The sequence below is a fragment of the Teleopsis dalmanni genome, chromosome 2, assembly GCF_002237135.1.
Source record: "Teleopsis dalmanni isolate 2A chromosome 2, ASM223713v2, whole genome shotgun sequence".
Taxonomy (NCBI): Eukaryota; Metazoa; Arthropoda; class Insecta; order Diptera; family Diopsidae; genus Teleopsis; species Teleopsis dalmanni.
Genome location: NC_051847.1, coordinates 146734775 through 146878666, shown reverse-complemented (window position 1 = coordinate 146878666; position 143892 = coordinate 146734775). Strand labels below are relative to the sequence as shown.

The 143892-nt window shown below is 26.6% G+C and overlaps 6 protein-coding genes and 1 long non-coding RNA gene across 13 annotated transcripts in view; 5 read left to right on the top strand and 2 right to left on the bottom strand.

The window, feature by feature from the left end:
* Positions 1 to 704: 704 nt before the first annotated feature.
* On the bottom strand, positions 705 to 6719 carry LOC119682928. Its single transcript, XM_038096497.1, has 4 exons — positions 6486 to 6719; positions 2307 to 2665; positions 1938 to 2235; positions 705 to 1034 (listed from the first exon to the last, which is right to left on the bottom strand). Exons 2-4 carry the CDS (start codon positions 2518 to 2520, stop codon positions 755 to 757), a joined length of 792 nt encoding a protein of 263 aa, XP_037952425.1. The 5' UTR covers positions 2521 to 2665; positions 6486 to 6719; the 3' UTR covers positions 705 to 754.
* A 9376-nt stretch (positions 6720 to 16095) lies between these two features.
* On the top strand, positions 16096 to 19213 carry LOC119681802 (protein archease-like). Its single transcript, XM_038095091.1, has 3 exons — positions 16096 to 16283; positions 16356 to 16380; positions 18656 to 19213. Exons 1-3 carry the CDS (start codon positions 16229 to 16231, stop codon positions 19044 to 19046), a joined length of 471 nt encoding a protein of 156 aa, XP_037951019.1. The 5' UTR covers positions 16096 to 16228; the 3' UTR covers positions 19047 to 19213.
* A 10225-nt stretch (positions 19214 to 29438) lies between these two features.
* Positions 29439 to 119118, top strand: LOC119685456 (transcription factor E2f1). Of its 3 annotated transcripts, XM_038099734.1 has the most exons (7): positions 29439 to 29863; positions 58703 to 58727; positions 104933 to 106022; positions 106121 to 106807; positions 110385 to 110595; positions 110672 to 111550; positions 118954 to 119118. In XM_038099734.1, the coding sequence occupies exons 3-7, from the start codon at positions 105477 to 105479 to the stop codon at positions 119061 to 119063; spliced, it is 2433 nt and encodes an 810-aa protein (XP_037955662.1). In that variant the 5' UTR covers positions 29439 to 29863; positions 58703 to 58727; positions 104933 to 105476; the 3' UTR covers positions 119064 to 119118. The 3 variants fall into 3 exon arrangements, with proteins under 3 accessions (XP_037955662.1, XP_037955663.1, XP_037955661.1); XM_038099735.1 differs by lacking the exons at positions 29439 to 29863; positions 58703 to 58727 and adding an exon at positions 88630 to 89814 and having other exon boundaries at positions 104933 to 106013; XM_038099733.1 differs by lacking the exons at positions 29439 to 29863; positions 58703 to 58727 and adding an exon at positions 88630 to 89814.
* Positions 119119 to 124984: 5866 nt separating this feature from the next.
* LOC119683591 (nucleolar protein dao-5-like) lies at positions 124985 to 128599 on the top strand. The gene is made up of 2 exons (XM_038097363.1): positions 124985 to 125559; positions 127763 to 128599. Exons 1-2 carry the CDS (start codon positions 125193 to 125195, stop codon positions 128008 to 128010), a joined length of 615 nt encoding a protein of 204 aa, XP_037953291.1. The 5' UTR covers positions 124985 to 125192; the 3' UTR covers positions 128011 to 128599.
* A 3211-nt stretch (positions 128600 to 131810) lies between these two features.
* Positions 131811 to 132871, top strand: LOC119681984. Its single transcript, XM_038095306.1, has 2 exons — positions 131811 to 132436; positions 132496 to 132871. Exons 1-2 carry the CDS (start codon positions 131899 to 131901, stop codon positions 132723 to 132725), a joined length of 768 nt encoding a protein of 255 aa, XP_037951234.1. The 5' UTR covers positions 131811 to 131898; the 3' UTR covers positions 132726 to 132871.
* A 728-nt stretch (positions 132872 to 133599) lies between these two features.
* Positions 133600 to 143892, bottom strand: part of LOC119678128 — a 19769-nt gene continuing 9476 nt past the window's right edge. For 2 of the 5 annotated variants that reach the window (XR_005252315.1, XR_005252314.1), the window contains 4 exons: positions 142019 to 142107; positions 140454 to 140582; positions 138853 to 138974; positions 135760 to 136267 (listed from right to left, as the gene is read on the bottom strand). This is a non-coding gene — a long non-coding RNA (uncharacterized LOC119678128). Of the gene's footprint in view, positions 133806 to 135759; positions 136268 to 138852; positions 138975 to 140453; positions 140583 to 142018; positions 142108 to 143892 lie in introns of those variants that run through there. The other 3 variants (XR_005252317.1, XR_005252316.1, XR_005252318.1) reach the window with 3 other exon arrangements.
* The window catches only part of LOC119678125 (maternal protein pumilio), a 400630-nt gene continuing 391829 nt past the window's right edge, over positions 135092 to 143892 (top strand). The window contains exons 1-2 of the mRNA XM_038089798.1: positions 135092 to 135251; positions 142503 to 143359. Of these exons, the coding sequence (XP_037945726.1) occupies positions 143147 to 143359 (213 nt within the window). The 5' untranslated portion in view covers positions 135092 to 135251; positions 142503 to 143146. The remainder of the gene's footprint in view (positions 135252 to 142502; positions 143360 to 143892) is intronic.

The following is a 143892-nucleotide window of genomic DNA, read 5'->3' as shown; positions in this document are numbered from 1 at the left end:
TGGAACTCAAGGATCATGAAACAAAATTTATTATTATATAGATAATTTCTTTATATGACTATATCTAATGTCTTATATATCTTTATTTGAATTTCATATTAAATAATAATTAAAAGAATAATTAGTAGTGACAGGCACACCAAATACAAATGGAATTTCTTGATTGATCTTATGATTCAGTTAAACTGATTTCTAATTGAGTTCATTCTAATTAAAGAGATTAGTGTTTCAAGTATTCGACCTACAAGGTGCTAGCACCTTGAAACCCGACTATGTTTGTATCCGAGCAATAGGCTTGAGTACAGCGAGCTGCTTGATAATTATCATACACCACATAGATCGTTTTTTTATAAAAAACGACATAGATCGTTATGGTAGGAATTATGATTTAACAAATTCTCTTTTAATTATTGTTCTATGCAATGGGTCTGATCATCATGTTGGTAGCCTGTTGATATTCAAAATACTGTTAATAAATCTGTTGATTTGTATGTAATCAATTCTTATTAGAATCAGATTTATATATTATTAAAAAAAATATGTCTTTAAAGCTATAAGAGCAAATTCAATATTTTAAATATGGATTGAACGTTTAATACTATAGGTGATATAGGTGGTATAATGAATATACATGAACTTGTTTAATTATTCTCTTTGAGTTTTTAACACTCATATGTTTTACAATAAAACTAAAAGCACCTTTAACGTATTTATATATATAAATTACACTACATTATTTGTTCTATACTATTTACTATGAACTTAAAAATTTTTCTATTGGAAAATGTCTAAATGATTCATTGAATATATCCGTAAATGCTGTACTGACAAGTTCATTTATGAATGGTTTTATAAAAGGAAATCCAATCGGCCACATACTATTTATAATGCCGTCTGCGAAATTATTCAGATTATCTCGCCCTTGTACTATGAAGTTTGTAATGTGCATTTTCAATCCTCCAATATGCTCAATTTCCACATGAACCTTGAGCAACGAACCAGGTCCAGCTATGCGGCGTATACTTGTAGTTTGACTAAAAATAAATAATAAATTGTTATAGATTATTTCAAATACATATATATGTTTTTTACAAATTATTTTTATTCAACACATATTTTCCAAAGAAAATAAGCAATAGTAAGTTATATGATGAGTTATATCATTATATAGCTACGAGGTTAGTTTTAGTGTATTTCAGTCGATTAAAAAATAAATATAACTACTACTTTTAAAGTTATCTTTAAAGATAAGTTAAAGAGTTTTAGGATCCATTTAGAGTTATTCGTTTTTTTCAGTTGTCTCTCCAATTAGTCTAAGAAAATAAATTTCCCTCACATTTGTCTACAATTGGTTGCTTTCCAATTTGAGCGGTCAGCTTATAGTTTCCGTCATCTCTGTTGATTCCCAGTTTCGTATATATCGATAACTATTACAGTAGGCGAACCACATATACTACAGAGCAATGTTTTCATCTTCACTAAAAGGAATATCTTCTTTGCTAGTGTATTTTCATAGCAATAGATTTTCTATTTCTGATCTGTACTCACTTCTCAGTTATACACATTATGACAATATATTTTGGATAAATTTTTTTACTACATACAAAAATCTGGGACCCTACTGGTTTCCAATTGTTCGATGTTGCAATGTACCTAATCCTAAGTGAGACTAGATTCAGCCCGTTAACACTTGCTGGACCAGCCAAACATGGGTTCGCTACCGGCCGATATATCAAGGTACCTTATTTAAAGTGACACTAGATTTAGTAGTTCTATACTTTCTGGGCCATCGAAAACTAGTGGAACCGTTTGAAGGTGCTTATGCACGTTTTTATTCAAGTTAAAACTACCAAACAGCGTTTCAACCTGTTTTAAATGTGCAAATATGTTCTATTCATAATATAATTATTGATATTAATATCATTGATATTACGTACCTATAATCGTAGAGTGTCATATTCCAGTATCCCTTACGTTTCAATGGTGTACCAAGCATTTTACTTGAAAATTCATATAAACCTTCTAAGCTTTTTTCAGGAAAATATTGCGTATATATAATCTGTTGATTTTCTTTATCTGAATGGTATTTTGTTACTTCGGATTTTGTCCAACCATATTCAGAGACATTTCGTAAAATAAGTTTAAAACCTCCTAAACCTTTTTGGTCTCCCCGCCTCAGCTCAATGAAAGATGCATAATGTGGATCAAATGGTGATATGCTATATTCTGGTACACCTACAATACACGGTAGAGATATTTTATAATATCGCAGAGCACTAATTCGTACTTGAAGTCGTCACACCTACCTGTGGGGAAATAAGCACGTAAATCGTTAAACGCATCTCGCATGCAATCATCGAAACCATCACTATCGCTCTTGCATTTGCCCAATATTCTGTGGAAGTCATCGTCAACGGAAACTTGACCTTCAGCTTTAACGGCGGCTTTGGTAATGAAAATGATTGCTGCTAGCATTGGCAAAAGGTAGCCGCACAACTTGTTGTCCATTGAAGACACCATAACTGCTGCTGAAACGTACTGCGTGTGATCGCTGTGACTGCGTTGCTTGCCGTGCGCTTTGTTTTAATTGTGGTTTGATGTGATTGAGATCGCCAACTTGTCTTCGCGTTTGTCTCAATTTGACATTAGAAGTTGTTAAAATGAACTGCAAACAATCAAATTTGAATTTATCTTGCCAAACATTTAATTTTCTTTTAAAATGCAATTATGAATTATTTCAAAATATTTCTGTTTTATTGCCTCTTTTGTTACGTCTGTTACATCTTTTTTTGGTTTGATAATTAATAAAACAATGTTAAACATTTATTAACAAAACCTTTAAAGGCAATTTAAAATAATTAATTCATTATTAAATGCAATGTCTTTTTTTAAACGTTTGTCAAAAATAAAAATTTCGAGATAAATCATTTCGAGGTAGAATAAAATTGATCCTAACGAAAAAAAACATTGTGAATTCTTTATAAGATCTTTGATAGTCAACTTATATCATATATTAACAGTTTATACTTTAAAATAACTAAGCTATTACAATTTTAAGAGGAAATTTACTCCACAAAATATGACTGTTACTACCTATTACTAGGTAGATCAATCTAATGTCTATAGAAATACTAATATATGCTGAACATATAATATCTACGTAGAGAAAGTGTTTGCTGATACAACCATTGAACAGCATTAAAACAAAAAAAAATATACAGTATTCCCCGCCTATAACACGATAGATTAGTTTCATGTTACAGGATAGCGTGTTGTACGAGAATGCTCATACGACCCCGTATAACGCGTTATGTATAATAGATTTGTATTTAACTTTTCTCGTTAACGGGTGCTTAAATCGAATATTAAAGAAAAACTATGTTATGAACGGAATATATGCGTTTTAATAAAATCAAACTAAGAAATTGTTTATGAAATCTACAAATTATAAAAATTTCACAGTACATAAATATAACCTGGGAAATTCCCACCTTATATACGGGAAAACACGTGTTATATGAGGGATTTGAAATCGCATAATATATAAACGCGTTATATGAGTGACGTGTTATAAGCGGCATTACAGTATATAAATATAAATAGAATTTGTGGTGAAAGTGTTACAGTTGAAATAAGACTCAAAAACTATCTATTGGTCAAGTCTAGTTGGTCCTTAAATTATAAGTGGCATCTGTTCGTGGTTGGCAAGTCATGGCAGAACGTAAGCCAGGTCGCTCCTGGGACACACCGAATTTTCACCGATCAAAAGTAATAGAGTAATTAACGAGTCTACAACAAGAACAAAAAAACATTTCGGTTGAAACCAAACCAACTTTTGGTAAAATCTTTGTGGACGTATAAAACTGATTTCACAGATAAAAACATCAAAATCTAGAGAATTAGTTTAATATAAAACTTAATGCTATCTACAAATAGGTAATGATAGCAATAATAATAAGGGGTTCAAAGAACAACCGGGTCTATGTCCCGGAGACACTTGTGAATCTTGACATCCAAGTGCCGTTCATGAACCCCAAAGGGATTTTACAGCAGATCCCGTGGGCTACCACAACAATAACATAATAAGGAATAAAAATTTTAAAATATTATTATTCTTAAGGATGCTATAAAATATTTTTAGTTCGATTTTTTGTGTGCTTTTAATCTCAGTTTCTTAAAGAATTTTGTAGTTGTTTTAGTAATGACTTTTCTACTCCATATTGTTTGAGGTCCGCACAGGTCCGTTTAGAAGAAAGGTGATGTAAATATATAGAACAAATGCAAAGTATGACGCATAGTCCGGTAATAAAATGAATTTATTTTCTCGATTTTCAGTTTTATTTTTTCAATCAACCCACTTATTCTTCTTGCTCTACTTTCACAATGCCACAACAAATATTGTATAGACTGTCCGTTTTGAATTTCTGAAATAGTTGTATAGTAATTGTCAAAAAATCTATCTTTCGATTGTTTTGTGTTTTTTTTCCATAGATAGGTTTTCCTCACTCATTTTTCGAATTGATTTCCCGGACACACCTATTCGTCAATGAATTTCTAAAATTGACAGTTATTTTGGTTAAGGTCAATATTGCTTAGTTTCCGAGCTAGATAGATAAAGTAGAAAATTTCTAAATAAAAACATTTACAAAAAATATATTTGTCATCTGGTGGGTCTACGTGGAGTTAATCGTTATTTCGTGTAATCAATCTATTTTTTTCTGCTAATTGGGTGTGGTGGTGACTTTAGAACTTTAAGTCTCACAAAGTTGTAAGAACGAGTGTATTGACATACAGCATAGTGCGAAAAGTTACTTTAACTAAGTAATACTACCAAAATACAAATCCGTTATCAAATGCGTGAGTTCTCGAAATTGGAATCGCGCCGATTCTTCTTATACTTATACGACCTGAAATGTTATGTAATATTTATTTTTTCTTACGAAAATATTTTTATTAACGTTTATCGATTTTTATTTAATAACTAATAATTGGTTGGTTAGTTCAGGTGATGGTAGAACCAAGTAGTATATAAGTGCCGTTTTATTACCACCCAACCGGAGATATATAAAATGAGATTTGTCAATTGATTGGATAAATTCTTAATAAATAATGCTTTTACAAACAGAATATAATTGAAATTTAACAATTAAAATAAAAAATATGATTAATAAATTCAATTATTCTACAGCTGGTTTATGATTTCGTTCTAATATAAACACATCAAGTGAATTTGTTAATAAAACTTTCACAGCAAATTAACAAAACTCCAGAAAACTGTGTGAACATAAAAGTCAAGTACGACATTGGGTCAATTGGTTAAGGTGCGCTGACTCTGAGCATTAAATTTGGCAGGGCACGAGACAACTGATGATGGGTATTTGGCACTACTCGAAACAGTTCTCGAAACAGTCAGCCAAAAATTCAATTAATTAAAATAATATAAAAATGAACTTTTATTGTTGTAGTTCACTACTTTTCGAAAACCTCTTTATAAATTATTAATATTATTAATAAGACCTGTTTTTACAATGGATCATTTAAGTGCTCACAGATATTATTTAGTAAAACTGCTTTAGATACTAACTCGCGTTTTATGAAGTAAAGAAGAAGAATACGTGAAAGGAAGAATTTAAATTATATTTAACATTGAAGTTTTTCATTATCAAAACGGAAACTCGTTCACTTCAATTTTTTGACACCATAAACTTTATGGAAGTTGTACGTTAAAGCTACAAAATTATAATCCTATATCACAACGAAACAAAAATTAACTGAACTTGGCTCTAAAACAAACTTGTTTCATTATTTGGTTTCGTATATATTATGTAAAATTAGTGATTAATTTTTTTTTTCACAATTTAAAGATAGTTTGTCCTTTTTTTAGTGAACAAGTTTTTAGTAGTCTGTTTACTGAAAGGCGACAAAAGGAAAAGTGAATATAAGTCACCTCTTCTTATGGCACAAATAATTGAATATTAACGATTTATGTGGCGTGTGGCACAATGAACCGGAATAATTAAATATAGATTTAAAGTATTATTACTAAATATAGATTAGCAGCTAAGCTTTATAATATCAAATTATATAACCAATATGCATTTTTTTTTCTATTAAAAACACTTCAATGCAATATGCAACTAAAATTGCAGACATTTCGCGTAAATTTAATACTTATTGTTTAAAAAACGTAATTCCCGTATTTCACGGCACATAAATGCACTTTTGTTAACATTTCACTTAATTATAGTAGATAATGTTTAAATTTGTTACCAACGACATTTTTTTCCATTTATTTATTTTTGTTCAATGATTTTTTTCTTAATTTTATGTGCAACTTTAAAAATACCGAACGTAACAGAAGACAGACAAAAAAGCATAAATATTTATCTTGTGTAATAGCAATAATTTAGTGAATAAACATTACAAACATTTAGTGAAAAAAGTTTAAACAAGAATTCGCAAGCGAACTAAAAATTACTGCCTACCAATGTGTTTATGCGCTCGAAGTGCTTTCTTCGGGAAGAAAATGCAAAGTGCCTCACGCCACGGAAGATTGGACACTGTTTGTAGATACGATAACTGGCAGACCACAAGACCCCAAAAATAAAAAATTTTTCAATTGTATTTGTCTCAAACTCAGTACAAGAAGTATTGAGCGCACATGAGTATCGTCTTCTACTTCTGCTCCATCCAATGAAGTCTGCCTGTTGTCTGTTCAAGAAGAGCTTTAAAGTTCGACAAATCCATTGAATTGAAAAACTTACCGCGCCTTCAGTTTTAATGAGATTTACTTTTATTGTTTATTATTAAAATGTGTTATTATGTTTATGTTTTGTTTATTTACGATTTTATTGTTGTGCAAAATATAGTTAAATTATTTTTAAATAATTTAATTTCACTCATAAAAATATTTATATTATAAATGTTTAACGAATTGGCAGGGTGTACTGCATATTTATCGAGAAATTAATTTTTTTGACCTCATTAACTAAAATATTTAGAGAAGAAATTTTTGTAGAGAAGTTTCGAACAATACTGAATTGCAACAAAAAAAATTCTATTTTATTTTTAATTAATTGAAATTTAAAAATTAAAAATAACTATAACTAATTATAGGGGGTTATACATCACTAACCCTCAATTTTCCTACTTCACGCCCATGCTTTCTGGCTGGGATAAACCTACTCCGCTAGGTATTAGGCTCACATCTCTCTCCCTTAATTACTGAAATGAAGTTTTCACATTGCTTGGAAAGCTTCTCCATTCATTCCTAGGGTGTGGTTTTAGTGGGTTCAACTCTCACACTGTGGCTTTTGACGCAACTAAATTATGATTTCTTTTTAATATAACACATCAAATGAATTTGTTAATGAATTTTTACAGTAAATTAACATAACCCATTTTGAACATACAAGTCAAGAGCGGCTTTAGATCAGTTGGCTAATGAACACTGATTCTGAACTTTTAATTTAGCAGGGTACGAGTTCAACCCTTGGTACTTGTAGGTTCAAAAGATTATTTACGAATAATTACATATAAAAAATAATTCCAAGACTACTGTTGATGGGTATTTGACAATATTCTCGAAATAGCTGTATTGGCCAGTCAAAAATTCAATTAATTAAAAATAAAATAAAAATTTTTGTTATTGCAATTCAATTTCTATTAAGTAAAATAGTCACTACCGTTATAATTGACGTTGAAATCGAATTAAGGAATAGGGAAGAAATTTTTGAAGAATGTTATTTGTAAAAACTTTCCGTTAGAATGTTGTACAATTTATAATAATTTATAGAATATACAGTCAAACCTCTCAATAACGAAATCGTTGGTGCCTACAAAAAACTTCGTTATAAAGAGATTGAACAAAATTTTTTGGCATTTGCCTGAGGAATATGTACGTATTTATTTTAAAAATATATTTAATTCATGTTTATTCATATATATATACAAAACATTAAAAACATTAATTGTATATTGGTAAGTCTATAATTTTAGTTTGTTTAGACATTTTTACTTTTTCTTTATTAAAGAACTCTTCCAAATCTTCTAACAAGTTAATAGCTTGCATACAAAGAAGTTTCTCATAAGTTACAACATATTAGTTGAGTGTTTAACTTGTATTTGATAAATTCATTATAGAGAGGTTTTTTGTATGTAAAAATTTGTTTGCGTATCTAAAAAAACTTCGTTATAGAGAGGAATTCGCTATAGAGAGGTTCGTTGTAGAGAGGTTCCAATATATGAAAATCCTGTGTCTTCAACAAAACTTCGTTATAGAGAGGAATTCGTTATAGGTAGCTTCGCTATAGAAAGGTTTGACTGTATATAAAATACATGTACATACATATAAAATAAAGAAAATATATAATCAACTATATGTTTGACGATGTTCCCAGTAAAATAGCATTATTGCAGCTGATGAAGCCTTAGTCCAAAAAAATAAAAATATATATAATTGTGCCAATTCTTAATATTAACCAAGATTTAAGAATATCAAACAAAAATTTACTTAAAAAAAATTTTCAGTTATAAAAGAAATATTTTATAAAGTAAAGCCGCCCCTTTAGTTTTTTTTATCAATAAAATTTTTTTTCTTTATCAATGTAAAAAAGCTGAGATTATATAAGTATTATAGTATTATTATATAAGTATTATATAAGTATTAGTGCTTCATAGTCTTTGAGCATCAAATTAAATTGAATTCAACCATATGGATCGATCACTCCAAATATTCAAAAATTCTCTAGATACCCGAAAATATTCCAGCTACTTATTTAGTTTTGTTTTGTAATAAATAGGTATATAATCATTAAATTTCTTCTTTGCTTGATGCAACGTGAGTTAGTATCTAAAGCACTGTTACTCAATAGTATTTTGCTTTAACTCAATAGTGATCTACTCACTGTAACAAGTGTTCCATTGAATTATGATAATGAATTATTCAGATGATTACAAAAGGTATTATTTGAAATCCAGTTTATCTTCCTGACGAAATAAAAACCAAAAATAGAGAAGAATGAAGGAATGTCGTAAAACAAGCTTAGGTCCTATATGGATAGCTATCGATGATATCTTCCTGACGAAATGCATTTATATATTTCAATCCTAAATTAGTATCTTTGATATACTCTTGCACATTCTCGATTCTTAAGCCGTTGTGTATGCCTTCTTTTCTGATATATCATGGTGCTTTTATTATACGTTTCAAGATAATATTTTGATCATTTTGAAAATTGCAGTGATATAATCATTCATAAAAACAACTGAACAGCAAAAAAATAGCTGAAATTGCTTTTACTACGTATTTTGTTGTTGCATCATTGTCCTTCCTTACTGGAATTCACTATAATAGCAGATGCCCGACAACCATATGGTGTTCGAACATATTTAAGGGGCGAACTTACTTACTTTGCTATGACAGACGTGAATTCAAGGGGCTCGCAATGCTCAAATGCTCGAGTAATAATTCAAGAATTTTGTCTTTGTCTTATCTTTACTAGTTGCTGAAGTTCTATAATTAATAATCCAATAATGATCCAAAAATAATTATTGGATTTATTCGATGTTTCAACTGAAAAATTCAATCGTTAACCGTATAAGTAATTAAAATATTATAAATTTAACTTATTTATTTTTATAATAGCATATATTTTATAAAACAAATATGTTTCATATAAAAAAATTAATAATATAAATATGTTTAAATAAAAAGGGGTAAACAGTGATGAATTATAAGATTTTTGAAGTTTTTTTGGCTGAATATACAACTGTCGAATAATAACAAATATCGATCGTCAGTGGTCTTTGGAAATATTTTTTCGATTTCCTTCATTTTCACTATCAAATTTGTTGATGCAACAAAAATAAATTAACAAAGATTTAAGTTAGAACAACATAAGCCAAGTACGACATTGGATCAGGTGTCTTAAATTACGCCTTAAATTTCGCAGCAAATAATTAGATCCAAAAAATATTTCCATAGACCACTGATGAAGTCTTGAAACATTTCTATGGCTAACCACAAACTTTTTATTGTTGTAATTATTACTGGACACCACTTTTCTCAATATCGATTATATGAAGCGGACGTTTAGGAACGAGTAAAAGTACTAACTCTTAACAACTCCATTAAATAATAATTTAGATCCAAAAAATATTTCCATAGACCACTGATGAAGACTTGAAACATATCTATAGGTAACCACAAACTTTTTATTGTTGTAATTATTACTGGGCACCACTTTTCTCAATATCGATTATATGAAGCGGACGTTTAGGAACGAGCAAAAGTATTAACTCTTTACAACTCCATTAAATAATAATTTAGATCCAAAAAATATTTCCATAGACCACTGTTGAAGACTTGAAACATATCTATAGGTAACCACAAACTTTTTATTGTTGTAATTATTACTGGACACCACTTTTCTCAATATCGATTATATGAAGCGGACGTTTAGGAACGAGTAAAAGTACTAACTCTTAACAACTCCATTAAATAATAATTTAATTCTATTTATAAATAGTTTCTTTGTCATATTTGACTAAAAGTAATTATAAATATTTTTGTCTGAGTGAAATTTAATATTGCCAAAATAACTACATTGGCAAATGATTTCATTTTTTTTAAAGAGTTAACAATTTTATACATTGACTCATTTTACTTTTGAATCAGTCTTAACTTTGCAATGTTCTATAATTTCACAAATTATTTCGGCTATTACCCTAAAATTTGTATTATTTGTATTCAATAAACTACTTAAATTATTATGAGAAATTTTTTCTTAAAAGAACGTTTACTGAATAATAATTTAAAAATTTATTTAAAAAAAAATATTGCCACGTTTTAGTGTCATTGAACGCTTAAACAAACGGTTCATAAATGCTTTATAAATAAATTAATCATTTTTTATAATTATAAATCACATGGTTAAATATTTAAATTTATTTATATTAATTTTCTTTATATGAAACATATAATATCAAGTATAGTTTAATTAAAATATGTGTTTTAAACTAACTTGGTTTGACTTAGTAGAATTTCAATTAAAAAAAGTTCGTTGCTTGAGTCTTTTGATTTGTAAAATTGCGAATCCCATGTAAACAAATGTCAATTAATTCCTTTATTATTTTTAATTTAATTTTTTATTCGTTTATTTTTTATAATTTATTTATTATTACAAGTCATCATGCTTCATTTATTGGTGCAAAAATTGCATTTGATATTTGTAGAAAACACCAAACTGATCGGAATATGAAGTCGCAACAGCATCTGCACCATTAATAAATCAGTCAAGCAAAAACAAATATATAAATAAACACTTGAACCAAGGTTCCAAGCGATTTAAGCCAGTGAATTTGGTAATTATATTAAAAGATACAGCTTTAGGTTTTTTTTTATAAATAATAATAAAAATTAAAAAATAAAAAGTGTAAATTGTAAATTGTGGTTTTAATTTTTATTTATGACTAACGAGTATTTTGGTTTTTATACTTACGACTCAAAAGTTAAAGATATACCCACAGTTTGCTAAAGACGTATCTGTGCATAAAAATTAAAGATACATATGTATATAATTATTTTTATACACATTCAGATTTATGCGTCCAAAAGAAAATCAGTTCAAGTTCAGGCAGCTTTTCATGGCTTTATTAAACCATTAAACTTGTATGTCTTTTTAAGCTTTTTCTTCTATTTATACGTGTAAAAATAGAGGGTTTAATTGAATTTATTTATATGAAATAAAATGAAAAAGCTTTTAAAAACTTAAAATAGAGTACTTACTCTTAAGATATTTGTGCTAACATTAAATCTCAACTTCAATTTTTTATCTTCAATGCGACATACTATATTTAACCAACGGGTAATCTTAAGCAAAGAAGTTCGATATTATGATTTAATTATAATTAGTTGTTGGTGGGATAAATATATGAATTTACTATAGATAGCATGTTAATAATAATTTAGCGTCAACATTCATTCATCGCAGCAACCATAAATTGAAATTAAAAGTGTTGACATTATAAAATTTACTTAGGGCCATGTTATGCAGAGTGTCTCGCAAAAAATTCAGTTACTCAGCAAAAAATTCAGTTGCGTTCAGTCAGCAAAAAATCTAATACTCTGGCCGCACAAATCCTAAGAACTGAAATGCCAACGGACAGGATGATTGTAAAGTATAACTTTATAAAAAAACTTCAAAACTGAACTTGGCAACAAAAATAACTGGGAAAGTTTGTCCAAAACCCAAATAATAAAATAAAAGCACTGGGAAATAATGCAACTATCTTTCAAGCGGAAATATACGCGATCGACAGATGCGTCACTTTCAACTTTGAACGTAACTACCGGAATCTTAAAATCGCAATGCTGACTGACAGTCAAGCAACTATAATGGCACTCATATCCTACTAGGTATCATCTAAACTGGTAAGGGGGTGCATTGACAAGCTGAACATACTTGGCTGGAACAATCATGTGCACTTGATATGGATTTCTGGACATACTGGCATCCAAGGCAATGAAATGGCAATGACAAACTTGTAAGAAGAGGCGCGGCCTCAAGAATGATAGGCCCAGTGTCGATAATATACATCAAAGAATACCTTAAAAGAACGGCAACTCCCTTGTGAACTAAAATTCGTTTTTTGGAACCACAACAATTTCTGTGGACCTCTTGAGGGTGTTAGTAAAAAATGAACTAACGCCAACTGAAATTACTAAAATTTTTCTCCTTTTCACCTTTTATAAATACTGCAGGTACTTTTGAAAACGAAATATTTCGAAAAATGTACCACGATGAGCGTAAGAAAGAGTATAGTTTTGTTTCTCTGTTTTGATTTTTTTAGAGAAATACAAAATTTACCACGCAAATACTTAAGAAAAAGGACTTAAAATTGAACAAATAAAAGTGATCATAAAAAAACAATTTATGATAAAAACATTAATTTTGTACAAATAATTTAGCCTCAAGGAGTTTTCAGGTTATAATGACCAGAAAGCTTTGCCAAGATGTGCTAGAGCATTTCTTTGGATAAATAAAACGTCATGGAGGCAATTGTGTAGGCATCACTCATCGTTTCTTCACTTGCATTTTCCAGAAGAGATGGGGCTTAAATTATTTAATTGCGTGATAAATGGCAATACTGAGCAATGAATTATATTTGACTGTCATTGATTTACCACCCCCCATTTTCTCTTATCTCAGTTTGAAATCTGCATGCAGTGATACATTAGTGATCGATATGTTCGGGCAGGAGTCTCATTTGTTAAGTGAATCCATGCACTGTTTTCTTCAACATTTAAATTTTGATGTTGATATTGATATAGATGAACATATATTTCTTAGCAGAAATGCATTTTGTTATGAATGCGGGTGGTTGTATTTTAACCACCCGCTTTAAAAAAAGTTTGATAACGGTAAATTGGTGCAACTTCCTAGCGATTTGGTTGATTATATTCAAAAATTAGATAGACAATTTTTCAAACATTTTAATAGTAGTTACCAAAAAGTAGGCATACCACAATTTCTATAGCAAAAATTAAAAAATATATATCCATATGTTTGGTGTCAAAATTGCAAAACAGACAGTATTTTAACCCTTTTTATAAGGGTACGTATATATTTTGTGGTTAATAGGGATCTGTATTCTGTGTTTAATAGGGATCTGAATACAACTGGCTACATAAAAATGCTGTTGCATTTTACGTATTTATAGGCTTCATTTTTGACATGATATTCAGTTGTTTTCTGTATATATATATTATTTTTATAATCTTTTAATTTAAAATTTTTTTTCCTTGTTGTTTATATATATTTAAATTTACATTTAATTTTAAAAGTATTGTTATTACTATTGTGTCATTCTTTTTTTCTTATACTAATTTTTAAATGAATAAATAATGATGGTTATGCCTCTTGGGGGACCAACACTTAAGCTCAGTAACGCATATTAATGCATACGTTTTGAGCGGTGTGGAAAATGCATTCCAAATTTTGAACATTGATTGAATAAACAAAAAAGTATAAATGTTAAATAATTTACACTTATTAGTTTTATACAACTATTCAACTTATTATTAAAACTAAAATAAATAAAATGTTCATATAAATAAATCTTTATAAGGAATGCGCGAGCACCCACTCCCATGATCTGTTTTCGCTACAGATCATTTAAAAATTTATGTAACATAAACTAATAAAAAAATAAACCTGCTGAAATCATTTCATTTAAAAAAGGAAATTGGTAGTAACTTCAGCCTTTGTTACTAATTTCACATCAAAGTGGTATTTAATGATATTATTTCAAATTTATCAATCATAGTTTTTTGTAAGTATCCAAACATCAGAACTTTAGATCGTAATGATATTTGTTACTTTTACAATGTGTATATCAATGTCATGATTAATATCCACAAAGTCTTCGGAGAGGCCTTCAATCCAAACCGATCTCCGACAATATTGTTATTGCCGTTACAGACATATACTAACAGCATTTTATCTATTGATGGATTGAAATAGTTCCCAATGAATTCCAATTTTATTACGTAATGAATAAACCTATACTATATCTAATTTAAGCGCATATCTATTGAGTGATACAGCTATATAATAATGATCTAGTACAAATTGTGTTGGTTAAAAATTTTTGAAGAAAATATAACTCATTAAATAAGTAATATTCAAAATTCTTCTAATTTCAAAAAAAATCCGACTTTTTTCCATCGCTTGTAGTTTCGTTACCGAACGTAATAAATTTATATTAATTATATATTAGACTATAAAATTCATACTAAAAAAAACAATAATTAAGAATTTATTGAAAATAAAAAAATTATCTTTGATCATCTGCATTTATATGATTAAATGATTAAACAAACAAATTAATAATAAAAATAATATTTAGTCAATAGAATTAAATATTTATATAATAAAAATTATATATTAATTTTTTATTATATTTTTATATTTTCATTTATTAAATTTTTTTTATATTACATATTATATTTTAAACATATATATTTTGTGTACGTTATATAATATTATTAAACAAATAAGTATATCATTACTAAATGATATATTTGGCAAATTTTTTTGATTGTATTATATTGTTATTGTACTGTATATCTTTATATACTAAAATTCTCCCAATTACTTATTGCCATTTAGTAAGGCAGATGTAATTATAAATAAATATATAAAAAAAAAAATTGTATTGTATATTGTAAAATTTAAATAATAATAAATTCAGTTTCAATAGTTCCAAAAAGAATGTTTATGATAATTTGTTGCCTTTTACTGTGTTCAGACAGCGCAAAAAAAAAATTATTTAATTATAAAATAAACGAAGATTTTTGAAAACTTTTCACTTTATTGTAAATTATATGATGGATTTTTTTTTACATTTTTAATATATTAGCGTTTCAAAACACTAATATATTAGTGTTTTTATACTTCGTCGGTCTCATTAAAATAAATATTTTTCTACCATTTAATATGAATATTTTCTTTTAAAATAAATGCAACAAAGTTACTCAAACTTTATTATTATTTTTTATTTAAATTGTTTTCTGTACAGCAACGAAATTTTTATTTAGCGCTAATGAAGAATTAATAAAGATTTTTACTAAATCAAATTGTGTCTGAATAAAGTAAAAGAAGCCAATTCCATTGACGAAAAATATAGCTCTATATTTATTTTTTTTTTGTTTCTTATATTATAAAATATTGAAGAAATTTGTAAATTATTGATTATAAATAATAAATAAAAATACAAATGTCCAAATAGCATAAATAATATGATTTAATATACTTTTATAACAATATACATAGATATGAATTTATATTCAATTGCTTATAATATATTTTTTAAAATTAATTAATTTATTTTTAACTAATAATTAATTAACATATTTTATATAAAAATAATATAAAAACAATGTTCGTATGAAATATATATAGACTCCACTTTGACAATTGTTTTTGAGTTTTCCAATACTGTTTTCATCTAGTACACACATTCTATGTTTTAAGTAGAAAGTCTATGTTTTCTATTACGTTTAGATCAGCTGTTTTTCCTGATGGTGGTATATCAACAAAGGTAAACACGCCGGGTTGTGATTCATTTAAAAATTTACAAAATATATGACTAAATAAATCATTGACAAATATAGTAAACTAATAAAAACAAACTTCAGGAAAATTAAAATACAGAAGAACTAAAAATGGAAGTGCCATTTAGTAAAGAAAATTTTTTTTTACCAGAAATTAAATACGAATGTAAGTTTGAACGCATGCTTGTGGGAACACATAATTTCATAATTTTCTAATATAACGCATAATTCGTTTCAGATTTGGATCACACTGCCGATGTACAGTAAGTGCATTTATTTATTATATATTTATATATTAGGCACTTGTTTTAAGTTATTTAAAGTGCAATGAACTTATTATCTAATTCAAAGTCAATAACTTTTTATAGTTGAAGGAATCGAGAAGAACTATTTCTGTTTCAATGGCACTTAATTGATTAGTTGAGGGTATAAGGTTTATTAATTCAATTTTGAAAAAGCTTCTTAAAGCAAACAATATGGAATGTGTTGCTGCGCGCTTTTCATGAAGGAGTCTGAAAGATTTCAGCTGTACGATTTGTCATATATTTTGAAATCAGATTCAGTTCAGATTAAGTTGCAGGTGTTAAAATAGTGTGAATAGCTAAATAAGATTGCTTCTTGATTACTGTTAATACTTTTTAATGATGATAAGTATTGTTCTCCGTAGTTCTTATGAGTCACGATGCATGCAGTATGAGCGGTTTGTTAATATGGACTTTGTGGCAGTTAGCGCTGTCACAATGGAGACAGTTTTAAATCCACGCACCTAAATGCTTACAAAAACTTTAACATTAGGAACATTAAAAAAAGAGTCGTGATCCTTTATTACTTGAGCAAATATTTCTTCCAGTTGTCAAATTCATATTTAACAACTGGCAATCCCTTAAACGAATCCTAATTGATACGACATGTACAGGAAGGTGTATTCTAAACCTGTATCAAATCATAAACTGCTTGATAAAACACAGTTATCGTTAAACAGGTATAATATATAAACCTTAATTAAAGACTTCATTTTAATCATCACAACGCTTCTCCTTCCTTGGAAAATTTTGTCCATATTTATTTATATATTTTGGTTTTTGATATCTTTGTAGTTGTTGGAATCAGTGATGATCCGTATAGTAGGGAACATGAAAGAAATTAAAATATGAATACTTGGGTTAGGATGTGATTGGGTAAAGATAGAGTGAGAAGAGGGAAATAAGGGAAAGTCGTGCATGTGGTTGGATCTTAATTGTAAATACCGTGGGTTTAGGTAAAGGAACCTGACTATTTGGATGAGTGGGAATCAGATCAGAAGGGCTCAAATTAACGTGTGGTATAAGCAAAGAAAATATATAAGGTGGCATCATGGAGAGTAGTGCTGCATTCGGGCTTGTTGTGTTTTGTGGCCTTTGTGGATGCAATAAATGATTTATTTTTATAAATGCTTAATTTAAATTCTAAGCCTGTTTCACAATGTAAAATAGCTGTTGATATTAGCTAGTGTTTCATTTTCTACTTTCAAAGCAAATGAATAGATTTTGAAAGAGCAGGAGTGCTATATAGTTGCATGATTTCAAATGGCAATAGTTGATTTACTCTCTTATAGTTAAATTGTCTGGACATGAAGTGATAACTTGAGACATGAAGTGATACATTCATACTAACAGTAGATAATAGCCATGAATGAGTCTAGTTTAACCGTTGTAGTCTAAAATTTTATTGAATGGGTAAAAAATGATGATGTTGAAACTTTCTACAACTATAAATCTATAAAAGATCCAATTTCCAAGCCGCGCTTGTAGATATTAAATATTTTTGTAAACATCGCAAATAATTTGATTTTTCACATTTGCAACAATTCTTCAAGTGTTTCTCGTAGTTTAAAGATTTGTATGTAGCATTCAATTAATATATGTTTTTTTAAACACGTATAACATGGTTTTTGTTCCCATCCATCCACAATCCACGTCTTCTCCCTTATCCCTCTGCTCCTATCTTCAACTATCACCTATTCATTTCGTAACCCATGTATTTGTCATAGTATCACAGTGATTATTTCAAACCTCACTTTTTTGAATGTTTGGAAGAAGTAGTGATCCGAAAATGAAAATGCTTGGTTACATTTTAGCAAGCTAGCAGGATAAATCATTAAGCCTATTCTATATTATTACCCTTTAATCTTGTGTTACCTACACAAGATTATTTATGTAATACATAAATTAAATCAGAGCTGTGACTGTATAGGAAAAGCTGGAATGAAGTTAAGCAATTTCCAATCGAAAGAAATTAAAACATACCTATAATTTGTTATGACCCAATGTTCTTTGTAGGATTTTTAAATTTATATATTCGATTTTTCTCTGTGTTGTATATATTGTCTCATATATACCACGTTTCCAATGTTTCATTTTCTTCTTCTCCTCCAAGCAGTTAGTGAGTTGTTTAATGTTCTTCCTAGAAATTTTGTGAAGTTATACAGACTTATTCATCTTTCTTTACATTCGCTTATTTATAGCGCCACTACAACACTAGTAATATTTATATTTACAGATTACATTCTTGGGGAACGACGTTAAAGGAAGCTTTCGAACAATGCGGTATGGCTATGTTTGGTTATATGACCGAATTGGAATATGTAACGATACATCAATGTTTTGAAGTCGAAATGAAAGGTGACGATTTGGAGAGCTTACTCTTTCACTTTTTGGATGAACTTCTGTTTTTATTTTCAACTGAACCATTTTTAATTTGTAAAAAACTGGAAATCACAAAATTCGATATCGAAAATTTTGAAATTGTTTGTCGTTGTTATGGTGAACCTTTTGAACTTGGTAAACATCCACAAGGTACAGAAGTTAAAGCGATTACTTACTCAGCTATGCAGATTGTACAGCAGCCGGAAAAAAGTAATTTTGAATTGTTTGTTATTATTGATATATAAAATTAATTTATATGGTACACGTAAACTGTGAACTATGTGTTTAAGACCTCATTTATTTTATTTTATATAACAGAGTCATGCAGGTACATATAATATGTACATATAGTTAAAAAATAACTTTCTGATTTGTATAATTACATGTTACACGTTAAAATGTTTATAAATAATTATATTTTTTTACATTAAAAACAACATATGATATATGCTTTAGTATTATTTATTAAAATTACTTATTGAATCCCCAAACCTATATGAGTGATTTATAATAGAATCACTAAGTAAATTTAGAAGTCATTGCTTACGTGTATGTTCACAAAATGATATCGTTAGTTGGGTTCTTCATAAAAGAAGGAATCCTATATTTTCCACTATAACAAAACTAAAGTCAAAATTAACTGACATTGCATTATATAAACCAGTCACATAATTCCGTCAGACTGGAAAGAAGAATATATGCTTCAGAAGCTCCTACTTGAGTTGGGAATTCAGAAGTTATATGAGCTGGTTTATGTTTCCGTATTAGTCAAAGGACGTGAGGATCGACTTAATTGGTCATCACTAGTATTTACATTCAATATGTTAAAATTATTATAATTAATATATAAATGCTGTGACAAAGCACTTTCAAATGAGCAAATCTTAAGTCTACAAACATAAATCCTTTTTTCTAGAATTATTATATGCAAATATAAATATGGTGTTTTCGATTAGTGAATGTGAACTCAGTCTCAATCAGTCAAATTTTATTGTTCAATCGAACATTTTTAGAATACTCTAATATTTTAATAGTAGTGTTAGTACACGTCTATATTTTTCATAAATACATACATATATCGAATCAAATCACACTTTATTTGTCTAATCATTTAAAACAACTGTTAATTTCAGGATAATCTTGTTACCCTTTTAAAATATCTAGAGTGTTATAAATTAATCTCAAGTATTGTATTCGCTCGAGATTTACCAATCGAAAATGAAAACTACACTAAAACGAATTTCTAATTAAAAAAGTTACTTGAGATTAATCAAACCAAAACCGCATTCGTTTTTATATTCCCTAGTGGGGAATAGGGTCCCACTATGTCGTTTCTTAGAACATCTTAATTACCTCATATATAGTATTACAATTCTGGTTTTAGGAATATCTCTTTCAATGTAACTTATTGATTCCAGATTACAGAGCTACAATATACTAAATTCGAGATCTTAAGAATACAAATATTTATATACGAGTTAAGAGATTTGGTGCAGTTAGTTTCCGCATTAGATTATACTATTGATTAAAGGTATTCCTTTCCTGTTTTCAAATCGTTTCGAGAATTGTTAAGATTTCTGATTGAGCTGTAATATTAGAATAATAAGGGTATGCCTTAAAAAAAAGCCAAATGATTTTCTTTTTGTATCATAAATATACGAATATCATTGATTATTTCTTTACAATAAAGTTTGTACCTTTTCCTCCTCTTCCTCCTGCGACAAAAATTAGTTATTTGAAATGATAAAATCACTATCGTTGACTTCTTAGTAAGAAGTTCTTACACTATTTTTTTGGTTTAAATATTTTCTTATATCAAAAATCGAAATATTGTATGATATATTTACGCGCTTGACGGACTATTTAGAGTAAGACTATTGTCCCAATTACATAGAAGGGAATCTTAGTGGTCCTATAATATCTATTGACTCATCAACATTGAAAGGAACAGAACAGAAAAGAGTTTCATGTGAAGGTCGAGGTACATGAACTCATACATAATACATGAAAAAAGCTTGATATCTTCCCTTATTACTTTTTATTGGTCAAATCGAAGTAACCCTTTAACTGATTCATAATCAATTTTTTTATAGTCGTTTGAAAAAAAACTCATGGTATTGTTAAAATTTTTTACAATAATGAAGAATTTAAATTTAAAAATTAAGGAATGAAATTGCATTCTTCAATCAAAGTGCCAAAATATGCCAAGGAACCACAAAAATTTGTTTTTCCATTTCTTTGCACAATCACAACCATCAAAGGAAAGGGGTTGAATTAATGGGCCTTTAGGCTATAGTCTTTGTGCATCAATGCATTTTTTTTTTGATGAAATAAAAGAATTTAAATTAAGATCGTCTGTCTGTCTGTCGAGAATTCACGAAATTTGTATGCAATTACATATTTACCATACTGAAAGCGTTTTTTCTTCTTTGTGAATGCACAATATGGGCATTTCTCAGATATTCGGAGACAGAAGAAAACACATATGTCTAATCGTTTGTGTAAATGAGGTATCATTTTTACGCTTTGGCTACTGCTATTATAACAATTGGGTGCACTGATGTAATCTATTCCATTGCAAAAAAAAATTAATTATAAATCCAATTAAATGAGGTTTCAAAAAAATTGAGGATCATTTTAGTTTAATAAACGAGTTTGAATTATTAAGACTACCGATCGAATAGATGGATAATCTTGGGGTAATCTTTCAGCAGAAATATTTTGAATCATATAAGTGTATAATATAGAATAAATTAGTAATCGAAAGCAAAAACTATTTTTAGCTATATAATTTGTATGATCTGGCAATAAAAAAATATTTATGCAGATCTACTTTGATAAGAAATGTTGTGTTATGTGTAATATAATGTCCAGATTTCATACTTTTAGAAAGCTCTGTCCTAACAAGCCTGCTACTAAAAATTTATCTCCAGTGCTATCATTTTGTTAATTATGTATCGTTGAGTAGAAACGTCACATTTAATATAGTATTTAATTAGAAATAGAGATACTAACATATATAACAAATTATGAGATCTATGGGTTATTGTTTTTAATATCTTTCCATGTGATACTGAAAGAGTATTTGTCGCAATTACAGTAGATATATAGTACTAGAAATTCCTTTGTTTAACAAAGTTTGACCTTTTAGTAGATTAGGTTGAGTTAGTGTGTTAGTCAGTTATAGTTTTAGTAAATCGCTTATGCTATATTTTTAGTTCTTAAGATCATTCTAAGATTTTGATGATTCACTGATTTAATTTGCTAAATGAAATACGTCCAATCTGGTGAACCATATTGTTTTGACATGTACTATTTTTTGTTTTTTATGTCTTCATTTTTATTATTTCTTTCTTCTTCTATGACTGAAAATGAGACTGAGAAAGTGAACATTCAACTCTTTTGAGTATATTTTCTTACGAGAAGAGGTAAACACTATTAAAATACAATATGATTTATGATCGAATGATTTATGATATGATATGATTGATTTAGTATTGGAATAGAACAGAGTTGAGGTTGCTGGTGGGATATTTAAGGGGTCGCTATGGACTGCGTTATTACGTTAACAAAATGAGTCTGTCCGAAGAGACTCCTCCTCCTGCCCAGCCTTGATCTGGGTCAGGAGGAGGTCACTGTGTCAAAAACTACTGTCCTTTCTGACATTAGAAGGTCTTCAATGGCCGTCATTTTTCCTTTCATTCGGAAGGTGGAATGTCTTCTGTTCGGTTAGGGCGTGTTGCAGTACAAAAGATCAACTATGGTCGCAGTGCTCCGCTCCGTTGGAAGCTGGTACCCCTTTTATTCCTATTTCTAATATTGGAATGCTAATAATAATAACTTAAATGTTCAAAGGATTAACGGTTACCAAAACAACAGATTACCTATTTAAGAAAAAGAAAATAGTAATTTTCAATATATTTAAAATGAATCTCTTCCATTTATTAAAGAACCTGGTTACTGGCACTGTTCTTAACACGACAAGATATGGATTTGACTGTTGGAAACCGAACTGAAACTTGCACTATATCTGCTAAAACAATAGAGGCACTTATTAAGTTTTCTGTGATTACATTGATTTAATATAAAGTAGCAAAATGCAATTAATGTAAAAGTATTTCAGCGAGTACAAATCATTTACTTCAAGAATTTTCTGGTTTTTATTAAAAAGAAGTTGTTCGATTCTGTGGAAATGGCACTCGCTCAAATCTAATACAATAAATATTCCGCTAGAAAAATATGCTGGTCTTAAAAGTATACTTCTATAAAATCATCTGAATAACTTATTATTAGAATTCAACGGAGCTCTTATTACAGTGGAACATCTAAATGATCACAGACACTATTGAGTAAGAGTGCTTTATACATTAACTCGCTTATACACTAACTCGCTTATACATTAACTAACAAATAAAACTAAGTTACGACAGCATTCAGTTGTTAAAATTTATGTGAAGGTTTTGATTTCCAAAGGGCAATATTAATGTCCATTTAATGTAAAATCGCACTGATCTTGTTTTCAATTCTTCTAAGAATAAACTACTCATAATGAGGCTCTATAAATAGACATCTCCAATGCGCGAGTATTATTCTAAAAGGATAGTAAAAGCAATAAAAAAATTATCAAGAGTGCGCTACCCAAGAATCGTTCATCAACTGATTAATTCATGTGTAAGGAAAACATACTGTTCTGTTTTTGATCCACCTAAAGATTCGATGCTCTAGGTGTTAAGAGACTTTTCCAATGCTCGAATGTCATCCTTAAAGAAATAAAAATCAAAGCATAAGTGAGTACAATTAAGGAGATCTAAAACTATTCGCTGAAAGAGATATAACAAATATAATAGATTTATATTCTCGACTCTAAATTTGTCAAAGTACATGCATATTAAGCTACAGCCAAAGCTAGTAGTCATACAGACTTTCCCGCCAATTTCGTTGCATACTAAAGAAAATGGCAAAGCAATAAAAGCAATTACTGTCTGTGTATATAAACTTAAGAGTGTGTGGTTGGTTCACTCAATTTTCTATTTTCGAACTTAGATCTGTATCCGTTAAAAGAAGAACAAGTTCCACAAATTATCTTATCAGCTTACGCTATTCTAGTACGAAACTAGGGACATAAAAATTGTAATTTTGAAATTTTAATATTATTACATGTGTATAACTGAAATAATATAATATCATATACTCTCTATATATACATATAAGAAAATTTTTAATTAATGTTTTTATACATAAAACTTTTAATAAATATGAAGTAAATGAAAAGTATCAATTCTACATAAGAAGAAATGAGTAAAGTAGAGTTGACAAGTTCTCATTTGTATAATGAAAGTATGTTGAAAAGTAGCATATTATTTAAATACCGAGCTAGAGACAAAATAAATAAATAAATACATTCGGCAATCAAAAGCATGTTGAAAAGTAGAATTATTTAAATACCGAGCTAGAGGTCCTTTCTATTTATATAGGATATGAGTTCTAAAGTAAAGTACTATTATTTTACTATCTATATAGCGTATAATTTTTAAAGCAAAACACAGAAAAATTAAATCCTTTAAATAAAAAAAGTAATTAGAAAAAAGTTTACACAACAAACTAAATTTTCTTATATATGTAATATCATTTTTTTTTTGGATCTGTTATTCAAACTATAATTAATTTTGTAAAACACATAATTTAGGTTAACTTTTTAATGTCTGGAATTGTAAGCAAGTATAGTAAAAAAAAGTATTTACCTTAATTCAACTCGAAAGATAGAAAACTTTAATAATTACCTATCGGGCGGCACGGCAAACGAAGTTAATAATAATGGAAGATAACTATCCTCCCTTTCGATAAATTCAAATATTTAGACATCAGTAAATTCTAAATATTTCTTGTGAAACGAACTTCTATATAATTGATTGCATAATCCAAATTAATCATAATCAAAATACTCACAAACAGAGAAATGTGTAATTCGCATTTTATGAAGCTTCAAATGCTCCTTGCAGTACTCCTATAAGGTCCCCATTTTATATTTATTATATTTAATTATTATTTTTTAGAAGCATTTTATATAGTGTATATATTTTATATTTTTTATTTGAAATTTATTATAATAGTATAATATATTTTTATAATTGTAATAATATATGATACACATTATAATATTAGTATATATTATAATATATGTTTTATTATATATTACGAAATATATCATAATTTCTTATAAATTGTATAAAATATTATATTTTATAACACATTAAATATATATTATATATATATTATATATTTTAAAAATATTATATCATATATTAAATATATTATGTGTATATTATATATAATAAATATATTATATAATATAAAAATATATTATGTAACATATAAAAAATATTATATAATATGTAAAATATATTATTTATTTTTAATTTATTCTATATATATTTTAATATATTTTATATTGTATGTGTATTTGTACATATACATAATACAATATAATAATAAAAATATATAAGTAATATAAATAAATTGTGTTAATTAATTAAATAATTAGTGCAATTTATTGTATATATATTTACATACAGTACGAATTTGAAGTATATTATTTCTGGTTTTATACATATTTATTATATATAATTATATCTGGTACATTTAGTATTGTGATATTTATTGAATTGATTGAAATATTCGCATACATATAAATTCTGTGTTTCTGTTATAATAATTAATTTAAGTTCAAATTCAAAATCAATCTATTACTACGATTGTTATAAATTTTTGTGAAATACAATGATATCTAAAAATATGGGTGCAATTTTTTAAATTAAATTATTTAGTTAAATTTATTACAGTTTTTTAATTTATAAAAAACTGTAATTAAAAGAACTGTATTAAATTATTTATATAATTCATAGTTTATTAACTTTATTTGACAATTACTTTGATTAAAATATGACGACAACAAAATGCGGTAACTCTGCTAAAACCAACTGGCTTCTATCATTGCGAGTATCATACTTTCAAGTGACATTTCGAAAAAAATTTGCTTTAACAAATTATAATTGTTATAAGTACGATTGCTTATAATATATTAATTTTATTAGAAACAGTATTTTTCTTTATTTGTGTGAAACTACAAAAAGTGCAAAACAAGAAACTGGTAAGTTTTTCATGACATGCTTTGTAAACATATTCTCATAAGAAACGACTAAGTCGAAAATGTAATAAATTAAGAAATAAACAATTGCTACCAAATTGATTTATATATATGTATGTAGTTTAAACGGTATATTTTTAATATTTTTTAAATATATATTTCTTATTTAATATGAAAATATAAATAAAGTCAAAACATTGGAACTTATATGTAGGGTTTCCAAGCACTAAAATAAATTTTACAAGATATCAAAAATTATTGCAGTCGTGTGCGAGTTCGAGTAAATTGAGGTAAAGTAAATTGAAATTTCGTAGGGATTTCTTGCACTACACTTATTTATTTTACTTATTTATTATTTCTCTGTTAAAAGTTTTCAGATTTACTTATTTATTTATTAAACATCTTATAAAACTTTCACAATAGTAATACCTAATTTTTATCTAATATACCCTATTCAAAATTGTAGTAAATGCCAACATTCGCAGTCATACCGACCTAATTTACTACTTCCCTTAATTTACCATCAATTTACTCTAACTCGCACACGGCCTACATATGCATAAATAACATATTGCAAATTTCATTTTAAAAACAACATGCGATTTTGTAATATAGAAATATGGTTATTAATTGAATCTACTTAAGACAGTTTTGTCGGATTCATATATTAAAAAACCTTGCGTATTTGTTTTCTAATTGAAATCCAGGGACATATTTAAATTTCTCAAATTAAATAATTTATCACTTTTTTATTCTTTTTACTTTATTCTATATATAAATCAATGTAGTCTCACTTAAACTTATAAAATCTTAAGAAAAATTATCTCATTTGATGTTTAAGGTGGGAAGTTCAAATATGGCCCTGGATTTCAATTAGAAAACAAATACCTATAGGTTTTTTAATATTCTATTAATTAATTATTATTATTATTATATTATATTATTATTATATAATTATTAATTATTATTAATTAATTATTAATTCTAATAAATAAATTATTATGATTTAATAATAACTGGTACAGTCTAGCATCAACGTTCTATCAGCTTTATGCTCTTATGTAATATTTATTCAACAAATAACTTAATTAAAAATTGAATTTAAGTTGCTTCCTATAGGCGCTATCTGAGATATTGCAATCTGTCAAGTATTATTAGCAAATCTTACATATGTGCACATAATGTAAGCAAATTACATTTTGAATACATGTAAAAGCACTGTTCAGAATGCAGGAAATTTTAAATTTTCCTTTTACAACAAAATTAAAAATAGTTTAGAATATTTATGCCTTAATAACTAGAAACTTGTTAGCAACTAGGAAGTTAAAAATTTTAAACTTCAACTATACTTTCTTCATACTTTCTTCTTCTGTATATATTTAAAATTTTTATTTTCTATAATTTTGCATATTTTTAAAATATTTCATTTTTAAAATTTTCCAATTTATGAAACATTTTAATTTTGCTTGAATTTTTGTTTACAATCTTTTGACATATGACTGGAATATTTGTTGAAATTTCCAATCAAGGTTCACTATAGTTCGCTTATTCCCTTGGTAATATTTTTTTCTGTAGTTGCTAAAATGTTTGCCCACTTATCAACTAGTTTAGATTGAGAAGGTAGTGTTGTTGTTTTGCTTACATTTTAGCAACTTTAAGCGAACAACTTGCTGTTTTTTGCTGTTGAACACACTTAATGTTGAAAAATAAGTTTAATTTTTAATTAATTAAGTAATATGTTAAATAAATATTACATACTAGCATAACATTCGTCAAGATAGTGCAAGTGTTTTGACTTTATTTTCTAAAATAAACTCTAAAATAGAGTTTCTTTATTTTGAATATTTTTTTAATATATGTATATTGCTTAAGTAATATATATACTTATTTTTAAATAATAGGCTATGAATGCACCACGACTTAATAGGATCTATTGTACGCATATATGTACTTAGTAAATAATTATAACAGAAAATTAATTAATTTAATATAATAACGAAAATAAAAACTACATAAAAGATAAGTATGAAAATGATCGGAATGTGTTTAGCGTTCTATATTAAAATTCTACATTACTAAATGTATGATTTAAGCAGTATATCATATACATAAAAAAGTGAAAAATTAAAAGAAACTGATATATTAATATATATACACAAAAGACTTTATTTTATTATTTTATCAAACGATTTCTTGATAAATTGTATACAATCAACAACGCATAAATTGAAAGAAGGAAATATATTAAAATATAGTAATGTTATGATACAAAAATGCAAATAATAAAATATATTACTATATTATTGTCGATATTCGTATATTATTTATTTTATTTTGTATGACTTATATTATTATAATATCATTTTTCTCATAATTATTATAATTTATTATAAAACCGACCCAATTCAAAATATTTCGATATTACTTTATATTATTGTTCTTGTTTTGCTTTATATTAAATATTTTATTCTTTTTTTATGACCAAAAATAGTATGTAATGGTCTATAAAAATATAAAATAAAAACTAAAATTTATTATTTTTATGTATTAATAAAATTTAATTCGTTGATTTATTTAATTTGTTTATAATTTATATTAATTATTTATATATTATAGTTTTATTTTCACGTAATTTTATACATTAATACTAAATTTAAAAAAATTTAAATCTAGCAATTACTATTTTTATTAAACAGCGAATGGTAACCCTGCGTTATTATTTGCAGCCAAACAAAAAATACGTTAAACTAGTACTGTTCGAAAATCAGCTGCATTTGTCATTTCGTAAACAGCTGACATTTGCTAACAGCTGTTTCTATCACACTCTATCATATGTGTAAACATGTTTCGATATTGCTACATGTAATACTGTTTTTAATGGTGGCATCTCGTTTTAACTTATTAATGAATTTTTGCTCTCATACAATTTATGTAGGATAAGTATGACAAGTGTCAAATGTAAACAACAACAAAATAATGATAACAATAAACAACAAATGCATATAGTTTGTTGTTGCCGCGATAGAAGTGCAGAAAAACTTATTAGCAAAGCATTTTTTTTTATTGGTAATAATTTTCAAGGTTTTCATTTCTTAAAAAATTAATATTTACACATGTAATGAGTATATTTTTGTTAGCTACAAATTGTTTTCCAAGTGGTTTATAAATGTTTTATTTAAAATTATATAAAAATCGTGAAGCATATGTTCGCATGAAAAAAATGTGATTTAGCATTAGGGATGCTGATTTCTTGTTTTTGTGTAGCATTGTGTGTAGTTTTAATTTAGCAACAATATTGTTATAATGTATAAACAAATAAATACAACATATTTAATGTGAATTTGAGGTCATTATATAGGAAAAGTTTGCTAAAAACCAACAACCAACAAATTTTTCCAATTTTTTCGTTTTTCTTTTTTCTTTGAATTCTTAATTTTTTTTTGTTTTTTAATAAGCGTTTTTGTTTTTGTTTTCAGTTTCGTTTCGAACTCGAAGCAAAAACAACAAATGAGATTAGCTCGAAAAAAATTGTAAAAGAACATAATGAACAAATGTTTGAAAAGTCATAATTTTTGTTGTTGCAGCAGCTTACGTTCACATTTGAAGTGCTGATTTGCTCCGTGCACGGTTTCCGGCCCCAAAGAAATAAAATTCGAAAAGGTGGAAAATTATTTATATTAATACGCACAAAACCAGTTAAGTAGTGATAACATCAAATAAGTGCAATAATTATAAAAGAAATTATATGTAAATTCAACAAAATTTCTAAAAAAAATATATAAAAATGTGTGAACGCGATCTTGCGAAGTGAAAAGAAAGAAAAAATTGCCTTTTCGGTAAGAGGCAAATGTCTGCGTTTTACAACATTTTCGGCAAATTAATTTCAAAAAATTCCTACTGAAGTGACATTGCTTTATGGTAAGTAATAAAAGCCTTGCTACCATTGCACGCTAATTTATTATTAAATTTGGTAATAAATAGTAGTTGTTGTAAAGTTAAATGAAAGCAGACAATTTTCCTTTTTTTTATGTGATTTGATAATTGTTGTTGCCATTTTGACTGTCACTAATTTTGTTATTGTTGTTCTTGTTTGTTGGTTTTGTTGCTGCCGTTTCTTTTTACGTTTCCCCCATATATTTCAATGCTCGGCTCGATTCGACTTGCCTTCGCCAATACAGACGGAATTTCTACAAATATATATTTTTTTTTTGCAACGTGAGATACAATACATTTGGGGAAAATTGTGCAAAAGTTGACCACGTTTACACGCGCATATCAGCCGCAAATCAATGTCGCCCGGAAGGTTAATTTTCCAAAAGCCAAATTGTAAGTTTATTATTTTATAATAAAAACCAAAGTGCTTCAAGTGAAACAAAAACGTGTTATAAAGATGTATATAAAATAAAAAAATAAAATCTATTTAATTGCACCTAACACAATACGCAAGAAAATACGTCGTCGATAAGTACATTAAGCAACAACTTTAAATAAAGCAAAAATGGTTTGAAAAGTGTTGTGGGCAGCGCAGTACCTGTGGGTTTTGGGAAAGCCTGCGTTTGCTTAATGCAAACATTTAGCACTTAAGTGGGTTGGTGGACAATTTCCCCTATAAGTGGACAGACATGTGATTGCTGTCAGCAACAACAATGCAATTATTTTTTCGTACTATAGAATTCAAGAAATAAATACCTAAAAATGAAATAGCAAAAGCAAATCGTCATCATTTCGTTTTTGATACGCTACTTCGCTTTTAGCCGATTTGGAATAAGAGCAAAGAAAACAAGAACAAATAAGCACAAAAATAATTCAAGTATCTCGTATAATTCAACACGACGTGTATTACAGAATAAAATAAAGAAAGAAACAAAACGAAATCGTGAAAGTCGCGGTTTAACAATCCTTCTATCATTGATATCTTCTATCTTCTGTCAATATGGAGTTCAATATAGCAATAAAAAATTCCACATCCTTTGAGCGTTAAGTCAACCTTTACTTCTCCATAAACCAATGCAATATATTAATAGTGCTTAGGATGATATTATATTTTTACTAATTTAGAACATTTCAATTTCAATTAAATGAAATACTAAACAAACTAAACGTTAATAATCTATATCTGCAAATACTTTAAGACGTATATTTAATTTAATTTCTCTGTAAAGTTGTTTAAATTGTCAACTATTCCCTGAATTATTTTAATTGCCAATTATTTAACATTTTAAAAATATTTTATTAACATATGTTACCAATGGAATCTATTAATTTTGATGCGTTTACACTATCACAATTAACACGATAAAAGTGCAGCAATCAATGAAATTTCTCATGCAAAATCCACAAAAAATTTTTTAAATTGATTTTGGGTATTTGTAGTAGTAGTCCATTTCATTAATTCCTAGAATAATTTATTTTATGACTTTAATCTCTGTATAATATCTTTTCACATAACAAAAGTTAATCGGGAAACTAGAATCTTGATTACACAAATGACATTTCTGGTGATTTAATGGCAAGCAGTAGTTTAAAAGAAATGTACATATGTTACTAAACTTACAGTTTCTCAAAATGGTGGTATAGGGCGCACTAAAAAAATTTAAAAATCGAACGAAAAACATCTTTGGAAATCCACTTTTTGAAATAGTTTTAGAACTATATCAACAAGAAAAATATCTAAATCTTTTTATCTTAATAGTATTGCTTTTTTCTAAATAGTTTTACTTTCTCAAATAGCTGTAGAACAATATTAACAACAATAATTTCTAGATCTTTTTATCTTAATAATATTGTTTTTTTCTAAATACATAAATATATGTACACTCTATGTTTTCGTATGAAGTTTGATTAAAAACTATAAATATGAGTAATATGTTTTTCATATATAAAAAAAAATAAGATTTAGATTAGATTCTTATTCCTATTCTTAGATAAAAACAAATTAATAATGTTTTATTGCACATTTGAATATATATATGAAAACAGATTTTAATATGCATAAAATCTAATTTGTTTTCCCGCGAAATTAAACAGGTTTTATTTTTTCCTAATAATAATAACATCCTCACTGCAGTATAATAAAGCATTGAAGGTCTAACCACAAATGTTTTGAAATAACATTCATTACAATTAGTTATATTCTAGTTAAAAGAAATGAAAATAATACATTTTATAAATGAAATGTTTAGATGGTGTATTATAGGACAACGTAAGACCTTTCTATCCCGTGTGAAACCCTAAGTGAGGCGATATCTTCCTTTTATAATTTATCTTTGCATATTTTTAGGTAGTAAAATTGTATATTGAATCAAATAGTTGAGGCAATAGATCTTATTACGCCTTCTTAACAATTTTGAAAATTTATGTACTATGCACTATAAAAAGAATATGTAATAAATAAGCAGAAAATTATTAAGAAAAAAGCTTGTTTTAGGACATAAGAAGTTGGATATTTTTCAATTTTAGACATTGATTTAGTTTTACAGATGTGAACCAGCTATATAAATTATATTAATTATTCAGATAAAGTAGTTGTAGTTATAAACTTACATTGACCACTGTGATTCCTAATTTCTATTGTCCGCCAAAGAATAAATCTAGAACTAATAATTTTAATTCTAGAACTAATAATACCGGTTTCAATTCTTGAAACATATATTCAATTTTTATAATGGATGTAATTTAACCTGAACAATTAGCTTACTTTTTTTAAATTAAAGTTCATTATAAGAATACTTTAACAAAATTTTCAGACATTGAAAATTTCTTATAATACTGCAAATTAATATAGAATATAGTATTCTGACAGTCACAGTCAGAATATAGTATTCTGACAGTCATATTAACTCAATAATCGAAACTTAAATATTATAATTGTTTAAAATATATAGTATATAATGAAAATTTGTAATGTGACAAGTGCAAATGATACATGATCTATATGTTTTAAACTTAAAATTTTCTTAAATCATTTAATAAGTTGGGTAGATTTAACAATATTAATAGATATTTGTGTGCAACTAGGCGTCTCTTAAATAGTGAAGAATCTAAAGATCTCATCGAAACTCCTGGTAGAAGTAAATTAATTAAAATTTTATTAAAAAAATTCATTCATAACCAAATTTAATTACCATTAAATTAATGAGTTAGTGAGTTACTATTATAAAAAATTCAATAAAGTTATATATAATTATTAAGTTATAATACATACATTATTTGAAAATGCAAAAGCTTTTGATCAGTACCTACATATAGTATTAGTACTGTCTTTTGTATGTTCTGTCTAATGTGATATCTGTCTTTTGTAAGTTCTGTATTTTGTATGTTCTATCTTTTGTATGTTCTGTCTTCTGTAAGTTCTGTTTTTTGTGATATCTGTCTTCTCTAAGTTCTGTGTGGCATCTTCGGTCGGAAGATTATTAACGTAATGTAAACTAGAAAGTCACTAAGATGTTTCAGAGCTCTAAATAATCGTAATTAGTTATAAGATTTTCCCTTTATTAACATTTTGAAATTGTTTCAAAAACTTAGCATCGCGATAATAGTCTAATCTAGCCGAAGCTAATTTAATAGGAGAACTATTATTATATTATAATGATCTAATTAGTCATTTGTGTTAAAATAAAAATTAAACTGAAATAACTTGAATTATTTTACACTAATTAGTCAATTATATAATATAATAATAACAATTTTAGTCGTTAAACGATTAAATCGAAACATTATGTAAATTAAATTTTTTCATAAAATATTTTTACGTTATAGACCAGTAATATTGCTTACCTGGTTGTATATTAAAAAATTTTTTGTTTCAATCTATTGTTTATTGTTTATTAATTAGGTTTTTTTAAAAGTACATAATTCTATATATTTTATATTTCAATCAGTTATTTTAATTTTTATATATTAAATGTAGATAATTAGAATCCATTGAAGGCCGTGTGTGAGTTCGAGTAAATTAATGGTAAATTGAGGAAAATAGTAAATTATGTTAGTATGGTAGCGAATGTTGGTATTTACCAGAATTTCGAGTAGGATAAATTAGATAAAAATTAGGTAAATGAGGTGTTACCATTGTGAACATTTTATAAGTTGTGTAATAAATAAACAAATAAATTTGAAAACTTAGCCAAAAATAATAAATAAGCGCAATAAATAAATAAATAATTGTTTACATAAGTGCAGTGCAAAAAATCCGCAGGAAATTTCAATTTAACACACTTCACCTTAATTTACTCGAACACGCACACGGCCGAAATCTGTTATACGTATTTGATTAAGTTTTAATTTTTAATTTATAATAGATAAATATGCATCTTGTCCTGACTGAACTGTACTTATAGTAAGGATTAACCATAACATATTGTTATGTTAGGTTAGATTAGGTTATACCGGTGATCCCTGTTGGATTCACTTAGTCCTATTGGTCCATTGTATTACCGTATATGTAACATAGGAAAAACTCAGCCCTTAAAACCATCTAGAACCTTTGGCGAAATGCTATTTAGTGTCGGGTCTTGCAATTAATTAAGATCCTCAAGAAATTGAACTCCCAAAGTGTTGAGTCGCGACCGTGCATGAGCTGGGCAATAACGTTTTGATAGTTGATAAAATTATTAAATAGTAATAGTTGCGCCTTATGCTCTCTGACTGGGAGTGTTAATATATACATATGCATATATCATTATTTTTAATTTTAATTGTATTATTCTATATTTGTATATTGGTGAGGAAGTAAAAAGAATTATAATTAAAAATACTATACGGTTTAATAAAATACTACATTTATTATCTTTTATGTAATACGTTTGTTTACTTATGAACGCAACATTTCATTCAACATGTTCCACATTTTTCTTTAAGTTTCTTCACACCGCATTCGTATGTTTTCACGTTTCATTTTAGTCATTGAATTCAATAAAATTAAAGCGTGTAAATAGTCGAAAATAATGGCTGCGTACGAATCTCCAACGATTTTAACCGATGTTCGTTTTAATGATGGAGTGCCATACGGAATTGAATTCGTTAATGTGTGAAAGTGTGAGTGTTGGCTGGCATGTGGGGTTTGATACAAAAACAAATTTGCGACGCTGCTTTAAGATGGAGGCGACATATAAATGTTTTTTTTTTTTTTGTATGAATCAAACGGTATTGCAAACGTGCTGTTTATTTGAATAAGCATATAAATATTTACTTAAAATATCCTCAATTTTTGAATATGTAAAATAAATATGTGTAAATAAATAAATCTATTATAGTTTGGAAATCAAGTAGGCGAAATCATAAATGATTCATATGAATTTATATCCAATCGTCACATATTTTATGCGCATTAAAAGAAATGTTTATTTAGGATCCCTTAATACAAAAAAAATAAAAATTCTTAATCTTAAAAAAAGTATAGTTAAATATCTAATCCAGCTCTGTTAATTCATATATTAATCAAGCTTCTACACTCCCTTAACTTTGGCAAGATTTTTGCGTGCGCTCTCACGTTTTTACTAACACATACCAATTTTTGTTTGCAGACAAAATTCAAAAATAATAACAATTTGCATTCAAAGATAAAAATCCTGCCAAAGGCTAGCCACCGTAGACGCCCAATGACAACTTCAGCAAATACCAAACAAGCAATGATTTACCTGTTGGCCGCCATTTTTATTTAAACATTTTTTAAAAATCATAAGGGGTATTCACGATCTCGAGTAACGAGCTTGGTAATCGAATACCATCAAAACAAACAGTGTAAAGTGCCAACAACAAAATATATGTACTCGAAATGTACCTCTAATATCGGGTGAATCAACATTTGGCTCAATGGCATTGTTCTTTAATTTTGATTTTCTATCTAAATGGATAGAAATCGGAATATTAGTGTATATATTTGTTCACAAAGTAAGGTGTCACTAGCTGGAAAGAAAAAGCAAAAAACCGACAAGAATAGAAAGCTATTGTTTAATAGGTTTAAGCCTTGTGTAGCACTTTTTAAACTCTTCAATCATCTTCCTTCCTTATGTACTACTTCAAACGTTAGCTATAGAGTGTCAAATTGTGTTGACATTTCTGTACAGAATCGTTTAACAGCGTTTTCAAATTGTGAAAATTTACTTTGAAAAAAATAAATTTGTACGCGACGTTCATAGACTACTTCGTCCATTTTACGGTCAACATAATGCAGCTCATTTCTGGTTGAATGGCTACGTCAATAAGCACAATTGCCGTATATGGAGCGAAAATAATCATCGTCATTAACAAATCACTAATACATCTATAAAAATTGAATCATTACTTTCGTAATAAGAAAGGAGCTGCCGTTATGATGAATATGGAGGGCTAACGAGAAATTATGACTAAATTTTTTTTCAAAAATTAATCAGATAAACATCGACTACACTTGGTTCCAACTTGCCATACAGCACCAAATATGTAGTTTAACAATCGATTTATTGCGGAATAAATTTGGTCACAACTCTATTTGCAGAAGTAGTACTGTTAACTGGTCTCGCGTTTGTGCGATTTAACGCCTCTCTATTACTTTTTATGGGGCTATGTCAAGTCATTGGTTTATCTCGACAAACTAGCAACTTTTGGAGCATTGGAAACCAATGTACATGCCACCATTCACGCCATACGGCCACATTTATTGCAAAACAGTCAAAAATTGAACTGATCGAATGGACCATGTAACTCGTAGCTGCGGCGAACATATACCGGAAATTATATTCGAAAAATGAATATCATTAAATTATTTACCAGATTATAATAAAAAAATTTTATTTCAACAATGTTTATAGCTAAAAAAACACCCGAGTTAGATGTATTCAAATAATATGAAATATACGGCATTTATAGTTTTATTGTACATGGAAGTAATTTTCAATCTATTTTCGTAATCGCTATCTGATTTGTATATAGTTGTCCAAATGAACATTACTGCAGACCAATAATTTCTTGTAACTTTGAATTAATTTCCATAACTTTGAACCGGATTGTTCATTGATATACATATGAATTATAATCAAAAAAAAATGAATTTAGGGTTATTCAGATCCCAGACAAAATTATTCGGCTTACATATAGTGCATTTATACCACCGTAATTTCTAGAAACACTGTTGCAACAGCTTTTAGGCAATAACGTTTTTTATAAACGTTCTACTTTGATTGTCTTTTTGAATAAAAAAAATTCGACGTTGTCACGTTTAGAGAATAGTATGGTTGTGGCGTAACAGTGAGTTTACGTTTGGACACGAATTGTTAAATAATTATCGCATTATATTTAATGTTTACTTGACCTTACTAAAAACTTTTCTACCTTTCATAAATACATGAATGTGACAAAGTAACGTCGGGAACGTTGGCAACATGAACAAAAAAATTATAGTTTTTTTAAATAAAATATTTAAATTTTTGAATCTCCTCTCAAATATTTCGAAAATATGATGATTGGTTTCTTCAAAGAAACAGAAAACAGAATAAATTATAGTAAATACCACAGTTATATTAAAGATTTCACTAATTCAATTTAAATTGGATAGTTATTATTTTTGTACAATTATTTTCGACAGATTTTTTTTGGAAATTTCTATTACCTTAGAAAACCTATTCCAAAACGATTTTTCGTGTCTGTGTTAATTAGGAATTCAAACGTCTCGATAATCAAGATAAAGTACCCACAATTTCGAAATTCTCATTACTTTGTAATCACAGTAAGATTAAAGGAAAGCACTGTTAAGTTGGTCTATCTACATTTACATGATTGTGAGTCAAAATGCTGACATAGTTTTTAACATAGTGTGGAATAGGGTATGTGAAGTCAAAATTTTTATAGAAGTGTATATATATATATATATATATATATATATATATATATAATATATATATATATATATATTATATATATATATATATATATATATATATATATATATATAGTATATATATATATATATATATATATATATATGTATCTGTTTTATATCATTAAACACTTTGTTTTGGTGAGTTAATGTTATTTCAAATGTTTTATGGTGTTTTAATAGCAGAATACTTCACTAAATATTTCTACCTTCTAAATGTGGTTAGAATACAGGATAAGTACAGAAAATGATAAAAAAAATTGGTCAAAAATATTTAGAGGTAAAATGTGCATAACACTGATTTTTTCATAAAATATTTATAGAGAGGATTCGAAAAGTAGTGAACTACAATAACAAAAATTGCTTTTATATTATTTTAATTAAACCAAATATTAGTATTACCAAATATCCATCATCAGTGGTTTTAGAATTATTTCTTCTATTTAATTATTCTTAAATTTTTTTTTTCAGACTGCAGGTACCAAGGGCTAAATTCATACTCTGTCATATTTGAAACTCTCTCTCTATCCTCTCCAAACTCTCTATCAGATGCAATAGATTATAGTGAATAAAATAATCACTACCGTCATAACTGACGTTAAAATCAATTTAAATAAAATATTTATAACGTAGTTAAAGGTAGTGAATACTGAACTTTAATATTCAGGCAATTATTTTGATATACGTTATTTATAAGTAATACATAGCAGATATTAAGGGTAGTCCATGAGACACGGTTAACTTAAGTCTTAAGAAGTACATCGTTGATAATACTAGAGTTTTAAGGCACGTTAAGTGTTTTCATTGCAATTTATAAATTATTTGGAAGGAAGTATTGCATGGAATGTATTAAATATATACTCGGAAAAAAATACTTATATACCTTCTCATAAAATTACTTAATAAATATAAAGAAATTGAAATGTATATAATGTATAATGTCGAAACGCAAACTAATTTGCTATATGACTAACTATTTTTAGTTAACAATCATTTAAACATCAATTTGATATATTTACAAAATAAGTATCAAATAGTTCGTAGTACACTAAGTATACTCAATAAAAAAGGGTTTTAAAATAGCATATAGAAAATTGATGAATGCATTCACTTTAATAAGGCATTTTGTTTTATACATTAATTGTCATAATATATTTTAATATTTTTAAATAATACACACTTCTAGATAAAACGCATTTCATATCTTAGTTGAACTTTATATAAAGAGTTTAAGCAATTTGTTTTAAATTTCACTTGAGTAAATATTTTATTGCTATCAAATTGTTTATTATTTATATTATGTTGCAATGCGTTCAAAAGTCGTTTTATACCTCAACGAAATTAAAATTAAGATTTAGTACCTTTAAATACAGGTATAAAGTTTTTTATTAATTTATATGTCACATGAATATATCTTATCGCCTTAATTATATTTTAACATTTGAAATAGTATTTAAAAAAGCAAGTTGGGTTAAAATTTTAAATTTTTTTATAAATAATGTTATTACTCATATTTAAATTAATACAGAAAACAACAGCGAGTTGAGTAATAAATAACTTAAGCATATTATGTATATTTAGATAGGGCACAGTTTAATTTATTTATGTCTTGAAATTAAACTTCATATATTTTTTGTATTATTTTATTTTATTACATAAAAATTATTCTATAAAACTTTTTTTTTCAAATTTAAAAAAAATAACGTATTGTTTTTATGTATTACTACGACGTCACAGTTTAATGACCTTTCAAGCATAATTCCATATGCTGCGTCATCATTTATTATACGTTCTTCATACATTTTTGCTTGGTATCAGTTTTTATAGTTGCTTTTTCATACTAAGAGAGTAACAAAAATATTAATGAAGAAATTTATAGTTTCATACTTTGAAGTATTACTACTTAGCTGAAGGCAGCAGTCCAAAATTTAAAATGAAAAAACCAGAATCAACGTTGTTGGAAACCATATAAAGTTCATATGACATAAAATATAAAGAACCAAGTTGGTAGGTTGCTTTAAATATGCATTTTATATAGAATAAATTTAAGTTAAAATTAAGATATACACACATATCTTTAATGCCAATCTCTCGCTTCAATCGTTGGTTTTGTTAAATTTGATCTTGTGATTTTTCCAACAATGAGGAATAAAGATGCCTGAGAATTCGAATCTATATATCTGCGGGTATGATATCATATTATAATGCAATATGTTAAACTTAAAATATGTGTATAGATCTATTTTATTCGATTGATTTCAGATTGTTAAAAATATTACTATATTATATTATTAAAAATATCTTATTTTCAAGAATAAGAATAAAGGATGGTTGAAAATCAAATCCATATATCTACGGGTATGAAATCATATTATAATGCAATATATTAAACTAAAGAGATATCTATAGATCTTTTTTATTATATTGTTTTTAGATTATTAAAAGAATTACTATATTATATTAGTAAAAATATTTCATTTTTAAAAATGAGAATTTAAGATACTTAACAATTCAAATCGATATATTTACGGGTATGAAATCACATTATAATACAATATATTAAAGTAAAAAGACGTCTATAGTTTTTTTTTATTCGATTGATTTTAGATTGTTAAAAATATTACCTTTATAAAATTAATTGGCCTTATTTTATAAGGTTGGAAGTGGACCTTTAAAGATATATATTCAAATGTGAGAATATTATTCGCATATATTGTTTTCCTATCTATTTTTCAAGTTATTCTATTTTTACGTATTTCTCTAACCTGCTTATCTCTTTTTTTCTCATACGAATAGAATACATAGTCTTCTAATTAAAATCATTAATCAGCATTTTTTGATTAATTTCAACCTTTTATATATAAATACTTTATTAAAAATATTATGAGTATTTTGTTATTTACGAGTAGATACCGTGCCAGTTTAAGCACTACCAATGCGCTGGGCAAGAATGCTATGGCTTGATCGTGTCCTATTTACTATAGATACCTATTAAACAACGCTTGGGCTGCAACTTTGCCGATTAACCGGTAAAAAATATATGAAACTGCGCAAAGTCGTTGATCTGGGTATTGTGCACTAGTGATTATGATCTAATTTATCTCATATCTGCTAGCTTACCTTCTATACAAACACAAAGTTTACAAGCTTTATTGGAAGTTAAGAGACTTAATGGAAAGCTATTTCTTGATGTGGATCCGGCGGCTCTTTATTTGTAAAGGCGCCTTCTCCCCAACTTCTAACTCCGTTTCTAAGTAGATATAGATATATGTTTTTGCCTTGTATAAAAGCATAGTTAAAAGCTTAAACTATATTATTTAAGTTTGCTTGAAAAAAATATATATTGTATTTAATTTTTCGTATGCTTTTAACTTAATCTTTTGATACAGTATCATAAATAACTACACTCCTGGCATATGTGTAAAATAATTGGTTTTAATGATGGACCTAAAAAAATGCATATCTGCAGCAATTTCGAAAATCAACTTATATGGAGTCAATTCAAAATTCAACTCCATTGGCTAAGTATCGATTTTCTCATTACAGTAAAGGGCACTCAACGCTCAAGTACGCTCAATTATGATAATTGTGCATTTATGTTTATATAAAAGATATAGTATGCAACAGAAAGATAAATCGATACCATGGGCTCGTTTATATAAACACTTTTTAAAAACAAAAAACACTATAAGATTAATTCATAAAAAAAAATGTGTATTCTTATGAATTAAAACGATTGGACTAACTGCTAAATGGAATGGTCGCTTTATGGAACTTTTCGCAAATATACTCACTATATCGCTGATTTTTCAATCTGCTATCGATAAAACATTCTTGGAATGCAGCGTTGAATATCAAGACGTGAATATATAAATTCCTTAGAATATCATATTGAAATAACCAAAAGTCTACGCAAAATGTAAATTGAATTTGTTTAATTATAATTTCCGGATATTTTTTTTCCCAAAATTTTAAGTATTTGAAATTTAAACTTTTTTAATATATTCAAAATTAAATAACATTCATCAGCATTTTACTAAAAAAATGTGTTTATAATTGAAAATACCTCAACAAAGGTTTTCTACTGACATTTTTTAAAGATGTTGACAGTTGGTTTATGTAGATATTTATTACGAAATTTACTTTCTTTTTCTAGTGCAGTTAATTACCGGTTTATTATGTAGTTTCTATTATTTTTTCTTTTTATCCTTTGTTCAGTTTTTTAGTGCTTAACAACAGAAAACATCTAATGTGATCTAATGTGATATTTTAGGTGAGATTAAAAAGTATTCGTCATCTTCGGTTGACTAAATTTTTATCATTAAACGAATTTTGCAGAGACCGAAACCGAAACAAATGGTAGTCGGATAGAGCAAGGTTCAGGTTATACGGTAGTATGTATAAAATCTTCTCAATTAAATTGAGAATTGTGTTGAGGTACACAAGTCCTATTCCATTTGCAAATTCTGATTGCTTTTCCCTGATTGCTTCGATCAAGCGATCAAATTGTAAGTAATGAAATAATCATTGCAGCAGGCTAGGGCAGTTCATAAACAATTCATTTTCAATCCCACCACTCAACATAACTTTGTTTTCCATCAATTCAGTCTTTAAAACCGTTTGTGAAGTGTCACCGATCTTTAACTATGATCGCTTGAGTTGGATACTTTCCTGTTCGACCCATTTCAGCAGTGTTTCAATTCGGTGACCGAATTGCAGTGATGGCAATTTTGACCATTTTGATCATTGTACAGCTGTTTCGAGTATTGCCGAATACGTATCATCAGTGGTTTTGGAATTATTTCTTATATTTAATTATTCGTAAATATTTTTCTGGGACCGCAGTACCAACAGGTGAACTCGTTCCCTGCCAAATTTGAAGCTCAGAGTCAGTGTTCATTAGCCAATTGATTCAAAGCCGTACTTGACTTATATGTTCGAATTTGGAGTTTTATTAATTTGCTGTGAAAGTTCATTAACAAATTTACTTGCTTTGCTGTATTATAATATTATAACGAAATCACCAATCGGCTGTAGAATCATTGATTAATTATATTTTTAATTTCAATTGTTAAATTTCAATATTATTCTTTTGTAGAGGTATTATTTGTTGCATGATTTTATCATTCTTTCTTGTATATAGAACATAGTAGATATTTCGTATAGATATATAGTAAAACTCGTATATTATATATAAAGCTTTAAATAATTGGTTTTATTGGTTTGTTGAATATAACTACAGGACGATATGAATAACTTGTAGATTATGCTCGCTAATAATCAAGAAACAGGCACCTTAGACTTATCTACAACCAGAAGCAAGATTGTCTAAAATTTAACTTAATACTGGCATTTATTAATGCTTACGGTTGGTTATAAAACATCTAAACCTCTAAACTATGAAAAATATGAAGTCAAAAGAAGCTCTTCGGATAATAAAATGACCTATTTATTATAAGTGTGAATAAAGTATAAATAATAACTTTAAGCTTTTAAGAATTTGTAAATTTCAGCGTGTTTTCATTAAGTTGATTGAATAGTACAATCAAAATTCAATAAAATCTTCCAGATAGACATCGGTACAGAATTCAAAATCCACTTGAATGGACAATTTTTACCCACTGTAAAATTATTTTGTACATTATTGCGCATTGTTTTTACAAAATTGCGCTTGAAATATTAAAAAAACGGGTTAAATTATTTTAATGCTATTTTTATCTTTTTTTGTATCTGAATTGGACTTGCTGAGTTGGATTGGTGAGTTTCTTTGCTAAACAATTTTAAGATTATTTAATTTTAAAATTCAAGATCTTTTTTCATTGACATATCGCTAATGCTGAGTGTACAGCATGTGGCAATTAGTCAATATTTGTGCAAGTATCCATTGACGCTTTTATGGAAACATTATTAATATTAAATCTTCATTAACTTATTAAGTTCACATACATAATACCTATATTTGATAATCCATAAACTGAATTTTATACAAATTTATACACATATAGTAAGATAATGTATAAATAAATGTATGCACACATGACTGCAATTGGATCGCATTAAAATGGGGTCACATTCACATTTTATAAGCTTTGGCTGTTTTTTCAATAGTAAAAACAGAATTTAAAGCATAAAGTCATTAATTCGCATTAATGCAAGTACATGCCTAGTAATGTTTTGGCAGAAAGTCAATGGGGCTTGTGTGATCAAACCCAAAAGTGATAAGCACTTAGTTAATTTCAAATGTACTATGATTTTATGATACAAAGCAATGCACTTAAAAAGAAGCATCATGTGTGTATCTCTTAAAATAAATATATTAAATGTTACTTTAAATTTGGAATCATCACCTCGTCACAAATCATTAGTTGAAATAGTTTAAAATGCATGACCTAATTAACTATTAATTTATTTTGTGAAATTAAAATTGCTAGGTACATCGTACATTAAACCACTAGTAAAAAAACACGTACATTTATTTCCGTAGATAAAAGTGGGAAAACAGAAAAAGTTCTTTTTATTAATATTTAATTATAAAAATATTTAAAAACAATTATTAAAGTTAGTTTTGACATGACCTAAGCTTCGGTATCTCGTATACAGATATATTTTGTATGTCTTATTTCTATTACTTAATCAACTTATGTCAGTTATATATTCAAATCTAATTTCAACGTATAATTCTTAAACGTTTAACGTATAATTTTTAAATATAAACTATTTAACGGTAATTATTTTATATGAACGCTATTTAAAACAGTCAATCAATTTCCTCTATGTTCAGGGTTAGGTAATTTAGGTGTTACCAACTACACATAGATATACCTGTCAAACTGATATTGCCAACTATGTGAAATTCATACGAATGACAGCTCTTGATATTGTTTACATGCTACCACAAGCATTTGTGTCTAAGTTTAGAAATAGGAATTCAAATGTAATAGTGTGATTGCGTTATATTTTATTGAAAAATCACCACCAGCTATTGTAATGACTTTAAATACCTCTAAAGTGAATAAAATATTTGTATATCACAATAATAAACATCTGGTCATATAGCTAAAAATCCTTGAAGATCTCAAAAGCGATTAATACAAACAACAATACATTTTGCAACTATTATCGATTATAAGTTCAAAGTTTAAGTTTATCTTTATTATAATCTTTTAATAATAATACATAATAGCCAGATATACATATAGCTACAAACACATTTAGGTAAGGTGAGGTTATACCGGCGATCACTAGCGAATTCACTTAGGTCTATTAGACCATTGTGGCAAACATATTTAATATTCAACTATTATATATAAATAAAAGATATAATTCCAAGACAACTGATATCATCAGGATATTTGGCAATACCTGAAACTGATGTTTGAGCAGCCAAAAAATCTATTAACTGAAAATAATAAAAAATGTTGTTGTTGCAATTCACTGCTGTTGGATAGACACCTCTCTATTGAAAACAATAATTTATATTAAGAATTTAGTTTCTTTCGTCAAAACGGACGTTAAACATCAATTTAATATAAACCTAATAAAATCTGAATAGTAAATCTGGCTGGTTTTATTTTAATATAGTTATCTGAAAGAAAAAGTCTGTGTATTTTTGGAAAAAGTCTTCTAAATTAATTTAAATAAACCGAACAATATTATTTGGATAGTTTTCAACTAAACCATATTCGGTCCAATGAACGCTAGATGGCATTGGAGTAATTGACTGACATTCTCAAATATTTGACTTTGGATTTCACAGAATCTACAGATGTGAGTGTTCCTTGATCCTTTGATCGTTCAAAAGTCGTGGTTAACAAAAATGTTTCCACTTAAGAAACCAGGGCAGATCTGTTTGGACTGTAAAATCTGTTAGCTTCATTTTTGTTTTTTTATACAGTAATCACACATTGTTGGATTTATTGAGAAATAAAATTGAATTGAAATTTAGCACAAACTAATCTTAAAAAATTAAAGAATATATTTTTATAGAAAATATGATTAACATATATTTTATGCTGAAAAATTAGATGAGTACAAAAGAGTAAACTTTGCCTTATAAAAAACATATTTATTTATTATATTTAAGATGCATTTTTACTTTTACCGAAGTTTTTAGTGTATTGTGTCGTTGCATTAAGGTTGTGATTGTACTTGGGTCTTTAACTAGATATCTAAATTCTGTTTTATTTTATTTGCATTACAAAAAAAAAATAAGCAAATAAAAAGAGTTAAAATAACCAAATCATCATATGAATTTGTATTGTATTGAGTACTAATTAATTATTTAAAACTGCTACGTAATTTTTTTTTTTTTTGTTTTTTGTATTATATCTTGTATAGCATAAGCAATTTTAACAGATAAGAAATAATTGTCATTGTAAAAAAACTCCATAATTAACAAAAAATTATTTTTAAATTGATTTAAGTCTCAATTCTTTGGGTCTGGCTTAGCGCATTTGTATTTCAAGCTCTTTACGTAAAATTTTATATGTATTTTTTCCTCAACATCGATGTATCTAAAGCAAATGCTCAAAGTCATCAATGTATATAAAAATTGCCAAAAGATTGCATAAAAAAAATGAAAATCTGCTTAATAAAAATAAAACAAAATTTATGTGCAAATAATAAGAATAAAAATGCAGAAAAAATTGCTTACAGATGTCGAATATGTACCAAATCAAAATAAAGATTTTCAAATAAAATATAGAATAAATGAAGCATAATAATGGACAACAAAAAGTTTGATATACTTAACAAAAACGTGCTGATGCTACAAATTCATTTGACCAATACAATGCAGCTGTACATGGAAGAAAGTTCCCTTCCACAATGAACGAGATACAAAATTTGTGAATTAAAAGAAGAACAAAAGACTTTCTTTTTGAATTTTTTACATTGACTTTATTGGGTTGGAAAATCATAACTTTTCTTTTGATGCCATAATAAATTGCAAATTCAGCAAAATTTTAATTTCAAGCAATTTATTTGTTTTTGTTATATCAAATATACAGCACAGTTGTGTTATCTTTTCATTATACAATAATATAGCCTTAAGGATCTTGCAAGGACACGCTTGGTTACTTATGCCAATAACGACTGAGTATATTTACACCTGCCTTTTACACTGTAAACTGAATTTGTCTTTGAATCTTGTTTTGTATCTGCTTATTTTGCTTACATTTTACTCAATTACAATATTTTCCAATTTTCATCCCCGTTAATGTTGTAATCTTACAACAGCTGCTGAGGACCGCTATTTAGTGTACGGAAGAAGTATTGTCGATATGGAAACTGGTACATCCTAAACATTTTGTGGCTGCCTTTAAATTTTTTTTTTTGTTATTTTATTAAAATTTTCTTTAATGTTTGTTAATTAATTGGATTTTATATACAAATTTTATAGATATTTTGTGGAGGATTCTGTAACAGGTGCTTCATTTAATGGGTATATAAAGAAGAGTATCAAGTCATAGACATGCAATCGAATTAATGAGTTCTTATTTTTTGTATTTTAAATTAATATTTACTATAAAAATGTTCTGCGGTTTACTACTATGCTGACGACATGGATTAAATTACATCGGTTGGTTGGTAGAGTAGCCCTTGGGGTCTTAGTGATATAAGAATCAGCACCACAAATAAGGGAATGAGGTAAACGCATATATTTACTTAGTAGAAACTTAAAAATTATGGTTTCATGGAAGGAGTGAATATGGTGCAGATGTTAGACAACCCATCGTTAGATTAACAAGAGGATAAATGATTAGTACATACTTCTATTTGTTTTATTTATTTATTTTATTATTTTCAAAGAGTACTTTTTTAATCCGAAACGTTTACAAAACAATTTAAAGTTTTATGTTTAAAAAAGTTTTTTATGTGATGTTTTGAAGTTGACAATTTATAATAAAAATATAAATAAAAAATGTTTCAAAAAATATATGAAAATAATATATTTAAAAACATTAATTACAATATTAAATACAATATTACATTTTTAATAAATTATAATAATAATTGAATTAATATAATAACAATATTGAATTGATATTGAATTATTGTTATTGTCAAAGTTATTTTCATAACTTTTCACAACAAATACTAAATAAATAAATTCGATCAGAACTCGATGATTAAGAACTACAATTTGGTCACACACCAATAGAAGAAAATCAAACTCTTAAATCTCCCTTTCAACCATATCTGCCGCAGTTATGGTGAATACTAGTGCTGTTCATATTCGAATTTACGAAGTATTCGAAGAAATTCGAATATTTGAATAGTAAACGAAGTCTTCGAAGTTGAAAAAAACTTCGAAGTTTTTGTGAATTTTTGTTCTCGAAGTCTTCGAAGTTTAAATGTAGTGAAAAACTTCGAAGACTTCGAAGACTTCGTAAGCAAAAGGTGAAGTGAGAGCGCACAATGCAAACAAACGTGCATCACACAAATTATTTGAGGGATGAAAGCGTTTGCTTTGTTTGTACGGTTTTATGTTTTTTGTTGTTATTCTATGCAGAAAATTAAAAACATGTTTTTTTGTTTTATTTTATTACATAAAATTTATTTTTTTGTTTTATTATTAAATATGTATTATAATATATATTATTATTAAATATGTTATTATTAAATATTATTTATATTAAATAAAAAATTTATTTTAAATAGAATGTAAATTAGTGTATAAGCAAAATTGTATAAAAGAAATTCCATCAAATTTTCATGTATTTTATATTATATTAAAAATTTTCATAAATATAATTTTTTAAATGTAAATAATAAATATAAGTTATTTAAAATGTGAATTTTTTATTTAATATAAAAAATATTTAATAATAACATATTTAATAATAATATGTATTATAATACATATTTAATAATAAAATAAAAAAATAAATTTTATGTAATAAAATAAAACAAAAAAACATGTTTTTAATTTTCTGCATAGAATAACAACAAAAACATAAAACCGTACAAACAAAGCAAACGCTTTCATCCCTCAAATAATTTGTGTGATGCACGTTTGTTTGCATTGTGCGCTCTCACTTCACCTTTTGCTTACGAAGTCTTCGAAGTCTTCGAAGTTTTTCACTACATTTAAACTTCGAAGACTTCGAGAACAAAAATTCACAAAAACTTCGAAGTTTTTTCCAACTTCGAAGACTTCGTTGAAATGCGAATATTCGAATATTCGAAGAACTTCGAATTTTTAAAAACTTCGAATAATGTGAACAGCACTAGTGAATACGATGAAAGTGCCTCCCACCTGCTTTGCTTCTGTCCGGTACATGCACGGCGCCGCCTTAACACTTTAGGGGCTTGCTTTTTTGTGGAACTTGGCGAAGTTCAGGGCCTCCCATTGAATAACATCATTAGCTTTGCCAAAGGTTTAAGCTGTTTTTAACCCTAGGGTTTTTAATAATACCGTAGCACAATGAGCCTATAGGCCTAAGTTGATCCACTTGGGATCGCCGGTATAACCTAACCTAACTTAACGATTAAACGCTGAATTTAATATGTAGGACTTAAGTTCGTATGTGAACAGAAAGTATGTAGTTCAACTTTATCACATGAGACATATAAAAAATTTTAAATTGTTAGGTTTTTTTGTCTTCAGTAAGAAATAAAACTTTGAATATAAACACGTCATAATTTGATTTGTGTTCTAAGATCCTATAATGTTTCTTAGTCAATCCCACGCAATGGGAATGCGCAGTGTTGGTCAAATGGCATTTGTACAGCTCTCTGTTAATCTGTTCAGTTATCGAATTCGTATTTAGCTTTGAGTATCAATTTTGATTTAGGTTTTTTAGATTCTTATTTTTTTTTATACTGTTCTACACTCGTCTCTAATATAATACATACTTATGTGTTAAATTCTAATTTTGCTATAGTAAGGATGAACTATTTTTAATAAACAGCTATTTAAAAATATATAGAAAATTAAATTACTAATAAAGTAATATATCACATAAGTGATTCACATTTCTAAAGGGATTTGGTTCAGTGGTTTGAGGATATATTGAAACATTGGTTCGGTTTACCAGTTTTTAATGCTAAGGAAAAGTAATTCAGCTTTTGGCTTTTTCAATTATACTAAAAAGTCGTTAACTTCGGTTTCTTACATGTTTGTAAGGCTCAGACTCAAGTTAAAGATATATTTAACATAGCTTTACAAATTTTATATTATAAAATACTAGAGTAAAGTGATAAGACTCTTCAGAGCATTTTCTGTCGAATTGTATTTCATTTATATAATAATTGCCTACATTTTTGCCATTTATATTTATTATTTATATTGTATTATTTAGTAGTAGAAGTAAGTTCTTTTCTTTGCAATTATTAAAATATAAGAAAAATAAATAAATATAAATATAATATATAATAATATATTTGCAGCAATTATAACATATAATTTATTTTTCACCTTAATAATGTGTAACTTAAGAAGTACAGATTATTTAAGACAATAACTATTAAGTTGTCTGTTTTATATTGTATTATGTATTATTTATATTGTATTGTACTATGTATTATTTATATTATATTATAATATTAATTATATTATATTAAATATTATATAAATTATATTATGTATTATTTATATTATATTATATATATATTATTAATTTATTATTAATATTAATTATTATTATATTAATTATTATTAATTAATATATTATTAATTTATTGTTTTAATGACCAAAAAAATTTTTAAAAATAATTTTGTTTTATGACTAATTATTATTAGTAATAATTACTGATGGTACCCTGATGATGACTATAGATGGTAGTCGAAATATCGGTAAAAATAAAATATTTTAAAAACAAATAAATATTTTTTATAAAATTTATTATTTAACTATTGACCAATTAACCCGTAAACAAACAAAATTATTTTTAATATATTATTTATATGACATTATATATTATTTATATTACATTATATATTATTTATATTCCATTATATATTATTTATATTACATTATATATTATTTATATTACATTATATATTATTTATATTACATTATATATTATTTATATTTATTATTATTAATATTTCATCAGAATGTCAGAAATATTTTTTTAAACATTAGCATAAAATTTCTTTTGCTCCTTCTTCTCTTCTGTCTTATATACGCGTAAACGATTATTGAAATTATGTTGGTAAAAAATTGAAGCATACTTTCTGGAGTAACATTTGTCTGCATAGCTATGAGAAGACTTTTTCACATATTTATGTATTCAGTTTTAACATATATTTTGTCATTTAAAATTTTCTAATTTTAAAAATAATATTTACTATTATTGCTATATATTACTATAAATTATTTTGCTGCAAATGTGTTTTTAATTGTGTTCTCTATGTGAACACAACGCCATGTATGTGCAAGATAACATTAGTAAATTGTAAAATTCTTTCAACATTTATATGTATATATGTAGAATAAATAAATGTGGAACTCGTTATTTCAATTTCCCAGACAATCCTGCAAATCTTTAATGCATTTTATTCGAGCTTTATTTCTTTATGAACGAAAAAAGTATAAAAACTTAAGGCAGTTTTCATTGTATGTCTGCAGCAGAAAAGAACACCTATAACTTTAAAAAAAGAAGGCAATATATAAAATAAAAATATAAAAAAATATATCATAATTTCTTTGAATGCCGCTTTCAGTGTTTATTATACGCTTACCAATACGACACAAAACCAGACTTAACTTCAAATAAAATTCAATAAACAACTTGAAAAGAATGTGGCATAATCACCACAAAAACGTAAACAATTTACCTTACAGTTGAGCTACTAAGACTTTAGGATGATTTTTACAATATTACATCCAAATATTTATTTTAGTATAATTTTTTTAACACAATAGAACTAAATGATGCATCCTTAGGATTGCCGATATAACCTAACCTAGTATAATTTATTTTAAGCTATATATTTACAAAAAAGAACATACTAATTCGTGTTAAAAATTAAATACCATGGTTTAGCTTAATTATCGTTTAATGAATATTCTTTGATTTTAAGGAAATTATATAGACTTTTGTAGATTCGAATGAAAACTCATAAATTTTACTAATTATGTATCAAAGTTACCATACCAACAGTCAAATATTTTCTAGTAATGTTATAAAATTATGGTGGTTTGCCGATAGTAATGGCAGCTGTAAGAGACTCATGAACTATATTACAATTTTGGGATTCCGCTAGCTATTCTAAGACTTAGATTAAGCGAAGCTAAAAAAAATTTTGATTGACTAACAGTTACTTAAAAAAATTTCATTTTGGGTTATTATATTAATATAAATCTAGTCTTTGCTACTTGCTGCACATAAAAAATATTTAATTAAGTTTTTTTTTCTATTAGTATTTTTAGTATTTTTTTTTTATTAATAATATTTTTTGGCTGACCGTACAACTGTTTAGAGTATATCCTAGCATCATATTTCTTATATTTAATTATTCTTCGTAATTTTGTTCGACTATAAATGCTAAGGATTAAACTTGTACGCAAATTTGAAGCTCAAAGTCAGTATTATTTAGTCAACTGTCTAAAAATCGTATATGATTGTGTTGTTTTTGAAGATTTTATAATTTGTTACGAAAGTTTATTAACAAATTCTTTGGATCCTTATTTTAGAACTTATTACAAAAAATTTATGCTGATGTAACTCTACGATCGCTAATGCAAATCGAAAAGATGTACAATATTTTCTGTTCATTATCTATATATAAGAAAAATTAGGTTCTATACATAAGATTAGGTTTTATACATAAGAAAGAATGTATAAATCATGCAACAAATAATGTCTCTACAAACAGAATAGTATTGAAATTTAACAATTAAAAAATAAAAAATATAATTAATTAATTCAATTATTCTAGAGCTGGTTTATGATTTTGTTCTAATATAAACAAAGCAAGTGAATTTTTTTAATAAAACTTTCATAGCAATGTAACGAAACTCCAGAAAAATGTGTGAACATTTGTGCACGGTTTTGGGTCAGTTGGTTAAGGTGCTCTGACTCTGAGCTTCATATTTGGTATGACACGAGTTGAATTCCTGGTACTTGTAGTCTGAAAAAAAGTATTTACGAATAATTAAATATAAGAAATAATTCCAAGTCCACTGATGATAAGTATTTGGCAACGCTCGAAACAGCTGTATGGTCGCCAAAAATTAAATTAATTAAAATAATATAAAATGAATTTTTGTTGTTGTTCACTATTGTTCGAAAAAAACTTTTTAAGAAAAATTTGTATATATTTTCGATCTTAAACTTTTCATTAAACTCTGTATTTTAATTCTAAATTTTATATTATACGTATGCATACTGTATTTTGTTTTAAAATACTTATTGTAGGGTGCTCACAACGTGCTTTTAACAAACACCAAATATTTGCACCATAAATCCATTTTGCACTTGTAAAACCAAATGAAAACAAAACCAAAAAGAAAAAACCAAAATGTTTCATAAACTGCATAACACAACACCATGAATACAAGAGAAATGGCTAACAACTCTCTTAAGCTCCCAGTGTGTGTGTATAAAAGTTCAACAACAACAAGGAAAAACAACAAAAAAAAGATTCATAAACAAAAATAAACCTGAAGTGCAACACAAAATAAATAAAAATAAAAATAAAAAATAAAAGCAAAACGAATCTACAACGAGAATGAATAAATGAAAACAAAATTTACAAATTCCATTCATGGATTTTTTCTACATCTTCAAGCTCCATGCTTTACCATCCATACTCATTTACAACATAATTTTTTTTTTTTTTATGTTGTTTTTGTTGCTCCAAGTGCGCGTAGTTGTTGCAAATCTGTTGCGAATGTGGCGCGCACATATAGAATATGATGGCAAAACAACAAGCAAATAAAGTGCATGCACGCCGGATGTTTTTGTTGTATTGTGTGGGGCATCAACAGCCAGTCACCGACATTGTAATTTGCTGTTTAGCTTACAAACTTGGCCCCACCGAAAGTGTCTGTCTATTTGGTCTTTGGATGTATGGGTATTGTTGATTTGAAGTTGGTTGGAGCGAATGCAACGGAAGCCGGCACAACTTTTATGGGGTTACTTTGTGCGCGCGCTGATGGTACTTGTGCTATTAAATAATAATGGGTGTGTTTGCAGTTATATGAATGCTTGGTGTGCCTCAGTCTTAAAAAAAATATGCATTCAAAATTCATTTTTTTTGGAGCTTTTTCAAATTTTTCATAAACGTCTGACATTAGGTTAGTAAAAATTGTAATCTATTTGTTACGAATTCTTATTTGGTTACTACGCCAGACTATTTGTTAATCTTTGAATTGCTATTTAATCAAATTTTGATGGTTGTCTTACGAAATATTGCTTTAATGTTTTTTTTAATATTTCACTCTAAATAATAAATATAAAAAACTTAAATTTAAAATCTATTCAAAATTAATAGATTATAATTCATTTGTTAATAACTTAATACGCTTGCTGAAATCAATTGAAATTCTTTTTCCTCAAACCGTATATGTAAAGTTTTCTGTTTTTAAAAACAAAATGTTTATACGCTTTAACACATTGTAATATATAATAGGTTATAATACTTTTAATACTATTGACTAGGAAGTAGAAGCACATTCAGTCTATTATATAGTTGGAAATTCATCATCATCCGTGACTATACAGTCCATGTAGGACCTAAACCTGTTTAACAACAGTCTTCCATTCTTATCTATTTTTTGTTTTTCTTTTCCAATTTATTTTATTCTTTTCCAATTTTTTAATTTAATATAATATTCATTTCTTCCAAGGCCTGCGCACTCTGTCTTTCCATTGTTTTCTTGGTCACCCTCTTCTTCTGCTGGTTCCTACTTCGTTCTCATAAATCTTAAGCGGTACTCTCATATCCGGCATTCTGATCACATGTCCAATCCATCTTAATCGCTACTCTTTCATAAATTTGTTGATTGTATCACCTTCAGCTAGCCGTTGTAGCTTGAGGTTGTATCTTATGCGATACATACCGCTTCCTTTCACGTATTTTCTGAGTATTTTCCTGTCAAACTCTGCTATCTTGCTTGCTTCAGTTGTAGTTAATTTCTATGTCTCGCAGCCATATGTTACTGCTGGGCGAATCAATGTATTATACATTTTTAGTTTTATTTTTTACGAAATATTATTACTTGTAATTAGTCGTTTTAATCCATAATAAGCTTTATTCCAAGCTTGCACTCTATCCTTTAATGTAGTCATTCATAGATTGCACCCGTAGGTATTTATAGCTACTGACACCTTCAATTAAATGGTTGTCAATGTTTAGGACATTTGGAGTAGATTTTGTAGATGGAATTAACATGTATTTGATTTTTTCATAATTTTTATACCCATTTTTTGAACTTCCGTTTTAAAACCATTTTTAGGTATGTTACATTGCGAGCCAACAATGCAAGGTCATCACTATATAGTTGGAGATTAATAGGTAATAAGCATTGTTGTAGATGTGGCGATTATGCGATAAGAAGAAAAATTTAATATATACCAAGGCATAAGAGTCTTTTATCCATGATTTATCTTAATTGAACAGATAGTTCATCTCAAACAGTGTACAGCTGTAGTTTTTGTTACATACAAGGAATACACATAATTTATACGTAATAAGTATGGCTTTTGTACATAATTATTCTTTTGCTTTTATTGGGTCAAATCTAAACATTATCTTACCGATAGATATGCAAAGCTTCGTTGAGAAGCTGTAGATACACTTTTTGAAACTCAAATTTAAAATTTGAAGTTTGAAGTAGTTAAATGAATATATAACATATATAACATATAATTAATACAGAGTAACAGATATTAAACTTCGTTTTTATATTTGACTTTCTCATTCTCTTGCTATAACTGTATATAATCTATGTGTTTATTTATATATTTATGTACAAATTACACATCAATTTTGTATTTACTTTTCAAAAGAGTTATATAAACTTTTTATTAAAAACAATTATTTTAGTTGTTATATTATATAAAATCTCGCCCTGATAAAGGGCATTGCTAAACCATCAAAACCGTAGACAATTTTATATAAAAAAAAATTTTATAAATCAACACATATATTAAAATTAAAAAAAAAACTATTCTTATTACAAAGTTTATATAAATTTTTGAAAAACGAACACATTATTAACAAATTTCGATTCATAACCTTTATATAATACGAAGCACTGCTTTAAATTTGATCACCCAAAATAATTCTTATTGATATTTTAACAAAATACAAGTTTCTGATTAAAATTATTAATTCATTGCTAAAAAACAAAAACAATTACTAATGAAATAAACAAATCACATCATCAAATGATTATATATAATATACATCAAAGACTTATATTTTTAGATTTTCCGAAAATTAATTTGAATTTTTTTTCGAAAATTCGTATATTTCTTAACATGACTGATGATGAGTACAAAGCTCAAAACAACGTTTTATGATCAGCCAAATTTCAATAAATTAATCAGTTATTAGTGTTTTTTCATTACTGTTCGAACCCTTCTAGAATGCTTTTAATTATAAGACGTCATAAAACTACTTTAAACTATTTTTATTTTAAAATAACTGTAACAAATACATTTTTATCTTTACAAAAAACTCATATATATATACATATATATTTATATTATATATATATTTAATTTTCTATTGAAATGATTTTCTCCTAAATAAGGACTTTATCAATTTTATTTATGATTGGATTAAAAGTTTTAAACTCACAAGAATTAATGTTAAATTCATTTTAATATTTGCTTTTTATTAAATTAATAAATTATTATTTGTATTTTTTAAAAAATTTTTACGTGTTTTCTTCTGTGGTTTTGCTATAACCGCATTATAACCCTAAAAAAAACTACCAAGAAAACAAGAATACGTAAAATTATTGAAGTGTATCCTATTCATATGCATATAATTAAGTTTACTTGACTTGAACTTATTATTAAGGACATAGACATTTAGATATGAATTTAAACGTTTGGTTTTTGGAAGTTCTTTTAGTTTTTAAAAAACTGCGTCCTTCCACCGAAGATGCGGACGAAATTATTACTTGCATAAAAGAACGAGTATTTTCAAATAAAACCGTTTAAGTTCGTACAACCTAAGACGCTTTTATACGTTTTTTAAGTTATTAAAAAGAAAGTATTCACCTAACTTTATTCAATAAAACCTATTTTAGCAAAAATAGTATTTTTTTTGTAGAATATATCAATAACAGAGAAGACTTCGTATGTAAAGTAAATGAGCTCAGTACAATGCGGCATAAGTTGACGCAAGCTTAAGATATGCAGTGCAATACACGATTTATGAATTGCAGAAAATAAAATTAAACAATAAAATAAAAAACACAATAATGTATGGTGAATGAACGGCAATCAAAACAAAAATATAGCTAAATCGTGTCCAAACCAGAACTGAAGATAATACACAAAACGTCCCACGTAACTAAAAGGATGTGATTTTTATTTTACATTTCTTTCTTTTTTTTTTAATTAAGAAAGAAACCTGAAATTGAGTATGCGCCTTCCTTGGTAAACCGTGAAGACCTATAAGTATTCATTGTAAGAATTCCATGAAAATATTTTATTTTTATAACCGAAAGAATGCATATATAAGTGCGCTTATAAAACGAAACAATGTTGTTATTTAAAACTTAAAATAATTGTATATATAAAAAAAAATATACATAAAAAAACTGCAGAAGAAACATATTATAAAAAAATTAAATAAAACCAGATAATTATAGCAAACTAGTAATGTGGTGTTGATTGGACACAGGAGACCTTTAATAACTTAGTAGTTACTCATAGTACACAGACATCTAAACTTGAATAGTATAAAAAGTACTATTGCTTATATTAATTAAATTTTTAAACTTTTTTAAATTCTATTAAGTCCTTTGAGAATTAATTATGTAAAAACTTTGGCTTAAACTTATTCTTATATATATTTCTAAAATTCTATAATTATTTATTGATGATAATAAATACAAAAAATTGATTGAAAAAACAACTTCAGCAGAAACTCTGCGTTGGTCCCAAAGTTGTATACAATCTCTGCTGTTTACTCTGTCTTTATTTGCTAAAAATGAAAATAAAACAATAGTCACAAAAAATAAATATAAAAAGGAAAATATAAATTAACTACGTTCCCAAGATTTTCAACATATTTACCGAGCAGCTTTGAAATCAGATTGTGACTTCCCATTATACTCGTATTTTTGCCCCACTATAACAAAATCGCAACTAAAGTTCTACTATATACATACTTGTGTAATGAATGCTCATCTTGAACTCCATGGAAAACTAAATGAAACCATAAATTCTTTTAAAAAAATCTTCAGTAACTTACCGCGTATTGTACCCGTTCTATAAACATATGTACCTATATACATGTATTCGTATATATGAAGCATTTAACAGGTTCCAAGTATTCAGGCAACATTTGTATCGTTTTTGTTCGCACTACATTAGTCTTTGCATTCTTAGTTGTGTCTATTTGTGTCCACAATTCAAAGTTAAGAACTTTAAAATAGAAATCAATCTTTTGTTGTTTTGTATTTGAAAAATTCCACATCCTAAATACAGGATAATGGCCTTTAAACAATTTATTGCTTTATTTATTTTTTTTTTCATTTGCAAACATAAACTTTGCCGGTGAAGGTTTTCAGATTTTTTTTTTATCTTCATTGTTCTTAAAACTAGTTTTAAGCTCTTTTCACTCTTTATATTTATTTTAGAATTCGTTTTAAATTATTTATTTGTAAACTTCTTCAATGATTTTTCATTTTAATTATTATTATTGTTTTTATAGTTTTCACGCAGATGCATATGTATGAAATTTTCTAACATTTTGTTTATCTTTACAGATTTCAATGCTGATGTTTTTTAATTGTAAGTATATACCAAACTGTCAAAATTATATAAATTAAAAATATCTTTAGTTATATAAATAAATTGGCTTAATATAATATAATATAATATAATATAATATAATATAATATAATATAATATAATATAATATAATATAATATAATATATATAAATATAATATAATAATAATATAAAATAATATAATATATATAATATAATATAATATAATATAATATAATATAATATAATATAATATAATATAATATAATATAATATAATATAATATAATATATTAATAATAAGAAATAACTGGGTAAAAATATATTATGTATATTTAAAAAAAAAAATAATGAAAATATTAACAAAAATTGTCTACATATTAATATATAAAATATGTATTGGTTACAAATTCGACACAAATATGTAAATGCGTTTAAATTCATTGTACCTTTGTAATTTGTTTTTTTTAATAATCAGAAATTAACATTATATTAATATTGATATACAGTATGCGCTCAGTTAATAATCGAAATGTTCACTAAATCCAAATTTTTTGGAAGCAACAGCACTGGAAGCAAAATTTTTTTTGAAGTATCTTGGGTTTGCTGCTTTCCCCAGAACTAATGAGCCTATTTACACTATCGTGAACGTGAGATGAACTTGACGACAATATGAATTGTCAGTTCAGTTTAGTGTAAACTCTCGTGAACTCTCATGAGCGTGAAATTTGTTTTGTTTTGTGTTAACGTATAAAATGCTTGTGTGTAGTAGTGCAGAGCACAGAAATTGAGAATATTCAGCATTAAAAGTTAAACATAAACATAACATTGTATATGTATGCGTGTCAAGCTGAAGAAACGCAGCAAATTTCATTGCGTGGAATTCATGAACTCACATCACACTCTCTTTCTTCGCTCATCTATCGGTAAACGGTTTTCAAGTTCATGTTCATGTCACGTTCATGATGGTGTAAATAGGCCCAATGGTTTTACTTTATGATCGCCAGATGCATTTGTGCAGGCTAAAAATGTAAGGCGCGCCTTTTCAAGCTTTCGCCCAGGTGCAGCTGTTTTATATTTGCAAGTCAAGGTTTTAGAAGGAAGCATTTTCCAAAAAAGACTTGACTCGTCTGCATTAAAGATTTAATATTTTGTTAGGTTATGCGGTTTTAGTAACGAATTAAAAGTGCTTTCAAAGAGATTCACAATATGAGAACTCGAAGATAACTTTTGGCCTGAAATTTTTAGAAGCTTTATTCCAAATCTTCGCTTGAACTGTACCGTCCATCGTAAGAAAAATAATTATTCTCTTCTTTCAAAATGTTGTTCATCTCTTTTGTTTTTGTTTTCAATATTTCACGAGATATTAGAAGATTTCTACTTCGCTGTGCACAGAACCATTCATATAATTTTACCTCTACTTTAGGCATCTCTCCGAGTTTTAAAGTTTCCTATTAGAAGAAAAACTTTCCCTTTTAACAAACACTTTTTTATTGAGTCGAACCACTTAGAACAGACTTTTATGTATAAGTAAATATCGAAGTTTTTTCAAATTTGATACATTAAATAAATTCTAATCGAACCATCTGATGATACGTAGATAAAAGTTTTACTTTCGGAGCTGTTATGTAAAGTGATGTTAAATCGGAGATGGGTCTGTTACTTAGAAATCAATTCACAAACTTATGAATGCCGATGTAGTTATAAAATATTAAGTTGAATTTTTTTAAAATACAATGTATACAACTGTCAGGTGATATACATATAGTAACTGGGGAACTTCCATATAAATTGACTATAATTCGATGGAATTACTATTACTTGCAAATCAATTTACATTCTTATGACAAGTAATTGAAATAAGCAAGATTTGAGATTTTTGAAATGTTTCATTTCTAAATCTATTATATCACAAATTAATCCAAATTATTAAGCAATACAACTATAAAATATTCTTGGCTTTATCACAACTCTACTTCTTAAATTCTCTTAAAATAAAATCAAGGTACAACCAGTATAATGCGTTACAATATATTTTACCTCGTATATCTGACATTAAAAGACTTTATTAATATAATCGATATTTTTTAATACTTTAAAAACCTTTTATTTTATAGAGCTTCTATTTGTAGTTGACAATTCTATTGAAGTTGTGATAATTAAACTGAAATAATATATAATAAGATAAATATTTGTGCAGTAAATATACGTGAAATGTTTTTTAAAAATTAATTATTCATACTTAAGCATGAATAATTTATAAAACAAAATATATTTGTATTTAAAAAATACTTTACCACCCTTTTCACGCCTTGCTTTTATCTATAATGTTTTGTAAAATGGATGTTTATGTTCTGCATGAAAATTGAGCGGCCTAGTTCCAATTACATGAAATATTTGAATTATTTAAATATGCGGATACATATTAATTCAGTTTAAAAAAACTGAATGCTTCAACAGAACTTAATTTCACACACGTGTCAATATTTTTATCCCATGAGAATTATTTTAATTTACCGAATTTGTATTGATACCTGGATTTGACGCATAAATCTTGCAATCTCTGCTCCATTTGTGTATTTATTGCCTATTTGAAAGGATGTGCTCTGATTTTAATCTCACGCATGTAATTGTAGGCTTACAAATTTCACTTTCTTTGTAATATTTAAAATGCACCCTTCTTGCAGTGACGTGCCAATAATTGCAATCACAGCATACCATACAATGACAGACAATTACATATAGTGTGAGTATACGTATTCTGAATTTTAATAGATGGACAACCTTCATGTGTAGCCAGTATACTGAAATACAAAATTGACGCATAGATGAACCTTTGTCAAAATTACAAGCTCAGTTTCAAAAATCCACACAAATTCATCACACCTTTTACACTTACGCTTTTAGCGTAACAAAGCCTCACCAAAAAATGGTTCTGAAATAAAGCAAAAATATTATTCCAACACATTTTTGGCCGGCATTAACGTCACCTTTATCAATTCCGAATTACTACTACTGCAGTTACTAGAACTGTTTGCCTATACTACTACACTACTACTTGCTTTGTTCTCTTTCATGTGACATCTGCTGTTTGCGCATGCGCAACATATTTTTTCCATATGTGATTAGTTGCTGCCGCTTTAATGCATTATTTCTGTAGCGTATGTAATTGTAATTTACAGCATTTTTACAAGAAGACACCCTATATTTTAAATCGTCAATGGTGATGTGTTCTTTGGACTTTTGCCGTACGTTTTCGTAATTATTTTAAACAATTTAACTCGAGGTAGTATACCTCGCATTCTACGTTCAGTGCCCTCTTTTTCCAAACATAAATTTAAGTATTAAATTGTAAGGGATGTTAAATTATTAGCCTAAGTTTGTATGTATATTTTTTTTTGTGTTTAGTATTATTTTTTTTTTATTTTTTGCAGAAATTTCTTTACATTATTTAGTATCTGAGCTCTGTTTTTAATGTAGATCATATCGGCATTTGGCACATGTCAATCGATTCAATGTTTCCATTTTTGTACTGATAAAGGGTCGCTGTACTATTTTGTAGATCATTTTTAACTTACAGTGGGCATAACAGACATAACAGACAACAGCATACAGACATAGTAAATTTTTTATATGAACCAAACCGCTGAGCTCATGCGTTACAAATTACTTAAATACTGTGTATACTATAAAATTTATTAAATTATTAGCAATAATATGAAAGTATTAAAAAAAAATTTGAACTTATTTAATTATATACTTTGGTTAATCAACTACAATATTTTATTAAATTTTATTATTTTGTTTAAGATATAATTGAATATATTAGAGTTAACTTACATTTCTATAGTAATAAGAAATCTTTGTTTTAAAAAATATGAGCACAAAAATAAAAAAAATATAATTTTTGTTTTAGTTACTCTGGTCTTGTGACTTGGCATGTAAATGAAAATTAATTTACTTCATTCTTTCACCCTATGTTTTGTTAGTTTATTTCCAGCATCTTCGGGGATATGTAAAAGATTTTTTATTATTTAATAATTATAGTTTTTTACAATGTGAAAACAATTTTACAATTTTTTGATAATGCATAAAATATAACTTGTAAACAAATAAATAACTACAACAATAATAACAAAACAATAACAATAACAATTCATTAATTATTCCTAAAGTTTTAGAATTATTTAATTATAATATTTATCAACAAAATCAAGTTTAGGTTAAGTTTTTCACTGTTTATTTATCATTTTCATGTCTTCTTGATTCTTCTTCTTGAGTTAGTGCTATTACGCACTTTTACTCTATAATGGCTGGGGGCTTATCTCTACCCCACACTAGGCTTTAACTAAGCTAAGAAATAATATCATTTATTTGTCTTTTAGTTGAGGACGGACATTAAATCAGCATATCTTCCTGAGAGTCCTGAAGTGAACTTGAGGATTGTTAGGGCGGGGTTAAGTAGTGTATCAACTTTAGTGAATAATTTTAGAGCTTTGTCTCTGATATATTTTTTCACTGAGTCAATCCTAAGATCTGTATGTATATCTGTTGATCTTATATACCATGGAATCTTAAACAGTCTTCTTAAAGCCAGGTTTTGTGCTATCTGTAATTGCTTTATGGTAGTATTTGAGGCTTTGCTATATGGAACACATCCGTACAGTAGTGCCTGTCTAATTACTTGGGTATAAAGTAACTTTCTGTTTTTAAAGTTGAAGTGATAATTATTAAATAGCGGTTTTAATAAATGTAGAATCTTAGAGCAGCTATTCATGTGTAAATTAAAAATTAAAGATTTTTCTTATAAAAATTATGAAAACTTCTCCAAGTTACCGCCACTTTCGATTTGTTTATTACAGAGCGGCAATATAATTTGAGCTTATATTCTCTTTATAGCTTATATTTAAATTTAGATTAGAATTAAAAATTTAGTTTTAAATATAAGCTATATTTTTAAATCTAAAGTTCTTATATTTAAATATATAAAACACTGGGTCAATAGGCTTAAGTGGATTCTTAGGATCGCTGGTGTAACCAAACCTAATGTAACCTATATTGTTTTATTTCCCCAGACAAGTATTAAAAATTGATTTTATACCTTCATGTTTAATTTGTTTCAAGACTTACCTTATTTAAAATCGTGATTTGGTTCGGAGATTTTTTAGTTAACGAAGTTTATAGTTAATTAGTGTATTTGATAATTAGTTAGTTATTTGAAGGTTCGTTATGTATGGTATTTCCTACTGTAAAAAATATGTTTTTGCCTTTCATCTGCGCTGTGGTCGTTATTTAAAATTAACGAAGAGTTTTGTTTTTTACAAATTGCATTTAAATGCCCTTTCTGTAAATTATTCGGTTTTAATATATTTAAAAATATCTTTAAGATATTAATCTATGTTATATTGTTAAAATAAAATCAAATTTGATTCTTCTACTTCTTCGATATTTCTATTCGTTAATGTAATATTCATTTGATCTGATGATAAGAAGAAACAAATTGAATCTAAAGCATTAAACTAATAATAATAATAATTATATAATGAAATCTTATTTAATTTTGTATTAAATTACATACATAGATAAATAACATACAATGTATTTTTGATAAATTCATTCATGTATTTATTTGATATATTTAAATAAAGAAAAAAATTTGTATTTTTTTATAAAAAAAAGCCTACCTTTACTATAAAAATATCTACATACTTTTTAAAAAAAAACTAATTTTTTGCGACTATTGTAAACAACCTACCAAGTAGCAATCCATATTTAAAGCACTTTCGGAAATGGCACACTGAAGCGTTCAGCAGCTACTCTACATTTGCTTTATGCAGCAATCAACTAATGGCATTCCGCAGTTGTCAATTGTTGCTATTTTGAAACGGCAACTGTTCCGCCAGTACGGCCGGAGGGGTGCTTTACTTACACTCAAATAGTACTATGCTTTCGAATAGTATCCAGGTGCTATTTTTTAAAGCAAATTTTTTTTTTTGTTAAAAATCTATTCTTAAAATTAATAAAGAAAACTATTTAACACAATCAGCAAATAATTTTTCACATAGTTTATTCAGTTTTTATAAACTAACATCTGTTTTGTGAATTGTTGATAAGTTTTTACTTCAAATGCAAGATTTGAGTAATAATTATTTCAGTGAAACTGCTTATCTCACTAGCGGCGAAATACATTTTCTAACTCCTTTCTAGGATTCCATCTAATTGTGCAGTTTTATTTATTGTTGACAGTATTACTTTAAGTTGACAGTATTAAAATATTTTATCCATTTATTCTTTCTATATGTATTAACAATTTTCACTTTGTATCATATTCTTAAATGTAAGAATTTGTATTTAAAAGCCCCTCAGTCATTAATGAAATTCATGAGAAGTAGTATTTGTACATAATCTTATCACTGCTTTATAAACAAACTGAAAATGTATATCCTTTCTCACGTATAACTCATTAAAGATATCCTGTTCCCTAATTCCTAAAAAAATGTTTAAAATCAAATTCTAAACAAATAATAATATTTCATTACCTTACCTTACCCTACGATCGGTACAAAACTCGAAATATTAAAAGCGAAATCTTTAGTTAAACAGTACAAAAAGATCTCCAAAGCATTTTTATATATTTAGACGTAAAAATCAATTATAGAACAGATATGATTTTTTAATTTCTGTGATAATGGCTCTTTCTCATTTATTTTCTGATTTTAAAATCGAATCAAATCAATTTAAAAAATATGACAATAAATATGACATTTTACTGTAGAATTGACTCAAAATATTTTTTTTTTAATAAACCTTAGCAATAGGTGACAGAAGGCATTTATTTCTAATTGCTCGAAAAGACAAAATATGTGGAATTTAAGGATTCAAAGTGCACTTTGTGCACTGTCATTATATATACTAGGGGTATTAACGAGTTTGAGTAACGAGCTCGGTAACAAAGTAAAAGTGCTACCAGTTACGCTAACTCGTGAGCACACCTGATTGTGCCTATTTGTTAACCACAGCTGTTAAAATCAACTGTATTCTAATGAATTTGTAAATTATTGTGAAAACAAAAGAAGTTCTGATATAAATATCAATATTATGCCGAAGTTAAGTGAAATAAACTGTTGACGTTTTGATAAAAATGCCTATACGAAATGCTTAGTATAAATATATTTTCGGAGTAAACATTTTTCTTATATATAAGAAAGTTTAAAACATTGAAAATATAGTAAAAATGCAATGCATTACTCGATATGTATTTTGTTGTTGCGGCTTTGTACTTTCAATACGATACTCGGTTACAAAGCGCGTTACTCGAACTCGTAAATAATCCTATTATATCTCTCAAGATAACACTGTTATAAAAATAAAATCCGCTTCTTCTCTTTCGATTTTTTAATAAGTTTGGGTTGATTTGAACCTGATGACTTCAATTTTGTAATCCGTTTTCCGTTTTTCTCGTAACATTAAGTTTTTTTGACAATAATGGGTTAAAGTTTTTATTTTAATAGATACATACGTATGAATATATATACTTTTTTATCATAGACACGCGCTTCCAAATTCCCTTCTTTATTTCTCAAAAGACATTTTTGGTGGAATGAAGATAAAAATTTGAGAAAAGTTATCAAATCAATTTTACTGAAGACAAAATATTCATATCTTTTAAAATGAAAATTTATTATTAATCCCTCAAAACCTCAATATTTAAACTGTAACCCGTTATTCTCAAAGATCCAGATGGCGAGGAGAATAACAGGTTTGAGCGCAGCAGACCCAAATAAACCTAACACCATTGAAAAAAACAAAAAGCGAAATTAGTATTGCATATCATTGTATGTATAATGTATGTAAGAGAGTTCTGCACTTTAAATTTGTTCGCTAAAGTTTTTTTTCTAAATATATAACTAGCGTCTACTAGTACCTTACGTCCAGGTGTGTAAGTACTACCGTCATTATTACTTAATCGTTTAAACTAATAAAATAGATAATAAATAATTGTGTGAAGGTCATCACGATAAACTTATGGTGTTTACTAAAATATCCTAAAATGCACTTTTGTTAACCCTTTTCAATTGTTAGTAATATCTAAGTTCATAGTTGATTAAATCAAAAATTTAAAAATTCTTTTCAAACCTATTGTAGTACTTAACTAATAGTTACATTTTAAAAAATATTACTTAGAAAAAATACCTATAGACGTCTTGTCATGTTGCACCGCACTGCAGAGTCCACATTGCTGAATATGTGTTAAATTTTTTCTTATATCCTACCAGTTATCCCAAATTAGTATCCTCATGTTTGATTTTTATTTATTTTTGTACATTTCAGCATACATATCTGTATATATTGTTCTTATTTGAGTTGTGCTTTTTTTGGTACAACGCTAAGAAAGATTTACTAGCGATCTGATTTCTAGGAATTTTCTTAACCAATAACTGAGCGAGCACAACAATAACAATAGCGCAAGAAGATCATCTCAAAAACATCAAATATTATGAGAATGAAATAGTGGGAAAAAGATTTTATTTTGTATTCCGCTCTCTTCGTAATTTATTTTTGTACAATCTTTTGTTACTTGAAATAGGTAATATCTGCATTGAAGTATCCCAAATTTGAAAAACCGGTACCAGGTAAAACAAGCTACTATTGGAATACAAAAAAGTGAATTTTTGATAACTTGTGCGGTCAACAACACTACTGAATTATAAAAAATGAATTTTTATTCCTTAATATTCAGAAAATATTTAAAGTCAGTGAAATAAAGTACTGATAATGTACATAACTGTTCATTGACTTCTAATTCTGTATTTGCCTAATCCGTATAAATTCTTTTACTCGATTTATGAAAGAAACGTGGTTTTCATTTTTAAAACACGTTTTAAATTATATTATAGTAATTTTCTTCTATGAAAATCCTTAATAAAATTTTATTTGTTATATTATAGTTTTTTTTCAATTTAAATAAAATTATATCATATATAACATATAATTTAATAAATTCAAAGCTATGCAACACATAAAGTTAATAAATATATGCTAGTTTTGTCGTTTGCAAGTTGCTCTTACTAATCAATTTTTAATCTAACTTTTTAATGTACTTTTTTTATAAAGTAAACACCGGTTTTTAAAGACAATCGATAAAAAAAGCAATGTACTATATATTAGATATGTCGCATATAGTATGTTAGATATGTGTAAGTATGAGTGTTTCTATAAACTTTTTTCTTGTGACCAAACGAAATCTTTCACAATAGAGTACTATGTCTATTTGCGAACTAATAATTATTGACTTAATAAAAGGAATAGTTTCATCTATAACAAAAGATCAAAATATATAGATCCGTCTATATAAAGATCTATATCAAAAGATAATTTCAAATTTTGGTTTTTAAACTATCATTATGTATCAGTCACGTAGATACACCAAAGACATCGTTTCCGTACATTACTGATATTTTACTAACTAATATTGCTCAATTAGTGGTACTGTTTAATGTCTGACTATTTTGAATCTTACACAATATTATTAATTACTAATATAATATATTAAATTATAACACGTTTTCATGCGACTGTTATCTTTAATTTTATTTTAATCAAGAATGGTGCAGTATAATCAAATTTTGTCCCGGGTTTTTTACATTCATAAGACATACATAACATATATAAAAGAATATACAATATTCAAGACTATTAAACTACAAAAATAATCGATTTATGCCAACATTTATACTATTAACTATTAAAGATGAAATAAAACAGTTTTTGCTTAAAGCTAGCAATTTTCTAATAATACTTAAACAAACTTTAGACTATTTAAATTCTGTAAATAAACTTTAAATCGGAGTAGTGAGTTACTTATTCAAAATCAAATTTCTCCGCCCTTTTCCACAATCCTCTTTTATGGATCAACTTTCTAAATTATAATCAGAAAATAATAGATTGCATTAGATTTTATAATAACGCACCAATTACAGGACATATGTAATATTTTTAATTTTTCTATTATTTAAAAATCTTTTTTTTTGTAATAAAAGATCTTCAATAGAATATGAAAGCTTTCTTGCTATCAGTGGAGCAGTGCTTTATGACCATAGCAGATCCTTTGTGCTAACAATTGGTCATTAACGACCAGAGAGAAGACATTCAGTCTTTTGAATAAAGCATAGGCACAAAGAATTTGATTTGAAATGTCGTTCCTTTTTAGGTATAGACGACATTTTATTTCTATGAAAAACCGCGATTAAACTGCGGCTGCTATATTAATTTCTGGATTAATAATGAAAATGCGAATATTTATCATCAATATTTATCATGTTTTATTGTTTTTCAAAGTATTCTCCAGCCTGATTTATACATTTTCGCATGCGCTTAAACCAATTGTCGAAGCACTTTTTCCACTTCGATTGAGACACCTCCAAAACATGGTTTTTGAAAGATTCAACAGCATTTTCTGGCGACGAAAGTCGTTGACCATGCATTTGTTTCTTGATGTGCGACAATAAAAAGAAGTCATTGGGTGCCGATTTGTGAGAGCTCGCATTGTCATGGTGAACAATGATTCGTCTTCTCTTGTTCGTTTTTCGAATTTTTCCGAAGACTTTAGGCAAACAAATTGTGGTGTACTACTCAGAAGTGACCGTCCTTCGTTGCTCAAGCGGAACAGTCGCCACATGACCAGTTTTACCGAAGAAACAGGCGACCACTTGCTTCGAAGTGCTTCTTCCACGAACAACTTTAGTTGGATTTGACTTGCCTTCGAAGACCCATGATTCGTCACCTGTAACGATCTTATAAACGTCTTTTGAAGCACCGCGAACGTATTTTTTCAACATTTCTTTGCACCAATCGACACGAGCCTTTTTTTTACCGATTGTCAAATTGTGCGGGATCTAACGAGAACAAACCTCTTTTACGGCCAGGTGTTCATGCAATATCGAATGTATGCTGATTGGAGAAATGCCCAAGGATGGCTCTATCTCACGGTATGTCACATGACGATATTTTTTGGACGACCTTCACGGAATTCGTCGTTGATCGAGCGTCGGCCACGATTGAATTCATTAAACCAGTTTTTCACAGTGCTATAGGATGATGCTTCATCGCCATCGCAAAAATTTAAGTTCATTAATGCACTCTTGTCGTGATAATCCATGTCGAAAGTTGTGAAAAATGATCGCACGAAAATTTTCACGTGTTAATTCCATTTTTGGCCGAGATGAATTTTTCAAGTCTCTGTAAATAAAACAATTCACAATGACAACACGTTCTGAGTGATGTTATTATAAAAAATGTCAAGCTTTCCAATGGAAATGTCAGATTGCACCTGGCAACACTTAGTGTTCCCTAGGCCAGAAATATATATAGCAGCCCTCGTAGTAACTCCAGTGCTGTTCTATTGATGATCTCATATTATCATCGGTATTTGAACTTCGAGTCGTCCATTTATAGACGTCTTAAAAATGCAGTTTATTAAGTTTGTCACGAGATTAACTTGAATCTAGTAAGGTTTTAGTTTCTGTACGTATTGATTTGATGTTTGTTTACTTGGTCTGATAATAAGGTGTTGTGATTATAGATATGGTAATTTAAATTTCTCAAAATTTTTTCTAAATTGTTTAAAGGATAAATAATACATTTTTCTTACTTGGTTACTCAATAAGTATAGTATATAAAGATTTCATGGTTCAACAAATAATATTAAAAGTGTTCTTTTTTGTAATATTGGTATTATTATAAAACTTATCACTGTCTTTATTAGTTTAAAATCATAAACTCATGTAATAAAATGGTAGCTATTTAGTTACATAAATTTACATTCTACGAATATTCTTCAAACATTTTCTTGACATTTCCATATTCAAACCATAGATTTGATTGGCGCATGTTACTACTCCTTTTCACTACTTTTCTAATATCCTGTAGCGAATACATATACAACAACGAACTTACAGTCAAACAACAACATCACAATAAATTTGTGTGTTGTTCAATAATTCCAACAGTTGGAAATTTTGAGCAGGACGAAAACATTATCGTATGGCTCTGCAACCACTAAACTCATAAGTTTTCGAATCTAAATCATATTGTATATTGTGAGTATTATAAGTATGGTATATATTTATATTTTGTCATATCTTCAAAGCTAAAAGTATGTATATATGTATATATAAATTTATTTATTTATTTATTTGTATATGATTATGACATTGCTTTTATATATTCGTTCGAAAAAAAAAAACGGGAATAAAGGACGTCATCAGTGAAAGGACGACGACGACAGCTGCAAGCAAATGCTTTCAATATTCTACAGTTTATTCGACTGTTTTCACAATTGTCCTTTAGTCAGTTGGTGGATTGGCTGGTTGAACGATTGCCTTTAGTCGTTCATTACACCGCATTATTTTTCACTGTGGCAGTGAAGTATTTTAGAAGCATTCTAAAATGAATTTGAGCATGCCAAGTTGAACTGTTAAGAACAATTAAAAGCATTTCAGGATTTTCGTAGTAAGGTTTTCAATTTGCATTGCCTTTGGTTATGTTTGCTGACAGAATGTAATGTTGCATGTGTACTATACATAACTCAAACAATATTGCAATACTTTTTTTCTTAACAAAAAAATACGGGGTGGTTATTTCACTATGTGCATATCTAAGCATTGGTAGTAAGTAGAAGAGTTAAAATCTTTAATCCCCTTACAATTCATTTAATAATAAAAGTATAAAACAAAGGAATTATTCGAAAACAACTGTCTAGATTAACCTTTGTCAAAAAGGACATTTCCAAAAAGTGTTTGACCATATTGTTTGTATATCTCCTATGGGTCACTGAAACACTAAATAACAACGGATTATATACTGATGGTCAGACTATAGTGGTTATTGTATAGAGTCATATAGTTTAAAATAAGTATTTCACCTAATATTCCAATATAGAAACTTTTATTGCAAATTTACATTATTAAGCTACTTTATTTCTATGGAATCCATTCAGTGATGTGAACTCTGAAATTTTAAAAGCTACTGCAATCAAATTAATTTATGTATATTCTTATAGAATAAATGTATGTGTTATTATTATAGTTACTCGAACAACTGATAAACAGTACTGAAACATTTTTCAAATTTGTAATAAATACGTTTCTTATTAAAAATTCGAATATTGTTTTTGCAATACTGTTGATTATTATTAATTTATTATTATCCTTAGCAATTACATTTAAGAGTTTAACCGATAGTGAAAAACTAATTAGGGTAACGATATTAACTCTAGAATCTACAAAAGCAAAAGTGTTTGTACATAGGAAAACATTAAAACCCATTGCTATAAAAATTAGACTTAAGCATATCTACAATAATTTTTAATCGGCTATTAAACTACACAACCAAAGAGGTTGCCACATCAAGAAATATGGTATGTTTAGTAGTGTGGCAGTAATCATTTCTTATGATAGGACGATGGACCTACCAGCCCAGTTCCGTATTCTTAGTTAAGTTTAAAATTAATTTTAATGTTAACTCATAAATAAATGAATAAAAAATAAATATTTCTTATGTTGATAACGTAATGATAGTTAGTGGCTTATTACTGAATGATAGTATATATAATTAGTTCTAGTGAAGACAATACCTAGTGAAGTAAAATACATTATACTCTCATTAATACATTAAATTAAAGAAGTTTTTTATAATTAATTTAAATTTTTGCTTTGGTATTATTTTACAAAGAAAGTAACTTTGTTTCTCTTTTGAAAAGGTACTTTTCGGTTATTTCAAATTGAACTATTCTCTCTCTTTTCTATTTATTTAGAACTTGTTTATTCCTTGTATAATAATAATAATATTATCACTATTTTTTTACTAAAATTTTCTTTAACATTTTGTAAGTAGACCTCGTTCGGAGATCTGGTTAGGATAACTTTTGTACTTTATTATTTCTTCCGGCTATATGCTAAAAGACTTTCAAAATGTTTCTGTTTTCATTGGGTTTAAAATCCGTCTTTTTAAATTTTCTAATCTTCTTACTACCATGAATTTATATGCAATAATGAGTTTTCTCGATGATTTCTCTCACTACAAAAAATATATTACATATTTTGATTGTATTTACATATATTCATTATTTTTTTTATTTATTTAATCATCGTTCGTATATCAAGTAACAAAATACAACAAAGCATTGCAAAAACTCCATATTATGTTACAATTGGCACCTGTTTTGACAAGTTTTAGCTGTGTTTTTTAATAGGTTTTTAGTCACTTTCATTCTAAAAACAATTGTAAACAGGATCATATATTAAAATAACAGCGGCCTCTTGAAAGGGTTCTTTTTTTTAAATTTCTTGTATGTACTGGTTTTTTTTCGCCTTATTATCAGTATTCTATTACATTACATTGTTGTTGTTTTTTTATTATAATTATTCAGACAGACATTGCAGACAGATAAACGCATATACGTACAGCATTAATTGAAAGGATAACTTCCCTGGTTTAATTCAGTTCAGTTAAAAGCAACCTATTTTTTATGTTGTTTGTATATCGTTTTGCATCCCTTGTAGTAATAATCTCTTCTATTACCATCTAAAATTCATATATGGTCTGAAAAAAAAGTAAAACAAATTTCAAAAAAAAAATTTGGAAACATTTTAGAAAACTTGCAGCGAAGATCAAATATAAAAACGAAATAGAAATAAAAAGAAGAGTTATAGGGACTTTAATACAACACTACATTGCTATAAAAGTTAATCCGTTATAGTAAAATAACAAAATTTAGCTAATATTTAGATGTAAGAAATTTTTTGAGGAGATGCTAAGGGAATTACCTATTTTTTGCTCTAATAAAAAGGTGTCGCAATAGCTCCTATAAATAGATAACTTCAAAACTGTGAAAACAGCTGTTTTCAAATATTTATTTTACTAATCATTTAGACCAGGGCTGTCCCCACATACGTTCATAGTTGTTTTCGTCAAAAATAAAAAATACGGTTATAATGTTAAATTTAGTTTTATTAATTTATCCATTTAAATTTATTTATTTGGTGTACCATAAAAGTAAAATAAATTAGTTTTACCAGTAAACCAAAAGAAAATTTGCGTAATTGTAGTAGATTAAAAATATGTCGCGGACCGCATGTGGCCCACTGGCCGTACTTTGGACAACACTGATATAGACCATGTACTGATACATATGTCAAATATATATAATTATGAAGACATTAATATTATTATTTTTGTGCAATAAATTTCTTCACAACAGAAATATTTTTGTAATACTATAATTTAGTTTTTCATTTATTTTTTTATTTTTAATTTTATTAAATAAATGATTGATATTATCATATTACTTCAAAAGCGCAACTGTGTGATTCCATATACATCACATAAGAACTCCTAATTTCAATAGTGTTTAGAATGCGGCATAAAATCGTAGGGTAAACAACATTCACTTCGCATACATGACATATCTTTTTGTTTACACTAATACAGCAGAAGTACAGTGTGTTGCATTTTAGTGACTGACTCGACTCCCTGATGATCTTAACAGCAGGAATTTAATGATCAACCATCGACTTTAAAATTTCCTTTTACATATTACATGTTCAAACGCCAAAGTACAAACTGTGAAAGCCTAACAAGGTTACCTCAACGACCCAATGTATATGAGAGCCGCTTGAAAATAGTAAATGAGAGCAAGAAAAATAAAGAGAGTCAAATATTTTGTAAAGAAATTTTTTATTTTTTGTTTACAACGTTGGTGGTGCAAAATGCATGTTTATTGCTATTTCTTCTCGGGATCATAGGTCCCGAATAGTTAGTACAATTCCTTATTGTTTTGTTATTAACATTTTCATTTGTATGATGAAGGTACACTGCTCTCTTTACTTCTTACAGCCACAGTCATTGTTGAAAATTTGTGGCATGCACTTAGCTTATGTTTTTTTTGTATTATTTTTCCTTGCTATGTCATTCTCCCTCGCTCATTTTACAGAGTTCGCTTCTCACCAAGAGTCTGTTGTTAGTATATTGTCCTTTGCAGACAATATACGAGGATTTTAATGCTGCTGAAAATATGTTGACAGGCTTTTGTTTTTGTTATTTTTATTACTGTGCATATGCAATTGCACTGCATGCTTTGTTATTATTGCTTTTGTTGTTTCAACCATTTTTCCCTACACATTTCAGTTGAGCATGTCTGGTTACTTTTTAGGATAGTTCGGTAACGCGCATGTAAAACGCATTAAACATTAACGAAACGTACGCTGCAGGAAGTGGTGCAAGACAAGACTACAATAAATGAAATAAAGAAAATAAAATATTAAAAAGAAATGTTTTCAATTCAAAGGAATATTGTTTTATAACAAACGCGGCTGCATGCAAATAAAACAAAAAAACGCAACTTATAAGGAAATAATGATTTTAGTTAATTACAAAAAAAAAGTTAAATATTAAATTAATTCAAATATAAAATTTAAAAGGAAAATGTGGTTAATAGTTAATACTGCAAGCAAAATCAATAAAATGTTGAATTATTAAAAGAATTTATTGAAAACTTAAAAAAGTTATTTTAATAAATCGTAAATTTATTATAAATAGATATAAATAAAGTAATAAATTGTTTTTTGTTTTTTAATTAAAATTGAATTAATAGAATTTATTGAAAATTTTAAAAAGTTATTTTAATAAATCGTAAATTCATAATAAATAGATATAAATTAAGTAATAAATTTTTTTTTTTTAATTAAAATACCAAAAAAATATCTACAAATTTACTGTTAATTTAAATGCAAATGTTAAATGAAATCGATAAATCTTCAAAAATTGTTTTATTAATTATTAAATTTTATTTATATTGATTTTAAATTTTGTTGTTAAAATTATTTAATAAAAGTAAAATATTTACATAGCATAAAGTGTTGCCATTATGTATATGATCGTATATATTATATATATACAACAATAAAAATCTTATAAATAACACTAAAAGTGGATTATTTATTTTGAAAAACAAATTTATTTCTTTTGAAATAAATTTTATAATTAATTAAATTAATTAAAGTTTTTTTTTTTTTTTTGTTGATTGCTTTTGCAATATTAATATTTTTATATATCATAAATATTACTAAATAAAAGTTATTAACTTTTTGAATATATTACCAAGTTTTATGAAATGCTTAATTTTTTATAAAAATTTTTTGCAAATGTTTTTAATACCAGTTTTAAAATAAATTATTTTATTTTCTTATTTTAAAAATTTATTAATCGCTTACATAAAAAAATTGTTGATCAATTTGGTTTAAAACTTTTTGTTATGCTGCTTTGCAATAAATTGTTTAAAAATTTACCACGTTTTCCATATATAAAACAAATTCAAATCAAACAACAACAACTGCCAAAATTAAACTTTTGGATAACTACGAAAATATTTGCATTTCATTTGGAAATTTTACTATTTGAAAAGTGTAAGTATATATTAGAAACGTAACTTATATGACTAATTTTAAATTAACTTATTTAAAAATAAGATATTGCAAATAAAAATCAAACCATTTTTAATTTCATTAAAATATAAATATATATTTAATTATGTATATAAATATATTATATATATATGAAATAAATATATATAGAATGTTTGTATTAGTGTCGACCTCAATATTTATGTTTTAAATTTTGTCGGGCTTTAGGTCGCGGTTTTTATATAATAACATAATAACTTGTATGATATAAAAAAAACAAACTTTAAATTAAATAATTTAAGGTGATATTTTTATTTTTTAAATAATTTAAAATGATATTTTTGTTTGATATAAATTTTTAAAATTTATATTTACATAATTATTATTATTAAAAGTTATTATATAAACATAAAAATTTAAAAGACGACCTAAAGCCCGGCAAAATTTAAAACATAAATATATTAGTTCCACTATATATATAAAAGATTTTTACAAAAATAAGCTTATAAAAGATTATTTTTAAAGTCTGATAAAATATTTAATTTTTAAATACTGCACTATTGATGATTAAATGAAAAAACTTGCAAATTGTGTATTTTTTCAAAAAAAATTTTAAATTCCAGGCACTATTTTTTTGTCCCAAAAACTTAGTGGGGAACTACTCCCCTCATTATTTATATTAACCAAGTTTTTGGGTTTTAAAGAAAAGTCTATTAGAAAAAAACACCTTATATTTCGAAAATGGCTTCACCAAATAATTTCTGTTGTACTACTTAAAATATCCTTTAATCAAACTTAATTTTCTTAAAACCTTAATGATTTTATTTTAATAAAATTTTGTTATATATATATTATATTGTTATATATGTATATAAAGTTTTTTTTTTCATACCATTATCTTTTAAAAAATTTTTGCAAAAATGTTTTTCGAATAGTAGTGAACTACAACAACAAAAATTCACCATCAATTTTTTGCTAAAAAATCTGTATCTGAAACGGGCTGCAACGAGTCATTTTAAGTGTTTAAAGGAAGTTCCCCGCAAATTACCTTACGACTGTACTGATCAGTGTGCCGGCTAGTACCACTTAATATATTTCTAATAATTTAATTTGAATGGCTTTATAACACTTTTCATGCAATGCATGTATATATAGAGTTTAACCGAAGTAATGAATTAATTATTGTACAATAAATTTTAAACAAATGGCGATATATTTTTTAACACGCAATGTTGATAGTATTTTATTCTTTACTTACATAGGGTACGTGAAAAGTTTTCCGCCTGGTTATGATGAAGCACATAATTCACGTTGGAGTATTTTTTGTTTCTTGAAGCAATTCTTTCAAATATGAAATAAAAATTTCATTTGATTTCAGTATCAAAATCAATTTTGTTAATAAATTTTTTTTATACTATCGACTTTAAGTGTATGCAAAAATGGACAGAAATAAATATCACGCAATGCTTGAATTATTATATTAAAAACAAGTGTACCATTTCAAATCAAAGCTAAATTAAAATTTCACGAAGACTCTATAATGTATATCCTTTGTAAAAAAAATAATCAACAAAAAAGGTGGATTTGCAGACACTAAAAATGGTTGCAAAAGTTAATAATTACAGGGCTGAAACCGCAGCCACCGACTACATTATGGCAATAGTGCAATAAATCGAAGAGGTGTCTGCAGCTGAGGGATTATTATTTGAACTTGAAATTAAAATATATTCCTTACTTATAAACAAAATAAATTTCATCAAAAATATTAACCTAATCTAACCTGGTTAATCGCTATAGATAAAATTCAGAAAAGGTTTTTGAATTATTTGAATATCTCTCTTACTTAATACTATTTCTCTCCAGTAGAAACTATTTGCTAAAATATTTGTTAAATAAATAGATATTTGTTAAATAAATAAATATATATCCATCATATATGAATATTTTAAAAATCTAAAAAACTTTATCTATTCAATAATAAGACTTTTTTGAGCACTTTAACATCCATACGTACAATACTTGTGATTGCACCTTCCAAAACTTTTTCGCGTAAACACCTTAGTAACCTTAAAGATATGGCACAGAAACATCACCAAAGAACGACTGTCAACCCTTACTGTCAAATCATAATTTTATTTAGTTTTATTTTTTCATTTGCAATCTATAATAATCATAGGGAAATGCTCATGGATGGAATCTGACTGTCCAGCATGCTTTAATTTGTAATTACACCCACTGTAGTAGCTAATGACTGAGTTTACTCCTTGAAATGCTTTATTGTTACGTGCCTCTACAGGATAATTTTGTTTATTTAAATCTCAAAATATAAAAGCTGTCATAACTAGATGAGCTCCTCGCTTAAAAGACATTTCCTGTCAGCATCCAGTAATTACATCAAATTATCCAACCTTTAAAACCAAGATCAGTTAGCTAAGCTCAATATGTTTTGTTAAAGTTCAGAAAAAGAATTAATTTCAGGCTCATAAAGTTTTTATGTATTCTGTCTATATCTGTTTCTAAATAAGATATATACTGGTTAATTTTCGATAATCCTTCCATGTTTTGATAGTATTGTAAATGATATATCTGATATAGTTATTTCAAAATTAACTGGGTGCTCTTAAACATTATCCTAAATGAGAAATCCTTTGATACTCACGTTTTTCTCCTTTAAAAAAATGTTTACTTCCGGGCAAAAGTTGTTTTTACACCAATCCTTAAAAAGTATCGTAGTAATCCATCCTTTCTTATTGTACATCTTGTTAAGCCCTTTAAAACACTTTCGATTTACTGAATAATGTATTTACAGTGGTTATAGCTTAAAATCTTCTTCAGCATTTGTACCCAGACGCTAAATCACTTGTTCTTTAGAGACATTATATCCTGATGCAGATTTTTCAGATTTTAAAATGAATGTTACTTCAGGCAATTGCTTCCAATAGAGTCCTGTTTTTTTACAATAAAAACTTGTTCCGGATGACATTAACTTCCTTCTTTTCATTTTGGTAAGCCATTTTTCAAATATGCAAATTCTGGCCATTTTCAAGTCGCTAAAATCAATTGTGGCCATTTGACCGTATACAGAAAGATTTTAGACCGTAAATCGAAAAACTGTCGTAAATATAATTTCGTTATAGCGAAATGCCGTAATTCAGTAAGATTACATTTATTTATTTTTAATTAAATACAAAATTATTTTGCCATATCTTACTTCTTCTTGTTTTTTTTTTAGTTATTACTATTAAAAATCAATCTCCCCACTAAGTTAAATATGAGCATATAAAAATATCAATATCATGGAAAAAAAATTCTATCAATGCAGTTTGACTCCATTAACCCTTATTTTTTTGTTGTTGTTAAATTCCTGCTTTTTCTTCATATACTTCAAGTGTTGCATCTAATCGTTTGCAACAATGTTTTTTTATATCCTCCCATTCTTAGACTTCCGCTGCAGCTTCTGTCTAGACTTTGCAAATTCAATTAAATGTATTTGCATGTTTAATAAATCTGTAACTGTTAATATATGTTTGTATATAGATATAGATATATAGCATTTATTTATTTATGGCATATGTAATACTCTAAATTATATTCGCGATGTTTGTGCAAGCTTAAAATTAAATATTAATGGTTTCAGATGCTTGATTAATTATTTTAGATTTTTATCTATATATATATATATATATATATATATATATATATATATATATATATATTTTATATATATTTAAAAAATACATATGCAATACTATTGTATAGTAATACATACTCTTTATTGTTTTTTTAATCCTTGAATTTAAGTATATACATATTATATGTGTATTGCAATTGCTATAATTAATACCCATCATATAATTAAAAATGCAGTGGATCAATAAGAACATATGTTTTCTTTATTTTTAATGAAGTTCATGCATATTTTTGTTTAAATTTGTAACTACAACTGCAACCATTAAAAACTATAAACTGAAGTATTTGAAACTTTGAATGTATCTGAATATTAACAATGTACGCAGTAGGTCTCATGTATGCAATGTGCGTATAATTGTCATTTCAGTAAAGTTTTGATGGAATTTTATGTAGCTTAATATATCGCACAATTATATATAAGTATGTGAACTATTGTACGTACCAAGCTAGAAGTATAAGTACTTCTACATATTATAGTGAAGAGGGTCTACGAACTTATCTGTCTGTGGTGTGCCTATTCGCTACATGTCAAAACTCATACAACTTTAACAACAGTTTTTCCACTTTTTATGCATATTTACTTATACATATATATGTAGATATATTTACATGTCCATATATATATGTATATATATTTACATGTACATATATATATTTTTAATTCTTCAGTACGTCAATTATGCGTCGTTCTGTGAAAAATAAGTGCACCACACACACTACACGGTTTAGTTTGTAAATTTTTGTATGTAGGGCTTTGTTTATAGTTGAGATATTTATGCATGAACAAACTATAGCCCTGGCTCACCCCTTTCAGTACTTTTGTGTGAAAATTTTAGAATTTTATATTTTCTTTTATTTTTGTATTTATTTTTTTCAATTTAATGGGTAAATTTTTTTTAATATACTAACAAAAAAATTTTCTTAATTTATTTTTTTTATACTTTACTTCTAAGGAATCAGACCCCTGGATTTGACAGCGTGAGTAAAATATCTCAGTGACAATTTTTTACTATGCTTTTTTGCAACAATTTTTTCTTCTCGCAGCAATTCTTTTTTTTTTTTTTGTTTTTTTTTTTGTGTTTTTTTTGTCATATCTGGTTTTTGCACAGGCAATTAGAAGCTGAAAAATGTGTCTATTCATTCATATTTTTATTATATTTCTTAAGTTCAACTTCTTTGCTTTTATATATCAGTGTCTGCACTGGAGATCCATTAAGATGCCATAATTCACTTGCATGAAAACTGAAACAGAAAGAATGCGTATCTTATATGTCACTTAAAAAACTTCCCACGATTCTTAAAGGAAAAGTCACTGTATATATTATTGTCTAGGGTAAATGTTAATTGCTTTTGTAAATAGTAAATTAATTTAAAATAGTTTTCTTTTTTAAAAGTAACACAATACAACTATATTACAAATGTAGTTTTGTATTACGTCTTCTTGTTGTATATCTCTCGTTTCGCTTGATTTGCATAGCAGCAAAAAAAAACCAAAAAATAGTTAATATTATATGAATTGTAAGTATCTTATACAGAAAGGATGTATTACTATTCAAAAATATATAACTTGAAATTACCTAAATTATAAATTTGTTACACATTACACGCTATAGCTATAGCTAAGGAATTCATACTAAATGTACGTTTTTCAACACCTCTTTCTGCAATTTTAAGGAAGAAGAAGAAATCGCTTTCAGCGCAAGCGATATGTAGGTAGACATACTACAGACTTATTGTCTAAAGCATGTGAGTTGATCTCAAGACCTCATCTTAAAATCACCATCCAAAATAAAAATTTGAATATTTTGAGAAAATGTATTTAAAGTGTTAGATCCTCAGTATTATACTTTTATACTTTTATTATTACGTAATTTTATTCCTTTACTGTTTTAATAGGGTAAATATTTTTGAAAAGTAATTTTCATACTTATATACGTTGTCATGGGGAATTGAACAATAACGAAATAGTTGCCAAGCTTACGCTAGAAGATGCCCTAATTCAATGATTTTTGCGAAATAAGTCTGCAACAGTAGTCTGAAATATGGAGTATAAATACTTTAGAAGACTGATACTTGTAAAATGAAACGTCTGTCTTACTTAACTGCTCATCTCCTGTAAAAACAGGTTGACAGGTTGATATTGACAACCTTTCCGAAATTGGAGATTAATTGTTAAAAATATAGGATCAGTATGATATACAAGTGGAATCTAAGTATTAAACAATCTAATTTAATTTGCAATATAAGAACATCGTATTTTAATAGAAATTGTAGATAAGAATTCAAATATTTGCATTAATACTTATATTAATTTACAGTATTCTATATTATTTGTGTTATATATATACATATAAGCTGTCTGTATATTTTCAAAAATCTTACAAAGTTCCCCAGAAGTTTCAGTATATTCAATATAATAAATAAAAATAATCAAAATAAAATCAATTTAAATTAAAAACAAGTTTATCAAATTCAAACAATTCATTAAGTCTTTAAATTAATGTACCATTTTTTTTCTTTTTTTTTAGGTAAGTTGGTTGCAGTAAAAAAATTATTCAGAGAATGTATTAAAACTGGTAGTTGGTAAATACTAAATTTTTTAAAAATATTTTTAAAATCAAATAAAATGCATATAATAATATGTCACATCAATATAACTTGTTAAGTTAATTATTATTCAGACTATATAATATTACTGTACTAGGTACTTGACCCCACTCAGTTCTCGTTTCTTTGTTATAACACACATAAAAAAAATTACTTGCAGAAAACTTTTTTTTGACATTACGTTATTTATAATTGATTGAATTGTATACTTCAGATGTTATTGTTAAATGATATATTTTATAATCATATTATTATGCATATTTATTATGCCATTCCTGATGTTACCTCAGTATCCTTTCTAGATCTATGCATTTAAAAACTGATACTTCATTTATTCAATTTGTGACTAGGATTATAAAAAATATGTCATGTGACTTTTTTTTAATTACAAACCATTTCTTTATACATATTTATGTATATAGTACAGGCTCACAAATTAGAACCACTTTGTTTTTTGGGTAGTTCTTATTTCGGATATTTCTAGTCGTTTGTTTGTTTGTCTGGAATAGAAAAAAATATTAATTCAAAAATATTATTATTTAAATTTTTTCTATACATACAGTGGTTCACAGCTTATTTGATGCAAGCAAAAATTTTTTGAAAAATGTTTATTTCAAAATATTTTGTAAAATTAAAAAAACAAAGTATGCAGAGTTATTGTTTATAGTGTGTTTATTCATTTTAAGAAAAAAAAAACCCAAAAATCTTCTTCCATTCCTTAGTAATGCATCAAAAACCAAAACCAAATGAAAAATTCATGTCACAGCTTAAATGATGCAACATCAAAAAAACTAATATTTTTACAAACTTTCGGACTAATTCTAAGTACTTAGTACTTTGTTGGATATCCCTTATTAGTAATAACAGCATGAAGCCTTTTTGGCATGGAATCAATCAGTTTTTTGGTATAATCTGGACTAATTTTACTCCACTCTTGCTGTAAAGCGTTTCTTAAGTCAAATTTGTTGCGGATGTCATGTTTTCTGATATTTGTCTTCAAAACGGACCACAAATTTTCAATAACGTTCAAGTCTGGTGATTGTGCAGGAGTTTGGACAATGTGTGGACATTGCCATATCAACCACGTTTGTACTAATGCTGACTTGTGCTTAGGGTCGATTTCTTGGTAAAAGCGAAAATATCTGCAATCAAATTTTCTTGAAGAAGCTTTAAGTAAATATTTTTATTCATAGATTCTTCGATGAAGACCAAATTTTATACTCCATTTGATGACATACATACCCAAACCATAACATTACCACCTCCGTGTTTTACGATAGCACGTACATTTTGTGGTTTGAGCTCAGAATTGACTCCACGCCATACATAAGATCTTCCATCTGATCCAAATAAGTTTATTTTGACTTCGTCTGCAAAAAGCACATTTCGCCAAAGTGCTGGACTCTTATTTAAATGCTCTCGTGCAAACTGCAACCTTTTAATTCTATTTTTTGCACTTACGAAAGGTTTCTTTACAGCTATTCTTCCATTGAAATTTGCTTCTCTCAATATTCTGCGGAAGGTTTCAGGATGACAAATTTTTCCAAAATCTATTTTGGCCATGTTTGTCAACTTTGGAGCGCTAATTGTTGGATTTTTTCGAATTTGGTTTACCAAATACCTCGATTCTTTTTCTGTAAAAATTTTATTGGGAGCCTTTCGTCTCTTATTTTCTATGCGATTTTCATGTACGAAGCGTTCAATTATGTGTTGAACTGTTGAAGAGCTTATATTTACCATTTCACCAATTTTTGCTGGGGAATTCCCTTTTTAAAGTACTCCAACACTAACTCACGCTTTTCAATTGATGTGCGCCGTCCCATGGTTAACAAAATGCACTCACTTTAATTTTTATAATATTTTCGCTCAAAAACTAGATTACAAATGATCGCAGAATAAAAATATTTTAATTTCTGTGTAATTTGGCGACAAAAACAACGGTATTCTTAACTGCATCATTTTTCATGTTTTTGATGCATTACTAAGGAATGGAAGAAGATTTTTGGATTTTTTTTTTCTTAAAATGAATAAACACACTATAAACAATAACTCTGCATACTTTGTTTTTTTAATTTTGCAAAATATTTTGAAATAAACAACATTTTTCAAAAAATTTTTGCTTGCATCAAATAAGCTGTGAGCCACTGTAATTACACTTAACCTATGTTTTGCATATAGTAATTATTGATGTTTGTTGTTTTGGATAAATTTTTAAAATATCGATAAACATATCTAGCTTTGAAAGATTGTTCATCTGCTAGAAGGTACGCAAAATAACAGAGTTATTTTGTGTCATTTTGTTAAGTTATTAATGGTTTCAACAGTCGTATAAGAAGAAATAACAAATATGGTGATTCCCCGTTTTCGTGTTGTTAAGTTTATCACTAACATATATGCAAAAAGTATAAAAACTTTATTAAAATTAAAAACAGAAGTTCGGATTCTAATTACTGGATGTTCTAATTTCTAAGAGTTCTTATTTATGAACGTCTATATAATATGGTAAACTTTTACAATCAAAACTTTTCATTTATATTAACAATTAAAAAAGCAATCACATATAAGTAAATTATGTGTGCTTTAAAAGAAAACTTATTAAAGCAATTGCGAAGAAATAATCTTAGCTTTTCTGTAAAGGTATTACAAAAAAGACCTCACCGTTTTTCTAGAATAAAAAATTTTACGATTGCTTGCTGAGTCGAGCCTCTGTTTATGGTGTTTAAAACTCCCAAGAAGCGTACCTTTGTTCAAAACTTGTAACTTAAAGCATCGCTTTTTTGCTATTGGTTTTTTTTTTTTGTTAAATATCCTAGAATATACCCTAAAAAATAGGTTCCTCCCGTATATCAGAAATTTATTATGAAACCATATGTTGATAGCGTTTTAGTCGAGCCGAACTAATCAAAGCAGAATCTTGGCAATGTTACTTGCATGTATATATTAATAACTAGTAACAATTTGAACTCCAGATATGAAACCCGTCTGACACTTACAATTTTTTTGATCTTGCATACGAGACCCAGGATTTTGCACTTCCTGTATAAATTTCTTGTAGATATAATTTATTAATAATAAATAAAATAATTTTTTTATAGCTAAAGTTATGAATTATTATGGCCGTGTGCGAGTATGAGTAAATTTATGATAAATTGTGGGAAATAGTAAATGATGTCGGTATGGCAGCGAAGGTTGGTATTTACTAGAATTTAGAGTAGGGTAAATTAGTCAAAAATTACCATTGTGAAAATTTTATAAGATGTTTTAAAAATAAATAAATAACTTTGAAAATTTTTAACCAAAAATAATAAATAAATAAATAAATATTATTTAAATGCCTCAATTACTCGAACTCAAAGTGTAGAACCAAAGAATTTAAAGATTAATTCATTGAATTTAAAATGTCTTGGATCTTAATCCTAAAGCTTAAACAAAACTAAGCAAATTAATTTAATTCTTAATTTTTACTTCTAAGTCAGAATCAATTTAATATAACATTTGAATTCAAAAATGTTTATATCCATATAACGAACATTTATAATTTGCATACATATTATTTTTGTTGAATTCTTTCTAGCAATATTAAATTATTTACACAGTAATAAATTCAGTATAAATGTAGTCTACTATAAAAATTAAACTGAACCACAAAACTGCTTCCCGCTCACTCTACTCATAGCTTCCCTTATATTATAAATCTTGTAATTGTCATAAAACAATAAACTTAAAATATTGCATTTAAACAACTCGAAGCTTACTTCCGTTTTAAGTTATTTGCGTTCACCACATTTATACAAATGTATTTACTACATAATAACAAAATAAAAAAAAAAACTAATTTTTTGTACGTATGTGCGCTTAAAAACAGGACGACTAGCTCGCTATATGGCTTTGTTAAATATAACTACACATATAAGCTTAAAAAATAGAGCAATCGCGCATACAAACAAAAACTGTCTGGAATCCACAAGAGAGTTTGTTTTTACATGCCGTGTGTTTTTTTTAGACGTGTAGGCAATGAAGACTCTCCCTATCGGTAACAGTTGCATTATGGTTTTTGACAAACAAACTTTCATGTAATTAATATCAAATAAAAAATATATAAAATTAATTTATAAATGGTTTTGTTTCGTATTTTACAAATAATTGAACCATTCGTTTTGCTCTCCGCTTCGTACATCGTACATTCCCTCTTAATTTTGTTCTCATGCACGAAATTATATTACAGTCTCTTTTTGTTTGGTTTTAGTGTTACCAGAGAAAAAATAAAAAAAAGGTAACACCATTGTAGAAATTCGGTAGCAGAAAATTTTAAGAACTGGGACAGCTATAAATAAACAAATAGTTTAATAAATAATTAAAGCAATTTCATTAAATTATAATTTCAATTAATTTTGGTTTCTATAATGCAAAACTTTAATATATAGAAATTTTATTATTATGTACTAAATACCTAAATCGTCTTGAAAGAAAATCATTGATAAATATGAATACCCTAGCTCAATAACATAAATTTTTTCAGATTTGAAAATTATTGTCAATTTCTATTTAGAAAGATTCAAAAAATAAATCAATGAAAAAAAATGTATGAAATTCATAATATGATTAAATAATTTTTATGAAATAAAAAAAATCTGGCATATAAACAAGACACCTATCCAGCAGAGGGATTAGAGGGTAGAGACAAAATAAGCCTCTTTTTTTCGAAACAATATTTTTAGAAAACATGTTTCATTTCCAAGAACAATACAATTTTATTGATACGCGTTCCGAAATTAGTATCCTTCATTAAAACTCATTAAACGAGTACTAAGGAAGTAAATGTGACGGTTTGGACATAATTTCATTTGAAGGTTTTTGGCATGTACAGTTAATGTAGCAACCAATAAATATAAAATATTGGTAATTCTCTTAGCATAAAATTCCTCTAAAAATATGTTTTATTGGTTTATTTTAAAAAATCGAAAAATGTTATTTTATAATACAATACAAAAGTATTATTTTTTCGAAAAAGTAGTGATTCGAAAAAGTAGTTTTAGATCAGCCTTATTGCTTGTGAAAATCTATTTAGATTGATACTTTCATTGTTGCTGTTTATTCCAAACAGGTTTTTTATAGTCATTTCAGCAAAAAATGATAAATTTGCTTTAACTTCATTTTGCTAGAATGTTACATTTGGACTGATAATGTGATCAATCTTTTATCAAAAAATATCGAAAACATTACTTCTAAACTTTTTCATTTTAAGTCCATAAGCTCTTCCTGAAGTAAATTTCCACAGATATCTTGTGTTTTCCTTCAATAAGATAATATATGCTATTGTAATTTCATCCACTGCAAATGAGCAATTAGAAATTTCTTAATAAAAATGCTAAATTTTCAAAAATAAGTTTAATTTTTTAATTTTTTTTAATTTTTATATTGTGCATAAGACAACTCATACCAGTTTAATTACTAAATGCTATAACATATATGCATGTTGTAAGTAAATTAATTTTATCTGTCCATTCTGCTAAAAACTACACTATTTAGGTATATACTCATTGACTAGACCTTTTACTAATATATTATTCTATTTAGTAAAATACAAAAATCGTTTTAAAAACGTTACGTAGGTCTCTCAATAATATTCCAAACTGAAAAATGTAAATCAAAATATTAAACTCCAATTAATCAAAATTAAACATAACTCAATTTAAAATTGGTTCAACTATAAAATTTTTTTAATGTTATTTTTTCTATATAATTAGATATGATTTAATCCTTCTTATAAAGAATAATTTTATAAATATATATGTGTTCATTATTAATATTATATTTAATTATTAATCTTTCAATTTTGTAATAACCTAAAAATTAAACACAAATATATATGAATCAATTTCAGGTAAAATATATCTAATTCTTTACTTTTATAGACTTTTAATTATTTATAAATATAATTAATTATTCTAATTATATTTTATATATATTATATTTTTAACAATATCTGTAATGCAATTTCTTATTTAGTTACAAATTATTGACAGAAGCGCAACTGAAAATTTAAACTGTGACAAAAATTCAAAATCAATTGGATTCCACATTTAAAATTTTTAATATGGCAATACCGAATTCCCACTCTCTTTATATTTATTTTTTATTGCTCATAAGTTCTGTGAATTATTTTGTTTCTATTGCGTTCAGTGTGTCGCATGTCTCTTTCGTTGTTGGTCGTGTCGTTGCTTGGTGGCGGTCTTTGTTTTTATTAGAGACACCGTCACTCACACACTTATTTTGTAATTATTACAAACATTAATATATTTGCATTTAGTACAAATTTAATTAACTTTTCTTTTAACTAAATACACATAAAAAAGTAAACAAAGCTATATTAGCCGGCAATTGAAGTAGGATAGAAAAAAAAAATGTAAAAAGAAACAACGGGATAAAACACGATTAGAAACGAAGGCTAAACTACAGTCATTACTCGTGTTAAGTATCAAGTGAAACAAAATTTTCCGCATTCGCAAAAACGCCACACAACATTATAAATCGCCATTCTGTTTTCGTACGCAAGAAGCTTAACTAACTACACATAATCAACAATATAATCATATGTACATTCATATATATATGTATATTGTCGATATTAAAACAGCAGAATAGATCGTTGATTTTATATTGGCTCAAAAATGGCGCCGAACAGCGACGCAATACAAAACAGCAGCAGCGTTATCGCTGCAATGGAGGTCAGCCTTCTTGCATTGGCAATTTTTTGTTGACAAAAGCAGTGATATGTTCGCATGTCATTTTTATTAATCGTTTAAGTCGTTATTAGCTGTGATATACTAAAATAGTTGCTGCTCTGCTCACTCGTTCGTTTGTTCATTTAATTTAATATTTACATAAAATTTATATATTCAATCATTTAATGAACTTAATTTGGCGAAATTTACTAAATATTGGTATGTGCCAAATAAACAATTTCACGCCTTCCACTGTTGAAAAAATTATAACAAGTTTTATGTATCCACAATTGATTATGATGGCATTCAGCTAAAAGGAAAACGCAAATTTTGTCAAAGACCGCCGCCGCCAACGTCAAAAAAAGTAGAGGAAGAAGAAGCAAAGTAATATTTTTATTCCGGTCGTTATTTTTATCTTGCTGACGTCACATAAAGAGTCGCTTCAAAGAAAAAATTATAGACTGTGTGAAAAAAAGTTTTAAACAAAACAAATTCCTAATAATATAAAATTCCACATAAGAAATATATTTAAAAAGCAGAAGAAAGTGTGTGTGATAAAAACAACAAAAATGATACAATAAAACTACAAAAGAGAGGACAAAATTATTCAAAAATAATTCCAACAAAGGTGCGTTTTATAAATTTTTAAAATTTTTTTTTTTTCTTATTTTAATATATTTTATAAAGCTTTTTTTTGTATTTAAACTGTTTTATAAAAATTTATAAAAAAAGAAAAAATTAAATATCTGTTTTACTCCAAAACTGCTTAGATTTTTTTTACATTGCGCAAAATTCCAATTAGAATCTTACCGCTTAGCCGCTGTCAATTCACAAATCTCATAACAAAACGAAAGGAAGTAAAACTCCACCCAATAAGATTTATAGTCAGGAAGGTAGGAAGGGAGGGGATCGTTATGTATTTATATTTAATACGATTTCTTACCATAAAGTTTTTGTTTTTGCCTTAAAATTTGCAATTTCTTAAGAAATAAAATTTCGTTAATCTTGGAATTTTTATTTTATGAAATTTCAATATATAACAAAAAAATTGAAATTGATTATATATTGTGATTAATTAATGTTTTTCAATTCACAACCGCACACTGTAAACGTGTAATCAAATGATATACTTCGAAGTAAATATAAAAAAACACGGACTTCCCCATTTATGTTGAAATAAAAGTTTGTGTCTCTTATCAGACAGCAAATTAACCTAATAATTATGAATGATTTATTTTGAAATCAGCAATTATAAATAGTTTCAATTATTATATATATTATAATTATAATTAATTAATATATATATATATAATCATAATTTTTTGTATTAAAACCATGTTTAACATTTTTTATTTTAAGTGGAATTTATTCAATTTAATAATCTTTCCAATTTATATTATTATCGATTATAATAATTCTAATTATAATAAATATAATGCATATATAATTCTCTGTAAATGAAAAAAACTTACTTAGCTTTTAAAAAAAGAAAAATTCCAAACTATAGCCGTGTGCGAGTTCGAGTAAAGTTAGGTAAAGTAAATTGAAATTTCCTAGGGATTTTTTGCACTGCACTTATGTAAATATTTATTTATTGCACTTATTTATTATTTTTGATTCAAAACTATCAAATTTATTTATTTATTTATTAAACATCTTATAAAATTTTCACAATGGTAACACCTAATTTTTATCTAATTTACCCTACTCGAAATTCTGTTAAATACCAACATTGCTGTCATAGCGACATAATTTACTATTTCCCTCAATTTACTAGAACTCGCACACGGCCTATATCTGTAGATGTATAAATCTGGCTTTTCAGTCATTTAAAAAATTGATACAGAGATTTCTATATTTAATTTTTATTCAATTATATTTCTCAATTTTTAAATGCTGTTAGTTAGCACATTACCTATTGTGTGTATTATATATATTGAAAGCTAAATTGAGGAATGTGTGAATAAACTTGGGGATTCTTTGTAATATATTTATAATATTGAAAATATTCCTACATTCATAACATACAGAAATTTTTGTGAACTACATTTATCTTTTTTTAATCCTCTTATCTCGAATATAAGCATCAGAGATATTTAAGACTTCTTGCAATGAAAAAAGATCTAATATATATTTTTTTGAACTTTCAATCTCGCACATTATTTTACAACCTGCTGCTGCATTTTATTTTCTGGAAACTGCGCCATTCCTACTATTGATTTATTTATTTTTCCGATATACCGAATTTATATTATGTAAGTGTACCCTATTGCTTCTTCCTTTTCTTCAGAACATAGATACTTGTAACTTGTATCTTATTACAATATTTGCAGTCGCATTGCCTGCCGCTCTTCTAATATCTTTTCTTTGAGATAACGTTATATATATATCTATATGTGTATATATATATAAATATACACGTAAAATATAACTGTGTATATACTTGATTATATATTTTTACACTAATGTTGTCCGTTCTTTTTGGTTTTTTTCTTTTTTTTTATTGTATTCACGATATATATTTAAACTTGCACTGAAATGTTTGTATACTTTGCAAAATAAATAAAAGATACTTTATATATAAACAAAAGCTGCGCAACAGTGGCGTTTGGCGTTGCCGTCGTCATCGGCGTCTTCGTTCAAGTGTTGGTGAATCGCAAGGTTGTTTGTATGTTGCTTTCTGGATGGAGTTGATTGAATACCAAAATTGCGTCGTAGTAGATTTCTTCAGTATTTAATGGTCATATCGCAAATGTCAAGAGTAAACAGAAAATATTTCATTTCAAATGCAAAAGGGAGCATCCATTTCTTTAGCACGGAAACTCCTCCAATTTCTTTTTTTTTTTTTTTATACTTACAAGATACACTTTTCAGGTCTAAAATATCCGTAAAGTGTAAAAAGTAACCATATTGACGCCAGATACTTTTTCGTCATTGCTTTATGTACTGTCGTCTTTGACTGTGTGTTACATAGCGAAGGAAGATACAAGCGCACATATTAATAAATTCAAAGCAGTACGTACAACACGTTAGGATTTAACACTGACTGACTGACTATCTGCACGTATACCTACAGTTTTGTGTGTACCCCAGTTCCCCTGTTTCTGTTGCGCTTGTACATAACCAACAAATAAACACGCAGCCACGCACTCTTTTATTTTTTTGTAAATAATATGTTGTTGTTTTTTTTTTCTGTTCAATTTTTTTTTCTTGTTATGTTATGTCTTGTACACAACAACAAAGTTGCCTAGTTTTTATTTCCTTTGCTTTTGAAGAGAAATTGCCGCCACCCGCTCTGTGTATCTCAACTATTCGTACTATAAAAACCTTTGTATCTTGTTTGAACGAAGCAATGTCTGCTGCTCCAATTATTCTAAATGTGTTCACATTTTTACGATACGAAATGGTTTTCGAAAGTTCTGTGCTTAAAGCGTTTTTTTTTTCTAACTGATAACTAAAATTTCTTAAAGTTCAAATATACAACGCAACGCGTAGGTATCTAGATATTTTGCACCTTTGAAATCGTTAAATTGTAAACATTTTTTTTTGTTTTTAATTTAAATTTGAAAATATCTTCAAATTTATTTCTAATAACGTTTTTTTCTTTTTTGTTTCATATTTTTTTAATTTTATTATTAAAATTTTATTTTGACAATTTGCGTAGGTTAGAAATTAAATAAAAATAAACCCGCAAGCTGATAGACATTTTTGGGTTAAGCAAATATTTAATCTCTTGTCTTTTCTTTAATTGTTGGAATTTGATATAAAATATTAAATACTGAATAACATTTTTTGTCATTAAATTTACATTTATAGATTAAATAAATATTTTCCACTTGCTTATATTAATATCAACTATCTCTACTATGTTTTCGTAATTTTTATCATATTGCAAAACATCTTTAATCAAAGTTCGAAATAAAACAGAAATACATATAACTATAATTATGCTTAGAAACCATACCGATGAAAAACCATTTTGGTAACAAACTTTACAAAGAAATAGTCACACTGTTAACAGCACTTGAAATATACGAATTTGTCTAATATACAACTTTCTGAAGTGACGATAATCATGTGCACAAAGACTACCTGAGCTGAAATTATGAGCCGTTGTGATACCACGGATTACCGTTGTTGATACGCAAAACATAAGGACTCAGTAATAAAACAACGCTAAAAGACATCATTCTCTCTCATTTAATTGAATCTCTCTCATTTAATCATTTAATTGAGTGGACGTAACAAGTCTATAAACTTGGACAAGTCCCTTATTTTGGAAGATGACAGCTCAGTCAGGTCGATAAGTAAAGGACACCCAACGATTTTAAAAAACTCCAAACCAATGATGGATATTAATACATGAATTAATGTACAGTTTTCTTCTTATCCGCTGTTACCCTGACAAAACTCATTATAAGGTAAACCCAATCTTATAGCATAACTTCTTAGTACGCCATAACCTATCAGCACAGATACCGTAGTGTGTTCAACAGGTTACGGTTTAGTTTAAGCAGCTGATTGGTACGTTTCTTGACCACTCTAGACAATAGCGATCTTGAGATTTGACAGAAGTTGTCATCTGCCAAAGTCTATTTAGCTATAAACTTTTATGTTAATACAGAGAACATAGCAGTAGGTTTGTTGTAACTGACATAAGTTCTCATTGAAAGCGGAATCATAAATAGATTTTAAAAGAAACACTTAGACAAACGTGGCGAGATTGAAGGAATATGTAAAAGATATAAAGAGTGAAGCTTGGGTGGGGTATGGAAATTAACCTAGTGTTTTAATCTGAATTAAATAAAAAAAGCAGAATTTTTCTTTCTAACCCAGTTATTACTATTGATGCCAGTTCTTCTATATTCAACTTTTGTTGAATATTTTGATAAGATATTTAAAATATACACTCATATTATATGTACTTTTACTGGACAAGAGAATAATTTTATGAGTGATATATTAAAAAAAAAGTTCCTTATCATAAGTAGTATATATTAGCGTCCAATAGGCTGGTTCGTGAAAAACTTTAATATGCCAAGCATGTATTATGATTGATATGTTTTTTTTTTTATTAAAGGAATCCTGAATATCTTGTTTTTGTCACTTTATCGCCCTTCAAAAAAATTTTTAACGCCTTTGTCATTACTTTTTATTCTTGAATCTCAGTTTTTGCTATAAATTGTACCTGTTTTGTTATCTCTAAATTATCTACTTAATGTAGATAGAATATCATTCCCCTCTTTTGCGAATTTTTTAGTTCTGAAACGAAGAATAATGAATATGTTGCTAACTAAATAAAGATTGAGATCATAATATAACTAATATATATAATACATAATTCATTAAGTAGTATAATCAAAGATATATAACTTTGTCATTCGTTAAATCTTATATTAGTTATACTTAACATTCGTTAAATTTGATATTTATTCGATGGGATGACTACTGTAATTATTTAAAATATCTTAATTAATGTATTTAAAATTATGGAAAAATAAAGATTTTATATGAAATTCTAAATTCATTGGTTTCAGTACGGAAGGCAAAAATTGAATATGAAAGTAAAACTGTAGCTAAAATAACTACTCTGTCCTACAAATAAATAATATTGTATAAATTTAAGTATTAAAGAGTACATTACACCAACAACAGCATAATGTACGAAGACTTTTAAGAGGAAACATACATATATATAACATATATATATGTATATATAAAATCAATAGATAGCATTAAGAAACAAAATAATTCTTAGAATAGAATAGTTTCAAAATAAATTATTTTTAAAGAATAATTGAACTGAACTTCTTAAAGCTTTGTTTAACATATTTATTCGATTTACCGAACTTTATTATTTAACGAATGGGTTGTGCAATAATTTTTTCGTTAAATTTAACGACTACACTGTTTAATGAAAAAATTTTGGTATGTTTTTATGTCACATCTTTTAAATAAAATAATATCATCTTTTTTATTCAAATTTTTCCTGTTTAACATATATATTGCTTTTTTTATTAGGAACCGGAACTACTCGTATTTATAATTCAACATCCTCCCATAAACGAAGTTGCCACATTATTAATTTTGTAAAGAAAAAAAAAACATCACTCAATCAATTCCTTCTTTTTTCACCAATTTATGTAAAAATATATTTTCCCATGGCACTACAACCGTCTTTTTTCTAGTTACAAATAAATACAATGTAAATACAAAAAGCTCTTGTATATAAAAAACGCCCTTCTTCCTTCAACCCAATGTAAATGTTTGTCTACATAACATTAATTATTTACATTTTATACAAAATATAGTAACTGACAAACAAACTAACCGACCGTCATTTCAAAAACGCAAAATAAAAACAACAGAATGCGCACAGCCACACACTCACACACACAGAAAAGCATATTTCATTGCATATGTAGTGTTATGTTTATATATAAATGAATACATATGTGTATATATACATTTTATATAAAACCGGCTCTTTGCAAAGAAATTTCAAAATAAAAAAGCGGTACCGGCGCAATTGCTTTACTGCGCATATAAATATTTTACAAAGCAAACGTAAACAACATAAGAAGTCTCCACAGTCCACATTCACATTAGTGTAGCATCAATGGAAATTGCATATTTCTCTTCTCCTACATTTTTAATCCACAATCCATTTTTCTTCCACATTATATTTGATTTTGTAAAGGTAAAAAAAAAGTAAAATTTGAAGAACGCGTAATTTCATAAAGATGGTATTATGTTTTTATATAAAGTTTGTTTATTTTATATATATTTTATTTATAGAATTATTTATTTTATCTAAATTAATACTTAGTTATTAATTATTATCTTTTTTAGTTATAATCTTTATAGAATTTTTGGTCTGTTATAAGAAAATTGTAGTAAGATATGATGTTGCAAGTATTTAAATTTTTTTTTGTGTATAAAATGTTGACATGTTTATTATTTCTATATTTTTTTAACAATATATTTATCTTTGGTACTGATTCCATTTCGAACAAAAATTAACATAAAACTTCATATAAAAAAAATTTGTGGAACTTATTTTTTATTTGGAATTCTTTGTAAATTTTTCGTACTTAATTGGAAAATTCCAACTCTGAGCATCAAAAACTTTGTTTACTTTAAAAAAAAATTTATATAATTTATATATTTATATAAATTTATTTATAATTTATCCATAAAATATATTTCTTCATACTCGTGAAAGATACATATACAATGAATCTGCTTAAACCAAACTTAAAAAAGAGACTCTTATAAAGCTCCCCTCCCACAACTGCAGCAAACACTTTAATAAATACTAAATAAATTAGATTATTTGGTATAATATACAAAGATATTATACCAAATATTATATTATTATATTATATTATATTATTACAAATTTTATAAATTTTAAAAGAAACAATACTTTTATTTATTAAATATTTTACGCATATTTCTTTTATCAATGTTTTCATATAATATTATAAAAGTATTTATTTAAAATATATAAAAATAAAATTTAAAAAATTTATATGGAAGCAAAAAAAAATTTAAATTGTGGAGTCTTATATTTTTAATTTTTTTTTTAATTTTTACGGTCTTTGCCTTTATTTTTTATATAAATATACGGTCTGATCTTTGCTGTAAATAAACCAGCAGTGATGCCGCATACATTTGAGAAAATTTTACTTCAATTATACTTTTCTCTGAGATATGTGGATTGCAGGTTATCAGTAAAAAAGTACATATTTAGGTCTGTATATGTGTGTTTGAGGTAAGAAAGAGATGTTGGGTTTATTTTCTTATTGAAGAGTAAAATCATGTTTTGCTTGCTTTTATTTATATTAATTTATTTTCTTAAAATATATAAAAGTAAACACGTACATTAATATGTTTTTATTTTTATTATTTAAGCTTAAAATAAAAATATTTTTATTTGTATGAATACCATTATATTTATTATTCATACTTACCCTCAAGTAAACGTGCATATAATAAAAAGTTTTTTTTATTTAAATAAACAAAAAAAATATCTACAAAATTGCTACCAAACAAACCATATCCAAAATTTTTTTTTGTCCATTTTTTTATATATGCATAAATATATATATATATTGAATATATCTTAATTGTTACCAAATAAAAAGCGAAAACCGTTTGTGTAATTAAATACGAATTGTGTAATTTTATACTTGCGCTTATTTCGTTGTGTTGTTATTCCATATTAAAATATATATTTTTTTTTCTCTGCTTATATCGCTGGTCTTATTAAATTATGCCCCCACATCACGCATGCGCACATAACCTACCTGAATTAATATTGCCCAGTAGAGAATATTGGACATAAATAAAATAAGTAACTACACCAGACATGCCCTAACAGTGTAGTACCACAACACATAATAATAGCACGCAGAGATACTGATTTTCCACTGAATGGGGGCACCAGAAAAGATCGTGTTTCCATGTTTTCGCATAACATTTCATGTGAAAACAGATACCGTTCGTTTTGAGCAAAATTTATTTAATTTAGTTAAGTTTTAGTATAATTTTTTCAGTTTTTTCCATTTTTTCCCCATTTTTTACATCAGCAAATTCTTTACTTGAATTTCTTTTGCAGTAAATGTTTTTTTTTTTTTTCTTATAACATCTCCAGAGCAGTTTTTATCTAAACTTCGATTAGCGTGTGTTTCAGTTAATTATTTAATGTGTACTTAGAATGTTGCTAAAATGGTCGGTCAGTTGTAGTTAGAATATTTTTTGTGGTCTCAACAATAAGTAATTTTTATTTGCGGTTTATAAATAATTTTATAAAATGCAACTAAATTAAAAATAATAAATGTACATAAAATTCATTATCTGTTCTTTTTGTTATTGTTAAATGTCTTCAACACACAACGAAAAGTTTTATCAATGCGTAAATAACATTTATTATAGTTGTTATCATAAAAAAAAAGCTTCTATAAAAGTACCATATTGCATACAAATAAAAACAAAATATGTCAAACTTATGTGGAAATTAAAAATTAGTAATAATAAAAAAATTTCAATTATCACCAACATTCAAATGAAAAATGTATTATTTTTGACAATGTCAACTGTTTTAAAACTTTATATATGGTTTATATCGATTAGGTATAATAAATACAAAAAAAAAAATATATAAGTAGTGAACAATTATTTATTAGAAGTGTACTATAAAACATCTTGGATCCCCCGGTTTACATCATCTCTTTAAACATGTATAAATGGAATTATTTTTTCAAGAATCCAAATTTGAAAGATAGGTGTATAAGAATGTGCATTTTTCCTCCCATTTTTCGCTTAATACCTATGAAGAAATGAACTCTTAGAAAGAAGACTAACTGTGACTTTGAAACACTATTAATACCTCGATAATAATATTTGGAGTGGAATATAAATATTGTACATACATATTAATGGGGTTGTATTAGTTAGTTTAATTTGAAGTGACAGTCTTGTGCACCAATTTAAGCAGATGTAATTGCTTGCTGTTATATATTGATTGAAATACTGACCATACGCTACACCTTAAAGATAAAAATTCAAACAATACAGCACACGACGAGCGTCCCTTCGAGTAGATGTGCCATTTCCCATTTCACTAGAAGGGAACCAACCTGATAAATTTATAAATTTTAGGTATGCCCATAATTTTAAAAGATGATAGCTCAGTTAGAAAAAGAGTCTCAAATATATTCAACCACTTCTTAGTCAATGATAGACACTGACATATGAACTGTAATTCAGTTTCTTCCACATCTACAGAACTGTAAACTCAAAAGAAAAAAAATGAGTGGTTTTCATTTTAGTTGAAGCAGCTAGTTGATGCGAATTTTGTCCAATTTGGATCTGAATCTGTGATTAGACAAGGATCTTCCACCCAAGTTTTTACAGAGTTCTTTAAAAATAAGATTGTTTAATTTTTCTTATCGCTCTATATTGCCTACAGTCAAGTAATCACTACATTACTTATATAATTTATCCACTGAAATTTTTGTTCAACTCTCATTTTGCGCTTATTTCATTTGCCAGTTAAACTGCCTAACTTTTTTCTTTACCCTTCTTATTATTGTTATTTTTTATGCTAGATACGCATCAAAAAAATTAATGACAGAAACTGCTCACAAGGAGCCAGGAGCATCTAGATCTCTTACAGATCTATGTTACATTGAAAATTTGCAATAATATATAGTTTTTCAAGACTATAACTATAACTAATACATTTTTAATATAAAATATTATACAAAAAAAAAAAATATCTAAGTAATAAATAAGTACATAAAGTAGAAAGAATAACTTTATCATATCTCACACATCCCAATCTTATAGTTGTTAAAAGCCTGCTTAAATGCCTTTTCCATTATTTATTTTATTGAAATTAAATTCCACAATATTTCATTGTTTTATGCTAAAAAATTAGTATAAGCAGCTACCACCACCTAATGTATTCAAAAAAAAAAATTATTTGCATAATATTCGCATAAAAGTGTGTCGTTCTTGCTTGACTCTATGAAAAAAAAAACTATAATTAATACAAACCACAAAGGTAACAATAACAACTTACCTTGAAGTATGTGTGACAAACATATATATATACAATAAATTAGTTGTTTATATAGGTTAGGAAATCAACCTGCAATATATAGATTTTTTCAATAATTAACATTCTATTTTATTTTCTAATAGTAAATTGAATTATTTATAGACTGTCGGATTATATGAATTAATTAATTCAGATTTTTTTTTAAATATTTACGCACACTACATGAGTTGTGAAGAAATGGTAATACTTTGTAAATTAATCGCCCTTGGCCGCGTTAAATGAACTTTTGTTGTGCTTTTGAATTGTAAACTTTTCTTATTTGTTTTTATTGCAATAAATTATTCACATAAATACGATTTTTAATTTAAGGCATTAAATCAAAAATATGTATGTCTAAGTTATTATAAATGATATATATAGCAACCAGCATGAAACTTCGCGGGGCAGTCAAAATATCATCCCCACTATTATTGAAAACAATAGCGAAGTTGCTTGCGAATAGGCTAGCGAAGGGGCTCGTGAATTCACTTCAGGATACTATCAAGTACTTGTGTTCCTTAAGCCGCGAAAATCGTAAAATCATAAAACACAAGCAACCGATAATTTCTAACCAGTCTATGTGTACCTAGGTTATGAAACAGCATTGGATTTTCCACGGATTACCGTTGTTATACCTGCAATGACTGTGTTTAATGCGCAACGATAATAGTGGACTTGAGTATCATCAGTCTCAGAAGTGTATATACTTACATAGAGTAGTTAAAGAATATTGCATTTATTATATATATATGGTAGAATACTTGAAAAAAAAAAAAATATGTTATTTTTTGAAGTGGATATTCGTTATATTGCGCGAGTACTGTATTAAGTTTGATAAAGTTCTGGCGACGTTTAAATAAAGTATAAAATACATATATTTCTTTATCTTATTCAGTAATGATAAATTTAGATGTGTCAATTCTTCAATTGTAAGTAAACTAATATCACAGTTTTAGAGCCAATCGAATGAAATTGTACACAAGGATTTATTGTGAATACTGGAAGGTATTGGTACAAGTACAAAGTGAACTGATACAATTTGGTGGATTATTACTCTTAACGCTCATAATAGATGTAGTAAAAGGAAATTCATTATTTTTGCGTAAAATTGAAGGCTTATTTAGGATGTTAGGTTGATCAGATTTAGGTCAAATATGCTCCGTTTTGTTTGATAACTTATTTTAATTTTGAAAGTAATTTCATTATGCTTTTGTCATAGAAGTCCTCGTTACTATTGAGGAAGTCGATTTTCTCAAGTCTGTCTTGAAGTGAATTTTTCACTAGAAAAATCGTTCGCCATGTGCAGGAACAGATGGTAATCACTTGGTGCCAGGTTTGAACTATAAAGTGAATGTAAAAGAATTTATATAAGAATTTATATATAATTATATTACATTATTATTATTTTTAATAACGTAATTGTGTTAATAATTAAATTTGTATAAAAAATATGACTACATGATTTCCTCCAAATGCGTTGATCAAGACCAACGAAACGTCGAGTTACAATGATAGTAAGAAAATTAATTATTTTTAATAAATAAGACTTAACAAACTAATTTATTAAGTAATTGATTTCTTTACCATAAATTCATGCGTAGAGTTATTACGATATGAACTCTAATGGTCCCTTGAGAATTAAATAAATTTATTGGTCTATTATTATAAAAATTCCTAAATTTTTTTTTTGTAATATTGCAAGAACGTTGAATGAATGGAGGATTTAAAGCATTACGGTTAGAAGGGTAGGGAGGTATATATGAAGGAAAATATTTAGCGATTACTGTTTGTGACTGCTCCATCAACTGCAACAACTACGCACACTTGTCCCCCTTTGTTACCAATCTAGTGTAAAGAGTATTAAAGTTGCGGTAAAACCAAAGGTAACTTATTTTCTTGTTTTATTTTTATTTATGAAATTGCAACCACAGCTATCTTGAGAAAGCCTGAATATCAAGTAAAATAAACGACATTTAGAAACAACCACATTTCACACATGCGACATATTTTCTGTTTTTCTAATAAAAAAAAGCAATTATTTCACACAACCTAAACGAGTTTTTTTTTTTATGTTCCCCAAAACGTTTTTAGATTTTTTTCTACACTTCATTAAGATTTTTTTGTTTGAAGAAGAAAAAAATAAACCTTAAAGCAAATCGAATGTAATAAAAATCGTTAATTCTGCACAAAATGTCAATAAACTCAATTTACACAAAATGCTAAGAAGTATAAAAACAACAATTAAAATATAACAACAATAACTTTAGAGAATGTAGCGTTACTTTTTTTTCAATGCCCAAAAGATAGAAACGCGCCAAGCAACAGAAACATTTATTATATTTTATCTACGGGTACGGGTACGGGTATGTGTACTTCTTTTGTGTTCTTGTTCGGATGAATTCAAGCTTAAAAATTGTTGGTAGTAAATTCCACAAGTGACTTCACTTTGTTTTCAGTTTAGTTCAGTTCAGTTCAGTTCAGTGTGTTTCATTTTACATTACATACACCAAGTTCTACTTATAGATAATGGCGCAACCTGGGTCAACCACTTATGAATGGCATGAAATCGTCCAATTGTATATCTTTCCCCACTATCCATCCATCTATTCTTGTTCTGCTGCTTTTTTTCTCGTATTCTGTCTCTCTCTCTCTCTCTGAAGTTTATTTGTTTGCCTAATAAAATGTGCGCGCTTCTTAAATTGTTTTTTTTAATTAGCATAAACACATAGTAGATTTTTCTATTATATATATTTATGTCAATCTGTTTGTATATATCTTTCACGGGTATTTTATTAGTGTGGTTTATTTATTCAATAAATTGCAGAAGCCTATGAAGAATTATTTTTAAATGTGTCAAACATAGGTACGTATTCATTCTACGCTCAGTTTTACTCAGTTAGTCATGCAAATTTTAAAAATTACTATTTGTATATATGTACATACATATTTGTATATATACTTATATATGAAATACATTTATTTTTATTTTAAACCATCGTTCGAAAGTTAAAATTTAAACGAAAAAGTATGTATATACTTTTTCGGATTTATTTTATAACATATATACATTGAAATTCATATATAGTTTTATTAATTGGCTATGGGAGTATTACGCGTAGAATACAATAAAAAAATTAAATTGTTTAAATAAATTCTTTCACTGATTCATTGTTGTTGTCGTATGTATATTGATTGAAGAAAAGACCCAGTACATATAAGAGGTACTAGTCAGTCACAGATACATTCCATATTTGACATATATATAATTTTATTGATAAATAGTAAACTATTCAAAACGAGCATGAAAAATGTAATCTAAGTAATTAATTTTCTCAAAGATGATCGTTCAATGAACTTTCATGACGACTACATAAAGAAACATATGAATAGATAATAAATTCATTAAAGAATTAAGCTTGATAAAATTTTATTTGCGAACTTTTAATTTTCTACTCAATATTTTTCTACACTTTTTGTACAGTTCTTTTTTAATTACTACTAAGTCATCTATTGAAATTACGAAGCAGATAATGAATTTTATAAATTATTTAGCTTTTTAACAATTTCTACAAATTTTTTGGTAATATGTTAAATTTTTGGACAAAATGTTGAAATAAAATACTTAAGTTGGCAAGAGTATAAGAAAGTGTGCTTGGAACGGTAGCATAATAGGAAAACCTATGTAAGACGTGAGCTATAAAACTTCAGTTAAAATGTAACTTTAGTCTACTCTTTTGCGTATATATTCACATCAACTCTACCATATAACAAACTATCCCCACCATAAGTAGTGGCCATATTTATTGGTGTTCTCTTAGACATATACGCATAAATATATATTATGTCACCGTTAGATAATCAGTTTTGTGAACCAGTATCATTGATTTATTGAATAAAATCCGCTTGATATATCACTACATTCTAACTGGCCACAATAAGTTGTTAGATTAATGCTAAAAATAAAAAATACTACCTTTTACAATATGATAGTAATGGAAAACTTTTCATTGTTGAACTATTAAGATGCACAGATGTTGGTATAACTAAATTGTTTCATAGAAGAGCAGAAAAAATAGTTACATGATAATCATCCCATTTGTAATAAGTGCCATCTCTGTGCTAAACAAATAAGAATGTACAATGTGAATAATATTATAAAGATAAATTTTCAAAAGTTAACTTGTGGCATATTTAAATAAATAATAGCTAAAAAACAATAAAAACAGTCAAAGTGCCAGTTAAAAGCCCCAAAATTACTGTAGTATATTTTTACATAAAAATTTCGTAGAAAAAATCTCTTTATTTTTGTAATTTTTGTAACAAAGAAACTAATTTTTTTTTATTGTTAAAGCAGATTACGAGATTTTTTTTAGTGATTTCCAATTAATATATAATACCAATAAAAATGCATTGAACCAATGGATAAGATGGCAGCGCTGCTCTTTCAAAGTTGGTTTTAAATTGAAATTAATTTAAAGACTGTCATTTAACAAGATAAGTAGTACAGTTTATTTGTGTGGTTCAACCTTACAATAACAAGTATTTACCTAATTAGTTGTTCCATAATTATATCTAATAATATATAATTATTATATTATGTAATCACCATATTTCCTTTTAAATATAAATTCTAAAATAGTGGAGAGAGATTTAATTGGTTTTGGCCACGATCACAAACAGTGACTCAGTCCCATTCTTCTATAGTTTCTTTTCTTCTTTCATAACTATATCCATTTTTAGGTATACCATACTAATTTTCTTTAAGTTGACTTTTATACGCTCCATTTCTCCGTTGTCGTATTCTTATTAAATTATTTTAATATTTTCCACGCAACGGTAGTCTTTTAAGTAAATTTGTGTGGGTTCTAACTTCAGTAATATGAGATTAACTTCAAAAAACTTGATCTTCTCATCCAGCATGAGTTCTTTCATCTATTTTGAGTCCAAACTCCACTTATCATATGCAGAGCTCCTTGCGGTTCAAGGATTCTTGAAAAGATTGCAGTGATCGGCGTACGAGCAACGCTGAAATTATTGAAATAATTATAACATATATACACTTTATTAAAATTTTATGTATTGCGTTAATTTATGTTTTGTAAGTTTTTAACGTATAATTTCTCTTTTTTCTTTCCAGATGTAAAGAATCCTTAGGTGCTAACTTAGTATAAGAAGAAATTATTAAGTACAATAAAAATTTTCAACAAAAAATTGTTAAAGGAAATAAGCCAGCCATATTTGCGGAAGTTAAACATATAAAAAAGAACTGTTAAGAAGTAACATCAGTGGCACAACAAGAAACAAATTCAGCTCTCTTAAAGGAAGGAAGTATAAAGTGTTTGAGCAAAGAAACACAGGTTGTATCTTTTAGTTTTGTTATATTGTGAAGACGCCTACTCCAAAGGAAGATGCACATAAATTTGTTGTAAACTGATGACAAACAAAAAACATTAATTTTAAGTAAATAGTTTTAAAAACTAACAAAACTAAATAAGAAAACTTTTTTATTAAGTCTGTACCAAGCACCAAAATAAATAAAAGAAAAGTGCAAATTAGTATTTTTGAGAAAGCTGTTTATAACGCAGAAAATACTAACTTAACTACCTGGTATATTCGTGCCACATATAAGCACGAAGGAATTAACAAGTTTAATTGCAAAAGTCAGCATACCAACAAAAACAATGTCTAAATATTTTAATTTAACACAGTCAGCAGCTGCAAATAGTACTGCAGCATATAGCACTGGTAACAGTACAAATAGTGCGTATGGGCAACGCCAGCGCCAACAAAATGTTCCAAGTGTTTCCTCGGCATCGCATGCTATACGCAAGTTGTCTTATGAACCCGTAGCTACATCAACTAATTCCGGTGGCAGCAATTCAAGTTCGAAAAACTCCAAAACTGCGACAAAACTGTTTTCAAATCCATCGGCAGCGTCATCGTATGTGTCAACATCAGGTTCTTCGTCACCAGTGTCAATTGTTTATCAAACAATTCCTACAACAATATCATCACAAACAAAACTGACACATCTGTTAGATCATGGTTATGGCGCAGCATATGAAATTTCTGCCACAACACCGACTACTACTACACCCGCCTCAACAACACAACAAGGTACACAGCAACATTTTGCGGGGAAATTTGCAACAACAACCGGGTCAACAACAACAACTAAGCACACAACAGATAATCAGCATATTACACAGTTTTATAAGGTGAAGAAGGTAGTTAGAGAACTCAGTACATTTTAGATATATCAACATCGTTTTAACTTTATACAAAAATTAATATGTATATATATTTTTTTTTTATCTATTCACAGCAAGTGAAACGTCATTTGCCTATGTCAGAGAGTCATCCAAAGAAGCAGGCTAAGCAAAGTTGCTCAACTTATGTGCAGCCCATACAACAGCAAACGATAAGTTTTGCAACACCAACACCTTCACCACAACCACCACGTCCACCGTCATCTGCCTCATCCACCTCATCGTCAGCTGCTTTAGCGGCCTTTAAATCAGGAGCAACTGCTTCATCATCTTTTCTTGCTTCTAAACGTACAACAGAAGGCAATAACCGTGCCGATACCTCATTGGGAATATTAACCAAAAAATTTATAGATTTATTACAAGACTCACCGAATGGTGTTGTTGATCTCAATGAAGCTTCAAATAAGCTAGAGGTGCAAAAGCGACGCATATACGATATCACGAATGTTTTAGAAGGCATTGGTATATTAGAGAAAAGGTCGAAAAATAATATACAATGGAAATGTGGGAATTCACTTGTTAGTTCGGATCGTGCTCGTGAAATGCTATTGGAGAGCGAAAGACTCGAACAGAAAGAGAATCAGCTAAACATACTGATTGATCAAATGCGTGATGAATTAAGCAGTGAAATATCTAAGAATAATAAATATGCTTATGTCACACATAGTGATCTAAAAAATGTTGACCTATTTGAAGATCAAATAATAATTGTGATTAAGGCACCACCCGAGGCCAAACTAGTGGTGAGTATAAAACAATAAGCTAGGATATTTTGATAGTTAATGAAATATGATTCAGATAATAATAATCTAAATTGTGTGTTGTTTAGAGTTTTTTGTAAAATTTTAAACAATGATTTGATTTTTAGTTTATTATTTTTAATTTATTTTATATAAATATTACCTATATAAAATGTTGACAACGTTTTCAAGTTCAAACGACTTCTTTTTTAGGGCGGAGGCTTATAACAACTCAATGTATTCAACAAACGATAACATTTATATAGGAAGTAATTATAAAAAAAAAATTAAACGAAAAAAAAACAGTTCTTTACAAAAAAAAGAAGCATTCAAACAACAAATATTGTATTATCCTTGTGAAAATACACGCTTGCAATGGAGACATGTTTACATTGTTTCTATCAACAATGAACAACTGATGCCGGAACGTAGACTTAACCATCCGTGAAATTAATCATTTAGTTGTGTCTTTAGACTATATCATTTAATTGTATAAAATAACAAGAAAATATGAGTTATTGATTGTACGTAGATGTATTTTTTTAAAATCTGCTTTAGTCAGAAAGAATACTTTTGTCATATCTGACACTTTTGCAGGTAAAGGCAAGACTTCACAGCCCATAAAACTCTTCGATAAGTTTAAAAGAAAATTACGTTACAATATATACCTTCTCTTATATAAAATAAATACATAATTTAAGTCCAATATTTCTACTTATTGGGTGGAATAAATGGTCGAACATAGGTCCCACATCCAAACATTCCTATGTTTAACATCCAAACATTCCTATGTTGTTGTTGTAGTAGCCCATTGGAATCAGCTTGTGTAATCCTTTTGGGGGGTGTTGAACGGCGCTTAGTCGTCGAGGTCGACGAATGACTTCGAGATGTAGACCCGACCGTTCTTGAAACCAAACATTACTATAACTTAAAACCTCACTTAGGAAAAAACTTCTAAGAAATTTTTTACTCTGCTATTTCTAAGAGATTCGAAAAAGTTTGGTATTTGAACAAAACTATTAGTTTGAGATATATTTTGTTAGGGAGGATCATTACTAACCGATTTGATTGTTTTTATTTAATTTATTTTAATAAATAAACAATTTCTTTTAATTTCAATAGTTTATAGTGTAAACTTATTATTTTTATAAAAAATTTACTTAAAAAAATAAAAAGAATAATTTTATTTTTTTAAGTAATTGTTTAATTTTCATTTAAAAAAAAAAAACATTACTCACATACTGTCTGCATTCCGCTTACACAAATTTTATTTATAGTTTAGAATTCGTTTATAAAAAAAATAAAATTTCATTGCCTTGCGCTTATAATGTATGTATATTGGACTGACGTCTACACTGCTTAAATGTTCTATTATACATTCAATTTATCTATTTTATATCTGTTTATTAACTTATTGTTATATTTTAGAACACATCTAATGTGAAATGTCTGGGTAACATTTTTTTTTTGTTCCTTTGGTTTGTTCTTACTGCGAAAAATTAGTGTATTTAAGTATTTTTTTAAGATATTCATATTTTGTGAAGCTGACTGCATTCTACATAGAAAATCAATCATCAAATATCTATACTTTCGGAAATATCTTAAAGTATGTATTTTTTTGTGATATTAGCAATATCTTTAACAAAACTACAGCCAATGTAGTTGATAAATTGCACGAAAGTTGTGGATTATTGTTTACAGACCGTTGATATGAAGATCTCACATTACTACTACTACTTGACCTTTCTAAAATTGAAGTTAAAGATACACTTAAATCATAGTGCATATTCTAAAAATTAGAATCCTGTACATGCAACTTTGAAATCCTTTGTTTATAACCCCATATTTTTATTTTTCCAAATTTAAGATACTATATCATCTGAACCTAAAACGCCTGAAAATCTTATATTACAATACGAAATTTCTAAAATTAGAATTGTAGATATCTTGGCACATTCAAACATCGTTATACATTTTCTAAAAAAAACAGATGCGAACTTCACATAACACTTCTTACCAGTATTATGTGACCTAACTGTGCTCCTATTTGTTAAAAATAAAAAAGTAATAGAACTTAGTTACTAAACAAATTCGGTTTATTTAATCCATACAGTTTCTAGATATGGACAGCTAATTTTGCATTGCGAACCGGACATAAGATTTTCATCCTTTAGTTTTATTCTGAACATATCTCTGTATCTCAGTTGTAATTCTCAATTTGACGCTTCCCTGCTATCGTTTCCTTCTATTTTGACTCTTCTCTTTCTTTTCATGTTATATACCTCGTTTGTTTTTCTACTAAAGCAAAAAGTTTTATTTAACGTTTTCCTTCTTTCTATTGCTATTTCCATTTTTTTTATATCTTGAATTTTCTTTAATATTATTTTATTTATTAACATTTATATTAGAAGTTGAAGAACTTCTCAGTTTCTACTCTTGACTGTATTTTGTAGTTGTCAATTTTTCTGTCTCTCTCTCTCTCTGTCTGTCTCTTTCTTCGTTCTGTTGCTATTATTTTTTCTCTCCTTTTTGTCTCTATATTTTTTCTCTGCTTTTATTCTCTATATTTTTTTCTCTCCTTTTTTACATATATCTGTTCTATTTTCTTTCCTTTTTTATATTTTTTTGTTCTATTTTCTCCTTATTTTATCTCTTGCCTTTTTCTTTCTTTCGTATGTTTTTTAATTAACTTTTTTCTCCTTTTTCTCTGAAAAGGAGATTATCTCCTCTAACTTTTTTTACATATAACTTACTTCCTTGTCTAAATTCTTATCAGTTTTACTTCTGTAATAAGTAATTATAAAAAATTAAGTCTTAAGTCTCTCTCTCTATCTGCCAAATTTGGTGGCATCACAATATCTCTGTGTGTGCCACTCTGTCTGCGAATGGAAGAGATTTCTATATTACCCCTCGGTGCCTCCATCTAATCACTATTTATTTCTCTATTCTCGTAATTTCTTGTATTTTTCATTTTTAATATAAAAATTACATATTTGAAGATTATAAAATGAGAGAATAACAGAAATCTATTATTTTGCTGTATTTTTCACTCTATCTTCTGTCAAAGAATAATAGTAATAATTTATTAATTATATTAAAAACATCGACTTTTCGATATGCGAAGAAAAACTAAAAATGAAAAGAATTCATCGAGAAAATTTCGCTCCACATTTATTAGGGCACATTTAATTACTAACAAAATTTTTTGTTACGTTACTTTTCTTTGTTGTACGGTGTCCACGGACAGTCGTCGTACTCTGTTTCTGTTAAAAAGAAAAAGTTAGTCCCACAAATATCATTTCTAAAAATAAATTCAAATCATTTACTTTTCAAATTGGTCAAATAGATTTAGCAAATTTTGCCGTTTTTCATTTATATTTAAACCAGACAAAGAACGCACGTTGTCAACGCATACTCACTCGTAGGTATTTCATACGATTTTGATAAAATTAACTTTACAAAAAAAAAAAAAAGAAACTAATTAGTAACACAAACGTTATTAATTAATTTATTATTATTAATTTATTTCCATTTTTAAATATAGATATGAATGAATAATAATATTATATTATATTTTTAGCTACCTGATTCCAACTGTCCACGTGAAATATATGTTAAAGCTGAAAATAATGGTGAAATCAGTGTGTATCTGTGCCATGATAATTCACCAGAAAACTCGCCCACATTTGCTGCAACAACGGCGACTGCCGCCCGTCAACATAATGACACGTTATTTAATGATATCAATCGTTTAACGCCAATTATGACTGCACAAAAACATCACGGACTAGGTACAATGTTTCAAACTATCCTGTTGGCAGCAAAATTTGTAATATACACCGCACATATGTATCTTTTTGTTTATAGGTTTACCGGCAATTGCATCAACCGCATCATCAGCGGCGGTGGCGGCCTCAACTCCCTTTACATATCCCATACGTTCCGCACAACGAAATCTGAGTAAATCAATAGAAGCTGCTGCAAAACAAGAAATTGATTTTGGTTGTGCCAGTTTGGTTGGTGGTACCAGTAATAATTATCAGCAACAATTACAACAACCAACGCTACAAAATAAATTAAATGCAAATATTGGTGAAGAATACAATTTGTTCCCTACAATAACAAGACCTGTGCTAACAAGTACTGCGCTCTTACAAAATTCAATAATTGCCTCGTCTAGACCAAATACCGCCATGCAAAATATAAAATTAGAACCTGCTGATGGTTACGCCGTTGGGTCGATCGTTTTGAAACCAAGAAGAGAACACAGTACTGCTGCTGCAACTACTAGCACAACTGGAATTGCTACTGCTGGCAGTCAACAAGATAAAAATTATACGCTTAATAGTTTTAATAAGGATAGGAATACTGGCCTAAAAAATGATGTTAACATGGTTAATTGTGCAATGGAACAGCATAATACAAGTGTTGTTAATGTAAATGCTGCTGGAACTGAACAGAATCTAACTATGCCTGATATGATGAGTTCCACAAATGAGACAACTGCTGTTCTACACTGTTCAACAAGTAGAAAGACATCAAGTACACCACAATCAACAATGTCATATATAATCGAAAGAACAACATCCGCTGGCGGTCAAACAAGTACAGATACTGCAGACACAAGTCAAATGGTGGACTCACATTTAACGCAAATCGATTCAAATAATGCTTCAAGCGTCAGGAACGCACTTATTTCGGATTCGGTTAATTTGAGTCCTGGCACATTGGTTGGTGAGCAAAATTGTAAGTTTTTAAATTTATTTTCAATGCAATTAATTCATAAATAAAATATATTTACTATAATTACATATTTAGGTTTGTTTAATTATAAATATTTTATTTAAATTTATTTTTGCTAATAATTTTTGCTATATATTTATGACATATTTATTTAAAACTATTGAGGAACTAATAACGAATAAGAGCATATTATTATATAAGAATGTATTTGATGTCTCTATTATTAATTAAGTTTAAACTATTTTTATTCAACATTATAATTTTGATTAATATTATTATAGTTAATAACAATATTACTATTATTTATAATAATAATTATATTAATATTATTATTAATAATAATATTGTTATTATGAATAATATATTATTATGATTAAAAATAATATATTATTAATATTATTTATATATGACCGGAAGCAATACCTAGTGGTAGTTATAGGTCAATTACTTTATCCTGGAACGGAAGAGTTTTTAGCGGAACAACGAGTATCGTGAACCCCGCACTACCCACAGAAAGACGTCTCTGTGGGTGCGTTAAGTCATTTTTCTTCCAGCCTCGAATAAAAAACAAAAATTATTTATATTGTTAATATTTTTTATATTATGTATATTATTTATATTATTAATATTAAAATACTAAATATATTTCCTTTCCATGGTTATGTATTTATAATAAATTTATATATATTAAAAAGTAATCATTTATCAATAACACTTATCAATATTAATAATCTTTTGTTTATGCTTTAAACTTATATGAATGGTTCTACTATTAAATTTTATCAAACAATACAATTTTATGTATATTAAACATTAATTATTTATTAATAATACCTTTCAAACCAAATATAAATAATATATTCTTTATTCCTTAAAGGAAGATTCTACTAAAAATTTTATTGATATTGTTTACATATTTATACTAAAAATATTGTTTAAATATTTATTTATAATCAATATTAAAATATCAATATTAATTTTTTTATTTTTTTCTATTTATAAATTATGTGAAACGTTAACTATTAAATTCTATTAATATTAGTCATGTGTTAATACTAAAAACATTTTTAAAAATATTCATAATAAGTTGTATATTTATTAAGAATTAATTATATATTAATAATACTTGTCAATATTAATATTATATATTTTATATATAAAACTGGTATTAAACATTCTACTATTAAATTCTTTTTACACTGTTTAATATTTTTTTAAAAATTTGAATCTCATAAAGTGAATCAATTTTAAAATTGGGTCACTCACTTCATGATAATTATTAGGGGTTTATATTATATATTATTGTAAAATTTTATAATCTAATATTATGTTGAATTTGTTCAATTTATACATATTATTTGTTTTATATACATATTATTTAAATTATAATCTATAATTAAATCTGGCTACCACTATTACTATATCATTACTATTAAATTTTTCATATCATTATGTATCATAAACAGCATCATTCTCCTAAAAAAAGTGCATAACCATAGCATCATAACACTCACGAAAAGCGCTTGGCGGGAACTCCGGCTGTGATTTGCGTATTTTCATTTCTCTCGCATCACAGTCTGAGTTCTTGCTGTGCGTTGTTTCACATTCTGCTATCAAAGATTTGTAAATAATTAATTTAAAAATTTAATTTATAAAAATTGCAACCAAAAATAAGCACCAAACGGAAATTATAATTTGAAACTAACAAAAGTCTGAAATATGGTGGTTGTGTTGGGTAGTCTATAGCTGTTTAATATAAATTTAATTAAAATTGGAATTATATTTTACATAATAATACTTAATTAAAATTGCCAACATCCTAATAAGGAGGATGTTAGTAAATATTTAAAAAGTAATTAGGAAACGAGTAATTAAGATTCATCAGTTTTTATAAATGGAATATTAAGATATGCCAGAATTAGAATTTAGTTGATAATACTAACATTTCTCTATTTTATTTTTATGATATAAAATTTAAATAATTTTTATTTTTTTAATATATAAGGCAAATGTAGGTTAGATGATACGAAAGATTTAACGATGTATAATTCAAATATTATACTGGTTTTTTCTTATTATTATAATTTAAGAAGCTTAGGTGATATGGAAGATCATGATGATATAGATATGAAAATATAATCGTTTAGTGTCAACTTTTGTATAAATCACTTTAATAATGCATGACGAACAGATAGTATTCAAACAATGACTTTTTGTTATTTTTCTCAATTAAGAACTTTTTTTCGTTTTCAGTTTAATAAAAAAAATTTCAATATAAGGTATTGATTAAGACCATCGAACAGGATTAAAAGCACTTATAATTACATAAGACAAAATAAAATTCATAAATAATGGTAAAACTGGTATAGTTTTCAGCTTAATATTCTTGAAATATAGATAGATATGTACGACGTACTGCATTTCTATAATATTCTTTAATTAAAATTTATGTTAATTTTTTTTTTTTTTTTACAATTAATCACTTGTCTCTCAATTCCACTAGTCATAAACTTTTTAACTGCTTAATTTTACTGTGGGCCAGGACATATCCAGATATCAAGAATATATTAAAGAAGGGCTTTCTGCTGTTCATTTATGACATGGAATACATATCTTTTCGGTTAAGGACAATTTTGCAGTGTGTGTGCGAAGTGGTAGCCTAACTTTCTGTCTTTTGTATATGTACCTTACTACTTTAGACAGTAAAGTACTTAAATTTTTTATTAAATAATTGTTAAAAAGAAATCTATATAAATAGAACGTATAAATCTGAATCTAACATCTATTTCATACTACGAAAAATAATGTTCATTAACTGCTCTTCAACCATTGTCTTCTCTCGCAAGAAGTTAAAATTTAAGTTTTTCTTTTTTGTGCTCACTTGTATTTAAAATTATTATAAAAAAAGTCTCTCATTACCGCACAAATTACTTCCGTTTTCTCTCATTATTTGCATGTTTTACTCAAATTACTGATTGCAGAGCAAATATGGAATGTGAATGCATCCCCGGTACTTTAAGTACCTTTCCTAAAAAGGTACTTAAAGCCTTTCGTAGGTTTGTAGTGTGAAGAGCATATTAGGAAAAGACAATATTAGAAAGACAATATCTTTATTTTACCAGTATCTACATAAATATAAAAAATTTCTATAACGCTCTTATAAGTTTTAACTGGTAAATTATTGTTTTCTTTTGTGCCAAGACTTGAAAGAATTCTTAGAGAAAAGAGCTATTTTGCTTTTCTGGCATTTGATAGATTTATAACAGGTGAGTATCCGGATGAGATCTAGTCTCTCTTGAAATCTCTTGGGTACTATCAGATAGATAGCAGTCTGCTTTGTTGACGAAATGAAACTCATTAAGGTCTTTAATGAAGTAGACTCATGCTGGTGTCATACTCATATACTCATAGATTATATACCAAGTTATATGGGAACTTGAGTAAATAAAGTAATTTTTTGATAATATTGACTGTTTTATACTTTGTTTTAAATCAGTTGTGATGGTAGACTTAGACTTAGACTACTTTTATTCTTTTTAAAACTTAAAGTTCCAATTTACATTGTTCCGTTCTGCATATGACGTAGTACAGTCATTCTAATTGAGATAAGTAATTACTTATTTATACTTTGAAAATAATCAATACGATTTTAATCTTTCTAACAGTGAGAATAAAGTTCTTTAAATCATATTTATGATATCTGCTTTACCAATTCTTATGAGTAATAAAGATCTTACACAAACCAAGTTAATTTTCGGAATAATTCTTAGTTGTAATTATGTAAATATCGAATATTAGTAGGTTTATGAAATAGATTTTGATTTAACAACAATAAAATAATACACCCTCCAAATTTTTAATATTTAATGTAATATATAGTATGTTAGAGTACATAATAGTCATAGATCATTAATCTTATATAAGTGATAAGATTATAATATAATATTATATTATATTAATATTGGAATAAATAATGAGTTATTCAGAAATGTATATAATTTTGTATAAATAAGAAAAATAAATATTCTTATTGCTAAATCATACAACATACAATCAAGTCATGGTTAAATTAATATTTTCGAGTTCCTATCGAAAGATCAAGAGTTGGATTTCTGGACTTGTAAGAATTTTTCAAATTCTTCGATAGTATTACTACAACAATTTATATTCGTACAAGAGTATAAGTCGTATAAGTTACAATCTGTTATTTATTAATTAATATAATTTATGTAATTTAGAATTTATTAAAACTTATTATAAAAATTAAATTTAATGTCTTTGATTACTATATATTAGGCATTAATTAGTTTCTTGAGAACTATTGATATATATATAATTTAATGTACACAGAAATTTATAGCTAAATATAGGATGTAATTTTATCAAACCAAACTTTACGTAAAATTAAAACTAGGATGTTGGCAAGTTATAAACAAATTATTAAAATAAGCAACAAAAACGAGAACTCAGTCCAAAATTTGAATTTTTTTTTAAAACCTTAAAAATAATTTCGGAAACAAACATAATTATTTTTATAATAATTAAATTTTACAACAAATTACTAAGTTCGAGTAATACTCACCTGTCATAGCTATATTTTTATTTTTTATTTTTTTGTGCATATATTTTGTTTTTAATAAAACTTTATTACACGAGGGTTGTTCGATAAGTCGGCGAATAATGTACCAAACAGTTTTTAAAATATTTTTGTGTTTTTACTTTTTTATTATTCGGCCGTATTTAAAAACTTAAACCTAGATTATTTCTCTGATATAGGAGCCTCTTTTGTTTTGTTTATTTTTTAACAATTTTTTGAAAAATGAATCACTTCAAAAACAAAAACAATGTTTAAGAAGCAATACGGGACAATCTGTGCCGTCATATGCTATAATTCCAAATTGTTAGAACTAGTTCCGTTGTGGTCCTATGGGCACCAAAGAATCAAAGAAGTTAATAATTTTCGTACAATTATTTAACTTCTCTTATTCTCGATTATAAGCAGGTTTCTTTTATTTTCACTTAAAGCTCTCTTGATTTATTGTTTTGTAAAAGAATTCCATAGATATTTATCATAAATTTTCTATTGAATTTAAAATTTTCCTCAGACACAAATCAAAACTTCACAATCATTCATTTGGCAAAATCTTTCCGGTATCAACATAATGAAAATTTTAATCCGCATTCATATCAGTACCATATAATAGTACCGAAAAAGACAAAAAAGAATAAAAATTCATTTTGGAACTGAATTCTCGTGGGTCTGCATTGCAATCCAAAAGGGCAATTACATTGAAATTGAAATTTTGTAGCACCATGAGATTCAGCTCTGGCGTGAATTTCAAAACAAATAATACAAAATATATATTTTTATTTTTATAATTATACATTAAAAAAAAAAAACAAAAAAAAAGATTGTATAAAAACACATAAACCATGTTAGTAGGTAAAATCTTCTTTTATAAAACTAGAGAAAATCTGAATATGTAAAATATATTAACTACTGTTAATAGATCATATTAGTAGATCATAAAAATTAATTTTACTATGGAAACTACTTACCTTTAAATATCAAAGAATAAACTCGACATCCTCAAAGGGGGGGGTCTTCAAAATAGACATGAAGTTCGAAATGTACAAAAGCTGTTTAAAGTGATAGGACTAAAAAAATACCTATAGAACAGAAGTAATAGAGAATTTTTAACTGATGGAACTAGAGAAAGCTTGCTGTCATTTTTGTTGTTATGCGAATCGTATCACTCTCTGCGTACAATAAAATTCATAACGAAAGTGGTAAGAGACTCTTGATTATTGTTGTAACCCTGCTGGTATTGCCGCTTTTAGGAGTAAACCCAGCTGTTACAGAAGTTATAAATAGATTCAGTTGTTGCTATACAAAGTTTTTTAATTAACACTTAAATTATTAAAATCATACATTTATTATGAACACTATTACACTAATAATACTATTTGAAAAAATAGCAATAAAACTTTAAATTTAAATTAAATAAGATAAAGTATTATTATCCTTACAAAGTATAAAAGTATTCATTTACTTTTATTCTTCTTTTATAGTTCTTATATACATTGTATTTTTTTTGTAAAGTATTAATATATTTTAAAAATATATCTACCTAATATTTTGATATTTCAAAAAAAAGAGTTTGATTTATCAAAGAAAACGATATTTTTATTCACACTAGATTCAGTGGAACCCAACCTTTTTTTTTTATCTTTATGCATCTCTGGTATAATATATAATGCACTTAATTACTTGGCAAAACAGATAACAACGGTTGGAAATAGAAAGAAGTGTGGTGGGAAGGGGAGGGGGCATATGAAAGTGGTAATTAAGGATTAAGGTTTTAATGTGCACAAAAGAAGTGTATAGGTAATATATTCATTTCATGGTAATATTTAATCTGATTTTAAATCTAGGTTGAAAATATATCCCGAGACGATGTATATGAGCGCCACTTGTCTATTTATGAAATTTCTTTTTATAGTTGATTATCTTATTTTGAAACCGTATTCACTTATATATGGTATATAATATATATAAATTTATATATGTATGTATAAAAATGAATATATGTATGTATATATATAAATGAACATATATGTGTATATAAATAAATATATATATAAGTATATAAATTATTAAATATATAGTATGTATGTAAATATATATGTGTATGTAAATAAATAGATATTAATATGTATATAAATTAATAATATATATATAGAATTTCGTTTTTATTTTAAATCAGTTAAATTTATTTTCATATTAAGTCATTTATTTTACATACCCTAAACTGTAACTTTAAAGTTAAAAAATAAATATATAACAAAAAAATTTTTATTTTATTTTATAGTGTAATTAGATATTTATATATATGTTCTATATATATATATATATAAAATATATAATATATAACTATACATATATATAAAATATATAATATATAATTATATATATATATATAATATATAATTGCATATATATATATATATAAAATATATAATTGCATATATATATATATAAAATATATAATTGCATATATATATATATAAAATATATAATATATAATTACATATATGTATATATAAAATATATAATATATAATTACATATATATATATATATATATATATAAAATATATAATTACACATATTTTTATGTTTTATGAAGTATTAAATAATAAATAAATGTATATACCATATATATATATATATATTGTATATAAATCTTAGTCATATGTATTATTTGTGCATTTATTTTTATAAAAACCTATCTATAAACTTAATTTTAATATAATTTATTTTATTTTTCCTTAATTGGTATTATAAGTTTTTGACTTTAAATAATATATAACTAAAATAAATTATATTCTTTTATCTATTTGTAGATCTGCTCGATTTGCCACCATTTCTGTCAATTGAGCCGCCATTGGATATTGACTATAACTTCTCATTGGATGAATCAGAGGGTCTTATTGAACTATTCAATGATTTTTAGATATAAATACAAAAATAAAATTCGCATATATATTTAATAAATGTAAATGTCCTTATATATGATTTACATATTTATTTTAATCATATGTATAGGTATGGTTTATATATAGTAATATACAGTACACTATAAAATATTAAGCTATAATAATTAGTTTTGTTATAAACTATAGTGTATATATAAATGTAATAATTATATACTAAAAATGCTAATATTGCATATACAGAAAACATACATACATACACACAAAAAACATACTAAAATATACAATTGTAAAATAGAAAATATAAATTTAATATAAATAATTTTTAATAATAGACAAAAATGCAAAATCAGGAAAGCAAATTTATGAAAATAATAAAAATAGTTAAAAGTAAGAAATAAGAAAATTTTTTCTAAGCATGCAAAATATAAAAAGAAACCTAATACAAAAAAATAAATTTTTCAAATGTTTAACGTATTACAATATACGCATTACGCATTGTTTAATTTATCAATAGTTTTCTAAATTATATATTTTTTATTTAATATTTTCGAAAAAAAAAATTTGTAAAATGTATAAAACTATCTAAACGTGTTAAACACGTCCTGTCATGTTAATTTTTTCATAAAAGAGAAAAGTTAAAAATTTTACTCGAAAATTCAATTGAATTTTATTTATAATAAAATTATTTAAATTAAAAATTATATTAAAAAACAAACGTAATTATAAAATGTAATTCATTTTTGTAAATTTTTTTCCCATATTTTTCTCTTTAATTAATAATTTAATTAAATTATTTTGTATATACAATTTTATCAATATTTTTGTATACAAAACTGATTATATTTGCAATTAAAAAAAACTTATATTATTAATTATTTGAAAACTATATGTTTGCGCTTTTACAGAAAAACTATATACATTTTTTTGGAAATAAAGTCTTCGTTAATAATAGCGTACAGAAAATATTAATTATTTAATAAAAAAAAATTCAAATTTATTATATTAAAATCAAAATCTAATTGGAATTTACAACAGCTACAGCACTTCAAAATATTTATGTAACAAAAAATAGAAGCAAATATAGCAACAAATTTTAAATTTTTGTTATACTACAAATCTTTATTGATAAATAATAACAAATTTTCCTTTTTTTTTTATATATAAAGATAAAAATTGCATCAAAACTAAAAACCGCCAGTAAAAAAGTACACCGTAAAAAAATTTAAACTTTAAATTTAGTAGTAAAAAGAAATGAAAACCCAAAAAAGAAAACAATCGAATAGTGTATTTCAATAATAAGAAATTTAAGTTGAAACTTAATTAAAAACTTTAAAAAGAAAAATTATAATAAAGTGAAAAGCAAACTTTTAATTTTAAAAAATTGTTAAGTACTTTTTATTATTTCTTTCCAAAATATATAAAACAAATGTTAAGTTTAAATTTAAAAAAATGTGTCTTTTTTTCTATAATATATATATTACGCTAATATATAAATGTAAGTATTTACCTATATTAACTATAATTCTTATCTGGAGATGACTGGGTGTATAAGTAAACTATCTCCGTGAATAATATAAAGTCTGCTATACATAATGAATGAAATATATAGTACTTTCCACTTAAAACAAACCGAAAATGGTTTGTGGATAATGTATCCCTTAACACCCAGATGACTGAGTGTATAAGAGAACTATTACCATGGATAATACAAATCCTGCTTTTCATAATGAATGACATATATAGTACTTTCCGTCTAAAACAAACCGAAAATGGTTCTTCGAAGGTCGATTTTAAGCCCTTTTTAAATGAAGTTTAGGCAAAACCGAAGAAAAAGTGAGTTCACATTTAATTTGAAAAAATACTTTTTTTTATTAAGGTTTTCAATTGCTTCTGATCCTTTGGTATAGCGGAATACCTTAAGATCGGCTTTAAACTCGTTTAAAACGAACTTTCAGCTAAACGGAAATAAATCTGAAAGTGCATATAGTATTGTATTTAAAATAACTTAAAACGAATCGATCACTTTCCGATCCTTCGATTTAAGCAAAAAGTACTGAATAGTAGACTATCTGCGTTGTGGTTTTTTAACAAAGAATACGTTTTAAAGAGGAATAGATTTAGATCTTATGATAAATTTTTCCTTCACATATTCCATAAATTCAAATTTGAATTAAAGCTCTAATAATATCTCAGATTTGAATTAGAATATATATGGACTTTAATCATGTCTACTACAATATGGAGGACACAAGAACAACGCACCAACGTTATAATTATCTATTAAAATATCGGTTTTTTTTTTACCGTTAATGTAGTTTTTATTTTTGAATAAAAAAATGCATAATTTTTTGATTAAAATATACTTAGTGATAAAGTTGACTGTATATTGTATATAATACCAAATAAACCTAATTTGACTCTAATTCCGAAGGGAGTGAGCTGTCTTGCGCTCTCACTGCACTATATGCCGATAGTACTTCCCGACTGTTCCATGTTTTAAGTTGTAAAATTTTTACGTTTACGTTGACTAACAAAAAGACAATAAAATCCAACAAATACACTTTAGATGGCGCTTCTACTTGTTCTTCCTATATTTTTATACAAATTTCCAAATTTTCAAAAACTAAGCTATATTGACGTTCATATATCCAATTAGAGTTATTCAAAATAGATATCTGTAATATAATGTATTGTCAAATAGAAATGCGTCGAAAATCAGAATCATGTCCTAATTTGTTGTCCTAGAGCAAAGATAATATAAGATCAAATTAACATTAAATCATTCCAACTACAAGATTTTATAGTTTAGTTTCAACAATGCATTATATATCACATTTCAATTATTTAAGCATTAAATTGAAATTTTTATTGTTATATAAACTATAGAAAACTTTTTTGATTTTCAAATGTGTATTTTATCAAAAATTGTATTATCATTTCGATAACCAAATATTTATAGAATGTCAAAACTGAATATAAGAAGATACATAAAAAAAAATAATGACTTGATGTTAAAAGTGGCCTATCAAAATTTAAACAGTGATTGAAATAGAAAAATCTAGAATCACTTTCACTAGACCTACTTTGATGAAAATGCTTTAGAAAAATATACAAAATCGTCTGGATCGCACATGCCATAAATAATTACGAGAGAAATAATTTAGATGACATATTTCTCATATGTCCACCATTACTATTAACTGGTATGTCCGCCACTATTTGTCTAAATCACCTGATTACAATATCAAAGCATCACCAAAGAATTCTTGGTTTCCATGTAAATTCTAAATTTTTCTATCCAATGCTTCTTACGATTTTTTGTGACCCTTAGTTCACTAATCCCATACAATTGTTTGGATCACGATTTCCAGTAAGGATATGTTAAGAAACGTCATCAAGGAAGAATGGAATACTGCAAAGTTGGTTGAGTCCAAGCAAAAATACCTAAAAGAAGTCATTAAACGCAGAGGGGTAAACAGACTATTAAATTCAAGATTTCTGTGAATTTTAATTTAATATAATATTAATTTTAATTTAAATATTAAGAAGTATCTGTAGACTTTTTCTGCTTCAAAATTTGTTGCTTTTGCAAATAAATGTTTAATTTTTTTTAAAGAATAACTATTTTTTTTATAATAACTAATTTTCTAAGTTTAAAATTCATTCTTATTTTTTTGGTTAAAATAAATCAGAAAACAAAAATCGATTTGAGTAAAAATTAAAAAAGTTATGTGAAATTTAAGAAAAGTTTTCTGGGTGAACGCAGATTTTTTCTGCTATATGTATGTATATAAAGATTATAAATTATCTATAATTTATATATATACATACATTACAATTGAATAAGTGTAAATTTAAAAAAAAATGGCAGTTAAAAAAAAACAACCATGTAATAATACATATTTAATTCGATCGCGACAATGAAGTTTTTCCCAGCCAAAATTCCGAGTATTCACATATACATACATGTGCCTATACGCATATAACGGACATAAGAACAGTTTGGAGCGAAAACAAAAAAAAAGCGCGGCTCGTCAAAATTCGCAAATGTGCATTTGCAAGTATTGTTCAGATTTTGGTTTGGTAGCACCTTTATAAATTCAAATCAATACAAAGCAAAGCGATATATACAGTGGGTTAAATTATTTAATGCATACGCAAATTTCATTAGGAATTGTTCTTATGTATTTAAGTAAAGAAATTAAGGAATATATTTTTATATATAAAAGGACAAAAATTAACTGTGATATTTTTGTTTATTCTTAAGTTTGTTTTTATATAATATAAGTTATTATATAAAATATATTTTTTAAAAAAATTACCTAAAGCCTGACAAAATTCAAACACTTATAAGTATTGAGGTGGACACCAATTGGTATTTTCTTTTACATGAATGTTCCAATAGAAAAACTGTTGGTCCTTAAGAATAACTTGGCACCACTGCCTAACCAGTAAACATATGACAAATAAGAAAATTTCAAATGAATTTGTGATTGAATTTCATAAAAAGTTTTTTATATACATATACATATATGGTGAGCATTATATATTCTATGCATACGAATTTATATAAAAGTATACATTTTTTTTTGGCTTTATCTATGATAACGGAGAAAACTAGTGACATACGAAGGATACAATAAGCATTTTGACCAAATATATGAAATATTTGATGGCTTCAGCTCTTTGGAAGAATCTGGTCCGGAAGCCCATGAAAAATGTGTTGACTTCGAGTTAACAATTGAAGACATGCTAAATAAGCAATATTTAACACTGTTTAAATTTTCTTGAAATTGTCTTATAACTGTTTGCTTTTATTTTAATGAATTGTTTTTGTATTTATTCATATATTGCATTTTTGAATGAACACAGAAATGAAAAATTCCTTAATAAATAATTAAGTCATTTTCACAACTTTTATTAAAAATATTACTTTAATAAATTGTTATTTAACACACAAATTTATAAAAATGTTTTTTTTTTTATTAAAAAGAAATAATAAAAAATCACACTTTTTAAATTGTATTAAATATTTGGGTTATATTAATTTTTATACAAAATTATTTATATTACAGATATTTCGATCTACTTCGTAAATCATCTTCAGTGTATAATAAAGAAAGAAGGAAATTACATATTTAAATACATGTTAATAAACATATAAACATATATCCAAAACAAAAAACCAAATTTGACAAATATTTTTGTATTTCAATGTTTAACATTTTTAACGTTTAAATTTATTTAGTCAAAAGCAAAAACATAAATTCAAAAAACAAAATTTGAAATTAAAATCAAAAAAGGAAAGTTTTTTAAATGAACAAACAATGGTGTGCTTATATATGTATATCATCGTCTATATCATGCTTTACATTAATTAGTTACATTTACATATATGTAAATTCAGAAAGAAATATCAACTTTACATAAACTCAACTTATGTTCAAAATATATCTTCATATTTAATTTTATTTGTGTATATAAAATTTAAATTCTAATAAAAATCAAATAAGAAAACATAAATACTCAATGAAATGGAATATAATATATAATATAATACATATATAAAAAAAATTCAGTTTTATTTTATATTTTATATAGGTGCACAATATTATTGGCACTTGCATTTGTTTATATATTTAATATATTGATATTATTAATTGTAAATATTAATTTATACATATTAAAAAACAAAATAGTAAGAAAAATTTTTGAAAATTTGTTATAATTCATTATAGACTTAAAAAAATACATTAATCTCTCTACAATTAATTAATATTTAATTGCAAAAAAAATAACCACTGTAACATACGCATTGCATAAACATACCAATTATGCACAATTGCGCCAAATCCATTTCAGATACTAAAAATTGTGTGTGTTGGCAGCACTGAAACATAATTTTTTACCCTCATCAAAACGAACGAAGAGAAACGACGCCAACTAAAAGTGAAAATTTATTTCGCTTTCAAGTTTCGGTATAGCAAGTTGAGTGCGGAAGTTGATAGTGGCTTTTCGCGATTAATTTTAAAGCATTAATTAAGAATTGAGTACACTAAATAAGCATAATTTTACGGTTTAAATAAAAAGAACGTTGATAAAACTTTTTCAATAGCGATATAAGTAAATATTTTGAAAAAATAAAAATGGATAAAAGAGAAAATGACTCTGACAATAGCGAGTTGGTACCCGCACCAAAGAAACGCGGGCGTCCAGCAAATCCTCATAAAGCGGTAACTAAAAAGCCACCAAGCGGCCGCGGCCGTGGTAGGCCACCCGTAAAAAAGGTCGCTCGTTCTTCTGATGAAGATGGCGGAATAGCCAACGGTGGCGACGTTTCGCCAGCCCCCCGTGGCAGGCCGCGCAAGGATGCAAAAGGACGCGGCCGTCCGAAAAAGGTTGTTACCAACGATGAAGACGATGACGCCGAACAAGATGGCGATGTGCAAAAAAAAGTAAGCAAGAAGGCACCGAAAAAGTCTGCTACAAAAAAAGCCGATAGCGAAGATGAGAGTAAGTAAAAATTTTGTTTTGTTTCTTAATTCGGAATTAAATATTTTGCAATATTTTCTTTGTAGTTTTTTAAATTATTTTTTAATGTGTTATTTAAAAGGCAGCAAAACTTTTTAGTGCAAAAATTAATACAAATTATTAAATTGGTTTAGATTTTTTTTGTCTTTTAATTTTTTTTTTTTTAATCAAAGTTTTTCTTGTGCGAGGGAAACAATAAAAAATTTTTCTTTAGTATTAAACTTTGAAAGCATAATCTATATGTTTTGTGTGTGTGTTAGATATATTCATATGGTATATATATATATTCCGTGATAAATCTATATATGTACAAGTTTATCATATATAACAAGTATATTTATGTCTTATAAATATATAACATATGTATATAAATATATCATTATATTTTATATGATTATTATATACTTACATATATATAAATGTAATATATATATATATATATACAATATGTGTATAAATTTATTAAATATAATATATATAAATAAATTAAATATAATATATATAAATAAATTAAATATAATATATATAAATAAATTAATAATAATTATATAAATAAATAAATTAATATGTATATAAATAATAAATTAAATATAATATATATAAATAAATTAAATATAATATATATAAATAAATTAAATATAATATATATAAATAAATTAAATATAATATGTATAAATAAATTAAATGTAATATATATAAATAAATGATCATGTGTTTTTATTTATTTATATTATATATATATATGTTAGGTATGTAATATATATAAATAAGTATAATATATATATAAATATATGTGTTATATGTAAGATATAGAAATGTATATGTTATGTATAATATATATGCAACATATATGTTTTATATATATATTATAAATAATAATAACATTATACAATAATAAAACAATATAGTATATAAGATATTGTACACAATATACATACGTGCTATATAAATATATACATATGTTATATACATATATGTTCATATATATGATATACTTATACATATGTTCACATATATGATATACTTATACATATGTTCACATATATAATATATTTATATATATGTTCACATTTATAATATATTTATATATATGTACACATGTATAATATATTTATATATATGTTCACATATATAAGATATTTATATATTTGTTCACATATAAAAGATATTAATACATATGTTCACATATATAATATATTTATACATATGTTCACATATATAATATATTTATACATATGTTCACATATATAATATATTTATATATATGTTTACATATATATTTATATATATGTTCACATATATAATATATTTATATATATGTTTACATATATATTTATATATATGTTTACATATATATTTATATATATGTTTACATATATATTTATATATATGTTCACATATATAATATATTTATATATATGTTCACATATATAATATATTTATATATATGTTCACATATATAATATATTTATATATATGTTCACATATATAATATATTTATATATATGTTTACATATATAAAATATTTATATATATGTTCACATATATAATATATTTATATATATGTTCACATATATAATATATTTATATATATGTTCACATATATAATATGTTTATATATATGTTCACATATATAATATATTTATATATATGTTCACATATATAATATATTTATATATATGTTCACATATATAATATATTTATATATATGTTCACATATATAATATATTTATACATATGTTCACATATATAATATATTTATATATATGTTCACATATATAATATATTTATATATGTTCACATTTATAATATATTTATATATATATGTTCACATATATAAGATATTTATATATTTGTTCACATATAAAAGATATTTATACATATGTTCACATATATTATATATTTATACATATGTCCACATATATATATATATATATATATATATAAAGTCAAATTTCCATAACTCGAATTCCATTTTACAAAGAAAAGGTTCTCTCTAAACTAAACCCTGTTGCTCTCATTTTAGTTCGAGTTATGGAAGTTTATCTGTATATTCATACGTATGTATGTAGTATGTAATCAATATTTTTTTTATTGCTCTCTTTTATACTGTTAGTAGATATAGATACTGCAGTAGATATAAAATATATATATTCTTTATTTATGGTTTCTATTTTATTTATAGATGACGACAGTGAAGTCGAATCACGTCCATCTGCACGACCTGCACCAAGCCGTGGACGTCCAAAGAAAGAAGACTCTAAAAAGAAGGTCGAAACACCCAATGGTAAAAAACGCGGTCGTCCATCTAAGAATGGAAAAGAATCAGGTTCTCCAGAGAGTAAGAAGGCAACACCAGCCGATAAAAATGATATGGCTGATGATTTATCAGTAGAGTCTGAGGAGCACGAGTCAATACCAGACTCTGAATAATTTTCAATATTTTTAAAATATTTTAGATTTTAAGTAAAAATAAATAAGTTTAAAATATCATATGTTCTCTAGTTGAGAAAAAATGTAAAATACAAAATGATATAATTAAGTTTAACTACATAACACACATCTGTATGTAAAACTTAAAAATTATTGTAAGAAATATTAAAACAAATAAGACAGACATCACTTGTATGACACCACCCACCATGCGCGCCAGCTTTACAACAACTTGCGGCTTCCTAAAATTTTCAATATAGCTAAAAAATTTTAAACAATGACGGAGGGACCTATAGCATTCCTACGATTTTCATAAATATAATGACTATGATTTTTGTTATGGTATTAGATCTTAAGAAAAAATAATGGTGTGGTATTAAAATTTTTATTTTAATTTTTTTTTTCTTTAATCATTTAAAGGCATTGTTTTTTTTTAAGTAGTAGTGAGTCTGCTTACTCTGCAAACTAATTATAAATTGATTGATGTAAAAAAATACCCTCAAACATTCAAAAAATGTATTAGTATTAGTTTCAATATTAAAACAATTCATGTATTATTGCAAGAATTTCAATAAAATTACATTCAAATAAAAATAACTGATCAGATTGTTATTTATTTCCATAGAAAAGTCATCAATCGGAAACTGCAATGTGAGCAAACTCAGCATTTCGGAAGTGAACCGATATTTTACGCAGATTTCAGGAAATTGTGGGGAGAAATAAGAATTTTGTTGCTTTTTTAAATGTTGATCTACTATTGGACTTCGAAACGAACTTCAGATTTTTTATCCTTCAAGTTTGCTGATAGAACAAGAGGGGTGAGCAAAAAATCGCCTTCACATAAATGCAATAATATTTGTTATTGTTTATATTCATTGTATATGCTTTTGGAGAAGTACTTAAGTACAAGAAATATGTAATCGTTGATGCTGGCGGAATAGATGGCTTCTCATATATTCAGTAATTAAACCAAAAAAGTTTTGGTAAAGTTCGTTTCGAAAGAAATGGATTAGATATAAAACAGAAAAACTTTAAATTTCTATTCTAAGATATATTAGGTCTGTTCTACGAGCTACTCGTAGTAAAACAAAAGTAAAATTTGCACGTTAATTTGCTAGTGGAGTGTTACTCAAAGTTACTACGAATAACTCGTGGAACAGACATATTATGTTGAGGCTAATTGAGTCAGTGCACTTGAGCACTTTTACTCTACATTAACTGCTAGGTTTCTTCATAACCCCTCTCTAGGCCTTGACTGGATTATTGTTTATCACTTCATTAAACTAAGCAATAATTGACCTCAGATCTGTATACCTTACCGAGGAGCCTGTAACCATTCTGAGATTCAAAAACGCGGTGTTGGTAAACCTGTCAGTATTCGTAAATAATTTCAGGGCTCTATCCTTTATGTATTTTCGATCGGATCAATCTTGAGTTCCTTGACGATGTAAGATGTAGTAATTATATATTTTTCTAGTACTTATTTATTTATATTAGATGTAAATACAATCTTAATTATGACAACTTCATGCAGGACATGTCAGCATTGTGAGTAAAGTTAGATGGTTAGACCTAGCACAGTAAACATAAAAGAATTATAAAACGAATATATGGGTTAGGATGAGGTGTATAGGTAGAGAGGAGGTGAAAAAAGGGATTGTGTAAGATTGAGGACGAAAAACACAAGTGTCTTAGCTTCCAGCATAACGTCATACGGCGACAATAAACGAGCTTTTAGGCAAACAACTAATAGAATACGTAGCGTGAATGTCTCTGATTGAGAATATGCTAATATTAGACATAGATAGAATGTCCCGCACCAGTATATACGATTTGGCTCAAATAAAAATTTGTCTCAGACAGTCACAAAGAATGTAAGTAGATGTTGGTTTCTTCTTTCATGTGGGAACAGCATTTTGTCAATTTAGACAAATGCGTCTTGCAATAAATATATAGTAGTTGTAGCTCCACTGAGGTCAACATTTAAATAGGATCATTAAGCCATTAATTGTGTTGATGAGTTATAGCTGCTTCTTAAGAAAATTTACCTGGCTTTGTTTTTCTTTTGATCGGTAATAGTAAATAGTGGTTGTACGCTAGTGGTAACGGGTTAACACCCCTGGAACAAAATAGTAGAAGTAGATTAAATATTATGCACGTAGAAAATTGTTGCTTATCAATAAAGTTAGAAGAATTCAAGCGATTGCACGAAGGTTTGGCTATGTCTGTTTTGTTATACTGCGATCATGAAAGATTTTACTATAAAACAGATACAGATTGCATTGTTTTTCCACTGTCGATCAAATGAAGCACAACTAGAGGAAGAACAAAAGCTGTTTTGTTGATTTTTTTCGGACAAAAGAGAATTTAGTGAAATACGGTTTATTATTTTAACGATAATGTTACCTACAAATTATCTCGTTAAAACAATAAAAGAGTAATATAAGGAGTAATAATTAATAAATTTAAGTTTTCCAATTATGTAAATAAGTAGTTTGTATATTTAAGGTTTTTCAATTGCAAACGGAGTAAGCAACTGTATAATCTAAAATATGTTGGTGTAACCTATATTGTTTTATAACCACTGTGTGGATGTAGATTCTCCAAAAGACATAGAAGACAACTCTGGAACTGTCGATTCTTACTTTGTACCCCCCTTAGATTTCAAACTGTTATTATTGTTTTGAATAAAAATTTAATACTGTTTACAAGAAAAGTTTTTTGGGTACGTCCAGGGCCCCTAATTTCGTTTGTGGTTTTTTGCAAGATATTTTATGCATAATTTAATAAAACCTCAAATTTATTTTTTAGCTTATAAGTATATATACATATATATGTATATGTACTTCAACATTAAAAATGGTAAGAGAGTTCTAAGATATGTCAGCAGAATGCCTTTTGCCCAAGTAGAAACTTGTTAATTGTTTAAAAGTGATTTACAAGCACATTGGTATGCTCTATTGGAATCTTCTGCGTTTATTTATTTTAATTTTAGTGACTCTGATTAAACACATAGATAGATGGCCACTGATATATATATATATATATATATAGGGTATTTGAATGCTGTTTAGTAGGAGATCTTTAGTAGATGTAATTGATCAAGATCCACAAAAAAGAGGGCTTCAAAAGTGTTTAGTTGTCGTCGTGCATGAGCTGGGCAAAGACAGAGCAAATGAGAGGCACTTTTTTCGTTTTGCCCACAGCTGCAACAATTGTGCAACAATAGATTCAATAATCTAGCATTGGTTCCCATCTAGCAGTGACCTGTAAGTAAACCTACAATAAGACTGATCTCTATGAGGTATCTCAATAAGAATATTGGATTTCCTATTAGCGGAAAGTGGCTAGATTGTATACAGATACCTATATATCGTTGCGTCCTCCCATCTTTTATTAAAAAGGGTTAAAATAAATAGATAATGAAAATTATATTGTTAAAAAGAATAAATAATGTAATTCAATAAATGTGAAAGCAAACGTTTTTCCTTTGCTTTTTCGCTTAGGTTAATTGCAAATGTTGGACTGAAAGAAATATAGTAGCAGCAGGTTTATTTACTTTAAAATTAATTAATAAAATTGAGGATAGCTTTAGTTTTGATGACTAAAGAAGTGGTTGATGCTGGTCACCTCAACAGTTATGCTTCTCTTTTTCTTTTCCAAATGTTTTGTTTACAAAATACCGGCAAATATAATAATGCCATTTTGACATATGAGTGAGAGAGAGGGTCATACATATACGAAATATTGACAAACTGTCAAATGAAATAATAAACAGAATACAAATATTTTTTTATATATTTTGCTTGTGTAAATTTAATAATTCCAGATAATTATTTGAAACAATAATATAAATATTCATCAAATATATGCAATAAGACAAGAAAGATGCGTACGAATCGGTTCACATTACAGCAACGTTTATTAATATTGAAAACATTTTATGAATCGAAATTGTCAATGGTGAAGACATTACGAGCTTTAAAATCCAGTGACCTTTTTGCTAAAACAAGTGTACCAAGTATTAATGCAATACGCCAGTTGGTAAAAAAATTTGAGCAAACTGGTCAATTATCAGATATGCCCAGATCAGGACGTTCACGTTCAGCACGCACACAGGAAAATATCAATAAAGTTCGCGAAAGTTTACACAATAAACCTGATATATCGGTTCGATGTCGCGCTCTGGAGTTAGGCATGAATCGCACAACAATGTGCACAATACTCAAAAAGGATCTTAAATGGGAGGGTAACTATGACGATGAAGTGGAGGATAGTGAAGATGTCAGCAATAACAGTGACAATGACAGCGTTGAGTTTGTATTAAATAAAATACAACCACAACAGATTATAAAAAATAACATTGATGACGCTTCCATAATTACTACATCTACAACATTATTGGAACAAGATGATGCAATTAATGGTATATATAATAATAAATATTTCCCAATTTTCTTTTATATTTATATTATTACTTTTCAGAGTTCAATGTCAATGAAATATCACACAATGACAGCTTAGATTGCCAAACGGAGGTGTTACCACCACTTTCAAGTGATTTGCTAGGTGGTGTGAATTACAATAAAGCAATCTCGTATACCCCACTTGATACGGGTAATGATGAAGGTGTATTTGATGTGATATTAGATAATAACAATGATGCATTTAATAATAATGCAATTGATGGTTGTAATAAAAATAAAGAAAGTTAACTATTCCTAGATAAGACCATTCAGAATCTTTAGATTTAAAGTTTACATAAGTAAATTTAATGATAAATATTGATTGAATTGTATCTAACACTACTATACTGTTTTAAGTGATATAACTAAAATTACTAATACATCACGCGATTCGTGTAAATATGGTATTTCATTAATAATAATTAATAATTATATAATTAATGATAACTAATAATTATATTAAAATAATTAGTAATAATTATATTACAATAATTTATAATAATTATTAAAACATATGTGTTAATAATATAAATATATATAGCACACAAATATATTGTATCTTAAAAATTTGTTATTTAGTTAATAGTGGTAACAAAAATTGCTTTTTATTAAAAATATAATTTAAAATCAATTTTGTTTATTATTTTATATACTACTACCTAATAATTGTTTATTTTTGTAATAATAAAACATTGATACAAATTCATTTTTAAAATATCTTTTGGCAGCTATGTTTGTTAAGTTAAACATAAGTATTTTCTATTACTATTATTATTATTTATATTATATGATTTAAAATATATATTGATTATTTATATTACATTATTTTTATTACACACATTGTTTATAATTCTATTACTATTATAATACATATTATTTATATTCTATTACTATTATCTTTCACTACTTTTTTATAACTTAGTAACAAGCAAATTTAAAATTTTTTTTGTAATTATATGTTCCCTACAATTATTATAAACAAACATTTTTTATCAGCTATAATTATACTTTAATTTAAAAATATTATTTTCCAAAGGAATTTTGAAAAACTAGAACTGTTATTATATAATGTTTTAAGTTAAAAAATATTCAACATCTTAAAGCATCGTAAGCATTTTTTCTGAAATATATTATATAATATTCAAGCGTGTATTTTGATTTTTACAAAGTTTAAAGCTTTAATCGGAAAAAATGGGTAAGACTTCAGTGTTAAAACTATTGTCTATTGGTAGCTACTATTTTTTTCTGTCTCCGTACCAGCGTATAGATTTCGTGTCCAAAGAACTCTTCATCTTTCAAGACAATCCCCGAATTGATCCATATTTTGACCTATGCAAATGAAAAAATATAAGTAATAGTATAAGTATTAAAACATACTAAATAGGTAAATAAATAAAATAAATAAGTAATAAATAAATAAGTAAGAAGAAGTAATATGTGCAGAATACGGCGGGTGGGGTAGAATTTTGTATTCTAGCGTTTCCAAGAAGAATTATTATGTTATAAAATAACTTTGCCGTGTCTCTATTTAAGTACAATTGTGATCGATATATAACTAGCCCGTGATGGTGTTATTTGGGTTTAGTAGTTCATAATAGATTACACCTTTCTAGTTGCACCAAATACATAGCATAATCTTGAAATCACGATTATATATTTTTGGCTTTGATATTCCAGCAAACCGAATTTTCCATATCTTTTTCCTTTTTGAGTCTGCCGTAATATATCCACACTTATCACCTGTAATGATAACTAATAGATATTTTTCTTTCAAGGTTTTCCGGCTTCAACTTTTACAATAATTGTACAAACATTCCATGCTTTCTAGCATATATATATATTATGTTATCTGTTATGCATGGTAATGCTGGAAAATTATAAATTAAATTATATATATGACAATTGTTTTTATATATAACACATTTGTTTTTCTTTTATCTGTTACACATGCCCATTACAAATATTGCATACATGTAATAGCATATTTTTTTTGCTTATTTTAACTTTATATATTATAGTTATTTCTTAGTTTGATTTTATTAATTTTATTTTCATTTATATATAATATATATAATATATATCATAATTTGTGTATTTAATGTTATCTTAATTAACATTTGTGTTTTAAAATTTTAAATTTGATTATTTTTAATCACAGAACAATAGACTTCTATTGAAACATAAAATAAAATCTGATATTATTTATGATATATAGTATATTATCAAGTAAAGAAATAAATGAAATTGAATGATTAAATATTTATCGGTTTAACCAATTTATTCTGAATGTTCCCAATATCTACATTATATTACATTACACCATTTTGTATTAGTAATATACATTCATAAAATCGATAAAACTACTTTAATAACCAAAAAATAATTAAAATTTACTTATATACAATACTAAATAACATAATTAATATATAAAACAATTATAACAATATATTAAAAAAATATTATGTGTGTAAAAAGTAATAGAGTAATTTTAATCAAAATGGTACAATATAATGCAACACTGTTTCAATGGAACACTGAAGTGTGAAACAAAAACAATCATCTTAAAGAATATCATGTCGCTCTCAGATCAACTGTCTGTTTTTGCAATGCGGCGTTGAGCATATCGTGTGTGAATGGTGTAAAGAAGGCAATTAGTTTTGTGTTCTTTGTATAATAAATATAATAAAAAATGTTTTAATTAAGTGAATAAATGTAAAATAAATATGCATCTAAAGATTTGTCTTTAGTGTTAACAGAAAAAAAACTTTGTAAATTGTAAGTATATAAAAATTTCAAATAATTAAGTTTAGAATTTGCATAGTAAAGAAAACAAAGAAAAACGAAAGAATCATGTGCAACAAAACTAAAAAAGTATAAAAGCATAACAAAAAAAAATTAAAACAGCGCGCTCTCATACCGCACACGCACTGCAAAAATTTAGAATTAAAATATATATTAAACGATTGTTCAGTAAGTGCATAAAAATATAAGCAAAATTGGTGAAAAATATAAATAAAATCATTGATTGAAAAAATTTCCTACTAGTAAATTAATTTGAAATTGTCGCATGCTCAAGCTATTTTACTCTCCAGCAAACAAATTTTAGAGATGGCACAGAGTTGCAATCTTTATTCTAATTGCTGTGTAATATTTTATTGAAACAAGTACTTTTTTTTAAAAATAATATTAAAATATATTATGTTTCCTAAATGGTAATATGCAGTCCTATATCTAATTTTGAATTTATGTGCAATATAAAAGATAAAATATTGAAATTAACAGTTTTTAATTTTTGATCAGCAGAAGTAAGTTTACTTGTATCTCAATATCGGATTTCATAGTGATTTTCTATATGTTTTAAAAAGTGGGCGTAAAACTATAAAAAATGGGTTGGCCAATCTTGTCTGTCCAATTAGTTGGCTGGTTTTTAGACTTAATTAGTAAATATATTATTTATTTATATCAATTTTAAATACAATATGATTTTGTGTAGCTTCTAAATAACATGTTTCCTAAGTAAATCAACTACACTGCAAACATTGAGTATAAAGTACGCCAACTACGTTTTTATTGATCATTGCTCTTTTCGCCGATTTTCGTACACAATAATAAATTGGCAACTCTTTTGTGTTGGTACACTTTGCCTTAAAAATGTCTGCATAAGGTGCGTTTTCAGCTGTTCTCATCCCTTGTTACCATTTATTTATTGTATATTGTTCATTTTGTGCACTTCATTCTTCGTTTATTTATGTGCAGTAACACTGTAGCGTAGTTGCCATATGAAGCGATATCTGTAATATAAATTAATTGTGTAATTCTGTTCTTAATTTTGTATTAGAATAAGTTCAATTTTTTATTTTGCATAAAACTGTTTTAATTCAAAAGAAAAATGTTAGGGGCTTTAAATCCAAACAGAAAAATTTGCGTTTCGGAAATATGAATTTCATGTATGAGCAGGGTACACGTATAACTACAATAAATAGTTATCATACACGTAAATATTCCTTCATATATTATGTATATTATACCAAACACTAATTATATCTATATAACATATATAATATGTATTGTAAATAAATTCTGTAATATTTACATTTATTAAAGATTTCAATAATTAAAGTAATTAGATTATGATATATAAGTTATTAACTACAAAGGTTTACTTTTTTTAGCACAGATGTTGACTTTACCTAATAAGTTGCGCCCCTTATTTATGTATTAGTAGAAATAACGTACAGCTTTCTTTTCATTCTTTTCATTCTCGTCATTTATCTTAATTTGAAGTTATAATTGATTCTTTGCTATATATGTATGCTTTATAAACTTACTTTGACTATATATTTTACATATGTATTTAAAATAATGGAAAAATGACTTTTAATATTAAAAATAATAAACAATCCTTATTAATTAAATATCATGAAAAAAATGTATTTTAAATATATTCTGCTGTTACTGATAATTTATTGATGCTAATAAAAAAACTGGACAAATTTAAAAGTTGTGGAAAAAAACCAACCATTTAACGATAAAAATTTTGTTGAAGTATGAAAACCTCTGTTTTTTTACAAACCATCTGTAAAAAAACTTGTAGCTGACGAACATGAGGACTTTTAAATATGAATTGAAAATATTTGCAATCAATTTTGAATAACTCACGTCAAGAAATTTCTTATACTTTATATATAATTTATATTCTTTTTCTCAAAATGAGAAACTATATTTGCAATATAACATTACCCCTTCAAAAATTTTTCATATAGAAGTATAGAGGAGTGTTTTGATTTATACTCAGTAAACTTTCGAAATTAAATGAATCACAAAGTTTTTTGTATAAAAATCAATACAATACAATTTGGAGTAATACTGTACAATTTATAATGCAAAACTTTTTGCTATACTTTTAGTGAAATCTAGTAGATTTCTATGTTCTACCAAGTACTACATTGGGTGTATGACATGAATGCTCCAATAAAACAACTTTTGGTGCCTAATACAGTTTGATATATTTAAATTTACTGGAGTTTTCCCGTTTTCTTCCAAAAATCATTCACAATAGATAAATTTTAAGATTTGTTACCATTGTAGTGCGATGTGCTTATTCGTTAAGCGCATTTTGTTTTTGCCTTGCATGTCAATATTTAACCACCAGGTGTTTTATAGGAGCATTTATCAAAGAAATACTCCTACCTATTGTATATATAAAAAAATGGTTATATTTTTTTATAAATTTTTCTTAATATAAAACCATTTTAAAAAATGTTTTAAGACACTTTTATGTGAATTAGATTTTATTAACTTTATTAAAAATTAGAATTTTTCAAAACAATGTTCTAAGTTAAGGTCATGGTTACACTTGTGCCTTCAGATCAAAATCAAATTTTAGTTTATTACAAAAGTCAATTTCGATGCTTGTTCCCTTTTACACATTTAAATTATTTGCTTTGACTATTTTTATTATTTTTTTTTATTGTGTTTTTATTAAATTTAAAATAAACTATATTTTTACATAATTTTTATCATCTGCCACTACTTCATGTAACCCTTAATAAAAATTTATTTGTTTACACAAAAATCAAATTATGTTAGGATGGCAACTCTGAAGCTGCAAATTTTGTGTGCAAAGTAGAAAAAAAAACCGCAATTCCCGACGCAAAAGCAGAAACAGAAACATTTTGTGTGTGTTCTCGCGACGAAGAATTCGATTTCATCCTGTGTAAATAATTGTAATTAAGCACTAACAAAAGCAAATTAATAATAAAATTAAGTTAAAATTGTAAAAAATGTGCAGTATTTAAATTATGTTGTGTAAAGTGTATAAGTTATTTCATATAAAAATAATCTGCTGTAAAAAAGAAAATTAATTGAACACAAAAAGGAATTCCATAAAATTCTTTAAATCGATTCTCCCCTTTTGCAAAAAAATAGTAAAGTAAAGTGCTCATTTTTTATAATAAAAATATTCTCTCGTTTGTTAAAGAGCATAAAATGCAATAAATAATAATAACATTAAATTATATTCATACATAAATCAACAGAGAATTGTTTCATATAATTTTGCGGTGTCAAACCGTGTAAGCCACAAGCGACCGACCGTCAGACAAAAAAAAAATAAGCCGAACACAAGACACTGTCAGACAATGCAGCGGCAGAGTGAGCAGTGCTCATAAAAAGGTAAAAATCAATTAAATTTTGATATATTACCAATAAAAGAATAAGAGTATTCTTCTTGCTAAGTGCAAAATGTAATAATTAATAGAAATGAAGTAAACATAATTTTTTTTTCATTATACCTACCAATTTCCAATAATTTTTCCGGTCAGAAGATTATGTGATGTGTTGTGTTGTGTTATGTTCCTGACAAAAATTTACTCACCGTGCTCCTCCCTCTAATTGTGAATCTTTCTTCAGTGCTCGCAGTATCGTCTCGTGTATATCGAATTTTCTGTTTGTTTTTTTTTCTTTGTGTTTTTTTCTTCTAATAAGACGCCCTCTTATCTAAAAGTAAACAACAACAAAAAGATTTGTTTTCGGTTTTCATAAACATTTTTAAAATCTTTTACATAACTAATATTTTTTATATTATATATATTTCTCAATAATTTATTTAAAAGAATTATTTCTTTTGTGTCTCCTCGATGAACTCTTGTACCCTAAGTTTGCTAAATTTTTTTGTGTGTTTTCTCTCTTCTGCATTATTTTTAATTTTAATTATATTTTATGAATTTGCTGTATATTGTGTATTGTTATTTCTTTATGTACTTTTCTTCCGAACATTTAATATGAATGAAAAATTTTATGCTTTCCTTAAGTTATTTTCTATATTATTATTTTTTTTTTTAATAAATGATGAAATATAAGTGAACATGTGAAATTCTCTCCAAACAAATATTACGTCCGAATTCAAATTGATTTATAATCTTAATCAAAAAAATTTTCATGCAATTATTTTAACATAAAATTGTAAATTAAATAAAAGTTAATAAATAATAAAAAAAAAAATACAAAAAAATTTTTTAAAATCAAAACAAATTTCTTAGATTTAAAATATTTCTTCTTCAGCCAGAATCAGTCAATTGTCAGAATCGTCTAAAATCGTCTAGAAATGAACAGTGGTACTATAAGAGAAATGATTGTATAGCATAGCAGTGTCGTTCATAAGTGAATTATTTATGTTTTCTAATAAACATTAGGTTAGATTGGGTTACTGGGCTCGTCCGAAGACGCACATAGACCATAAGGTCCGTTGTAATACCCTTAAGAATTTGATACCTGTCACTGTAACCATCAAGTACTGACCACAAAGCTATTCACACGCGCTAGGGAAATAGAATTTAGCTCTCTTAATGAATTGAAAAAGTGCGACACTAAGTAGGAGAGTCTAAGTCTTGCGAAAGCAGGACACTGTAACAGAAGGTGTATAGGTGAGTCCTCTCCGTCATCCTCCATGCAATGTTTATAGTGCAAGGAGGTCCTGATATTGAGTATCATGGCATGTCCTAAATTCCTTAGTTTTAATGCAGTTGGTCAATGTTGGCCATCTTTTCCTAAACATTTAGTGTACCTATAATTTTATTCGATGCCGACAGGCTAATTCATCTGCTAAACAGTTGTCTTGGATGTCCCTGTGTCCAAGGTCCCAAATAATCCCTATCTAAAAATATTCAGTCATCACCATGAGTGATGTAAGACAATTCGGTACAAACCTCGAGTTAATGGTCTATAAGTTTAAAGATTTAAATAATAAATATTTATATTGTTCAGAATATAACTGTCTCTTCTTTTATCATATGTTCTGACTGGTATCTGGTCTAAACAATTCAGGTAGCCAGTTCCATTAACGAGAAAGGTATTAATATGGTATTGTCAACTCATCTTATATAACTACAAACCATTATGATCTATTAACATTAAAGATGTTAATATACAGAATTGTTTACAAATTTATTAAATATTTTTAATGCAATTACTTAGTACCTTTTTTTAATTTTTTTTCCCGTGTTTTTAGTAAAGTTAGATAGCACTTTAATTTTTAAATTGTATATCAGTGAAACAAGTATTTGTCTTATTTCTAACCGGGTTTTAGGTCGTTTCTTTTAATAATACCTTAAATAATATAAAAAATTTGTTAATGAAAACCTTTGTTTTAATTTAAAAAAAAAAAAAATTAAAATTTATGTATTTAAAACCGATTTTGCTGTCTTCTTTGTAGACCAACTATCTTCAGTGTTATAATTATATTAACAAGAACAAAAAATATCTACTAGTAAATTAATTATATAGCAAGACAAGTCCCTAAATTCAAAATTTGTTAATAATTCTTTTTTTTAGTTTTATATTATTTTTTCCTTAGTTATGAGGTCATTTTCATTTATACTACAAACCAAAAACTACAGTTTTATTTAGTTATTATAAATCTTATTTAAAATCATTACAGTCTTGAATATTGATGGTCATATTTAGAGGAACTAATTACAACATAAATATGTATAAAACTAATACAAATATACAATATTACATTTTATTACAGCTATAAAATTCAAATAGTTCAGGTAGTTAAATAAATAGTTAAGAACAGCACAACCAAGTAATATTGAACAAGCCTTATGAATAAAGTAATGCAGTTTATGAATTAGTTAATGAACTAGTTCAAAAGCTTGAACTAACAGGCTATTTTATTAATATCACTTTTAAAATTGTTCATTATATACAATGTACGAAATGGAAAAGAAAGTTAAATATTAAACAAATCCAGGTAAAATGCTAAACTAAAAGGAAAAGAAATAAAGATTTATTTACTATAAATTTTTAAATAAATTAATTCATTTTAAAGCGATTTTGTTCATGACAAAGAATCAATTTTGAATAGGAAAGGAAAAATTATGGAGGATTAAAAACTATAAAAATTCATTTTTAATGAAATTCATTTTTGGGGCATGTACTATACAGCTGTTTCAGATATTGCCAACTATATACTATTTATTATCTATTATATATGATAGATATAACTATGTCGTTTCTAATTCTTCTTATATAGTCTTTAGAGTACAAACACCAGGCTTTGTGAATCCTTACAATAAACTACTTCAATGAACTTTTATTCAAGACGATCTGTACATAAAGATGTAAGTTAAGGAAGAATGTATTGCATAGAGGTCTTTATAATTAGTACTGTCATATAAATTATTGAATATCAATAATAAAATTTTGTATCATACAAATATTGTTACTACATATTAAGAATTAGATAATAATACTTATTTTCTTATATATGAAATCATTGCGACCATCACATAATACGTTAAATATTTCTTTTTCTAACTTTTAGGTTTTTTTTAGTGCTGTTAACTGGCATTTTGTTTGTTCATATTTTATTAGTGTTGTTATTGGGCATTTGTGGTGTTATTTCTTCTATTGTATATATTTAATATAAGTAAAGCATTAATATAAATTCAAATAATATTAATTTAACGTTGAGTTTTTTTTTCAACTGCAGTAATGAAATTTAAACTATTCAGTAATAAGAAACGACATGTCAAAACCTGGTTATTTGCTTTAGGAAAGTTCAGAATTTTTTCATTGTCAAAGCTTCAGTTTTCAGCATTTCTGTTTTGCTTCTTCTGTTGCTAATCTGCAAATTTATTATTATATTAATTAATTTTAAAATTAAATTTTAATTATTTTAATTATAAAAATAGCACCAAATTGCGTTCGTAATAAAATAATAACTTATAATATAATAAAATATATTTAAATATATTATAAATTTTTAATATATTAAATATATAATCAACTACTTTTATAATAATAATATATTTAATATTGTTTATTACAATAATAAATAATTCTCATTATCTTTCGAAAAACTGATGATATTTTAAAGGAAGTTGTAGTAACATATTGTATGCATTTTATAATAATGTATAAAAAAGCATGTAAATATTCTTATAAAAATTAAATAAATAATAATAAACAATAAATAGTAAAATAAAAATTAACTTTAACCATTTTTCTTTTTCTTTACAGTGTATATTCATCAACTTGTAAAAAATAATCATCATTTAATTATTAGTAATCATTTTTGTATTATAATAAAATAAATTTTGTGTGAAAAATCTCGCAAAATACATAATTTCTCGTTGAAGAAGGTTTCTTACTCAGTTTCAAAACAAAAATAAGAAATTTATTCGAAGAAAAATTATAACAAATCGTTCGTTTTATGTAGTATAAAAATCCCGCGTACGTGTCGTCCTTAAATTTCGATTTGTTCGTTCTGTAAATTTGATGTAGTTATACACAAAAAAAAAAAAATATATATATATGTATATTGTCGCGATTCTATGAAAACATAAATACAAAAATTGTATCTGCTTTGTTTAAAAATAATAATTTAAATAAAAAAGTTAAAATTAAAAAGGTTTTACTAGTTGTAAAATCAAGCGAATTCAAATACAAAAAAGAATTCGTAATATATTTTAAATTAAAATAAAAGTTTAATAAAAACCGCCAAAATAGAGCTGTTACCAACGCCGACTATTTCCATTTCCACGGTTGCGCCGCCAACGCCATCGCCCCACCACTCTCCCTTCTATCAGTTACAACATAATTTCTTGCTGAACTCGTCGTTTCAGCAGTATCAACAGCAGGAACAACAACAACAGCAGCAACACATGAAGTTATTGGGTGGTAACGATGATCGTAATGGGCGCGGCGATCAAACTGTACCGCGTGTACAGGAGGATGCAGCCGTTGGATATGTTTTCCAACGTCCATCGCCTGGCGCACCCGGCTCATCTGCCCATGATGCTGTAGCTGCTGAATATGCAGCGCAATTCGCGCAGAAGCAAGCACGTTGGGCTTGCGGCGATGAGCATTCAATCGATGTAAGTACTCAAATTATTTGCAATATTATTATTGAATAAAAATAGTCTATAAAAAAGTCTCTAAATGAATGATTGTGATAAGTCCTTAAATTTGGAAAGTTGGCATATCTAAAGAATAGACTACAATTTTAGGCGTGCAGAGAGGACGATATTTACAGAAATAAACCCAGGGAATAGTTTCTCAATAGTTTGATTTCAAAATTTTATTTTATTTTTATTTTAAAAATGTGTTAAAGGAAAACCCTATTGTTGCATCATTTTAGAATTAACAAAAAAAGAGATAAAAATTATATGCACAATAAATAACAATTTACAAAATTAATAAATAATTAAACCAAAAAATTAGGTAAAAATTTATTTAAATAATATTGATAGTTTTGTGGGTGTTTAGACCAAATTTTTGTCCTGTAACCAAAGGTGTTACTATAGATTATTTACATTGCATTTTATGCTTTAATTGTACATTATCATGAAGTAATCATTAATTACTATTTACTCTTCATTAAATACAATTAATTTATTATAACCCGACA

Excerpts from the sequence above, each read along its gene's own strand:
- LOC119682928 (XM_038096497.1), bottom strand. The coding sequence starts at position 2,520 with ATGGTGTCTTCAATGGACAACAAGTTGTGCGGCTACCTTTTGCCAATG. Across the intron at positions 2,236-2,306 it reads ACGTGCTTATTTCCCCACAG|GTGTACCAGAATATAGCATA; the intron begins GTAGGTGTGACG and ends CGTGTATTGTAG. Across the intron at positions 1,035-1,937 it reads ATGACACTCTACGATTATAG|TCAAACTACAAGTATACGCC; the intron begins GTACGTAATATC and ends ATTTATTTTTAG.
- LOC119681802 (XM_038095091.1), top strand. The coding sequence starts at position 16,229 with ATGGAAGTGCCATTTAGTAAAGAAAATTTTTTTTTACCAGAAATTAAA. Across the intron at positions 16,284-16,355 it reads ACCAGAAATTAAATACGAAT|ATTTGGATCACACTGCCGAT; the intron begins GTAAGTTTGAAC and ends AATTCGTTTCAG. Across the intron at positions 16,381-18,655 it reads GATCACACTGCCGATGTACA|ATTACATTCTTGGGGAACGA; the intron begins GTAAGTGCATTT and ends TTATATTTACAG.
- LOC119685456 (XM_038099734.1), top strand. The coding sequence starts at position 105,477 with ATGTCTAAATATTTTAATTTAACACAGTCAGCAGCTGCAAATAGTACT. Across the intron at positions 106,808-110,384 it reads CACCCGAGGCCAAACTAGTG|CTACCTGATTCCAACTGTCC; the intron begins GTGAGTATAAAA and ends TTATATTTTTAG. Across the intron at positions 110,596-110,671 it reads ACAAAAACATCACGGACTAG|GTTTACCGGCAATTGCATCA; the intron begins GTACAATGTTTC and ends TTTTGTTTATAG.
- LOC119683591 (XM_038097363.1), top strand. The coding sequence starts at position 125,193 with ATGGATAAAAGAGAAAATGACTCTGACAATAGCGAGTTGGTACCCGCA. Across the intron at positions 125,560-127,762 it reads AGCCGATAGCGAAGATGAGA|ATGACGACAGTGAAGTCGAA; the intron begins GTAAGTAAAAAT and ends TTTTATTTATAG.
- LOC119681984 (XM_038095306.1), top strand. The coding sequence starts at position 131,899 with ATGCGTACGAATCGGTTCACATTACAGCAACGTTTATTAATATTGAAA. Across the intron at positions 132,437-132,495 it reads ACAAGATGATGCAATTAATG|AGTTCAATGTCAATGAAATA; the intron begins GTATATATAATA and ends ATTACTTTTCAG.